A 144179-nucleotide genomic window follows, 5' to 3' on the forward strand; every position below is an offset into this window, starting at 1 on the left:
ATAATTTTTAACTTTTTTTCAAATTTCCCGACAAGGGATATATATTTTACCCACACAGTTGGAGCCCTCCTGGAATGCCCTCTAACATACTATAACCTCATTTAGCGGAGATTTTCACAAAAAAGTGAAATTTTCAAAAAGTCAGAAATTTTGCAAAAAACGACTAAGTATGAAGGACTCATCGGGTGAAACGCTCTGGAACTGAAATCGGATGCGCTTACAGACATGCTCCCCTCTCTGGAAGTCTTACACATGTGTGAAAATTTTCAAAGTCCAGAAATTAAATTTTTTTTAACTTTTTTTCAAATTTCCCGACAAGGGATATATATTTTACCCACACATTTGGAGCCCTCCTGGGATGCCCTCTAACATACTATAACCTCATTTAGCGGAGATTTTCACAAAAAAGTGAAATTTTCAAAAAGTGGAAATTTTTCCAAAAAACTACTAAGTATGAAGGACTCATCGGGTGAAACGCTCTGGAACTGAAATCGGATGCGCGCACTAACATGCTCCCCTCTCTGGAAGTCTGAGACATGTGTGAAAATTTTCTAAGTCCAGAAAAAAAAAATTTTTTCAACTTTTATTCAAATTTCCCCTCAAGGGATGTATATTTTACCCACACATTTGGAGCCCTCCTGGGATGCCCTCTAACATACTATGACCTCATTTAGCGGAGATTTTCACAAAAAAAGTGAAATTTTCAAAAAGTCAGAAATTTTGCAAGAAACGACTAAGTATGAAGGACTCACCGGGTGAAACGCTCTGGAACTGAAATCGGATGCTCTTACAGACATGCTCCCCTCTCTGGACGTCTTACACATGTGTGAAAATTTTCAAAGTCCAGAAAAAAAAATTTTTTCAACTTTTTTTCAAATTTCCCCCAAGGGATATATATTTTACCCACACATTTGGAGCCCTCCTGGGATGCCCTCTAACATACTATAACCTCATTTAGCGGAGATTTTCACAAAAAAGTGAAATTTTCAAAAAGTCAGAAATTTTGCAAGAAACGACTAAGTATGAAGGACTCATGGGGTGAAACGCTCTGGAACTGAAATCGGATGCGCTTACAGACATGCTCCCCTCTCTGGAAGTCTGAGACATGTGTGAAAATTTTCTAAGTCCAGAAAAAAAAAATTTTTCAACTTTTTTTCAAATTTCCCCCCAAGGGATATATATTTTACCCACACATTTGGAGCCCTCCTGGGATGCCCTCTAACATACTATAACCTCATTTAGCGGAGATTTTCACAAAAAAGTGAAATTTTCAAAAAGTGGAAATTTTTCCAAAAAACGACTAAGTATGAAGGACTCATCGGGTGAAACGCTCTGAAACTGAAATCGGATGCGCTTACAGACATGCTCCCCTCTCTGGAAGTCTTACACATGTGTGAAAATTTTCTAAGTCCAGAAAAAAAATAATTTTTAACTTTTTTTCAAATTTCCCGACAAGGGATATATATTTTACCCACACAGTTGGAGCCCTCCTGGAATGCTCTCTAACATACTATAACCTCATTTAGCGGAGATTTTCACAAAAAAGTGAAATTTTCAAAAAGTCAGAAATTTTGCAAAAAACGACTAAGTATTTAGGACTCATCGGGTGAAACGCTCTGGAACTGAAATCGGATGCGCTTACAGACATGATCCCCTCTCTGGAAGTCTGAGACATGTGTGAAAATTTTCTAAGTCCAGAAAAAAAAAAATTTAAAAATTTTTTTCAAATTTCCCCCCAAGGGATATATATTTTACCCACACATTTGGAGCCCTCCTGGGATGCCATCTAACATACTATAACCTCATTTAGCGGAGATTTTCACAAAAAAGTGAAATTTTCAAAAAGTGGAAATTTTTCCACAAAACGACTAAGTATGAAGGACTCATCGGGTGAAACGCTCTGGAACTGAAATCGGATGCGCTTACAGACATGCTCCCCTCTCTGGAAGTCTTACACATGTGTGAAAATTTTCTAAGTCCAGAAAAAAAAATTTTTTCAACTTTTTTTCAAATTTCCCCCAAGGGATATATATTTTACCCACACATTTGGAGCCCTCCTGGGATGCCCTCTAACATACTATAACCTCATTTAGCGGAGATTTTCACAAAAAAAGTGAAATTTTCAAAAAGTCAGAAATTTTGCAAAAAACGACTAAGTATGAAGGACTCATCGGGTAAATCGCTCTGGAACTGAAATCGGATGCGCGCACTGACATGCTCCCCTCTCTGGAAGTCTGAGACATGTGTGAAAATTTTCTAAGTCCAGAAAAAAAAATTTTTTTCAACTTTTATTCAAATTTCCCCTCAAGGGATGTATATTTTACCCACACATTTGGAGCCCTCCTGGGATGCCCTCTAACATACTATGACCTCATTTAGCGGAGATTTTCACAAAAAAGTGAAATTTTCCAAAAGTCAGAAATTTTGCAAGAAACGACTAAGTATGAAGGACTCATGGGGTGAAACGCTCTGGAACTGAAATCGGATGCGCTTACAGACATGCTCCCCTCTCTGGAAGTCTGAGACATGTGTGAAAATTTTCTAAGTCCAGAAAAAAAAAATTTTTCAACTTTTTTTCAAATTTCCCCTCAAGGGATATATATTTTACCCACACATTTGGAGCCCTCCTGTTATGCCCTCTAACATACTATAACCTCATTTAGCGGAGATTTTCACAAAAAAGTGAAATTTTCAAAAAGTGGAAATTTTTCCAAAAAACGACTAAGTATGAAGGACTCATCGGGTGAAACGCTCTGAAACTGAAATCGGATGCGCTTACAGACATGCTCCCCTCTCTGGAAGTCTTACACATGTGTGAAAATTTTCTAAGTCCAGAAAAGAAAATTTTTTCAACTTTTTTTCAAATTTCCCCCCAAGGGATATATATTTTACCCACACATTTGGAGCCCTCCTGGGATGCCCTCTAACATACTATAACCTCATTTAGCGGAGATTTTCACAAAAAAGTGAAATTTTCAAAAAGTCAGAAATTTTGCAAAAAACGACTAAGTATGAAGGACTCATCGGGTGAAACGCTCTGGAACTGAAATCGGATGCTCTTACAGACATGCTCCCCTCTCTGGACGTCTTACACATGTGTGAAAATTTTCAAAGTCCAGAAAAAAAAATTTTTTCAACTTTTTTTCAAATTTCCCCCAAGGGATATATATTTTACCCACACATTTGGAGCCCTCCTGGGATGCCCTCTAACATACTATAACCTCATTTAGCGGAGATTTTCACAAAAAAGTGAAATTTTCAAAAAGTCAGAAATTTTGCAAGAAACGACTAAGTATGAAGGACTCATGGGGTGAAACGCTCTGGAACTGAAATCGGATGCGCTTACAGACATGCTCCCCTCTCTGGAAGTCTGAGACATGTGTGAAAATTTTCTAAGTCCAGAAAAAAAAAATTTTTCAACTTTTTTTCAAATTTCCCCCCAAGGGATATATATTTTACCCACACATTTGGAGCCCTCCTGGGATGCCCTCTAACATACTATAACCTCATTTAGCGGAGATTTTCACAAAAAAGTGAAATTTTCAAAAAGTGGAAATTTTTCCAAAAAACGACTAAGTATGAAGGACTCATCGGGTGAAACGCTCTGAAACTGAAATCGGATGCGCTTACAGACATGCTCCCCTCTCTGGAAGTCTTACACATGTGTGAAATTTTTCTAAGTCAAGAAAAAAAATAATTTTTAACTTTTTTTCAAATTTCCCGACAAGGGATATATATTTTACCCACACAGTTGGAGCCCTCCTGGAATGCTCTCTAACATACTATAACCTCATTTAGCGGAGATTTTCACAAAAAAGTGAAATTTTCAAAAAGTCAGAAATTTTGCAAAAAACGACTAAGTATGAAGGACTCATCGGGTGAAACGCTCTGGAACTGAAATCGGATGCGCTTACAGACATGATCCCCTCTCTGGAAGTCTGAGACATGTGTGAAAATTTTCTAAGTCCAGAAAAAAAAAAATTTAAAAATTTTTTTCAAATTTCCCCCCAAGGGATATATATTTTACCCACACATTTGGAGCCCTCCTGGGATGCCATCTAACATACTATAACCTCATTTAGCGGAGATTTTCACAAAAAAGTGAAATTTTCAAAAAGTGGAAATTTTTCCACAAAACGACTAAGTATGAAGGACTCATCGGGTGAAACGCTCTGGAACTGAAATCGGATGCGCTTACAGACATGCTCCCCTCTCTGGAAGTCTTACACATGTGTGAAAATTTTCTAAGTCCAGAAAAAAAAATTTTTTCAACTTTTTTTCAAATTTCCCCCAAGGGATATATATTTTACCCACACATTTGGAGCCCTCCTGGGATGCCCTCTAACATACTATAACCTCATTTAGCGGAGATTTTCACAAAAAAAGTGAAATTTTCAAAAAGTCAGAAATTTTGCAAAAAACGACTAAGTATGAAGGACTCATCGGGTAAATCGCTCTGGAACTGAAATCGGATGCGCGCACTGACATGCTCCCCTCTCTGGAAGTCTGAGACATGTGTGAAAATTTTCTAAGTCCAGAAAAAAAAATTTTTTTCAACTTTTATTCAAATTTCCCCTCAAGGGATGTATATTTTACCCACACATTTGGAGCCCTCCTGGGATGCCCTCTAACATACTATGACCTCATTTAGCGGAGATTTTCACAAAAAAGTGAAATTTTCCAAAAGTCAGAAATTTTGCAAGAAACGACTAAGTATGAAGGACTCATGGGGTGAAACGCTCTGGAACTGAAATCGGATGCGCTTACAGACATGCTCCCCTCTCTGGAAGTCTGAGACATGTGTGAAAATTTTCTAAGTCCAGAAAAAAAAAATTTTTCAACTTTTTTTCAAATTTCCCCTCAAGGGATATATATTTTACCCACACATTTGGAGCCCTCCTGTTATGCCCTCTAACATACTATAACCTCATTTAGCGGAGATTTTCACAAAAAAGTGAAATTTTCAAAAAGTGGAAATTTTTCCAAAAAACGACTAAGTATGAAGGACTCATCGGGTGAAACGCTCTGAAACTGAAATCGGATGCGCTTACAGACATGCTCCCCTCTCTGGAAGTCTTACACATGTGTGAAAATTTTCTAAGTCCAGAAAAGAAAATTTTTTCAACTTTTTTTCAAATTTCCCCCCAAGGGATATATATTTTACCCACACATTTGGAGCCCTCCTGGGATGCCCTCTAACATACTATAACCTCATTTAGCGGAGATTTTCACAAAAAAGTGAAATTTTCAAAAAGTCAGAAATTTTGCAAAAAACGACTAAGTATGAAGGACTCATCGGGTGAAACGCTCTGGAACTGAAATCGGATGCTCTTACAGACATGCTCCCCTCTCTGGACGTCTTACACATGTGTGAAAATTTTCAAAGTCCAGAAAAAAAAATTTTTTCAACTTTTTTTCAAATTTCCCCCAAGGGATATATATTTTACCCACACATTTGGAGCCCTCCTGGGATGCCCTCTAACATACTATAACCTCATTTAGCGGAGATTTTCACAAAAAAGTGAAATTTTCAAAAAGTCAGAAATTTTGCAAGAAACGACTAAGTATGAAGGACTCATGGGGTGAAACGCTCTGGAACTGAAATCGGATGCGCTTACAGACATGCTCCCCTCTCTGGAAGTCTGAGACATGTGTGAAAATTTTCTAAGTCCAGAAAAAAAAAATTTTTCAACTTTTTTTCAAATTTCCCCCCAAGGGATATATATTTTACCCACACATTTGGAGCCCTCCTGGGATGCCCTCTAACATACTATAACCTCATTTAGCGGAGATTTTCACAAAAAAGTGAAATTTTCAAAAAGTGGAAATTTTTCCAAAAAACGACTAAGTATGAAGGACTCATCGGGTGAAACGCTCTGAAACTGAAATCGGATGCGCTTACAGACATGCTCCCCTCTCTGGAAGTCTTACACATGTGTGAAATTTTTCTAAGTCAAGAAAAAAAATAATTTTTAACTTTTTTTCAAATTTCCCGACAAGGGATATATATTTTACCCACACAGTTGGAGCCCTCCTGGAATGCTCTCTAACATACTATAACCTCATTTAGCGGAGATTTTCACAAAAAAGTGAAATTTTCAAAAAGTCAGAAATTTTGCAAAAAACGACTAAGTATGAAGGACTCATCGGGTGAAACGCTCTGAAACTGAAATCGGATGCGCTTACAGACATGCTCCCCTCTCTGGAAGTCTTACACATGTGTGAAAATTTTCTAAGTCCAGAAAAGAAAATTTTTTCAACTTTTTTTCAAATTTCCCCCCAAGGGATATATATTTTACCCACACATTTGGAGCCCTCCTGGGATGCCCTCTAACATACTATAACCTCATTTAGCGGAGATTTTCACAAAAAAGTGAAATTTTCAAAAAGTCAGAAATTTTGCAAAAAACGACTAAGTATGAAGGACTCATCGGGTGAAACGCTCTGGAACTGAAATCGGATGCTCTTACAGACATGCTCCCCTCTCTGGACGTCTTACACATGTGTGAAAATTTTCAAAGTCCAGAAAAAAAAATTTTTTCAACTTTTTTTCAAATTTCCCCCAAGGGATATATATTTTACCCACACATTTGGAGCCCTCCTGGGATGCCCTCTAACATACTATAACCTCATTTAGCGGAGATTTTCACAAAAAAGTGAAATTTTCAAAAAGTCAGAAATTTTGCAAGAAACGACTAAGTATGAAGGTCTCATGGGGTGAAACGCTCTGGAACTGAAATCGGATTCGCTTACAGACATGCTCCCCTCTCTGGAAGTCTGAGACATGTGTGAAAATTTTCTAAGTCCAGAAAAAAAAAATTTTTCAACTTTTTTTCAAATTTCCCCCCAAGGGATATATATTTTACCCACACATTTGGAGCCCTCCTGGGATGCCCTCTAACATACTATAACCTCATTTAGCGGAGATTTTCACAAAAAAGTGAAATTTTCAAAAAGTGGAAATTTTTCCAAAAAACGACTAAGTATGAAGGACTCATCGGGTGAAACGCTCTGAAACTGAAATCGGATGCGCTTACAGACATGCTCCCCTCTCTGGAAGTCTTACACATGTGTGAAATTTTTCTAAGTCAAGAAAAAAAATAATTTTTAACTTTTTTTCAAATTTCCCGACAAGGGATATATATTTTACCCACACAGTTGGAGCCCTCCTGGAATGCTCTCTAACATACTATAACCTCATTTAGCGGAGATTTTCACAAAAAAGTGAAATTTTCAAAAAGTCAGAAATTTTGCAAAAAACGACTAAGTATGAAGGACTCATCGGGTGAAACGCTCTGGAACTGAAATCGGATGCGCTTACAGACATGATCCCCTCTCTGGAAGTCTGAGACATGTGTGAAAATTTTCTAAGTCCAGAAAAAAAAAAATTTAAAAATTTTTTTCAAATTTCCCCCCAAGGGATATATATTTTACCCACACATTTGGAGCCCTCCTGGGATGCCATCTAACATACTATAACCTCATTTAGCGGAGATTTTCACAAAAAAGTGAAATTTTCAAAAAGTGGAAATTTTTCCACAAAACGACTAAGTATGAAGGACTCATCGGGTGAAACGCTCTGGAACTGAAATCGGATGCGCTTACAGACATGCTCCCCTCTCTGGAAGTCTTACACATGTGTGAAAATTTTCTAAGTCCAGAAAAAAAAATTTTTTCAACTTTTTTTCAAATTTCCCCCAAGGGATATATATTTTACCCACACATTTGGAGCCCTCCTGGGATGCCCTCTAACATACTATAACCTCATTTAGCGGAGATTTTCACAAAAAAAGTGAAATTTTCAAAAAGTCAGAAATTTTGCAAAAAACGACTAAGTATGAAGGACTCATCGGGTAAATCGCTCTGGAACTGAAATCGGATGCGCGCACTGACATGCTCCCCTCTCTGGAAGTCTGAGACATGTGTGAAAATTTTCTAAGTCCAGAAAAAAAAATTTTTTTCAACTTTTATTCAAATTTCCCCTCAAGGGATGTATATTTTACCCACACATTTGGAGCCCTCCTGGGATGCCCTCTAACATACTATGACCTCATTTAGCGGAGATTTTCACAAAAAAGTGAAATTTTCCAAAAGTCAGAAATTTTGCAAGAAACGACTAAGTATGAAGGACTCATGGGGTGAAACGCTCTGGAACTGAAATCGGATGCGCTTACAGACATGCTCCCCTCTCTGGAAGTCTGAGACATGTGTGAAAATTTTCTAAGTCCAGAAAAAAAAAATTTTTCAACTTTTTTTCAAATTTCCCCTCAAGGGATATATATTTTACCCACACATTTGGAGCCCTCCTGGGATGCCCTCTAACATACTATAACCTCATTTAGCGGAGATTTTCACAAAAAAGTGAAATTTTCAAAAAGTGGAAATTTTTCCAAAAAACGACTAAGTATGAAGGACTCATCGGGTGAAACGCTCTGAAACTGAAATCGGATGCGCTTACAGACATGCTCCCCTCTCTGGAAGTCTTACACATGTGTGAAAATTTTCTAAGTCCAGAAAAGAAAATTTTTTCAACTTTTTTTCAAATTTCCCCCCAAGGGATATATATTTTACCCACACATTTGGAGCCCTCCTGGGATGCCCTCTAACATACTATAACCTCATTTAGCGGAGATTTTCACAAAAAAGTGAAATTTTCAAAAAGTCAGAAATTTTGCAAAAAACGACTAAGTATGAAGGACTCATCGGGTGAAACGCTCTGGAACTGAAATCGGATGCGCTTACAGACATGATCCCCTCTCTGGAAGTCTGAGACATGTGTGAAAATTTTCTAAGTCCAGAAAAAAAAAAATTTAAAACTTTTTTTCAAATTTCCCCCCAAGGGATATATATTTTACCCACACATTTGGAGCCCTCGTGGGATACCCTCTAACATACTATAACCTCATTTAGCGGAGATTTTCACAAAAAAGTGAAATTTTCAAAAAGTCAGAAATTTTGCAAAAAACGACTAAGTATGAAGGACTCATCGGGTAAATCGCTCTGGAACTGAAATCGGATGCGCGCACTGACATGCTCCCCTCTCTGGAAGTCTGACACATGTGTGAAAATTTTCAAAGTCCAGAAAAAAAATTTTTTTCAACTTTTTTTCAAATTTCCCCCAAGGGATATATATTTTACCCACACATTTGGAGCCCTCCTGGGATGCCCTCTAACATACTATAACCTCATTTAGCGGAGATTTTCACAAAAAAGTGAAATTTTCAAAAAGTCAGAAATTTTTCCAAAAAACGACTAAGTATGAAGGACTCATCGGGTGAAACGCTCTGGAACTGAAATCGGATGCGCTTACAGACATGCTCCCCTCTCTGGAAGTCTGAGACATGTGTGAAAATTTTCTATGTCCAGAAAAAAAAATTTTTTTAACTTTTTTTCAAATTTCCCCACAAGGGATATATATTTTACCCACACATTTGGAGCCCTCCTGGGATGCCCTCTAACATACTATAACCTCATTTAGCGGAGATTTTCACAAAAAAGTGAAATTTTCAAAAAGTGGAAATTTTTCCAAAAAACGACTAAGTATGAAGGACTCATCGGGTGAAACGCTCTGGAACTGAAATCAGATGCGCTTACAGACATGCTCCCCTCTCTGGAAGTCTGAGACATGTGTGAAAATTTTCTAAGTCCAGAAAAAAAAAATTTTTCAACTTTTTTTCAAATTTCCCCCCAAGGGATATATATTTTACCCACACATGTGGAGCCCTCCTGGGATGCCCTCTAACATACTATAACCTCATTTAGCGGAGATTTTCACAAAAAAAGTGAAATTTTCAAAAAGTCAGAAATTTTGCAAGAAACGACTAAGTATGAAGTACTCATCGGGTGAAACGCTCTGGAACTGAAATCGGATGCGCTTACAGACATGCTCCCCTCTCTGGACGTCTTACACATGTGTGAAAATTTTCAAAGTCCAGAAAAAAAATTTTTTTCAACTTTTTTTCAAATTTCCCCCAAGGGATATATATTTTACCCACACATTTGGAGCCCTCCTGGGATGCCCTCTAACATACTATAACCTCATTTAGTGGAGATTTTCACAAAAAAGTGAAATTTTCAAAAAGTGGAAATTTTTCCAAAAAACGACTAAGTATGAAGGACTCATCGGGTGAAACGCTCTGGAACTGAAATCGGATGCGCTTACAGACATGCTCCCCTCTCTGGAAGTCTGAGACCTGTGTGAAAATTTTCTAAGTCCAGAAAAAAAAAATTTTTCAACTTTTTTTCAAATTTCCCCTCAAGGGATATATATTTTACCCACACATTTGGAGCCCTCCTGGGATGCCATCTAACATACTATAACCTCATTTAGCGGAGATTTTCACAAAAAAGTGAAATTTTCAAAAAGTGGAAATTTTTCCAAAAAACGACTAAGTATGAAGGACTCATCGGGTGAAACGCTCTGGAACTGAAATCGGATGCGCTTACAGACATGCTCCCCTCTCTGGAAGTCTTACACATGTGTGAAAATTTTCTAAGTCCAGAAAAAAAATAATTTTTAACTTTTTTTCAAATTTCCCGACAAGGGATATATATTTTACCCACACAGTTGGAGCCCTCCTGGAATGCCCTCTAACATACTATAACCTCATTTAGCGGAGATTTTCACAAAAAAGTGAAATTTTCAAAAAGTCAGAAATTTTGCAAAAAACTACTAAGTATGAAGGACTCATCGGGTAAATCGCTCTGGAACTGAAATCGGATGCGCGCACTGACATGCTCCCCTCTCTGGAAGTCTGAGACATGTGTGAAAATTTTCTAAGTCCAGAAAAAAAAAATTTTTTCAACTTTTATTCAAATTTCCCCTCAAGGGATGTATATTTTACCCACACATTTGGAGCCCTCCTGGGATGCCGTCTAACATACTATGACCTCATTTAGCGGAGATTTTCACAAAAAAGTGAAATTTTCCAAAAGTCAGAAATTTTGCAAGAAACGACTAAGTATGAAGGACTCATCGGGTGAAACGCTCTGGAACTGAAATCGGATGCGCTTACAGACATGCTCCCCTCTCTGGACGTCTTACACATGTGTGAAAATTTTCAAAGTCCAGAAAAAAAATTTTTTTCAACTTTTTTTCAAATTTCCCCCCAAGGGATATATATTTTACCCACACATGTGGAGCCCTCCTGGGATGCCCTCTAACATACTATAACCTCATTTAGCGGAGATTTTCACAAAAAAAGTGAAATTTTCAAAAAGTCAGAAATTTTGCAAGAAACGACTAAGTATGAAGTACTCATCGGGTGAAACGCTCTGGAACTGAAATCGGATGCGCTTACAGACATGCTCCCCTCTCTGGACGTCTTACACATGTGTGAAAATTTTCAAAGTCCAGAAAAAAAATAATTTTTAACTTTTTTTCAAATTTCCCGACAAGGGATATATATTTTACCCACACAGTTGGAGCCCTCCTGGAATGCCCTCTAACATACTATAACCTCATTTAGCGGAGATTTTCACAAAAAAGTGAAATTTTCAAAAAGTCAGAAATTTTGCAAAAAACGACTAAGTATGAAGGACTCATCGGGTGAAACGCTCTGGAACTGAAATCGGATGCGCTTACAGACATGATCCCCTCTCTGGAAGTCTGAGACATGTGAGAAAATTTTCTAAGTCCAGAAAAAAAAAAATTTAAAACTTTTTTTCAAATTTCCCCCCAAGGGATATATATTTTACCCACACATTTGGAGCCCTCCTGGGATACCCTCTAACATACTATAACCTCATTTAGCGGAGATTTTCACAAAAAAGTGAAATTTTCAAAAAGTCAGAAATTTTGCAAAAAACTACTAAGTATGAAGGACTCATCGGGTAAATCGCTCTGGAACTGAAATCGGATGCGCGCACTGACATGCTCCCCTCTCTGGAAGTCTGAGACATGTGTGAAAATTTTCTAAGTCCAGAAAAAAAAATTTTTTCAACTTTTTTTCAAATTTCCCCCCAAGGGATATATATTTTACCCACACATGTGGAGCCCTCCTGGGATGCCCTCTAACATACTATAACCTCATTTAGCGGAGATTTTCACAAAAAAAGTGAAATTTTCAAAAAGTCAGAAATTTTGCAAGAAACGACTAAGTATGAAGTACTCATCGGGTGAAACGCTCTGGAACTGAAATCGGATGCGCTTACAGACATGCTCCCCTCTCTGGACGTCTTACACATGTGTGAAAATTTTCAAAGTCCAGAAAAAAAATTTTTTTCAACTTTTTTTCAAATTTCCCCCAAGGGATATATATTTTACCCACACATTTGGAGCCCTCCTGGGATGCCCTCTAACATACTATAACCTCATTTAGTGGAGATTTTCACAAAAAAGTGAAATTTTCAAAAAGTGGAAATTTTTCCAAAAAACGACTAAGTATGAAGGACTCATTGGGTGAAACGCTCTGGAACTGAAATCGGATGCGCTTACAGACATTCTCCCCTCTCTGGAAGTCTGAGACATGTTTGAAAATTTTCTAAGTCCAGAAAAAAAAAATTTCAACTTTTTTTCAAATTTCCCCCAAGGGATATATATTTTACCCACACATTTGGAGCCCTCCTGGGATGCCCTCTAACATACTATAACCTCATTTAGCGGAGATTTTCACAAAAAAGTGAAATTTTCCAAAAGTCAGAAATTTTGCAAGAAACGACTAAGTATGAAGGACTCATCGGGTGAAACGCTCTGGAACTGAAATCGGATGCGCTTACAGACATGCTCCCCTCTCTGGACGTCTTACACATGTGTGAAAATTTTCAAAGTCCAGAAAAAAAATTTTTTTCAACTTTTTTTCAAATTTCCCCCAAGGGATATATATTTTACCCACACATTTGGAGCCCTCCTGGGATGCCCTCTAACATACTATAACCTCATTTAGCGGAGATTTTCACAAAAAAGTGAAATTTTCGAAAAGTGGAAATTTTTCCAAAAAACTACTAAGTATGAAGGACTCATCGGGTGAAACGCTCTGGAACTGAAATCAGATGCGCTTACAGACATGCTCCCCTCTCTGGAAGTCTGAGACATGTGTGAAAATTTTCTAAGTCCAGAAAAAAAAATTTTTCAACTTTTTTTCAAATTTCCCCCCAAGGGATATATATTTTACCCACACATTTGGAGCCCTCCTGGGATACCCTCTAACATACTATAACCTCATTTAGCGGAGATTTTCACAAAAAAGTGAAATTTTCAAAAAGTCAGAAATTTTGCAAAAAACGACTAAGTATGAAGGACTCATCGGGTGAATCGCTCTGGAACTGAAATCGGATGCGCGCACTGACATGCTCCCCTCTCTGGAAGTCTGAGATATGTGTGAAAATTTTCTAAGTCCAGAAAAAAAAAATTTTCAACTTTTTTCAAATTTCCCCCAAGGGATATATATTTTACCCACACATTTGGAGCCCTCCTGGGATGCCCTCTAACATACTATAACCTCATTTAGCGGAGATTTTCACAAAAAAGTGAAATTTTCCAAAAGTCAGAAATTTTGCAAGAAACGACTAAGTATGAAGGACTCATCGGGTGAAACGCTCTGGAACTGAAATCGGATGCGCTTACAGACATGCTCCCCTCTCTGGAAGTCTTACACATGTGTGAAAATTTTCAAAGTCCAGAAAATAAATTTTTTTCAACTTTTTTTCAAATTTCCCCCAAGGGATATATATTTTACCCACACATTTGGAGCCCTCCTGGGATGCCCTCTAACATACTATAACCTCATTTAGCGGAGATTTTCACAAAAATGTGAAATTTTCAAAAAGTGGAAATTTTTCCAAAAAACGACTAAGTATGAAGGACTCATCGGGTGAAACGCTCTGGAACTGAAATCGGATGCGCTTACACACATGCTCCCCTCTCTGGAAGTCTGACACATGTGTGAAAATTTTCTAAGTCCAGAAAAAAAAATTTTTTCAACTTTTTTTCAAATTTCCCCCAAGGGATATATATTTTACCCACACATTTGGAGCCCTCCTGGGATGCCCTCTAACATACTATAACCTCATTTAGCGGAGATTTTCACAAAAAAGTGAAATTTTCAAAAAGTGAGAAATTTTGCAAAAAACGGCTAAGTATGAAGGGCTCATAGGGTGAATCGCTCTGGAACTGAAATCGGATGCGCTTACAGACATGCTCCCCTCTCTGGAAGTCTGAGACATGTGTGAAAATTTTCTAAGTCCAGAAAAAAAAATTTTTTCAACTTTTTTTCAAATTTCCCCCCAAGGGATATATATTTTACCCACACATGTGGAGCCCTCCTGGGATGCCCTCTAACATACTATAACCTCATTTAGCGGAGATTTTCACAAAAAAAGTGAAATTTTCAAAAAGTCAGAAATTTTGCAAAAAACGACTAAGTATGAAGGACTCATCGGGTAAATCGCTCTGGAACTGAAATCGGATGCGCGCACTGACATGCTCCCCTCTCTGGAAGTCTGAGACATGTGTGAAAATTTTCTAAGTCCAGAAAAAAATTTTTTTTTCAACTTTTATTCAAATTTCCCCTCAAGGGATATATATTTTACCCACACATTTGGAGCCCTCCTGGGATGCCCTCTAACATACTGTGACCTCATTTAGCGGAGATTTTCACAAAAAAGTGAAATTTTCCAAAAGTCAGAAATTTTGCAAGAAACGACTAAGTATGAAGGACTCATCGGGTGAAACGCTCTGGAACTGAAATCGGATGCGCTTACAGACATGCTCCCCTCTCTGGACGTCTTACACATGTGTGAAAATTTTCAAGGTCAAGAAAAAAAAATTTTTTAAACTTTTTTTCAAATTTCCCCCAAGGGATATATATTTTACCCACACATTTGGAGCCCTCCTGGGATGCCCTCTAACATACTATAACCTCATTTAGCGGAGATTTTCACAAAAAAGTGAAATTTTCAAAAAGTGGAAATTTTTCCAAAAAACGACTAAGTATGAAGGACTCATCGGGTGAAACACTCTGGAACTGAAATCGGATGCGCTTACAGACATGCTCCCCTCTCTGGAAGTCTGAGACATGTGTGAAAATTTTCTAAGTCCAGAAAAAAAAATTTTTCAATATTTTTTCAAATTTCCCCCCAAGGGATATATATTTTACGCACACATTTAGAGCCCTCCTGGGATGCCCTCTAACATACTATAACCTCATTTAGCGGAGATTTTCACAAAAAAGTGAAATTTTCAAAAAGTCAGAAATTTTGCAAGAAACGACTAAGTATGAAGGACTCATGGGGTGAAACGCTCTGGAACTGAAATCGGATGCGCTTACAGACATGCTCCCCTCTCTGGAAGTCTTACACATGTGTGAAAATTTTCTAAGTCCAGAAAAAAAAAATTTTTCAACTTTTTTTCAAATTTCCCCCAAGGGATATATATTTTACCCACAAATTTGGAGCCCTCCTGGGATGCCCTCTAACATACTATAACCTCATTTAGCAGAGATTTTCACAAAAAAGTGAAATTTTCAAAAAGTGAGAAATTTTGCAAAAAACGACTAAGTATGAAGGACTCATCGGGTGAATCGCTCTGGAACTGAAATCGGATGCGCTTACAGACATGATCCCCTCTCTGGAAGTCTGAGACATGTGTGAAAATTTTCTAAGTCCAGAAAAAAAAAAATTTAAAACTTTTTTTCAAATTTCCCCCCAAGGGATATATATTTTACCCACACATTTGGAGCCCTCCTGGGATACCCTCTAACATACTATAACCTCATTTAGCGGAGATTTTCACAAAAAAGTGAAATTTTCAAAAAGTCAGAAATTTTGCAAAAAACGACTAAGTATGAAGGACTCATCGGGTGAATCGCTCTGGAACTGAAATCGGATGCGCGCACTGACATGCTCCCCTCTCTGGAAGTCTGAGATATGTGTGAAAATTTTCTAAGTCCAGAAAAAAAAATTTTTCAACTTTTTTTCAAATTTCCCCCAAGGGATATATATTTTACCCACACATTTGGAGCCCTCCTGGGATGCCCTCTAACATACTATAACCTCATTTAGCGGAGATTTTCACAAAAAAGTGAAATTTTCCAAAAGTCAGAAATTTTGCAAGAAACGACTAAGTATGAAGGACTCATCGGGTGAAACGCTCTGGAACTGAAATCGGATGCGCTTACAGACATGCTCCCCTCTCTGGAAGTCTTACACATGTGTGAAAATTTTCAAAGTCCAGAAAATTAATTTTTTTCAACTTTTTTTCAAATTTCCCCCAAGGGATATATATTTTACCCACACATTTGGAGCCCTCCTGGGATGCCCTCTAACATACTATAACCTCATTTAGCGGAGATTTTCACAAAAAAGTGAAATTTTCAAAAAGTGAGAAATTTTGCAAAAAACGGCTAAGTATGAAGGGCTCATAGGGTGAATCGCTCTGGAACTGAAATCGGATGCGCTTACAGACATGCTCCCCTCTCTGGAAGTCTGAGACATGTGTGAAAATTTTCTAAGTCCAGAAAAAAAAATTTTTTCAACTTTTTTTCAAATTTCCCCCCAAGGGATATATATTTTACCCACACATGTGGAGCCCTCCTGGGATGCCCTCTAACATACTATAACCTCATTTAGCGGAGATTTTCACAAAAAAAGTGAAATTTTCAAAAAGTCAGAAATTTTGCAAAAAACGACTAAGTATGAAGGACTCATCGGGTAAATCGCTCTGGAACTGAAATCGGATGCGCGCACTGACATGCTCCCCTCTCTGGAAGTCTGAGACATGTGTGAAAATTTTCTAAGTCCAGAAAAAAAATTTTTTTTCAACTTTTATTCAAATTTCCCCTCAAGGGATATATATTTTACCCACACATTTGGAGCCCTCCTGGGATGCCCTCTAACATACTGTGACCTCATTTAGCGGAGATTTTCACAAAAAAGTGAAATTTTCCAAAAGTCAGAAATTTTGCAAGAAACGACTAAGTATGAAGGACTCATCGGGTGAAACGCTCTGGAACTGAAATCGGATGCGCTTACAGACATGCTCCCCTCTCTGGACGTCTTACACATGTGTGAAAATTTTCAAGGTCAAGAAAAAAAAATTTTTTAAACTTTTTTTCAAATTTCCCCCAAGGGATATATATTTTACCCACACATTTGGAGCCCTCCTGGGATGCCCTCTAACATACTATAACCTCATTTAGCGGAGATTTTCACAAAAAAGTGAAATTTTCAAAAAGTGGAAATTTTTCCAAAAAACGACTAAGTATGAAGGACTCATCGGGTGAAACACTCTGGAACTGAAATCGGATGCGCTTACAGACATGCTCCCCTCTCTGGAAGTCTGAGACATGTGTGAAAATTTTCTAAGTCCAGAAAAAAAAATTTTTCAATATTTTTTCAAATTTCCCCCCAAGGGATATATATTTTACGCACACATTTAGAGCCCTCCTGGGATGCCCTCTAACATACTATAACCTCATTTAGCGGAGATTTTCACAAAAAAGTGAAATTTTCAAAAAGTCAGAAATTTTGCAAGAAACGACTAAGTATGAAGGACTCATGGGGTGAAACGCTCTGGAACTGAAATCGGATGCGCTTACAGACATGCTCCCCTCTCTGGAAGTCTTACACATGTGTGAAAATTTTCTAAGTCCAGAAAAAAAAAATTTTTCAACTTTTTTTCAAATTTCCCCCAAGGGATATATATTTTACCCACAAATTTGGAGCCCTCCTGGGATGCCCTCTAACATACTATAACCTCATTTAGCAGAGATTTTCACAAAAAAGTGAAATTTTCAAAAAGTGAGAAATTTTGCAAAAAACGACTAAGTATGAAGGACTCATCGGGTGAATCGCTCTGGAACTGAAATCGGATGCGCTTACAGACATGATCCCCTCTCTGGAAGTCTGAGACATGTGTGAAAATTTTCTAAGTCCAGAAAAAAAAAAATTTAAAACTTTTTTTCAAATTTCCCCCCAAGGGATATATATTTTACCCACACATTTGGAGCCCTCCTGGGATACCCTCTAACATACTATAACCTCATTTAGCGGAGATTTTCACAAAAAAGTGAAATTTTCAAAAAGTCAGAAATTTTGCAAAAAACGACTAAGTATGAAGGACTCATCGGGTGAATCGCTCTGGAACTGAAATCGGATGCGCGCACTGACATGCTCCCCTCTCTGGAAGTCTGAGATATGTGTGAAAATTTTCTAAGTCCAGAAAAAAAAATTTTTCAACTTTTTTTCAAATTTCCCCCAAGGGATATATATTTTACCCACACATTTGGAGCCCTCCTGGGATGCCCTCTAACATACTATAACCTCATTTAGCGGAGATTTTCACAAAAAAGTGAAATTTTCCAAAAGTCAGAAATTTTGCAAGAAACGACTAAGTATGAAGGACTCATCGGGTGAAACGCTCTGGAACTGAAATCGGATGCGCTTACAGACATGCTCCCCTCTCTGGAAGTCTTACACATGTGTGAAAATTTTCAAAGTCCAGAAAATAAATTTTTTTCAACTTTTTTTCAAATTTCCCCCAAGGGATATATATTTTACCCACACATTTGGAGCCCTCCTGGGATGCCCTCTAACATACTATAACCTCATTTAGCGGAGATTTTCACAAAAATGTGAAATTTTCAAAAAGTGGAAATTTTTCCAAAAAACGACTAAGTATGAAGGACTCATCGGGTGAAACGCTCTGGAACTGAAATCGGATGCGCTTACAGACATGCTCCCCTCTCTGGAAGTCTTACACATGTGTGAAAATTTTCTAAGTCCAGAAAAAAAATTTTTTTCAACTTTTTTTCAAATTTCCCCCAAGGGATATATATTTTACCCACACATTTGGAGCCCTCCTGGGATGCCCTCTAACATACTATAACCTCATTTAGCGGAGATTTTCACAAAAAAGTGAAATTTTCAAAAAGTGAGAAATTTTGCAAAAAACGGCTAAGTATGAAGGGCTCATAGGGTGAATCGCTCTGGAACTGAAATCGGATGCGCTTACAGACATGCTCCCCTCTCTGGAAGTCTGAGACATGTGTGAAAATTTTCTAAGTCCAGAAAAAAAAATTTTTTTCAACTTTTAATCAAATTTCCCCTCAAGGGATATATATTTTACCCACACATTTGGAGCCCTCCTGGGATGCCCTCTAACATACTATGACCTCATTTAGCGGAGATTTTCACAAAAAAGTGAAATTTTCCAAAAGTCAGAAATTTTGCAAGAAACGACTAAGTATGAAGGACTCATCGGGTGAAACGCTCTGGAACTGAAATCGGATGCGCTTACAGACATGCTCCCCTCTCTGGACGTCTTACACATGTGTGAAAATTTTCAAAGTCCAGAAAAAAAAAATTTTTTCAACTTTTTTTCAAATTTCCCCCAAGGGATATATATTTTACCCACATATTTGGAGCCCTCCTGGGATGCCCTCTAACATACTATAACCTCATTTAGCGGAGATTTTCACAAAAAAGTGAAATTTTCAAAAAGTGGAAATTTTTCCAAAAAACGACTAAGTATGAAGGACTCATCGGGTGAAACGCTCTGGAACTGAAATTGGATGCGCTTACAGACATGCTCCCCTCTCTGGAAGTCTGAGACATGTGTGAAAATTTTCTAAGTCCAGAAAAAAAAAATTTTCAACTTTTTTTCAAATTTCCCCCCAAGGGATATATATTTTACGCACACATTTAGAGCCCTCCTGGGATGCCCTCTAACATACTATAACCTCATTTAGCGGAGATTTTCACAAAAAAGTGAAATTTTCAAAAAGTCAGAAATTTTGCAAGAAACGACTAAGTATGAAGGACTCATGGGGTGAAACGCTCTGGAACTGAAATCGGATGCGCTTACAGACATGCTCCCCTCTCTGGAAGTCTTACACATGTGTGAAAATTTTCTAAGTCCAGAAAAAAAAAATTTTTCAACTTTTTTTCAAATTTCCCCTCAAGGGATATATATTTTACCCACACATTTGGAGCCCTCCTGGGATGCCCTCTAACATACTATGACCTCATTTAGCGGAGATTTTCACAAAAAAGTGAAATTTTCCAAAAGTCAGAAATTTTGCAAGAAACGACTAAGTATGAAGGACTCATCGGGTGAAACGCTCTGGAACTGAAATCGGATGCGCTTACAGACATGCTCCCCTCTCTGGACGTCTTACACATGTGTGAAAATTTTCAAAGTCCAGAAAAAAAAAATTTTTCAACTTTTTTTCAAATTTCCCCCAAGGGATATATATTTTACCCACACATTTGGAGCCCTCCTGGGATGCCCTCTAACATACTATAACCTCATTTAGCGGAGATTTTCACAAAAAAGTGAAATTTTCAAAAAGTGGAAATTTTTCCAAAAAACGACTAAGTATGAAGGACTCATCGGGTGAAACACTCTGGAACTGAAATCGGATGCGCTTACAGACATGCTCCCCTCTCTGGAAGTCTGAGACATGTGTGAAAATTTTCTAAGTCCAGAAAAAAAAATTTTTCAACTTTTTTTCAAATTTCCCCCCAAGGCATATATATTTTACGCACACATTTAGAGCCCTCCTGGGATGCCCTCTAACATACTATAACCTCATTTAGCGGAGATTTTCACAAAAAAGTGAAATTTTCAAAAAGTCAGAAATTTTGCAAGAAACGACTAAGTATGAAGGACTCATGGGGTGAAACGCTCTGGAACTGAAATCGGATGCGCTTACAGACATGCTCCCCTCTCTGGAAGTCTTACACATGTGTGAAAATTTTCTAAGTCCAGAAAAAAAAAATTTTTCAACTTTTTTTCAAATTTCCCCCAAGGGATATATATTTTACCCACAAATTTGGAGCCCTCCTGGGATGCCCTCTAACATACTATAACCTCATTTAGCAGAGATTTTCACAAAAAAGTGAAATTTTCAAAAAGTGAGAAATTTTGCAAAAAACGACTAAGTATGAAGGACTCATCGGGTGAATCGCTCTGGAACTGAAATCGGATGCGCTTACAGACATGATCCCCTCTCTGGAAGTCTGAGACATGTGTGAAAATTTTCTAAGTCCAGAAAAAAAAAAATTTAAAACTTTTTTTCAAATTTCCCCCCAAGGGATATATATTTTACCCACACATTTGGAGCCCTCCTGGGATACCCTCTAACATACTATAACCTCATTTAGCGGAGATTTTCACAAAAAAGTGAAATTTTCAAAAAGTCAGAAATTTTGCAAAAAACGACTAAGTATGAAGGACTCATCGGGTGAAACGCTCTGGAACTGAAATCGGATGCGCTTACAGACATGCTCCCCTCTCTGGAAGTCTTACACATGTGTGAAAATTTTCAAAGTCCAGAAAATAAATTTTTTTCAACTTTTTTTCAAATTTCCCCCAAGGGATATATATTTTACCCACACATTTGGAGCCCTCCTGGGATGCCCTCTAACATACTATAACCTCATTTAGCGGAGATTTTCACAAAAATGTGAAATTTTCAAAAAGTGGAAATTTTTCCAAAAAACGACTAAGTATGAAGGACTCATCGGGTGAAACGCTCTGGAACTGAAATCGGATGCGCTTACAGACATGCTCCCCTCTCTGGAAGTCTTACACATGTGTGAAAATTTTCTAAGTCCAGAAAAAAAAATTTTTTCAACTTTTTTTCAAATTTCCCCCAAGGGATATATATTTTACCCACACATTTGGAGCCCTCCTGGGATGCCCTCTAACATACTATAACCTCATTTAGCGGAGATTTTCACAAAAAAGTGAAATTTTCAAAAAGTGAGAAATTTTGCAAAAAACGGCTAAGTATGAAGGGCTCATAGGGTGAATCGCTCTGGAACTGAAATCGGATGCGCTTACAGACATGCTCCCCTCTCTGGAAGTCTGAGACATGTCTGAAAATTTTCTAAGTCCAGAAAAAAAAATTTTTTTCAACTTTTTTTCAAATTTCCCCTCAAGGGATATATATTTTACCCACACATTTGGAGCCCTCCTGGGATGCCCTCTAACATACTATAACCTCATTTAGCGGAGATTTTCACAAAAAAGTGAAATTTTCCAAAAGTCAGAAATTTTGCAAGAAACGACTAAGTATGAAGGACTCATCGGGTGAAACGCTCTGGAACTGAAATCGGATGCGCTTACAGACATGCTCCCCTCTCAGGACGTCTTACACATGTGTGAAAATTTTCAAAGTCCAGAAAAAAAAATTTTTTCAACTTTTTTTCAAATTTCCCCCAAGGGATATATATTTTACCCACACATTTGGAGCCCTCCTGGGATGCCCTCTAACATACTATAACCTCATTTAGCGGAGATTTTCACAAAAAAGTGAAATTTTCAAAAAGTGGAAATTTTTCCAAAAAACGACTATGAAGGACTCATCGGGTGAAACGCTCTGGAACTGAAATCGGATGCGCTTACAGACATGCTCCCCTCTCTGGAAGTCTGAGACATGTGTGAAAATTTTCTATGTCCAGAAAAAAAAAAAATTTTAACTTTTTTTCAAATTTCCCCCCAAGGGATATATATTTTACCCACACATGTGGAGCCCTCCTGGGATGCCCTCTAACATACTATAACCTCATTTAGCGGAGATTTTCACAAAAAAAGTGAAATTTTCAAAAAGTCAGAAATTTTGCAAAAAACGACTAAGTATGAAGGACTCATCGGGTAAATCGCTCTGGAACTGAAATCGGATGCGCGCACTGACATGCTCCCCTCTCTGGAAGTCTGAGACATGTGTGAAAATTTTCAAAGTCCAGAAAAAAAATTTTTTTTCAACTTTTATTCAAATTTCCCCTCAAGGGATATATATTTTACCCACACATTTGGAGCCCTCCTGGGATGCCCTCTAACATACTATGACCTCATTTAGCGGAGATTTTCACAAAAAAGTGAAATTTTCCAAAAGTCAGAAATTTTGCATGAAACGACTAAGTATGAAGGACTCATCGGGTGAAACGCTCTGGAACTTAAATCGGATGCGCTTACAGACATGCTCCCCTCTCTGGAAGTCTTACACATGTGTGAAAATTTTCTAAGTCCAGAAAAAAAAATTTTTTCAACTTTTTTTCAAATTTCCCCCAAGGGATATATATTTTACCCACACATTTGGAGCCCTCCTGGGATGCCCTCTAACATACTATAACCTCATTTAGCGGAGATTTTCACAAAAAAGTGAAATTTTCAAAAAGTGAGAAATTTTGCAAAAAACGGCTAAGTATGAAGGGCTCATAGGGTGAATCGCTCTGGAACTGAAATCGGATGCGCTTACAGACATGCTCCCCTCTCTGGAAGTCTGAGACATGTGTGAAAATTTTCTATGTCCAGAAAAAAAAAATTTTTTAACTTTTTTTCAAATTTCCCCCCAAGGGATATATATTTTACCCACACATGTGGAGCCCTCCTGGGATGCCCTCTAACATACTATAACCTCATTTAGCGGAGATTTTCACAAAAAAAGTGAAATTTTCAAAAAGTCAGAAATTTTGCAAAAAACGACTAAGTATGAAGGACTCATCGGGTAAATCGCTCTGGAACTGAAATCGGATGCGCGCACTGACATGCTCCCCTCTCTGGAAGTCTGAGACATGTGTGAAAATTTTCAAAGTCCAGAAAAAAAATTTTTTTTCAACTTTTATTCAAATTTCCCCTCAAGGGATATATATTTTACCCACACATTTGGAGCCCTCCTGGGATTCCCTCTAACATACTATGACCTCATTTAGCGGAGATTTTCACAAAAAAGTGAAATTTTCCAAAAGTCAGAAATTTTGCATGAAACGACTAAGTATGAAGGACTCATGGGGTGAAACGCTCTGAAACTGAAATCGGATGCGCTTACAGACATGCTCCCCTCTCTGGACGTCTTACACATGTGTGAAAATTTTCAAAGTCCAGAAAAAAATTTTTTTTAAACTTTTTTTCAAATTTCCCCCAAGGGATATATATTTTACCCACACATTTGGAGCCCTCCTGGGATGCCCTCTAACATACTATAACCTCATTTAGCGGAGATTTTCACAAAAAAGTGAAATTTTCAAAAAGTGGAAATTTTTCCAAAAAACGACTAAGTATGAAGGACTCATCGGGTGAAACGCTCTGGAACTGAAATCGGATGCGCTTACAGACATGCTCCCCTCTCTGGAAGTCTGAGACATGTGTGAAAATTTTCAAAGTCAAGAAAATAAATTTTTTTCAACTTTTTTTCAAATTTCCCCACAAGGGATATATATTTTACCCACACATTTGGAGCCCTCCTGGGATGCCCTCTAACATACTATAACTTCATTTAGCGGAGATTTTCACAAAAAAGTGAAATTTTCCAAAAGTCAGAAATTTTGCAAGAAACGACTAAGTATGAAGGACTCATCGGGTGAAACGCTCTGGAACTGAAATCGGATGCGCTTACAGACATGCTCCCATCTCTGGACGTCTTACACATGTGTGAAAATTTTCAAAGTCCAGAAAAAAAATTTTTTTCAACTTTTTTTCAAATTTCCCCCACGGGATATATATTTTACCCACACATTTGGAGCCCTCCTGGGATGCCCTCTAACATACTATAACCTCATTTAGCGGAGATTTTCACAAAAAATTGAAATTTTCAAAAAGTGGAAATTTTTCCAAAAAACGACTAAGTAAGAAGGACTCATCGGGTGAAACGCTCTGGAACTGAAATCGGATGCGCTTACAGACATGCTCCCCTCTCTGGAAGTCTGAGACGTGTGAAAATTTTCTATGTCCAGAAAAAAAAAATTTTTCTAACTTTTTTTCAAATTTCCCCACAAGGGATATATATTTTACCCACACATTTGGAGCCCTCCTGGGATGCCCTCTAACATACTATAACCTCATTTAGCGGAGATTTTCACAAAAAAGTGAAATTTTCAAAAAGTGGAAATTTTTCCAAAAAACTACTAAGTATGAAGGACTCATCGGGTGAAACGCTCTGGAACTGAAATTGGATGCGCTTACAGACATGCTCCCCTCTCTGGAAGTCTGAGACATGTGTGAAAATTTTCTAAGTCCAGAAAAAAAAATTTTTCAACTTTTTTTCAAATTTCCCCCCAAGGGATATATATTTTACGCACACATTTAGAGCCCTCCTGGGATGCCCTCTAACATACTATAACCTCATTTAGCGGAGATTTTCACAAAAAAGTGAAATTTTCAAAAAGTCAGAAATTTTGCAAGAAACGACTAAGTATGAAGGACTCATGGGGTGAAACGCTCTGGAACTGAAATCGGATGCGCTTACAGACATGCTCCCCTCTCTGGAAGTCTGAGACATGTGTGAAAATTTTCTAAGTCCAGAAAAAAAAAATTTTTCAACTTTTTTTCAAATTTCCCCCCCCGGGATATATATTTTACCCACACATTTGGAGCCCTACTGGGATGCCCTCTAACATACTATAACCTCATTTGGCGGAGAATTTGACAAAAAAGTGAAATTTTCAAAAAGTGGAAATTTTTCCAAAAAACGACTAAGTATGAAGGACTCATCGGGTGAAACGCTCTGGAACTGAAATCGGATGCGCTTACAGACATGCTCCCCTCTCTGGAAGTCTGAGACATGTGTGAAAATTTTCTAAGTCCAGAAAAAAAAAATTTTTTCAACTTTTTTTCAAATTTCCCACCAAGGGATATATATTTTACCCACAGATTTGGAGCCCTCCTGGGATGCCCTCTAACATACTATAACCTCATTTAGCGGAGATTTTCACAAAAAAGTGAAATTTTCCAAAAGTCAGAAATTTTGCAAGAAACGACTAAGTATGAAGGACTCATCGGGTAAATCGCTCTGGAACTGAAATCGGATGCGCGCACTGACATGCTCCCCTCTCTGGAAGTCTGAGACATGTGTGAAAATTTTCTAAGTCCAGAGAAAACATTTTTTTCAACTTTTTTTCAAATTTCCCCCCAAGGGATATATATTTTACCCACACATTTGGAGCCCTCCTAGGATACCCTCTAACATACTATAACCTCATTTAGCGGAGATTTTCACAAAAAAGTGAAATTTTCCAAAAGTCAGAAATTTTGCAAGAAACGACTAAGTATGAAGGACTCATCGGGTGAAACGCTCTGGAACTGAAATCGGATGCGCTTACAGACATGCTCCCCTCTCTGGAAGTCTTACACATGTGTGAAAATTTTCTAAGTCCAGAAAAAAAATTTTTTTCAACTTTTATTCAAATTTCCCCCAAGGGATATATATTTTACCCACACATTTGGAGCCCTCCTGGAATGCCCACTAACATACTATAACCTCATTTAGCGGAGATTTTCACACAAAAGTGAAATTTTCAAAAAGTCAGAAATTTTGCAAAAAACGACTAAGTATGAAGGACTCATCGGGTGAAACGCTCTGGAACTGAAATCAGATGCGCTTACAGACATGCTCCCCTCTCTGGAAGTCTGAGACATGTGTGAAAATTTTCTAAGTCCAGAAAAAAAAAATTTTTCAACTTTTTTTCAAATTTCCCCCAAGGGATATATATTTTACCCACACATTTGGAGCCCTCCTGGGATGCCCTCTAACATACTATAACCTCATTTAGCGGAGATTTTCACAAAAAAGTGAAATTTTCAAAAAGTGGAAATTTTTCCAAAAAACGACTAAGTATGAAGGACTCATCGGGTGAAACGCTCTGGAACTGAAATCGGATGCGCTTACAGACATGCTCCCCTCTCTGGAAGTCTTACACATGTGTGAAAATTTTCTAAGTCCAGAAAAAAAAAATTTTTCAACTTTTTTTCAAATTTCCCCCAAGGGATATATATTTTACCCAAACATTTGGAGCCCTCCTGGGATGCCCTGTAACATACTATAACCTCATTTAGCGGAGATTTTCACAAAAAAGTGAAATTTTCAAAAAGTCAGAAATTTTGCAAAAAACGGCTAAGTATGAAGGACTCATCGGGTGAAACGCTCTGGAACTGAAATCGGATGCGCTTACAGACATGCTCCCCTCTCTGGAAGTCTGAGACATGTGTGAAAATTTTCTAAGTCCAGAGAAAAAATTTTTTTCAACTTTTTTTCAAATTTCCCCCCAAGGGATATATATTTTACCCACACATTTGGAGCCCTCCTGGGATACCCTCTAACATACTATAACCTCATTTAGCGGAGATTTTCACAAAAAAGTGAAATTTTCCAAAAGTCAGAAATTTTGCAAGAAACGACTAAGTATGAAGGACTCATCGGGTGAAACGCTCTGGAACTGAAATCGGATGCACTTACAGACATGCTCCCCTCTCTGGAAGTCTTACACATGTGTGAAAATTTTCTAAGTCCAGAAAAAAAATTTTTTCAACTTTTATTCAAATTTCCCCCAAGGGATATATATTTTACCCACACATTTGGAGCCCTCCTGGGATGCCCTCTAACATACTATAACCTCATTTAGCGGAGATTTTCACACAAAAGTGAAATTTTCCAAAAGTCAGAAATTTTGCAAGAAACGACTAAGTATGAAGGACTCATCGGGTGAAACGCTCTGGAACTGAAATCGGATGCGCTTACAGACATGCTCCCCTCTCTGGAAGTCTGAGACATGTGTGAAAATTTTCTAAGTCCAGAAAAAAAAAATTTTTCAACTTTTTTTCAAATTTCCCCCAAGGGATATATATTTTACCCACACATTTGGAGCCCTCCTGGGATACCCTCTAACATACTATAACCTCATTTAGCGGAGATTTTCACAAAAAAGTGAAATTTTCCAAAAGTCAGAAATTTTGCAAGAAACGACTAAGTATGAAGGACTCATCGGGTGAAACGCTCTGGAACTGAAATCGGATGCACTTACAGACATGCTCCCCTCTCTGGAAGTCTTACACATGTGTGAAAATTTTCTAAGTCCAGAAAAAAAATTTTTTTCAACTTTTATTCAAATTTCCCCCAAGGGATATATATTTTACCCACACATTTGGAGCCCTCCTGGGATGCCCTCTAACATACTATAACCTCATTTAGCGGAGATTTTCACACAAAAGTGAAATTTTCAAAAAGTCAGAAATTTTGAAAAAAGCGACTAAGTATGAAGGACTCATCGGGTGAAACGCTCTGGAACTGAAATCAGATGCGCTTACAGACATGCTCCCCTCTCTGGAAGTCTGAGACATGTGTGAAAATTTTCTAAGTCCAGAAAAAAAAAATTTTTCAACTTTTTTTCAAATTTCCCCCAAGGGATATATATTTTACCCACACATTTGGAGCCCTCCTGGGATGCCCTCTAACATACTATAACCTCATTTGGCGGAGAATTTGACAAAAAAGTGAAATTTTCAAAAAGTTGAAATTTTTCCAAAAAACGACTAAGTATGAAGGACTCATCGGGTGAAACGCTCTGGAACTGAAATCGGATGCGCTTACAGACATGCTCCCCTCTCTGGAAGTCTGAGATATGTGTGAAAATTTTCTAAGTCCAGAGAAAACATTTTTTTCAACTTTTTTTCAAATTTCCCCCCAAGGGATATATATTTTACCCACACATTTGGAGCCCTCCTGGGATACCCTCTAACATACTATAACCTCATTTAGCAGAGATTTTCACAATAAAGTGAAATTTTCCAAAAGTCAGAAATTTTGCAAGAAACGACTAAGTATGAAGGACTCATCGGGTGAAACGCTCTGGAACTGAAATCGGATGCGCTTACAGACATGCTCCCCTCTCTGGAAGTCTTACACATGTGTGAAAATTTTCTAAGTCCAGAAAAAAATTTTTTTTCAACTTTTATTCAAATTTCCCCCAAGGGATATATATTTTACCCACACATTTGGAGCCCTCCTGGGATGCCCACTAACATACTATAACCTCATTTAGCGGAGATTTTCACACAAAAGTGAAATTTTCAAACAGTCAGAAATTTTGCAAAAAACGACTAAGTATGAAGGACTCATCGGGTGAAACGCTCTGGAACTGAAATCAGATGCGCTTACAGACATGCTCCCCTCTCTGGAAGTCTGAGACATGTGTGAAAATTTTCTAAGTCCAGAAAAAAAAAATTTTTCACCTTTTTTTCAAATTTCCCCCAAGGGATATATATTTTACCCACACATTTGGAGCCCTCCTGGGATGCCCTCTAACATACTATAACCTCATTTAGCGGAGATTTTCACAAAAAAGTGAAATTTTCAAAAAGTGGAAATTTTTCCAAAAAACGACTAAGTATGAAGGACTCATCGGGTGAAACGCTCTGGAACTGAAATCGGATGCGCTTACAGACATGCTCCCCTCTCTGGAAGTCTTACACATGTGTGAAAATTTTCTAAGTCCAGAGAAAAATTTTTTTTCAACTTTTTTTCAAATTTCCCCCCAAGGGATATATATTTTACCGACTCATTTGGATCCCTCCTGGGATACCCTCTAACATACTATAACCTCATTTAGCGGAGATTTTCACAAAAAAGTGAAATTTTCCAAAAGTCAGAAATTTTGCAAGAAACGACTAAGTATGAAGGACTCATCGGGTGAAACGCTCTGGAACTGAAATCGGATGCGCTTACAGACATGCTCCCCTCTCTGGAAGTCTTACACATGTGTGAAAATTTTCTAAGTCCAGAAAAAATTTTTTTTTAAACTTTTTTTCAAATTTCCCCCAAGGGATATATATTTTACCCACACATTTGGAGCCCTCCTGGGATGCCCTCTAACTAGTGTTGAGCCACCCCCGTAGTGTTCGAGTTCGGTTCGGTTCGTCGAACACCCGTGTGTTCGCCGAACTGTTCGTCGAACTGTTCGTCGAACACCTTCGAACACCGTTAAAACCAATGGCAGGCAAACAAAAACACATAGAAACACATAGAAAACACCTTCAAAGGTGTCCAAAAGCTGACAAACTGCTCAGAAGACATAACTAACACATGGAAAAGTGACAAGTACATATAGTCATGCGAAAATAAAAGAGGTGGAGGAGTAAAAGGAGGGGGAGACACAGATATAGGCATGTCATGCCCTTCTAAAATCCAAAAAGTGAGAAGCCGACACGGCCAGTCCGCTCCTGCCCGTGCCACCTCCGTGTCGCCGGGTTTTGTGCCAGAGCCGCGGTGAACCCTGACGGCCAGCCCCCCTCTCCCAATACTGGTGCCTGTCCGCTGGTGGGTCGAGTGAGCCCCCCTGTGGTGGAGGCAGCTCTAAGCTTTTTAATTTAAATTGTCTCTCTAATTTGAATAAATACACTTTAAATCCATTTACAAGGATCTATTGAAGGGCAAGTCTCATGCCAGCAGCCGCGGTAATTCCAGCTCCAGTAGCGTCCACTAAAGCTGCTGCAGTTAAAAAGCTTTTTTAAGGATCGAGCTCGGCTGTCCACCGCAAGGCATCCTACTGCCAGTCCCAGCCCCTATGCCTTGGGGTGCCTCCTGATGCTCTTCACTAAGTATCCCATGGTCCCGAAGCATTTCCTTTGAAAAAATTAAGTTTCTAAACTACAGGTGGTGTAGCTTGCTTAACAGCCGGGATAATCCGCTGACTAGCAGACACTGCTACTAGGCACAAAGTATTTCCTGGGCTAGATGCAGTTAAAAATTTGTAATTAGATACTCTCGTTGGATTCTGAGAAAGCATTCCATAGAGTCTCCTGGCACGCCATATATGATTCTCTTAAAAAGCTTGGGGTAGGGGTCTAGGGGACCCTTTTATAGCCAAAATCACGGCCCTGTATCGCAATACGTCACCTAGGCTGAAGATAAATGGAACTGTAGCACCCTGAGGGCTCGGTTGCTACAGACGTATTGCACCTCACCCAGAGGTGTGATATCTCACTCTCAGGTAAGGATGGAGTGTGGATCAGGACCCGACACCTGCATGCATTACACCACATTGCCGTTGGGCAGGGCGACCAATATGCCCCTGAGATGGGCACGACAGTCCCTGTCCCTGGCTGGAGTGGGGGGAGGGAACACTGAGGAAGGGGAACCCTGTAGTGCAGGAGCAGGGAGGAAGCAGTTCCTGGGTGCATTGAGAAGGGAGTATAAAAGGTGGGCACCATCTTAGTTCAGTGCAGAGAAGTCTGAGCAGAAGTGGCAGGGAGCAGGGGCTCTGCATGAGCTCTGCTCCGGAGGCGGGCCTAGTAACTAGAGGCCCAGGCCTGGAAGAGGGAGAAGGAAGGAAGAGGAGCGGAGAAGGCTCCAGGAACGAGGAATGAAGGGATCCCAGGGGTGCGGACGGGCGAGTCGCCACCGCATGCCCGAATCCACCTGCGTGGAGGGGTCAGGCCAAAGGGGGAGACCGGTCCCCGAACTAGTGGAGGCAGGAAACGACCCTCAGCTAGAAACCGGAGGCTCTGTAATTTTATGTGGCGCAGCCCCTCGCTACACCCGCTAGGAAGACACCACATAGGGTCAGGGAAACTGGCGCCAAGTTTACCAAGAGGAGGCCCGAGGCAGCCGGACAGAAGTGTTGGTAAGAAAGGCCAGACAAAGGACACACAAAGGGGGTCCTGTGAAGTGCTCCAATGTTATCTGGGAGTTGTCTGAGCCCCTCACCTGGTGAGCACAGTACGACGTGGGCAGCCGTTACCTGCAGACGTGGTCTGGATAATAAGAACTGTGAGTAAAGGCCCTGAACTGCATCACTGACTCCGTGTCGTTACTGCTGCTGCCCTGCACCATCACCCCCATCCTCCGCATACACTGCCCTGAGGCTATACTCCTCCCGTGGGGAGTTATGCTACGCTCTGCTGCACCCACAACACCAGCCTCAGCGGTCTGCCCTGTAGCGGCGGTTCACTCTGACCGCAATCCACTGGTTTGACCGCCGTGAGCCACGGAACCGGGTCGCCGCCACGAAGACTACAACCACCAGCATCCACCAAAAAGGGTCCGGCTCCGGGTGTCCCAAGGCCCAGGGGGTGCGTCAGAACATTTTCATCACCTTTCACAATCATCAATGGGACAAGGCAGGGATGTCCTCTGTCCCCTCTCTTATACATCCTAGTGACGGAGCACCTGCTCTCATCAATTCGCCATAACCCCAATATTAGGTGGATTGAGGTGGGAGGCACCGATTCCAAGTGCTCTCTATTTGCTGATGATGTCCTAGTATATATCACTCAATCACATATATCCATCCCTGCTGTTATGGCTGAAATAGATCACTTTGTTACATGGTAAAATTTTAAAATCAATGCAGCGAAGTCTGAGGCCCTCGATGTCTCCCTCCCCAAATCCATATAGGATTCCATCCAGTCCAACTTTCCCTTTGCCTGGCCCTCACAGGGTATCAAATACTTAGGAATTCCTATTCATAGAGACCTCTCCCATCTATGTTATCTTAATTTTGGGCCCTTTATTGAACAATTCCATACAGACCACGGTTGGCAAGTTAGAACTGTAAGATTCACTACGTGAACCACTGGTGTTTTGTGGAAAAGCACATGTACACTGCGTTCCAAATTATTATGCAAAAAGTGTTTAGGAGTGATAAGGGAAGAATTTGTTTGTTTGTCAGTTAAACTCATTGATGGTGATGTGTGTCAGGGCTCTTTATATCACTGTAAGCAATTGCAGACACCTGTGCTAATTAGTTTGGCAGGTGTGTCCAATGAAAGGCAAGACTACTTAAGAAGGCTCTCTCACATTATTAAGCAGCCTACATTTTCTGCCAAAATGGGAAAGAAAAAGGATGTGTCGGCTGCTGAGAAGCAACAAATTGTGGAGTGTTTAGGTCAAGGCATGACTACAATCAACATTGTGCGATGATCAGGATGAAGTGTCTTGGCAATCAAGAAGTATGTAGCTGATTCACAGTACACACGTGTGCGTGCTGATAAGGGCAAATTGAGGACTCTTTCCTACAGGCAATTACGTCAGGTTGAAAGAGCAGCGGCAAAAAAGCCTTGTCATAGCAGCAGACAAGTTTTTGAAGCTGCTTGTGCCTCCAACGTCCCCCGAACAACAAGATGCAGGGTCCTTCAGAGGTTTGCAGCTGTGCATACGCCATCCTGTCGACCTCCTCTATCCACTTCACACAAGCAGAAACGGCTCCAGTGGGCCAAACATTACATGAAGACTGATTTCAAAACTGTTTTGTTCACGGATGAGTGCCGTGCAGCGCTCGATGGTCCAGATGGATGGAGTGGAGGATGGCTGGTTGATGGACACCCCACGCAAACACGGCTACAGCGCCAACAAGGAGGAGGTGGAGTAATGTTTTGGGCTGGAATCATGGGGAGAGAGATTGTCGGCCCCTTTAGGATCCCTGAAGGCGCTAAAGATGAACTCCATAATGTATGTGGATTTTCTCAAACAGCACTTCCTGCCGTGGTTCAAGAAGAAGAACCGTGTATTTCACAGCAAGATCATTTTTCTGCATGATAATGCACCATCTCATGCTGCACATAAAACATCTGCATCTCTGGCTGATATGGGCATAAAAGGGGACAAACTTATGGTGTGACCCCCATGCTCCCCTGACCTCTACCCCATTCAGAACCTTTGGAGCATCATTAAAAGGAGTGTCTATGATGGCGGGAGGCAGTTCACATCTAAGCAACAGCTCTGGGAGGGTATTCTGTCCTCATGCAAAACAATTGAAGCAGAAACCATCCAAAACCTGACAAATTCAATGGACGAGAGAGTTCAGAAGCTCCTTTCGAACAAGGGGTCCTATGTGAAAATGTAACATCACCTAGAATAAAGTTTTGAGTTGAAAACTGTTTGATTTCAGTTTCTAACAACCTGCTAATGCTTATAATTTCAAAAATGACCATTTTTTTGGTCTTTATTAAAATGAAAAGGTTGATCGAAAAGTTTGGGGGATCTAAGAGTGTGGCAACCCAGTAGTCATGATTACTTCGTATTCTGACAATATGAGGGTCATGCTGCAGGTAGTGCAGCAAGAAGGCACTTATGTGTCTTGCGCATCTCGGAGCCCCAAAATTATTTTCCGGGCTAGATGCAGCTAAAAATTATTTTTAATTTTAAATCTGGTGGAGCTTATTATAGATGGCCTAATAGGATCAGTGCTGCACACTGCTACAAAGCCCAAATTATTTTCCAGTCAAGATACAGATAAACATGATTAGTAATTTGAAAGCTTAAAACGGTTGGTAGGGTGATTTTAACCAATCATCAAGCTTTTACTCTCCCCAGGATGACACAGGGGTAGAAAAGTCGTTTCGGATCCATGATTTGTTCATCTTTATGAACGTGAGTCTGTCTACATTATCAGTGGAGAGCCGCGTGCGCTTATCTGTCAGCACACCACCAGCAGCGCTGAACACACGTTCAGACAGAACGCTGGCTGCGGGGCACGACAAGATCTCCAAGGCGTAAGTGGCTAGCTCCGGCCATTTATCAAGATTGGAAGCCCAAAAAGAGCAAGGGTCCAGTGACACAGTCGTGGCTTCAATGTTTACTTGGAGATACTCCTGTACCATCGTCTCTAGGCGTTGACTATGTGTCAGACTTCTTGTCTCCTGTGGCCTTGCAAAGGATGGGCTAAAAAAGTGGTGAAATGATTCCGCAAAATTGATGTTACCAGCAGATACTGTGGTTCTGTTACGGTTTGAGTGCTGAACACTTGACGGTCCCACGGTTGGCAAGTTGGAACTGTGAGATTCACTACGTGCACCACTGGTATTTTGTGGAAAAGCACATGTAAGATTCTGCAACAGTCTCTGCTGATACTCCTGCATGCGTGCATCCCTTTCTATGGCAGGAATAATTTCTGCAAATTTACTTTTGTACCGGGGATCTAACAGTGTGGCAACCCAGTAGTCAGGATTATTTCTAATTCTCACAATTCGAGGGTCATGTTGCAGGTAGTGCAGCAAGAAGGCACTCATGTGTGTTGCGCATCCAGGAGCACCAAGTCCCTGTTGTGTTGGTGGCGAGGTAACAATCATGCTTCCTTCCTCTGTCCTCTCCCCCCAACCTCGCACAACAGAAATGTGATCAAGGTCTCCCTCATCTGATGAGTCTTCCATCAGTTCGTCCTCCACTTCTTCCTGGGCTCCTGCACCTTCCTCACTAGTTTGGCTGCTACCATGCGCCCTGGTAAAACCATCTCACCCACCCTCACATGTCTGCCGCCTTGGTGCTGCCGACCTTCTGGACCTTGCAGATATTAGCCCTTCCGCATACAACTCCTCCTCCTCTACTTCCTCCACCTCCTCTTGTGCCACAACCTGACTCCGAATTCTGTTTAACATGTGCTCCAGCATGTAAATCACCGGAATAGTCATGCTGATAATGGCATCGTCAGCACTAAACATCTTCGTCGCCATTTCAAAACTGTGCAGAAGGGTGCATAGGTCCCTGATCTGAGACCACTCCTCCAGCGTGATTTGCCCCACCTCTGAATCTCGTTGGCCCAGGCTATACGTCAGAACGTATTGCACCAGGGCTTGTCGGTGCTGCCACAGTCGCTGCAACATGTGCAGAATTGAATTCCACCGGGTAGGCACATCGCATTTTAGCCGGTGAAGTGGCAGGCCCAACGACTTCTGTAGAGATGTAAGTCGCTGAGCTGCGGGATGCGAATGGCGGAAGTGAGCACACAGCGACCGTGCCCTCTGCAGAAGGCCATCTAGTCTGGGATAGTGGGCTAAAAATTGCTGGACAACCAGGTTCAACACGTGAGCCATACAAGGCACGTGTGTGACATTGCCCCGGCGAAGGGCCGCACCCAGGTTTGCAGCATTGTCGCACACGGCCTTCCCTGGTTTCAGGTCCAGTGGAGACAACCATTCATGAAATTGGTTCTCCAGAGCTGACCACAACTCCTCAGCTGTGTGACTCACATTTCCCAGACATTTCAATGTAAAAACCGCCTGATGACGTTGAGCCCTACTGCCAGCATAGTAAGGAGGTGTGCAGGATCCCTTCTGTGCAGTTAGAAAGCTTGTGGCATGACCAGACAGGCTTTGGGTGCAGGTGGAAGACCGAGAGGAGGTTGAGGAGGCAGAAGCAGTGGAGGAACTTTGACATAAAGAGGATTGACGCACAACTCGTGGGGACGGCAAGACTTGGACAGCAGCCCCTTGTCCTGCTGTCACCATAGTTACCCAGTGCCCAGTCAGCGACATGAAACGCCCCTGTCCATGCCTACTCGTCCAAGTGTCTGTGGTGAAATGCACCCTGTCACACACAGAGTTTCTCAAAGAAGCGGTGATGTTGTGTGCGACATGCTGGTGGAGTGCAGGCACACCTTTCTTTGAGAAGTAGTGCCGACTGGGCATCTGGTACTGGGGCCTGCGACGGACATAAGGTCTCGAAAATCCTCTGTGTCCACCAGGCGGAAAGGCAGCATTTCTGTAGCCAAGAGCTTGCACATGGTGAAATTCAACCTCTTAGCTTTCTCATGGCTAGGAGGAAATGGTCTTTTACTTGTCCACATCTGAGGGACCGAGGGCTGGCTATTGTGCTTAGACGGGGTTGATAAGGGTGTCCCCGGCAAACTGCCAGTCTGTGAGGAAGATGCAGGCGGACATGTTAGGTTGCCTTGATCCAAAGGTGGTGCTATAGATGTCGGACAGCGCTCAAAACCAGCTGGTGTTACCACCTCCAAAGAAAATGATGACCTGCCAATCACGCTGGCTGTTGCGGGTAAAGAGGTGGCAGGTCTGCGCCCCAAAACAGGTGTGACTGCTGTCCCCCCAGTCACAGAGGATGAAGAGGCCGCGGATGCACAAGATATGGCAGACGGTGGTTGGCCCGGCCGGCTAGGCCGCATTGTAGCACACTGAGCTTCCCACTGCAACTTATGCTTCATGTCCATGTGCCGGTTCATGCATGAAGTACTCAAACTATGTATTTTTTGGCCTCTACTTAGCTTTTGCTGACAAATGTTACAGATAACACGAGTTGGGTCATCTTTATCGATCTGAAAAAATGCCCAGGCTATGCAAGGCTTAGCACCCATGCGACCTGAAGAGCCACCACGACTTGTGGTGAGAGGCAGAGTTGTGTTTGAGGATGCAGTTGTTGACGTGCTTCCAGTACTACGTCTCTGTCCAGGAAGGCGCAACCTGACTTCGTCGTCACTAGCATCTTCCTCCACCTCCTCTGCTGACCTCATCTCTTGGCTGACTGTGGGTTGACAGTAAGTGGGATCTCCAACCTCATCATCATCACCCTGTGTGTTATCACACCCGTCGTCCTCAGAGCCAACCTGTTCCTGCCTTGACAAAAAACTAAAGTTGTCGCTATAATCAGGTATTTGAGTCTTATCATCGTCTTCCTCATTGTCTCCACCAACAGGAGTTACAGTTTGGGAATGAGGGTCTACATTATGGTCAGAACCTTCTGTGTCTGGTCCTGGATCCGACTCATAAAGATTCTGGGCATCAGTGCAGATCATTTCCTCGTCTGGATTCACAGAAGCGCTGGAGTCGACCTCTGATTCCCAAGCTATAGTATGAGTAAACAGCTCTGCAGACTCAACCATCTGTTCTACCTCATACTCAGACGGGCAGCTGGAGATTTGGGAGCTGTGAGGAAGCAAGTGCGATTTGGGTGACACCTTTGAGGACTGGAGTATTTGTGATGTTGAAGTTGATGTGGAGGAGAGCCCACTTAAAGGAGCACTTGATATCCGTTGAAGCACCTGCTGTTTTTGTGCCTCATCTGGAATTTGTAGCGATTGGCGTGGCCGTAAGAAAGGGATCTTATCACATTGTCCGCTAAAAGAAGTAGACATTTTAGTTTGGCTGGAAGATGGTCTTTCTTCTGCAGATGTTACTGTTGCTTTAACACCTACCCCACGGACACAACCTTTTTTCCCCTTCCCAACACGCCTATTCCCCTTTCCACCAGCAGCAGGCCTTTTTCCACTCATTTTGGTGGTTAACTAATTCACAACTCTGGAGTTGTTTGCACAAAAAAACAATGGATGGTAACCGAGCAGAGCTGAGTGGCCAAACTGTGGTATTAGGCCAAAACTATTGGCTGGGTTAGATGCAGAAAAAAATTATATTCAATTTGCAACCTGATGGAGGTCAGTATAGATGGACTAATACAACAAGTCCCACACACAGCTAGAAGCCCAATATTTTTTCAGAGGTAGAGGCAGAAAAAAATATATTCAGTTTGCAACCTGATGGAGGTCAGTATAGATGGACTAATACAACAAGTCCCACACACAGCTAGAATCCCAATATTTTTTCAGAGGTAGATGCAGAAAAAAATATATTCAGTTTGCAACCTGATGGAGGTCTGTATAGATGGATTAATAGAACAAGTCCCACACACAGCTAGAAGCCCAATATTTTTTCAGAGGTAGATGCAGAAAAAAATATATTCAGTTTGCAACCTGATGGAGGTCAATATAGATGGACTAATACAACAAGTCCCACACACAGCTAGAAGCCCAATATTTTTTCAGAGGTAGATGCAGAAAAAAATATATTCAGTTTGGAACCTGATGGAGGTCAGTATAGATGGACTAATACAACAAGTCCCACACACAGCTAGAAGCCCAAATATTTTTTCAGAGGTACTGTAGATGCAGATATAAATTATTTTTAATTTGCAACCTGATGGAGGTCAGTATAGATGGACTAATAGAGAAAGTCCGACACACTGCTAGAAGGCCAAATATTTTTTCAGAGCTAGATGCAGAAAAAAATTAGATTCAGTTTGCAACCTGATGGAGGTCAGTATAGATGGACTAATAGAGAAAGTCCCACACACTGCTAGAAGGCCAAATATTTTTTCAGAGCTAGATGCATACAAAAAATTATTTTGAATTTGCAACCTGATGGAGGTCAGTATAGGTGGACTAATAGAACAAGTCCCACACACTGCTAGAAGGCCAAATATTTTTTCAGAGCTAGATGCAGAAAAAAATTATATTCAGTTTGCAACCTGATGGAGGTCTGTATAGATGGATTAATAGAACAAGACCCACACACAGCTAGAAGCCCAATATTTTTCAGAGGTAGATGCAGAAAAAAAATATATTCAGTTTGCAACCTGATGGAGGTCAGTATAGATGGACTAATACAACAAGTCCCACACACAGCTAGAAGCCCAATATTTTTTCAGAGGTAGATGCAGAAAAAAATATATTCAGTTGCAACCTGATGGAGGTCAGTATAGATGGACTAATACAACAAGTCCCACACACAGCTAGAAGCCCAATATTATTTCAGAGGTAGATGCAGAAAAAAATATATTCAGTTTGCAACCTGATGGAGGTCAGTATAGATGGACTAATACAACAAGTCCCACACACAGCTAGAAGCCCAAATATTTTTTCAGAGGTACTGTAGATGCAGATAAAAATTATTTTTAATTTGCAACCTGATGGAGGTCAGTATAGATGGACTAATAGAGAAAGTCCGACACACTACTAGAAGGCCAAATATTTTTTCAGAGCTAGATGCAGAAAAAAATTATATTCAGTTTGCAACCTGATGGAGGTCAGTATAGATGGATTAATAGAACAAGACCCACACACAGCTAGAAGCCCAATATTTTTTCAGAGGTAGATGCAGAAAAAAATATATTCAGTTTGCAACCTGATGGAGGTCAGTATAGATGGACTAACAGAACAAGTCCCACACACTACTAGAAGGCCAAATATTTTTTCAGAGCTAGATGCAGAAAAAAATGATATTCAGTTTGCAACCTGATGGAGGTCAGTATAGATGGATTAATAGAACAAGACCCACACACAGCTAGAAGCCCAATATTTTTTCAGAGGTAGATGCAGAAAAAAATATATTCAGTTTGCAACCTGATGGAGGTCAGTATAGATGGACTAACAGAGAAAGTCCCACACACTACTAGAAGGCCAAATATTTTTTCAGAGCTAGATGCAGAAAAAAATATATTCAGTTTGCAACCTGATGGAGGTCTGTATAGATGGATTAATAGAACAAGACCCACACACAGCTAGAAGCCCAATATTTTTTCAGAGGTAGATGCAGAAAAAAATATATTCAGTTTGCAACCTGATGGAGGTCAGTATAGATGGACTAATACAACAAGTCCCACACACAGCTAGAAGCCCAAATATTTTTTCAGAGGTACTGTAGATGCAGATAAAAATTATTTTGAATTTGCAACCTGATGGAGGTCAGTATAGATGGACTAATAGAGAAAGTCCGACACACTGCTAGAAGGCCAAATATTTTTTCAGAGCTAGATGCAGAAAAAAATTATATTCAGTTTGCAACCTGATGGAGGTCAGTATAGATGGACTAATAGAATGATGCTATGCCCAAAAGATTTTACTTCACTAGGTACAGTAAAAAAATTGGTATTCTATACACAGGTGGTATATCTTGCAACACAGATAGGCTACTCCACTGACTAACACACTCTGCAATAGGCCAAAAAGGATTAGCTTTGCTAGATTCAGCCAAATGCTGTGAAAAAACTTGCACAGCACTGGAACAGACCTGCCTGGCAAAAACTGACAGGAACTGATGTAACCTAGTCCTGAAAAGGACTCCAATTACAATTAGTCTTTACTCCCACAACCTATCTATTTAAGAGCACAGACCTGCCTGATAAAAGTAGTAGGAAATGCTGTAACCTAGTCCTTAAAAGGACTGCAATCACAACTATTCCCTACTCCCAAGCTATCTGTATATTTGTGCGAAAATTGGCTTGAAATTAACAAGGTATAGCGCACACAGCAACAGCGGTGCCATCTAACACGCAGCTGCAGCAGTGAGAAAATGGTGGCGACGGGGAAAATGGCTTGGTCTTATAGGGCAAGGACATGTGACATACACTGCCAATGACACATGCCCTTGCTTGTGTGAAAAAAAGCACTTCGCTCCGTGTGTGCACTGCTGATAGGCTGACAGATTGCACCTCCCCACTGTAATTGCGGGAAAGAGAAAAAAAAATGGAGATCTTCATTGTTCCTGCAGAGATCCATCCCCTGCCCCTCCCCCCACCCCGCTGTACACTCAAACTGCGTATTAACATTAATTTTCATCATTACTGAGAAAAAATCCAGTTATGATTTTGGTGCACGAACAGTTATCGAACATAACCTCGAACAGCCGAATTTTTCTCAAATTGTTCGTGTTCGCCGAACGGCTCGAACACCGCCCAAAACAGCTCGAATTTGAGATTGGCGAACAGTTCGAGTAGAACAACGCTCATCTCTACCTCTAACATACTATAACCTCATTTAGCGGAGATTTTCACAAAAAAGTGAAATTTTCAAAAAGTGGAAATTTTTCCAAAAAACGACTAAGTATGAAGGACTCATCGGGTGAAACGCTCTGGAACTGAAATCGGATGCGCTTACAGACATGCTCCCCTCTCTGGAAGTCTGAGACATGTGTGAAAATTTTCTAAGTCCAGAAAAAAAAATTTTTTCAACTTTTTTTCAAATTTCCCCCCAAGGGATATATATTTTACCCACACATGTGGAGCCCTCCTGGGATGCCCTCTAACATACTATAACCTCATTTAGCGGAGATTTTCACAAAAAAGTGAAATTTTCAAAAAGTCAGAAATTTTGCAAGAAACGACTAAGTATGAAGGACTCATCGGGTGAAACGCTCTGGAACTGAAATCGGATGCGCTTACAGACATGCTCCCCTCTCTGGAAGTCTGAGACATGTGTGAAAATTTTCTAAGTCCAGAAAAAAAAATTTTTTCAACTTTTTTTCAAATTTCCCCCCAAGGGATATATATTTTACCCACACATGTGGAGCCCTCCTGGGATGCCCTCTAACATACTATAACCTCATTTAGCAGAGATTTTCACAAAAAAGTGAAATTTTCAAAAAGTGAAAATTTTTCCAAAAAACGACTAAGTATGAAGGACTCATCGGGTGAAACGCTCTGGAACTGAAATCGGATGCGCTTACAGACATGATCCCCTCTCTGCAAGTCTGAGACATGTGTGAAAATTTTCTAAGTCCAGAAAAAAAAAATTTAAAACTTTTTTCAAATTTCCCCCCAAGGGATATATATTTTACCCACACATTTGGAGCCCTCCTGGGATGCCCTCTTACATACTATAACCTCATTTAGCAGAGATTTTCACAAAAAAGTGAAATTTTCAAAAAGTGAAAATTTTTCCATAAAACGACTAAGTATGAAGGACTCATCGGGTGAAACGCTCTGGAACTGAAATCGGATGCGCTTACAGACATGATCCCCTCTCTGGAAGTCTGACACATGTGTGAGAATTTTCTAAGTCCAGAAAAAAAAAATTTAAAACTTTTTTTCAAATTTCCCCCCCAGGGATATATATTTTACCCACACATTTGGAGCCCTCCTGGGATGCTCTCTAACATACTATAACCTCATTTAGCGGAGATTTTCACACAAAAGTGAAATTTTAAAAAAGTCAGAAATTTTGCAAAAAACGACTAAGTATGAATGACGCATCGGGTGAAACGCTCTGGAACTGAAATCGGATGCGCGCACTAACATGCTCCCCTCTCTGGAAGTCTGAGACATGTGTGAAAATTTTCTAAGTCCAGAAAAAAAAAAAATTTTAACTTTTTTTCAAATTTCCCCACAAGGGATATATATTTTACCCACACATTTGGAGCCCTCCTGGGATGCCCTCTAACATACTATAACCTCATTTAGCGGAGATTTTCACAAAAAAGTGAAATTTTCAAAAAGTCAGAAATTTTGCAAGAAATGACTAAGTATGAAGGACTCATCGGGTGAAACACTCTGGAACTGAAATCGAATGCGCTTACAGACATGCTCCCCTCTCTGGAAGTCTGACACATGTGTGAAAATTTTCTAAGTCCAGAAAAGAAAATTTTTTCAACTTTTTTTCAAATTTCCCCCCAAGGGATATATATTTTACCCACACATTTGGAGCCCTCCTGGGATGCCCTCTAACATACTATAACCTCATTTAGCGGAGATTTTCACAAAAAAGTGAAATTTTCAAAAAGTGAAAATTTTTCCAAAAAACGACTAAGTATGAAGGACTCATCGGGTGAAACGCTCTGGAACTGAAATCGGATGTGCGCACTAACATGCTCCCCTCTCTGGAAGTCTGAGACATGTGTGAAAATTTTCTAAGTCCAGAAAAAAAATAATTTTTAACTTTTTTTCAAATTTCCCCACAAGGGATATATATTTTACCCACACAGTTGGAGCTCTCCTGGGATGCCCTCTAACATACTATAACCTCATTTAGCGGAGATTTTCACAAAAAAGTGAAATTTTCAAAAAGTCAGAAATTTTGCAAAAAACGACTAAGTATGAAGGACTCATCGGGTGAAACACTCTGGAACTGAAATCGGATGCGCTTACAGACATGATCCCCTCTCTGGAAGTCTGACACATGTGTGAAAATTTTCTAAGTCCAGAAAAAAAAAATGTAAAACTTTTTTTCAAATTTCCCCCCAAGGGATATATATTTTACCCACACATTTGGAGCCCTCCTGGGATGCTCTCTAACATACTATAACCTCATTTAGCGGAGATTTTCACAAAAAAGTGAAATTTTCAAAAAGTCAGAAATTTTGCAAGAAATGACTAAGTATGAAGGACTCATCGGGTGAAACATTCTGGAACTGAAATCGAATGCGCTTACAGACATGCTCCCCTCTCTGGAAGTCTGACACATGTGTGAAAATTTTCTAAGTCCAGAAAAGAAAATTTTTTCAACTTTTTTTCAAATTTCCCCCCAAGGGATATATATTTTACCCACACATTTGGAGCCCTCCTGGGATGCCCTCTAACATACTATAACCTCATTTAGCGGAGATTTTCACAAAAAAGTGAAATTTTCAAAAAGTCAGAAATTTTGCAAAAAACGACTAAGTATGAAGGACTCATCGGGTGAAACGCTCTGGAACTGAAATCGGATGCGTGCACTAACATGCTCCCCTCTCTGGAAGTCTGAGACATGTGTGAAAATTTTCTAAGTCCAGAAAAAAAATAATTTTTAACTTTTTTCAAATTTCCCCACAAGGAATATATATTTTACCCACACAGTTGGAGCCCTCCTGGGATGCCCTCTAACATACTATAACCTCATTTAGCGGAGATTTTCACAAAAAAGTGAAATTTTCAAAAAGTCAGAAATTTTGCAAGAAACGACTAAGTATGAAGGACTCATCGGGTGAAACGCTCTGGAACTGAAATCGGATGCGCTTACAGACATGCTCCCCTCTCTGGAAGTCTGAGACATGTGTGAAAATTTTCTAAGTCCAGGAAAAAAAAATTTTCAACTTTTTTTCAAATTTCCCCCCAAGGGATATATATTTTACCCACACATTTGGAGCCCTCCTGGGATGCCCTCTAACATACTATAACCTCATTTAGCAGAGATTTTCACAAAAAAGTGAAATTTTCAAAAAGTCAGAAATTTTGCAAGAAACGACTAAGTATGAAGGACTCATCGGGTGAAGCACTCTGGAACTGAAATCGAATGCGCTTACAGACATGCTCCCCTCTCTGGAAGTCTGACACATGAGTGAAAATTTTCTAAGTCCAGAAAAGAAAATTTTTTCAACTTTTTTTCAAATTTCCTCCCAAGGGATATATATTTTACCCACACATTTGGAACCCTCCTGGGATGCCCTCTAACATACTATAACCTCATTTAGCGGAGATTTTCACAAAAAAGTGAAATTTTCAAAAAGTCAGAAATTTTGCAAAAAACGACTAAGTATGAAGGACTCATCGGGTGAATCGCTCTGGAACTGAAATCGGATGCGCGCACTGACATGCTCCCCTCTCTGGAAGTCTGAGACATGTGTGAAAATTTTCTAAGTCCAGAAAAAAAATTTTTTTCAACTTTTTTTCAAATTTCCCCCCAAGGGATATATATTTTACCCACACATGTGGAGCCCTCCTGGGATGCCCTCTAACATACTATAACCTCATTTAGCAGAGATTTTCACAAAAAAGTGAAATTTTCAAAAAGTGAAAATTTTTCCAAAAAACGACTAAGTATGAAGGACTCATCGGGTGAAACGCTCTGGAACTGAAATCGGATGCGCTTACAGACATGATCCCCTCTCTGGAAGTCTGAGACATGTGTGAAAATTTTCTAAGTCCAGAAAAAAAAAATTTAAAACTTTTTTCAAATTTCCCCCCAAGGGATATATATTTTACCCACACAATTGGAGCCCTCCTGGGATGCCCTCTTACATACTATAACCTCATTTAGCAGAGATTTTCACAAAAAAGTGAAATTTTCAAAAAGTGAAAATTTTTCCATAAAACGACTAAGTATGAAGGACTCATCGGGTGAAACGCTCTGGAACTGAAATCGGATGCGCTTACAGACATGATCCCCTCTCTGGAAGTCTGACACATGTGTGAAAATTTTCTAAGTCCAGAAAAAAAAAATTTAAAACTTTTTTTCAAATTTCCCCCCCAGGGATATATATTTTACCCACACATTTGGAGCCCTCCTGGGATGCTCTCTAACATACTATAACCTCATTTAGCGGAGATTTTCACACAAAAGTGAAATTTTAAAAAAGTCAGAAATTTTGCAAAAAATGACTAAGTATGAATGACTCATCGGGTGAAACGCTCTGGAACTGAAATCGGATGCGCGCACTAACATGCTCCCCTCTCTGGAAGTCTGAGACATGTGTGAAAATTTTCTAAGTCCAGAAAAAAAAATTTTTTAACTTTTTTTCAAATTTCCCCACAAGGGATATATATTTTACCCACACATTTGGAGCCCTCCTGGGATGCCCTCTAACATACTATAACCTCATTTAGCGGAGATTTTCACAAAAAAGTGAAATTTTCAAAAAGTCAGAAATTTTGCAAGAAATGACTAAGTATGAAGGACTCATCGGGTGAAACATTCTGGAACTGAAATCGAATGCGCTTACAGACATGCTCCCCTCTCTGGAAGTGTGACACATGTGTGAAAATTTTCTAAGTCCAGAAAAGAAAATTTTTTCAACTTTTTTTCAAATTCCCCCCCAAGGGATATATATTTTACCCACACATTTGGAGCCCTCCTGGGATGCCCTCTAACATACTATAACCTCATTTAGCGGAGATTTTCACAAAAAAGTGAAATTTTCAAAAAGTCAGAAATTTTGCAAAAAACGACTAAGTATGAAGGACTCATCGGGTGAAACGCTCTGGAACTGAAATCGGATGCGTGCACTAACATGCTCCCCTCTCTGGAAGTCTGAGACATGTGTGAAAATTTTCTAAGTCCAGAAAAAAAATAATTTTTAACTTTTTTCAAATTTCCCCACAAGGAATATATATTTTACCCACACAGTTGGAGCCCTCCTGGGATGCCCTCTAACATACTATAACCTCATTTAGCGGAGATTTTCACAAAAAAGTGAAATTTTCAAAAAGTCAGAAATTTTGCAAAAAACGACTAAGTATGAAGGACTCATCGGGTGAAACGCTCTGGAACTGAAATCGGATGCGCTTACAGACATGATCCCCTCTCTGGAAGTCTTACACATGTGTGAAAATTTTCAAAGTCCAGAAAAAAAAATTTTTCAACTTTTTTTCAAATTTCCCCCCAAGGGATATATATTTTACCCACACATTTGGAGCCCTCCTGGGATGCCCTCTAACATACTATAACCTCATTTAGCGGAGATTTTCACAAAAAAGTGAAATTTTCAAAAAGTGAAAATTTTTCCAAAAAACGACTAAGTATGAAGGACTCATCGGGTGAAACGCTCTGGAACTGAAATCGGATGCGCTTACAGACATGCTCCCCTCTCTGGAAGTCTGAGACATGTGTGAAAATTTTCTAAGTCCAGGAAAAAAAAATTTTCAACTTTTTTTCAAATTTCCCCCCAAGGGATATATATTTTACCCACACATTTGGAGCCCTCCTGGGATGCCCTCTAACATACTATAACCTCATTTAGCGGAGATTTTCACAAAAAAGTGAAATTTTCAAAAAGTCAGAAATTTTGCAAAAAACGACTAAGTATGAAGGACTCATCGGGTGAATCGCTCTGGAACTGAAATCGGATGCGCGCACTGACATGCTCCCCTCTCTGGAAGTCTGAGACATGTGTGAAAATTTTCTAAGTCCAGAAAAAAAAAATTTTTTAAACTTTTTTTCAAATTTCCCCCCAAGGGATATATATTTTACCCACACATTTGGAGCCCTCCTGGGATGCCCTCTAACATACTATAACCTCATTTAGCGGAGATTTTCACAAAAAAGTGAAATTTTCAAAAAGTCAGAAATTTTGCAAGAAACGACTAAGTATGAAGGAATCATCGGGTGAATCGCTCTGGAACTGAAATCAGATGCGCGCACTAACATGCTCCCCTCTCTGGAAGTCTGAGACATGTGTGAAAATTTTCTAAGTCCAGAAAAAAAAAATTTTTCAACTTTTTTTCAAATTTCCCCCAAGGGATATTTATTTTACCCACACATTTGGAGCCCTCCTGGGATGCCCTCTAACATACTATAACCTCATTTAGCGGAGATTTTCACAAAAAAGTGAAATTTTCAAAAAGTCAGAAATTTTGCAAAAAACGACTAAGTATGAAGGACTCATCAGGTGAATCGCTCTGGAACTCAAATCGGATGCGCTTACAGACATGCTCCCCTCTCTGGAAGTCTGAGACAAGTGTGAAAATTTTCTAAGTCCAGAAAAAAAAAATTTTAAAACTTTTTTTCAAATTTCCCCCCAAGGGATATATATTTTACCCACACATTTGGAGCCCTCCTGGGATGCCCTCTAACATACTATAACCTCATTTAGCGGAGATTTTCACAAAAAAGTGAAATTTTCAAAAAGTCAGAAATTTTGCAAAAAACGACTAAGTATGAAGGACTCATCGGGTGAATCGCTCTGGAACTGAAATCGGATGCGCGCACTGACATGCTCCCCTCTCTGGAAGTCTGAGACATGTGTGAAAATTTTCTAAGTCCAGAAAAAAAAAATTTTAAAACTTTTTTTCAAATTTCCCCCCAAGGGATATATATTTTACCCACACATTTGGAGCCCTCCTGGGATGCCCTCTAACATACTATAACCTCATTTAGCGGAGATTTTCACAAAAAAGTGAAATTTTCAAAAAGTCAGAAATTTTGCAAGAAACGACTAAGTATGAAGGACTCATCGGGTGAATCGCTCTGGAACTGAAATCAGATGCGCGCACTAACATGCTCCCCTCTCTGGAAGTCTGAGACATGTGTGAAAATTTTCTAAGTCCAGAAAAAAAAAATTTTTCAACTTTTTTTCAAATTTCCCCCAAGGGATATTTATTTTACCCACACATTTGGAGCCCTCCTGGGATGCCCTCTAACATACTATAACCTCATTTAGCGGAGATTTTCACAAAAAAGTGAAATTTTCAAAAAGTCAGAAATTTTGCAAAAAACGACTAAGTATGAAGGACTCATCGGGTGAATCGCTCTGGAACTCAAATCGGATGCGCTTACAGACATGCTCCCCTCTCTGGAAGTCTGAGACAAGTGTGAAAATTTTCTAAGTCCAGAAAAAAAAAATTTTAAAACTTTTTTTCAAATTTCCCCCCAAGGGATATATATTTTACCCACACATTTGGAGCCCTCCTGGGATGCCCTCTAACATACTATAACCTCATTTAGCGGAGATTTTCACAAAAAAGTGAAATTTTCAAAAAGTCAGAAATTTTGCAAAAAACGACTAAGTATGAAGGACTCATCGGGTGAATCGCTCTGGAACTCAAATCGGATGCGCTTACAGACATGCTCCCCTCTCTGGAAGTCTGAGACATGTGTGAAAATTTTCTAAGTCCAGAAAAAAAATAATTTTTAACTTTTTTTCAAATTTCCCCACAAGGGATATAGATTTTACCCACACATTTGGAGCCCTCCTGGGATGCCCTCTAACATACTATAACCTCATTTAGCGGAGATTTTCACAAAAAAGTGAAATTTTCAAAAAGTCAGAAATTTTGCAAGAAATGACTAAGTATGAAGGACTCATCGGGTGAAACATTCTGGAACTGAAATCGAATGCGCTTACAGACATGCTCCCCTCTCTGGAAGTCTGACACATGTGTGAAAATTTTCTAAGTCCAGAAAAGAAAATTTTTTCAACTTTTTTTCAAATTCCCCCCCAAGGGATATATATTTTACCCACACATTTGGAGCCCTCCTGGGATGCCCTCTAACATACTATAACCTCATTTAGCGGAGATTTTCACAAAAAAGTGAAATTTTCAAAAAGTCAGAAATTTTGCAAAAAACGACTAAGTATGAAGGACTCATCGGGTGAAACGCTCTGGAACTGAAATCGGATGCGTGCACTAACATGCTCCCCTCTCTGGAAGTCTGAGACATGTGTGAAAATTTTCTAAGTCCAGAAAAAAAATAATTTTTAACTTTTTTCAAATTTCCCCACAAGGAATATATATTTTACCCACACAGTTGGAGCCCTCCTGGGATGCCCTCTAACATACTATAACCTCATTTAGCGGAGATTTTCACAAAAAAGTGAAATTTTCAAAAAGTCAGAAATTTTGCAAAAAACGACTAAGTATGAAGGACTCATCGGGTGAAACGCTCTGGAACTGAAATCGGATGCGCTTACAGACATGATCCCCTCTCTGGAAGTCTTACACATGTGTGAAAATTTTCAAAGTCCAGAAAAAAAAATTTTTCAACTTTTTTTCAAATTTCCCCCCAAGGGATATATATTTTACCCACACATTTGGAGCCCTCCTGGGATGCCCTCTAACATACTATAACCTCATTTAGCGGAGATTTTCACAAAAAAGTGAAATTTTCAAAAAGTGAAAATTTTTCCAAAAAACGACTAAGTATGAAGGACTCATCGGGTGAAACGCTCTGGAACTGAAATCGGATGCGCTTACAGACATGCTCCCCTCTCTGGAAGTCTGAGACATGTGTGAAAATTTTCTAAGTCCAGGAAAAAAAAATTTTCAACTTTTTTTCAAATTTCCCCCCAAGGGATATATATTTTACCCACACATTTGGAGCCCTCCTGGGATGCCCTCTAACATACTATAACCTCATTTAGCGGAGATTTTCACAAAAAAGTGAAATTTTCAAAAAGTCAGAAATTTTGCAAAAAACGACTAAGTATGAAGGACTCATCGGGTGAATCGCTCTGGAACTGAAATCGGATGCGCGCACTGACATGCTCCCCTCTCTGGAAGTCTGAGACATGTGTGAAAATTTTCTAAGTCCAGAAAAAAAAAATTTTAAAACTTTTTTTCAAATTTCCCCCCAAGGGATATATATTTTACCCACACATTTGGAGCCCTCCTGGGATGCCCTCTAACATACTATAACCTCATTTAGCGGAGATTTTCACAAAAAAGTGAAATTTTCAAAAAGTCAGAAATTTTGCAAGAAACGACTAAGTATGAAGGACTCATCGGGTGAATCGCTCTGGAACTGAAATCAGATGCGCGCACTAACATGCTCCCCTCTCTGGAAGTCTGAGACATGTGTGAAAATTTTCTAAGTCCAGAAAAAAAAAATTTTTCAACTTTTTTTCAAATTTCCCCCAAGGGATATTTATTTTACCCACACATTTGGAGCCCTCCTGGGATGCCCTCTAACATACTATAACCTCATTTAGCGGAGATTTTCACAAAAAAGTGAAATTTTCAAAAAGTCAGAAATTTTGCAAAAAACGACTAAGTATGAAGGACTCATCGGGTGAATCGCTCTGGAACTCAAATCGGATGCGCTTACAGACATGCTCCCCTCTCTGGAAGTCTGAGACAAGTGTGAAAATTTTCTAAGTCCAGAAAAAAAAAATTTTAAAACTTTTTTTCAAATTTCCCCCCAAGGGATATATATTTTACCCACACATTTGGAGCCCTCCTGGGATGCCCTCTAACATACTATAACCTCATTTAGCGGAGATTTTCACAAAAAAGTGAAATTTTCAAAAAGTCAGAAATTTTGCAAAAAACGACTAAGTATGAAGGACTCATCGGGTGAATCGCTCTGGAACTCAAATCGGATGCGCTTACAGACATGCTCCCCTCTCTGGAAGTCTGAGACATGTGTGAAAATTTTCTAAGTCCAGAAAAAAAATAATTTTTAACTTTTTTTCAAATTTCCCCACAAGGGATATAGATTTTACCCACACATTTGGAGCCCTCCTGGGATGCCCTCTAACATACTATAACCTCATTTAGCGGAGATTTTCACAAAAAAGTGAAATTTTCAAAAAGTCAGAAATTTTGCAAGAAATGACTAAGTATGAAGGACTCATCGGGTGAAACGCTCTGGAACTGAAATCGAATGCGCTTACAGACATGATCCCCTCTCTGGAAGTCTTACACATGTGTGAAAATTTTCAAAGTCCAGAAAAAAAAATTTTTCAACTTTTTTTCAAATTTCCCCCCAAGGGATATATATTTTACCCACACATTTGGAGCCCTCCTGGGATGCCCTCTAACATACTATAACCTCATTTAGCGGAGATTTTCACAAAAAAGTGAAATTTTCAAAAAGTGAAAATTTTTCCAAAAAACGACTAAGTATGAAGGACTCATCGGGTGAAACGCTCTGGAACTGAAATCGGATGCGCTTACAGACATGCTCCCCTCTCTGGAAGTCTGAGACATGTGTGAAAATTTTCTAAGTCCAGGAAAAAAAAATTTTCAACTTTTTTTCAAATTTCCCCCCAAGGGATATATATTTTACCCACACATTTGGAGCCCTCCTGGGATGCCCTCTAACATACTATAACCTCATTTAGCGGAGATTTTCACAAAAAAGTGAAATTTTCAAAAAGTCAGAAATTTTGCAAAAAACGACTAAGTATGAAGGACTCATCGGGTGAATCGCTCTGGAACTGAAATCGGATGCGCGCACTGACATGCTCCCCTCTCTGGAAGTCTGAGACATGTGTGAAAATTTTCTAAGTCCAGAAAAAAAAAATTTTAAAACTTTTTTTCAAATTTCCCCCCAAGGGATATATATTTTACCCACACATTTGGAGCCCTCCTGGGATGCCCTCTAACATACTATAACCTCATTTAGCGGAGATTTTCACAAAAAAGTGAAATTTTCAAAAAGTCAGAAATTTTGCAAGAAACGACTAAGTATGAAGGACTCATCGGGTGAATCGCTCTGGAACTGAAATCAGATGCGCGCACTAACATGCTCCCCTCTCTGGAAGTCTGAGACATGTGTGAAAATTTTCTAAGTCCAGAAAAAAAAAATTTTTCAACTTTTTTTCAAATTTCCCCCAAGGGATATTTATTTTACCCACACATTTGGAGCCCTCCTGGGATGCCCTCTAACATACTATAACCTCATTTAGCGGAGATTTTCACAAAAAAGTGAAATTTTCAAAAAGTCAGAAATTTTGCAAAAAACGACTAAGTATGAAGGACTCATCGGGTGAATCGCTCTGGAACTCAAATCGGATGCGCTTACAGACATGCTCCCCTCTCTGGAAGTCTGAGACAAGTGTGAAAATTTTCTAAGTCCAGAAAAAAAAAATTTTAAAACTTTTTTTCAAATTTCCCCCCAAGGGATATATATTTTACCCACACATTTGGAGCCCTCCTGGGATGCCCTCTAACATACTATAACCTCATTTAGCGGAGATTTTCACAAAAAAGTGAAATTTTCAAAAAGTCAGAAATTTTGCAAAAAACGACTAAGTATGAAGGACTCATCGGGTGAATCGCTCTGGAACTCAAATCGGATGCGCTTACAGACATGCTCCCCTCTCTGGAAGTCTGAGACATGTGTGAAAATTTTCTAAGTCCAGAAAAAAAATAATTTTTAACTTTTTTTCAAATTTCCCCACAAGGGATATAGATTTTACCCACACATTTGGAGCCCTCCTGGGATGCCCTCTAACATACTATAACCTCATTTAGCGGAGATTTTCACAAAAAAGTGAAATTTTCAAAAAGTCAGAAATTTTGCAAGAAATGACTAAGTATGAAGGACTCATCGGGTGAAACACTCTGGAACTGAAATCGAATGCGCTTACAGACATGCTCCCCTCTCTGGAAGTCTGACACATGTGTGAAAATTTTCTAAGTCCAGAAAAGAAAATTTTTTCAACTTTTTTTCAAATTTCCCCCCAAGGGATATATATTTTACCCACACATTTGGAGCCCTCCTGGGATGCCCTCTAACATACTATAACCTCATTTAGCGGAGATTTTCACAAAAAAGTGAAATTTTCAAAAAGTCAGAAATTTTGCAAAAAACGACTAAGTATGAAGGACTCATCGGGTGAAACGCTCTGGAACTGAAATCGGATGCGTGCACTAACATGCTCCCCTCTCTGGAAGTCTGAGACATGTGTGAAAATTTTCAAAGTCCAGAAAAAAAAATTTTTCAACTTTTTTTCAAATTTCCCCCCAAGGGATATATATTTTACCCACACATTTGGAGCCCTCCTGGGATGCCCTCTAACATACTATAACCTCATTTAGCGGAGATTTTCACAAAAAAGTGAAATTTTCAAAAAGTGAAAATTTTTCCAAAAAACGACTAAGTATGAAGGACTCATCGGGTGAAACGCTCTGGAACTGAAATCGGATGCGCTTACAGACATGCTCCCCTCTCTGGAAGTCTGAGACATGTGTGAAAATTTTCTAAGTCCAGGAAAAAAAATTTTTCAACTTTTTTTCAAATTTCCCCCCAAGGGATATATATTTTACCCACACATTTGGAGCCCTCCTGGGATGCCCTCTAACATACTATAACCTCATTTAGCGGAGATTTTCACAAAAAAGTGAAATTTTCAAAAAGTCAGAAATTTTGCAAGAAACGACTAAGTATGAAGGACTCATCGGGTGAAACACTCTGGAACTGAAATCGAATGCGCTTACAGACATGCTCCCCTCTCTGGAAGTCTGACACATGTGTGAAAATTTTCTAAGTCCAGAAAAGAAAAATTTTTCAACTTTTTTTCAAATTTCCTCCCAAGGGATATATATTTTACCCACACATTTGGAGCCCTCCTGGGATGCCCTCTAACATACTATAACCTCATTTAGCGGAGATTTTCACAAAAAAGTGAAATTTTCAAAAAGTCAGAAATTTTGCAAGAAACGACTAAGTATGAAGGACTCATCGGGTGAAACACTCTGGAACTGAAATCGAATGCGCTTACAGACATGCTCCCCTCTCTGGAAGTCTGACACATGTGTGAAAATTTTCTAAGTCCAGAAAATAAAATTTTTTCAACTTTTTTTCAAATTTCCTCCCAAGGGATATATATTCTACCCACACATTTGAAGCCCTCCTGGGATGCCCTCTAACATACTATAACCTCATTTAGCGGAGATTTTCACAAAAAAGTGAAATTTTCAAAAAGTCAGAAATTTTGCAAAAAACGACTAAGTATGAAGGACTGATCGGGTGAATCGCTCTGGAACTGAAATCAGATGCGCGCACTAACATGCTCCCCTCTCTGGAAGTCTGAGACATGTGTGAAAATTTTCTAAGTCCAGAAAAAAAAAATTTTTCAACTTTTTTTCAAATTTCCCCCAAGGGATATTTATTTTACCCACACATTTGGAGCCCTCCTGGGATGCCCTCTAACATACTATAACCTCATTTAGCGGAGATTTTCACAAAAAAGTGAAATTTTCAAAAAGTCAGAAATTTTGCAAAAAACGACTAAGTATGAAGGACTCATCGGGTGAATCGCTCTGGAACTCAAATCGGATGCGCTTACAGACATGCTCCCCTCTCTGGAAGTCTGAGACAAGTGTGAAAATTTTCTAAGTCCAGAAAAAAAAAATTTTAAAACTTTTTTTCAAATTTCCTCCCAAGGGATATATATTTTACCCACACATTTGGAGCCCTCCTGGGATGCCCTCTAACATACTATAACCTCATTTAGCGGAGATTTTCACAAAAAAGTGAAATTTTAAAAAAGTCAGAAATTTTGCAAAAAATGACTAAGTATGAATGACTCATCGGGTGAAACGCTCTGGAACTGAAATCGGATGCGCGCACTAACATGCTCCCCTCTCTGGAAGTCTGAGACATGTGTGAAAATTTTCTAAGTCCAGAAAAAAATAATTTTTAACTTTTTTTCAAATTTCCCCACAAGGGATATAGATTTTACCCACACATTTGGAGCCCTCCTGGGATGCCCTCTAACATACTATAACCTCATTTAGCGGAGATTTTCACAAAAAAGTGAAATTTTCAAAAAGTCAGAAATTTTGCAAGAAATGACTAAGTATGAAGGACTCATCGGGTGAAACACTCTGGAACTGAAATCGAATGCGCTTACAGACATGCTCCCCTCTCTGGAAGTCTGACACATGTGTGAAAATTTTCTAAGTCCAGAAAAGAAAATTTTTTCAACTTTTTTTCAAATTTCCCCCCAAGGGATATATATTTTACCCACACATTTGGAGCCCTCCTGGGATGCCCTCTAACATACTATAACCTCATTTAGCGGAGATTTTCACAAAAAAGTGAAATTTTCAAAAAGTCAGAAATTTTGCAAAAAACGACTAAGTATGAAGGACTCATCGGGTGAAACGCTCTGGAACTGAAATCGGATGCGTGCACTAACATGCTCCCCTCTCTGGAAGTCTGAAACATGTGTGAAAATTTTCAAAGTCCAGAAAAAAAAATTTTTCAACTTTTTTTCAAATTTCCCCCCAAGGGATATATATTTTACCCACACATTTGGAGCCCTCCTGGGATGCCCTCTAACATACTATAACCTCATTTAGCGGAGATTTTCACAAAAAAGTGAAATTTTCAAAAAGTGAAAATTTTTCCAAAAAACGACTAAGTATGAAGGACTCATCGGGTGAAACGCTCTGGAACTGAAATCGGATGCGCTTACAGACATGCTCCCCTCTCTGGAAGTCTGAGACATGTGTGAAAATTTTCTAAGTCCAGGAAAAAAAATTTTTCAACTTTTTTTCAAATTTCCCCCCAAGGGATATATATTTTACCCACACATTTGGAGCCCTCCTGGGATGCCCTCTAACATACTATAACCTCATTTAGCGGAGATTTTCACAAAAAAGTGAAATTTTCAAAAAGTCAGAAATTTTGCAAGAAACGACTAAGTATGAAGGACTCATCGGGTGAAACACTCTGGAACTGAAATCGAATGCGCTTACAGACATGCTCCCCTCTCTGGAAGTCTGACACATGTGTGAAAATTTTCTAAGTCCAGAAAAGAAAAATTTTTCAACTTTTTTTCAAATTTCCTCCCAAGGGATATATATTTTACCCACACATTTGGAGCCCTCCTGGGATGCCCTCTAACATACTATAACCTCATTTAGCGGAGATTTTCACAAAAAAGTGAAATTTTCAAAAAGTCAGAAATTTTGCAAGAAACGACTAAGTATGAAGGACTCATCGGGTGAAACACTCTGGAACTGAAATCGAATGCGCTTACAGACATGCTCCCCTCTCTGGAAGTCTGACACATGTGTGAAAATTTTCTAAGTCCAGAAAATAAAATTTTTTCAACTTTTTTTCAAATTTCCTCCCAAGGGATATATATTTTACCCACACATTTGGAGCCCTCCTGGGATGCCCTCTAACATACTATAACCTCATTTAGCGGAGATTTTCACAAAAAAGTGAAATTTTCAAAAAGTCAGAAATTTTGCAAGAAACGACTAAGTATGAAGGACTCATCGGGTGAAACACTCTGGAACTGAAATCGAATGCGCTTACAGACATGCTCCCCTCTCTGGAAGTCTGACACATGTGTGAAAATTTTCTAAGTCCAGAAAATAAAATTTTTTCAACTTTTTTTCAAATTTCCTCCCAAGGGATATATATTCTACCCACACATTTGAAGCCCTCCTGGGATGCCCTCTAACATACTATAACCTCATTTAGCGGAGATTTTCACAAAAAAGTGAAATTTTCAAAAAGTCAGAAATTTTGCAAAAAACGACTAAGTATGAAGGACTGATCGGGTGAATCGCTCTGGAACTGAAATCAGATGCGCGCACTAACATGCTCCCCTCTCTGGAAGTCTGAGACATGTGTGAAAATTTTCTAAGTCCAGAAAAAAAAAATTTTTCAACTTTTTTTCAAATTTCCCCCAAGGGATATTTATTTTACCCACACATTTGGAGCCCTCCTGGGATGCCCTCTAACATACTATAACCTCATTTAGCGGAGATTTTCACAAAAAAGTGAAATTTTCAAAAAGTCAGAAATTTTGCAAAAAACGACTAAGTATGAAGGACTCATCGGGTGAATCGCTCTGGAACTCAAATCGGATGCGCTTACAGACATGCTCCCCTCTCTGGAAGTCTGAGACAAGTGTGAAAATTTTCTAAGTCCAGAAAAAAAAAATTTTAAAACTTTTTTTCAAATTTCCTCCCAAGGGATATATATTTTACCCACACATTTGGAGCCCTCCTGGGATGCCCTCTAACATACTATAACCTCATTTAGCGGAGATTTTCACAAAAAAGTGAAATTTTAAAAAAGTCAGAAATTTTGCAAAAAATGACTAAGTATGAATGACTCATCGGGTGAAACGCTCTGGAACTGAAATCGGATGCGCGCACTAACATGCTCCCCTCTCTGGAAGTCTGAGACATGTGTGAAAATTTTCTAAGTCCAGAAAAAAATAATTTTTAACTTTTTTTCAAATTTCCCCACAAGGGATATAGATTTTACCCACACATTTGGAGCCCTCCTGGGATGCCCTCTAACATACTATAACCTCATTTAGCGGAGATTTTCACAAAAAAGTGAAATTTTCAAAAAGTCAGAAATTTTGCAAGAAATGACTAAGTATGAAGGACTCATCGGGTGAAACACTCTGGAACTGAAATCGAATGCGCTTACAGACATGCTCCCCTCTCTGGAAGTCTGACACATGTGTGAAAATTTTCTAAGTCCAGAAAAGAAAATTTTTTCAACTTTTTTTCAAATTTCCCCCCAAGGGATATATATTTTACCCACACATTTGGAGCCCTCCTGGGATGCCCTCTAACATACTATAACCTCATTTAGCGGAGATTTTCACAAAAAAGTGAAATTTTCAAAAAGTCAGAAATTTTGCAAAAAACGACTAAGTATGAAGGACTCATCGGGTGAAACGCTCTGGAACTGAAATCGGATGCGTGCACTAACATGCTCCCCTCTCTGGAAGTCTGAAACATGTGTGAAAATTTTCAAAGTCCAGAAAAAAAAATTTTTCAACTTTTTTTCAAATTTCCCCCCAAGGGATATATATTTTACCCACACATTTGGAGCCCTCCTGGGATGCCCTCTAACATACTATAACCTCATTTAGCGGAGATTTTCACAAAAAAGTGAAATTTTCAAAAAGTGAAAATTTTTCCAAAAAACGACTAAGTATGAAGGACTCATCGGGTGAAACGCTCTGGAACTGAAATCGGATGCGCTTACAGACATGCTCCCCTCTCTGGAAGTCTGAGACATGTGTGAAAATTTTCTAAGTCCAGGAAAAAAAATTTTTCAACTTTTTTTCAAATTTCCCCCCAAGGGATATATATTTTACCCACACATTTGGAGCCCTCCTGGGATGCCCTCTAACATACTATAACCTCATTTAGCGGAGATTTTCACAAAAAAGTGAAATTTTCAAAAAGTCAGAAATTTTGCAAGAAACGACTAAGTATGAAGGACTCATCGGGTGAAACACTCTGGAACTGAAATCGAATGCGCTTACAGACATGCTCCCCTCTCTGGAAGTCTGACACATGTGTGAAAATTTTCTAAGTCCAGAAAAGAAAAATTTTTCAACTTTTTTTCAAATTTCCTCCCAAGGGATATATATTTTACCCACACATTTGGAGCCCTCCTGGGATGCCCTCTAACATACTATAACCTCATTTAGCGGAGATTTTCACAAAAAAGTGAAATTTTCAAAAAGTCAGAAATTTTGCAAGAAACGACTAAGTATGAAGGACTCATCGGGTGAAACACTCTGGAACTGAAATCGAATGCGCTTACAGACATGCTCCCCTCTCTGGAAGTCTGACACATGTGTGAAAATTTTCTAAGTCCAGAAAATAAAATTTTTTCAACTTTTTTTCAAATTTCCTCCCAAGGGATATATATTTTACCCACACATTTGGAGCCCTCCTGGGATGCCCTCTAACATACTATAACCTCATTTAGCGGAGATTTTCACAAAAAAGTGAAATTTTCAAAAAGTCAGAAATTTTGCAAGAAACGACTAAGTATGAAGGACTCATCGGGTGAATCGCTCTGGAACTGAAATCAGATGCGCGCACTAACATGCTCCCCTCTCTGGAAGTCTGAGACATGTGTGAAAATTTTCTAAGTCCAGAAAAAAAAAATTTTTCAACTTTTTTTCAAATTTCCCCCAAGGGATATTTATTTTACCCACACATTTGGAGCCCTCCTGGGATGCCCTCTAACATACTATAACCTCATTTAGCGGAGATTTTCACAAAAAAGTGAAATTTTCAAAAAGTCAGAAATTTTGCAAAAAACGACTAAGTATGAAGGACTCATCGGGTGAATCGCTCTGGAACTCAAATCGGATGCGCTTACAGACATGCTCCCCTCTCTGGAAGTCTGAGACAAGTGTGAAAATTTTCTAAGTCCAGAAAAAAAAAATTTTAAAACTTTTTTTCAAATTTCCTCCCAAGGGATATATATTTTACCCACACATTTGGAGCCCTCCTGGGATGCCCTCTAACATACTATAACCTCATTTAGCGGAGATTTTCACAAAAAAGTGAAATTTTAAAAAAGTCAGAAATTTTGCAAAAAATGACTAAGTATGAATGACTCATCGGGTGAAACGCTCTGGAACTGAAATCGGATGCGCGCACTAACATGCTCCCCTCTCTGGAAGTCTGAGACATGTGTGAAAATTTTCTAAGTCCAGAAAAAAATAATTTTTAACTTTTTTTCAAATTTCCCCACAAGGGATATAGATTTTACCCACACATTTGGAGCCCTCCTGGGATGCCCTCTAACATACTATAACCTCATTTAGCGGAGATTTTCACAAAAAAGTGAAATTTTCAAAAAGTCAGAAATTTTGCAAGAAATGACTAAGTATGAAGGACTCATCGGGTGAAACACTCTGGAACTGAAATCGAATGCGCTTACAGACATGCTCCCCTCTCTGGAAGTCTGACACATGTGTGAAAATTTTCTAAGTCCAGAAAAGAAAATTTTTTCAACTTTTTTTCAAATTTCCCCCCAAGGGATATATATTTTACCCACACATTTGGAGCCCTCCTGGGATGCCCTCTAACATACTATAACCTCATTTAGCGGAGATTTTCACAAAAAAGTGAAATTTTCAAAAAGTCAGAAATTTTACAAAAAACGACTAAGTATGAAGGACTCATCGGGTGAAACGCTCTGGAACTGAAATCGGATGCGCTTACAGACATGATCCCCTCTCTGGAAGTCTGACACATGTGTGAAAATTTTCTAAGTCCAGAAAAAAAAAATGTAAAACTTTTTTTCAAATTTCCCCCCAAGGGATATATATTTTACCCACACATTTGGAGCCCTCCTGGGATGCTCTCTAACATACTATAACCTCATTTAGCGGAGATTTTCACACAAAAGTGAAATTTTAAAAAAGTCAGAAATTTTGCAAAAAATGACTAAGTATGAATGACTCATCGGGTGAAACGCTCTGGAACTGAAATCGGATGCGCGCACTAACATGCTCCCCTCTCTGGAAGTCTGAGACATGTGTGAAAATTTTTTAAGTCCAGAAAAAAATAATTTTTAACTTTTTTTTAAATTTCCCCACAAGGGATATAGATTTTACCCACACATTTGGAGCCCTCCTGGGATGCCCTCTAACATACTATAACCTCATTTAGCGGAGATTTTCACAAAAAAGTGAAATTTTCAAAAAGTCAGAAATTTTGCAAGAAATGACTAAGTATGAAGGACTCATCGGGTGAAACACTCTGGAACTGAAATCGAATGCGCTTACAGACATGCTCCCCTCTCTGGAAGTCTGACACATGTGTGAAAATTTTCTAAGTCCAGAAAAGAAAATTTTTTCAACTTTTTTTCAAATTTCCCCCCAAGGGATATATATTTTACCCACACATTTGGAGCCCTCCTGGGATGCCCTCTAACATACTATAACCTCATTTAGCGGAGATTTTCACAAAAAAGTGAAATTTTCAAAAAGTCAGAAATTTTGCAAAAAACGACTAAGTATGAAGGACTCATCGGGTGAAACGCTCTGGAACTGAAATCGGATGCATGCACTAACATGCTCCCCTCTCTGGAAGTCTGAGACATGTGTGAAAATTTTCAAAGTCCAGAAAAAAAAATTTTTCAACTTTTTTTCAAATTTCCCCCCAAGGGATATATATTTTACCCACACATTTTGAGCCCTCCTGGGATGCCCTCTAACATACTATAACCTCATTTAGCGGAGATTTTCACAAAAAAGTGAAATTTTCAAAAAGTGAAAATTTTTCCAAAAAACGACTAAGTATGAAGGACTCATCGGGTGAAACGCTCTGGAACTGAAATCGGATGCGCTTACAGACATGCTCCCCTCTCTGGAAGTCTGAGACATGTGTGAAAATTTTCTAAGTCCAGAAAAAAAAAATTGTAAAACTTTTTTTCAAATTTCCCCCCAAGGGATATATATTTTACCCACACATTTGGAGCCCTCCTGGGATGCCCTCTAACATACTATAACCTCATTTAGCGGAGATTTTCACAAAAAAGTGAAATTTTCAAAAAGTCAGAAATTTTGCAAAAAACGACTAAGTATGAAGGACTCATCGGGTGAATCGCTCTGGAACTGAAATCAGATGCATGCACTAACATGCTCCCCTCTCTTTAAGTCTGAGACATGTGTGAAAATTTTCTAAGTCCAGAAAAAAAAAAATTTTCAACTTTTTTTCAAATTTCCCCCAAGGGATATTTATTTTACCCACACATTTGGAGCCCTCCTGGGATGCCCTCTAACATACTATAACCTCATTTAGCGGAGATTTTCACAAAAAAGTGAAATTTTCAAAAAGTCAGAAATTTTGCAAAAAACGACTAAGTATGAAGGACTCATCGGGTGAATCGCTCTGGAACTCAAATCGGATGCGCTTACAGACATGCTCCCCTCTCTGGAAGTCTGAGACAAGTGTGAAAATTTTCTAAGTCCAGAAAAAAAAAATTTTAAAACTTTTTTTCAAATTTCCCCCCAAGGGATATATATTTTACCCACACATTTGGAGCCCTCCTGGGATGCCCTCTAAAATACTATAACCTCATTTAGCAGAGATTTTCACAAAAAAGTGAAATTTTCAAAAAGTCAGAAATTTTGCAAAAAACGACTAAGTATGAAGGACTCATCGGGTGAAACGCTCTGGAACTGAAATCGGATGCGCGCACTAACATGCTCCCCTCTCTGGAAGTCTGAGACATGTGTGAAAATTTTCTAAGTCCAGAAAAAAATAATTTTTAACTTTTTTTCAAATTTCCCCACAAGGGATATAGATTTTACCCACACATTTGGAGCCCTCCTGGGATGCCCTCTAACATACTATAACCTCATTTAGCGGAGATTTTCACAAAAAAGTGAAATTTTCAAAAAGTCAGAAATTTTGCAAGAAATGACTAAGTATGAAGGACTCATCGGGTGAAACACTCTGGAACTGAAATCGAATGCGCTTACAGACATGCTCCCCTCTCTGGAAGTCTGACACATGTGTGAAAATTTTCTAAGTCCAGAAAAGAAAATTTTTTCAACTTTTTTTCAAATTTCCCCCCAAGGGATATATATTTTACCCACACATTTGGAGCCCTCCTGGGATGCCCTCTAACATACTATAACCTCATTTAGCGGAGATTTTCACAAAAAAGTGAAATTTTCAAAAAGTCAGAAATTTTGCAAAAAACGACTAAGTATGAAGGACTCATCGGGTGAAACGCTCTGGAACTGAAATCGGATGCGTGCACTAACATGCTCCCCTCTCTGGAAGTCTGAGACATGTGTGAAAATTTTCAAAGTCCAGAAAAAAAAATTTTTCAACTTTTTTTCAAATTTCCCCCCAAGGGATATATATTTTACCCACACATTTGGAGCCCTCCTGGGATGCCCTCTAACATACTATAACCTCATTTAGCGGAGATTTTCACAAAAAAGTGAAATTTTCAAAAAGTGAAAATTTTTCCAAAAAACGACTAAGTATGAAGGACTCATCGGGTGAAACGCTCTGGAACTGAAATCGGATGCGCTTACAGACATGCTCCCCTCTCTGGAAGTCTGAGACATGTGTGAAAATTTTCTAAGTCCAGAAAAAAAAAATTGTAAAACTTTTTTTCAAATTTCCCCCCAAGGGATATATATTTTACCCACACATTTGGAGCCCTCCTGGGATGCCCTCTAACATACTATAACCTCATTTAGCGGAGATTTTCACAAAAAAGTGAAATTTTCAAAAAGTCAGAAATTTTGCAAAAAACGACTAAGTATGAAGGACTCATCGGGTGAATCGCTCTGGAACTGAAATCAGATGCATGCACTAACATGCTCCCCTCTCTTTAAGTCTGAGACATGTGTGAAAATTTTCTAAGTCCAGAAAAAATAAAATTTTCAACTTTTTTTCAAATTTCCCCCAAGGGATATTTATTTTACCCACACATTTGGAGCCCTCCTGGGATGCCCTCTAACATACTATAACCTCATTTAGCGGAGATTTTCACAAAAAAGTGAAAGTTTCAAAAAGTCAGAAATTTTGCAAAAAACGACTAAGTGTGAAGGACTCATCGGGTGAATCGCTCTGGAACTCAAATCGGATGCGCTTACAGACATGCTCACCTCTCTGGAAGTCTGAGACATGTGTGAAAATTTTCTAAGTCCAGAAAAAAAAAATTTTAAAACTTTTTTTCAAATTTCCCCCCAAGGGATATATATTTTACCCACACATTTGGAGCCCTCCTGGGATGCCCTCTAACATACTATAACCTCATTTAGCGGAGATTTTCACAAAAAAGTGAAATTTTCAAAAAGTCAGAAATTTTGCAAGAAACGACTAAGTATGAAGGACTCATCGGGTGAATCGCTCTGGAACTCAAATCGGATGCGCTTACAGACATGCTCCCCTCTCTGGAAGTCTGAGACGTGTGAAAATTTTCTAAGTCCAGAAAAAAAAAATTTTAAAACTTTTTTTCAAATTTCCCCCCAAGGGATATATATTTTACCCACACATTTGGAGCCCTCCTGGGATGCCCTCTAACATACTATAACCTCATTTAGCGGAGATTTTCACACAAAAGTGAAATTTTAAAAAAGTCAGAAATTTTGCAAAAAATGACTAAGTATGAAGGACTCATCGGGTGAATCGCTCTGGAACTGAAATCAGATGCATGCACTAACATGCTCCCCTCTCTTTAAGTCTGAGACATGTGTGAAAATTTTCTAAGTCCAGAAAAAAAAAAATTTTCAACTTTTTTTCAAATTTCCCCCAAGGGATATTTATTTTACCCACACATTTGGAGCCCTCCTGGGATGCCCTCTAACATACTATAACCTCATTTAGCGGAGATTTTCACAAAAAAGTGAAAGTTTCAAAAAGTCAGAAATTTTGCAAAAAACGACTAAGTGTGAAGGACTCATCGGGTGAATCGCTCTGGAACTCAAATCGGATGCGCTTACAGACATGCTCCCCTCTCTGGAAGTCTGAGACATGTGTGAAAATTTTCTAAGTCCAGAAAAAAAAAATTTTAAAACTTTTTTTCAAATTTCCCCCCAAGGGATATATATTTTACCCACACATTTGGAGCCCTCCTGGGATGCCCTCTAACATACTATAACCTCATTTAGCGGAGATTTTCACAAAAAAGTGAAATTTTCAAAAAGTCAGAAATTTTGCAAGAAACGACTAAGTATGAAGGACTCATCGGGTGAATCACTCTGGAACTCAAATCGGATGCGCTTACAGACATGCTCCCCTCTCTGGAAGTCTGAGACGTGTGAAAATTTTCTAAGTCCAGAAAAAAAAAATTTTAAAACTTTTTTTCAAATTTCCCCCCAAGGGATATATATTTTACCCACACATTTGGAGCCCTCCTGGGATGCCCTCTAACATACTATAACCTCATTTAGCGGAGATTTTCACACAAAAGTGAAATTTTAAAAAAGTCAGAAATTTTGCAAAAAATGACTAAGTATGAATGACTCATCGGGTGAAACGCTCTGGAACTGAAATCGGATGCGTGCACTAACATGCTCCCCTCTCTGGAAGTCTGAGACATGTGTGAAAATTTTCAAAGTCCAGAAAAAAAAATTTTTCAACTTTTTTTCAAATTTCCCCCCAAGGGATATATATTTTACCCACACATTTGGAGCCCTCCTGGGATGCCCTCTAACATACTATAACCTCATTTAGCGGAGATTTTCACAAAAAAGTGAAATTTTCAAAAAGTGAAAATTTTTCCAAAAAACGACTAAGTATGAAGGACTCATCGGGTGAAACGCTCTGGAACTGAAATCGGATGCGCTTACAGACATGCTCCCCTCTCTGGAAGTCTGAGACATGTGTGAAAATTTTCTAAGTCCAGAAAAAAAAAATTGTAAAACTTTTTTTCAAATTTCCCCCTAAGGGATATATATTTTACCCACACATTTGGAGCCCTCCTGGGATGCCCTCTAACATACTATAACCTCATTTAGCGGAGATTTTCACAAAAAAGTGAAATTTTCAAAAAGTCAGAAATTTTGCAAAAAACGACTAAGTATGAAGGACTCATCGGGTGAATCGCTCTGGAACTGAAATCGGATGCGCGCACTGACATGCTCCCCTCTCTGGAAGTCTGAGACATGTGTGAAAATTTTCTAAGTCCAGAAAAAAAAAATTTTAAAACTTTTTTTCAAATTTCCCCCCAAGGGATATATATTTTACCCACACATTTGGAGCCCTCCTGGGATGCCCTCTAACATACTATAACCTCATTTAGCGGAGATTTTCACAAAAAAGTGAAATTTTCAAAAAGTCAGAAATTTTGCAAAAAACGACTAAGTATGAAGGACTCATCGGGTGAATCGCTCTGGAACTGAAATCAGATGCGCGCACTAACATGCTCCCCTCTCTGGAAGTCTGAGACATGTGTGAAAATTTTCTAAGTCCTGAAAAAAAATAATTTTTAACTTTTTTTCAAATTTCCCCACAAGGGATATATATTTTACCCACACATGTGGAGCCCTCCTGGGATGCCCTCTAACATACTATAACCTCATTTAGCAGAGATTTTCACAAAAAAGTGAAATCTTCAAAAAGTGAAAATTTTTCCAAAAAACGACTAAGTATGAAGGACTCATCGGGTGAAACGCTCTGGAACTGAAATCGGATGCGCTTACAGACATGATCCCCTCTCTGGAAGTCTGAGACATGTGTGAAAATTTTCTAAGTCCAGAAAAAAAAAATTTTCAACTTTTTTTCAAATTTCCCCCCAAGGGATATATATTTTACCCACACATTTGGAGCCCTCCTGGGATGCCCTCTAACATACTATAACCTCATTTAGCGGAGATTTTCACAAAAAAGTGAAATTTTCAAAAAGTCAGAAATTTTGCAAGAAACGACTAAGTATGAAGGACTCATCGGGTGAAACACTCTGGAACTGAAATCGAATGCGCTTACAGACATGCTCCCCTCTCTGGAAGTCTGACACATGTGTGAAAATTTTCTAAGTCCAGAAAAGAAAATTTTTTCAACATTTTTTCAAATTTCCCCCCAAGGGATATATATTTTAACCACACATTTGGAGCCCTCCTGGGATGCCCTCTAACATACTATAACCTCATTTAGTGGAGATTTTCACAAAAAAGTGAAATTTTCAAAAAGTCAGAAATTTTGCAAAAAACGACTAAGTATGAAGGACTCATCGGGTGAATCGCTCTGGAACTGAAATCGGAAGCGCGCACTGACATGCTCCCCTCTCTGGAAGTCTGAGACATGTGTGAAAATTTTCTAAGTCCAGAAAAAAAAAAATTTAAAACTTTTTTTCAAATTTCCCCCCAAGGGATATATATTTTACCCTCACATTTAGAGCCCTCCTGGGATGCCCTCTAACATACTATAACCTCATTTAGCGGAGATTTTCACAAAAAAGTGAAATTTTCAAAAAGTCAGAAATTTTGCAAAAAACGACCAAGTATGAAGGACTCATCGGGTGAATCGCTCTGGAACTGAAATCAGAAGCGTGCACTAACATGCTCCCCTCTCTGGAAGTCTGAGACATGTGTGAAAATTTTCTAAGTCCAGAAAAAAAAAATTATTCAACTTTTTTTCAAATTTCCCCCAAGGGATATTTATTTTACCCACACATTTGGAGCCCTCCTGGGATGCCCTCTAACATACTATAACCTCATTTAGCGGAGATTTTCACAAAAAAGTGAAATTTTCAAAAAGTCAGAAATTTTGCAAAAAACGACTAAGTATGAAGGACTCATCGGGTGAATCGCTCTGGAACTCAAATCGGATGCGCTTACAGACATGCTCCCCTCTCTGGAAGTCTGAGACATGTGTGAAAATTTTCTAAGTCCAGAAAAAAAAAATTTTAAAACTTTTTTTCAAATTTCCCCCCAAGGGATATATATTTTACCCACACATTTGGAGCCCTCCTGGGATGCCCTCTAACATACTATAACCTCATTTAGCGGAGATTTTCACAAAAAAGTGAAATTTTCAAAAAGTCAGAAATTTTGCAAAAAACGACTAAGTATGAAGGACTCATCGGGTGAATCGCTCTGGAACTGAAATCAGATGCACGCACTAACATGCTCCCCTCTCTGGAAGTCTGAGACATGTGTGAAAATTTTCTAAGTCCAGAAAAAAAAATTTTTTCAACTTTTTTTCAAATTTCCCCCAAGGGATATTTATTTTACCCACACATTTGGAGCCCTCCTGGGATGCCCTCTAACATACTATAACCTCATTTAGCAGAGATTTTCACAAAAAAGTGAAATTTTCAAAAAGTGAAAATTTTTCCAAAAAACGACTAAGTATGAAGGACTCATCAGGTGAATCGCTCTGGAACTGAAATCGGATGTGCGCACTGACATGCTCCCCTCTCTGGAAGTCTGAGACATGTGTGAAAATTTTCTAAGTCCAGAAAAAAAAAATTTTAAAACTTTTTTTCAAATTTCCCCCCAAGGGATATATATTTTACCCACACATTTGGAGCTCTCCTGGGATGCCCTCTAACATACTATAACCTCATTTAGCGGAGATTTTCACAAAAAAGTGAAATTTTCAAAAAGTCAGAAATTTTGCAAAAAACGACTAAGTATGAAGGACTCATCGGGTGAATCGCTCTGGAACTGAAATCAGATGCGCGCACTAACATGCTCCCCTCTCTGGAAGTCTGAGACATGTGTGAAAATTTTCTAAGTCCAGAAAAAAAAAATTATTCAACTTTTTTTCAAATTTCCCCCAAGGGATATTTATTTTACCCACACATTTGGAGCCCTCCTGGGATGCCCTCTAACATACTATAACCTCATTTAGCGGAGATTTTCACAAAAAAGTGAAATTTTCAAAAAGTCAGAAATTTTGCAAAAAACGACTAAGTATGAAGGACTCATCGGGTGAATCGCTCTGGAACTGAAATCGGATGCGCGCACTGACATGCTCCCCTCTCTGGAAGTCTGAGACATGTGTGAAAATTTTCTAAGTCCAGAAAAAAAAAATTTTAAAACTTTTTTTCAAATTTCCCCCCAAGGGATATATATTTTACCCACACATTTGGAGCCCTCCTGGGATGCCCTCTAACATACTATAACCTCATTTAGCGGAGATTTTCACAAAAAAGTGAAATTTTCAAAAAGTCAGAAATTTTGCAAAAAACGACTAAGTATGAAGTACTCATCGGGTGAAACGCTCTGGAACTGAGATCGGATGCGCTTACAGGCATGATCCCCTCTCTGGAAGTCTGAGACATGTGTGAAAATTTTCTAAGTCCAGAAAAAAAAAATTTTCAACTTTTTTTCAAATTTCCCCCCAAGCGATATATATTTTACCCACACATTTGGAGCCCTCCTGGGATGCCCTCTAACATACTATAACCTCATTTAGCGGAGATTTTCACAATAAAGTGAAATTTTCAAAAAGTCAGAAATTTTGCAAGAAACGACTAAGTATGAAGGACTCATCGGGTGAAACACTCTGGAACTGAAATCGAATGCGCTTACAGACATGCTCCCCTCTCTGGAAGTCTGACACATGTGTGAAAATTTTCTAAGTCCAGAAAAGAAAATTTTTTCAACTTTTTTTCAAATTTCCCCAAAAGGGATATATATTTTACCCACACATTTGGAGCCCTCCTGGGATGCCCTCTAACATACTATAACCTCATTTAGCGGAGATTTTCAAAAAAAAGTGAAATTTTCAAAAAGTCAGAAATTTTGCAAAAAACGACTAAGTATGAAGGACTCATCGGGTGAATCGCTCTGGAACTGAAATCGGATGCGCGCACTGACATGCTCCCCTCTCTGGAAGGCTGAGACATGTGTGAAAATTTTCTAAGTCCAGAAAAAAAAAATTTTAAAACTTTTTTTCAAATTTCCCCCCAAGGGATATATATTTTACCCACACATTTGGAGCCCTCCTGGGATGCCCTCTAACATACTATAACCTCATTTAGCGGAGATTTTCACAAAAAAGTGAAATTTTCAAAAAGTCAGAAATTTTGCAAAAAACGACTAAGTATGAAGGACTCATCAGGTGAATCGCTCTGGAACTGAAATCAGATGCGCGCACTAACATGCTCCCCTCTCTGGAAGTCTGAGACATGTGTGAAAATTTTCTAAGTCCTGAAAAAAAATAATTTTTAACTTTTTTTCAAATTTCCCCACAAGGGATATATATTTTACCCACACATGTGGAGCCCTCCTGGGATGCCCTCTAACATACTATAACCTCATTTAGCAGAGATTTTCACAAAAAAGTGAAATCTTCAAAAAGTGAAAATTTTTCCAAAAAACGACTAAGTATGAAGGACTCATCGGGTGAAACGCTCTGGAACTGAAATCGGATGCGCTTACAGACATGATCCCCTCTCTGGAAGTCTGAGACATGTGTGAAAATTTTCTAAGTCCAGAAAAAAAAAATTTTCAACTTTTTTTCAAATTTCCCCCCAAGGGATATATATTTTACCCACACATTTGGAGCCCTCCTGGGATGCCCTCTAACATACTATAACCTCATTTAGCGGAGATTTTCACAAAAAAGTGAAATTTTCAAAAAGTCAGAAATTTTGCAAGAAACGACTAAGTATGAAGGACTCATCGGGTGAAACACTCTGGAACTGAAATCGAATGCGCTTACAGACATGCTCCCCTCTCTGGAAGTCTGACACATGTGTGAAAATTTTCTAAGTCCAGAAAAGAAAATTTTTTCAACATTTTTTCAAATTTCCCCCCAAGGGATATATATTTTAACCACACATTTGGAGCCCTCCTGGGATGCCCTCTAACATACTATAACCTCATTTAGTGGAGATTTTCACAAAAAAGTGAAATTTTCAAAAAGTCAGAAATTTTGCAAAAAACGACTAAGTATGAAGGACTCATCGGGTGAATCGCTCTGGAACTGAAATCGGAAGCGCGCACTGACATGCTCCCCTCTCTGGAAGTCTGAGACATGTGTGAAAATTTTCTAAGTCCAGAAAAAAAAAAATTTAAAACTTTTTTTCAAATTTCCCCCCAAGGGATATATATTTTACCCTCACATTTAGAGCCCTCCTGGGATGCCCTCTAACATACTATAACCTCATTTAGCGGAGATTTTCACAAAAAAGTGAAATTTTCAAAAAGTCAGAAATTTTGCAAAAAACGACCAAGTATGAAGGACTCATCGGGTGAATCGCTCTGGAACTGAAATCAGAAGCGTGCACTAACATGCTCCCCTCTCTGGAAGTCTGAGACATGTGTGAAAATTTTCTAAGTCCAGAAAAAAAAAATTATTCAACTTTTTTTCAAATTTCCCCCAAGGGATATTTATTTTACCCACACATTTGGAGCCCTCCTGGGATGCCCTCTAACATACTATAACCTCATTTAGCGGAGATTTTCACAAAAAAGTGAAATTTTCAAAAAGTCAGAAATTTTGCAAAAAACGACTAAGTATGAAGGACTCATCGGGTGAATCGCTCTGGAACTCAAATCGGATGCGCTTACAGACATGCTCCCCTCTCTGGAAGTCTGAGACATGTGTGAAAATTTTCTAAGTCCAGAAAAAAAAAATTTTAAAACTTTTTTTCAAATTTCCCCCCAAGGGATATATATTTTACCCACACATTTGGAGCCCTCCTGGGATGCCCTCTAACATACTATAACCTCATTTAGCGGAGATTTTCACAAAAAAGTGAAATTTTCAAAAAGTCAGAAATTTTGCAAAAAACGACTAAGTATGAAGGACTCATCGGGTGAATCGCTCTGGAACTGAAATCAGATGCACGCACTAACATGCTCCCCTCTCTGGAAGTCTGAGACATGTGTGAAAATTTTCTAAGTCCAGAAAAAAAAATTTTTTCAACTTTTTTTCAAATTTCCCCCAAGGGATATTTATTTTACCCACACATTTGGAGCCCTCCTGGGATGCCCTCTAACATACTATAACCTCATTTAGCAGAGATTTTCACAAAAAAGTGAAATTTTCAAAAAGTGAAAATTTTTCCAAAAAACGACTAAGTATGAAGGACTCATCAGGTGAATCGCTCTGGAACTGAAATCGGATGTGCGCACTGACATGCTCCCCTCTCTGGAAGTCTGAGACATGTGTGAAAATTTTCTAAGTCCAGAAAAAAAAAATTTTAAAACTTTTTTTCAAATTTCCCCCCAAGGGATATATATTTTACCCACACATTTGGAGCTCTCCTGGGATGCCCTCTAACATACTATAACCTCATTTAGCGGAGATTTTCACAAAAAAGTGAAATTTTCAAAAAGTCAGAAATTTTGCAAAAAACGACTAAGTATGAAGGACTCATCGGGTGAATCGCTCTGGAACTGAAATCAGATGCGCGCACTAACATGCTCCCCTCTCTGGAAGTCTGAGACATGTGTGAAAATTTTCTAAGTCCAGAAAAAAAAAATTATTCAACTTTTTTTCAAATTTCCCCCAAGGGATATTTATTTTACCCACACATTTGGAGCCCTCCTGGGATGCCCTCTAACATACTATAACCTCATTTAGCGGAGATTTTCACAAAAAAGTGAAATTTTCAAAAAGTCAGAAATTTTGCAAAAAACGACTAAGTATGAAGGACTCATCGGGTGAATCGCTCTGGAACTGAAATCGGATGCGCGCACTGACATGCTCCCCTCTCTGGAAGTCTGAGACATGTGTGAAAATTTTCTAAGTCCAGAAAAAAAAAATTTTAAAACTTTTTTTCAAATTTCCCCCCAAGGGATATATATTTTACCCACACATTTGGAGCCCTCCTGGGATGCCCTCTAACATACTATAACCTCATTTAGCGGAGATTTTCACAAAAAAGTGAAATTTTCAAAAAGTCAGAAATTTTGCAAAAAACGACTAAGTATGAAGTACTCATCGGGTGAAACGCTCTGGAACTGAGATCGGATGCGCTTACAGGCATGATCCCCTCTCTGGAAGTCTGAGACATGTGTGAAAATTTTCTAAGTCCAGAAAAAAAAAATTTTCAACTTTTTTTCAAATTTCCCCCCAAGCGATATATATTTTACCCACACATTTGGAGCCCTCCTGGGATGCCCTCTAACATACTATAACCTCATTTAGCGGAGATTTTCACAATAAAGTGAAATTTTCAAAAAGTCAGAAATTTTGCAAGAAACGACTAAGTATGAAGGACTCATCGGGTGAAACACTCTGGAACTGAAATCGAATGCGCTTACAGACATGCTCCCCTCTCTGGAAGTCTGACACATGTGTGAAAATTTTCTAAGTCCAGAAAAGAAAATTTTTTCAACTTTTTTTCAAATTTCCCCAAAAGGGATATATATTTTACCCACACATTTGGAGCCCTCCTGGGATGCCCTCTAACATACTATAACCTCATTTAGCGGAGATTTTCAAAAAAAAGTGAAATTTTCAAAAAGTCAGAAATTTTGCAAAAAACGACTAAGTATGAAGGACTCATCGGGTGAATCGCTCTGGAACTGAAATCGGATGCGCGCACTGACATGCTCCCCTCTCTGGAAGGCTGAGACATGTGTGAAAATTTTCTAAGTCCAGAAAAAAAAAATTTTAAAACTTTTTTTCAAATTTCCCCCCAAGGGATATATATTTTACCCACACATTTGGAGCCCTCCTGGGATGCCCTCTAACATACTATAACCTCATTTAGCGGAGATTTTCACAAAAAAGTGAAATTTTCAAAAAGTCAGAAATTTTGCAAAAAACGACTAAGTATGAAGGACTCATCAGGTGAATCGCTCTGGAACTGAAATCAGATGCGCGCACTAACATGCTCCCCTCTCTGGAAGTCTGAGACATGTGTGAAAATTTTCTAAGTCCTGAAAAAAAATAATTTTTAACTTTTTTTCAAATTTCCCCACAAGGGATATATATTTTACCCACACATGTGGAGCCCTCCTGGGATGCCCTCTAACATACTATAACCTCATTTAGCAGAGATTTTCACAAAAAAGTGAAATTTTCAAAAAGTGAAAATTTTTCCAAAAAATGACTAAGTATGAAGGACTCATCGGGTGAAACGCTTTGGAACTGAAATCGGATGCGCTTACAGACATGATCCCCTCTCTGGAAGTCTGAGACATGTGTGAAAATTTTCTAAGTCCAGAAAAAAAAAATTTAAAACTTTTTTTCAAATTTCCCCCCAAGGGATATATATTTTACCCACACATTTGGAGCCCTCCTGGGATGCCCTCTAACATACTATAACCTCATTTAGCGGAGATTTTCACAAAAAAGTGAAATTTTCAAAAAGTCAGAAATTTTGCAAGAAACGACTAAGTATGAAGGACTCATCGGGTGAAACACTCTGGAACTGAAATCGAATGCGCTTACAGACATGCTCCCCTCTCTGGAAGTCTGACACATGTGTGAAAATTTTCTAAGTCCAGAAAAGAAAATTTTTTCAACTTTTTTTCAAATTTCCCCCCAAGGGATATATATTTTACCCACACATTTGGAGCCCTCCTGGGATGCCCTCTAACATACTATAACCTCATTTAGCGGAGATTTTCACAAAAAAGTGAAATTTTCAAAAAGTCAGAAATTTTTGCAAAAAAAGACTAAGTATGAAGGACTCATCGGGTGAATCGCTCTGGAACTGAAATCGGATGCGCGCACTGACATGCTCCCCTCTCTGGAAGTCTGAGACATGTGTGAAAATTTTCTAAGTCCAGAAAAAAAAAATTTTTCAACTTTTTATCAAATTTCCCCCCAAGGGATATATATTTTACCCACACATTTGGAGCCCTCCTGGGATGCCCTCTAACATACTATAACCTCATTTAGCGGAGATTTTCACAAAAAAGTGAAATTTTCAAAAAGTCAGAAATTTTGCAAAAAACGACTAAGTATGAAGGACTCATCGGGTGAATCGCTCTGGAACTGAAATCGGATGCGCTTACAGACATGCTCCCCTCTCTGGAAGTCTGAGACATGTGTGAAAATTTTCTAAGTCCAGAAAAAAAAAATTTTAAAACTTTTTTTCAAATTTCCCCCCAAGGGATATATATTTTACCCACACATTTGGAGCCCTCCTGGGATGCCCTCTAACATACTATAACCTCATTTAGCGGAGATTTTCACAAAAAAGTGAAATTTTCAAAAAGTCAGAAATTTTGCAAAAAACGACTAAGTATGAAGGACTCATCGGGTGAATCGCTCTGGAACTGAAATCAGATGCGCGCACTAACATGCTCCCCTCTCTGGAAGTCTGAGACATGTGTGAAAATTTTCTAAGTCCAGAAAAAAAAATTTTTCAACTTTTTATCAAATTTCCCCCCAAGGGATATATATTTTACCCACACATTTGGAGCCCTCCTGGGATGCCCTCTAACATACTATAACCTCATTTAGCGGAGATTTTCACAAAAAAGTGAAATTTTCAAAAAGTCAGAAATTTTGCAAAAAACGACTAAGTATGAAGGACTCATCGGGTGAATCGCTCTGGAACTCAAATCGGATGCGCTTACAGACATGCTCCCCTCTCTGGAAGTCTGAGACATGTGTGAAAATTTTCTAAGTCCAGAAAAAAAAAATTTTTCAACTTTTTTTCAAATTTCCCCCAAGGGATATTTATTTTACCCACACATTTGGAGCCCTCCTGGGATGCCCTCTAACATACTATAACCTCATTTAGCGGAGATTTTCACAAAAAAGTGACATTTTCAAAAAGTCAGAAATTTTGCAAGAAACGACTAAGTATGAAGGACTCATCGGGTGAAACACTCTGGAACTGAAATCGAATGCGCTTACAGACATGCTCCCCTCTCTGGAAGTCTGACACATGTGTGAAAATTTTCTAAGTCCAGAAAAGAAAATTTTTTCAACTTTTTTTCAAAATTTCCCCCCAAGGGATATATATTTTACCCACACATTTGGAGCCCTCCTGGGATGCCCTCTAACATACTATAACCTCATTTAGCGGAGATTTTCACAAAAAAGTGAAATTTTCAAAAAGTCAGAAATTTTGCAAAAAACGACTAAGTATGAAGGACTCATCGGGTGAATCGCTCTGGAACTGAAATCAGATGCGCGCACTAACATGCTCCCCTCTCTGGAAGTCTGAGACATGTGTGAAAATTTTCTAAGTCCAGAAAAAAAAAAATTTTCAACTTTTTTTCAAATTTCCCCCAAGGGATATTTATTTTACCCACACATTTGGAGCCCTCCTGGGATGCCCTCTAACATACTATAACCTCATTTAGCGGAGATTTTCACAAAAAAGTGAAATTTTCAAAAAGTCAGAAATTTTGCAAAAAACGACTAAGTATGAAGGACTCATCGGGTGAATCGCTCTGGAACTGAAATCAGATGCGCGCACTGACATGCTCCCCTCTCTGGAAGTCTGAGACATGTGTGAAAATTTTCTAAGTCCAGAAAAAAAAAAATTTAAAACTTTTTTTCAAATTTCCCCCCAAGGGATATATATTTTACCCACACATTTGGAGCCCTCCTGGGATGCCCTCTAACATACTATAACCTCATTTAGCGGAGATTTTCACAAAAAAGTGACATTTTCAAAAAGTCAGAAATTTTGCAAAAAACGACTAAGTATGAAGGACTCATCGGGTGAATCGCTCTGGAACTGAAATCAGATGCGCGCACTAACATGCTCCCCTCTCTGGAAGTCTGAGACATGTGTGAAAATTTTCTAAGTCCAGAAAAAAAAAATTTTTCAACTTTTTTTCAAATTTCCCCCAAGGGATATTTATTTTACCCACACATTTGGAGCCCTCCTGGGATGCCCTCTAACATACTATAACCTCATTTAGCGGAGATTTTCACAAAAAAGTGAAATTTTCAAAAAGTCAGAAATTTTGCAAAAAACGACTAAGTATGAAGGACTCATCGGGTGAATCGCTCTGGAACTGAAATCAGATGCGCGCACTGACATGCTCCCCTCTCTGGAAGTCTGAGACATGTGTGAAAATTTTCTAAGTCCAGAAAAAAAAAAATTTAAAACTTTTTTTCAAATTTCCCCCCAAGGGATATATATTTTACCCACACATTTGGAGCCCTCCTGGGATGCCCTCTAACATACTATAACCTCATTTAGCGGAGATTTTCACAAAAAAGTGACATTTTCAAAAAGTCAGAAATTTTGCAAAAAACGACTAAGTATGAAGGACTCATCGGGTGAATCGCTCTGGAACTGAAATCAGATGCGCGCACTAACATGCTCCCCTCTCTGGAAGTCTGAGACATGTGTGAAAATTTTCTAAGTCCAGAAAAAAAAAATTTTTCAACTTTTTTTCAAATTTCCCCCAAGGGATATTTATTTTACCCACACATTTGGAGCCCTCCTGGGATGCCCTCTAACATACTATAACCTCATTTAGCGGAGATTTTCACAAAAAAGTGAAATTTTCAAAAAGTCAGAAATTTTGCAAAAAACGACTAAGTATGAAGGACTCATCGGGTGAATCGCTCTGGAACTGAAATCGGATGCGCGCACTGACATGCTCCCCTCTCTGGAAGTCTGAGACATGTGTGAAAATTTTCTAAGTCCAGAAAAAAAAAATTTTAAAACTTTTTTTCAAATTTCCCCCCAAGGGATATATATTTTACCCACACATTTGGAGCCCTCCTGGGATGCCCTCTAACATACTATAACCTCATTTAGCGGAGATTTTCACAAAAAAGTGAAATTTTCAAAAAGTCAGAAATTTTGCAAAAAACGACTAAGTATGAAGGACTCATCGGGTGAATCGCTCTGGAACTGAAATCAGATGCGCGCACTAACATGCTCCCCTCTCTGCAAGTCTGAGACATGTGTGAAAATTTTCTAAGTCCAGAAAAAAAATAATTTTTAACTTTTTTTCAAATTTCCCCACAAGGGATATATATTTTACCCACACATGTGGAGCCCTCCTGGGATGCCCTCTAACATACTATAACCTCATTTAGCAGAGATTTTCACAAAAAAGTGAAATTTTCAAAAAGTGAAAATTTTTCCAAAAAACGACTAAGTATGAAGGACTCATCGGGTGAATCGCTCTGGAACTGAAATCAGATGCACGCACTAACATGCTCCCCTCTCTGGAAGTCTGAGACATGTGTGAAAATTTTCTAAGTCCAGAAAAAAAAAAATTTTCAACTTTTTTTCAAATTTCCCCCAAGGGATATTTATTTTACCCACACATTTGGAGCCCTCCTGGGATGCCCTCTAACATACTATAACCTCATTTAGCGGAGATTTTCACAAAAAAGTGAAATTTTCAAAAAGTCAGAAATTTTGCAAAAAATGACTAAGTATGAAGGACTCATCGGGTGAATCGCTCTGGAACTGAAATCGGATGCGCGCACTGACATGCTCCCCTCTCTGGAAGTCTGAGACATGTGTGAAAATTTTCTAAGTCCAGAAAAAAAAAATTTAAAAACTTTTTTTCAAATTTCCCCCCAAGGGATATATATTTTACCCACACATTTGGAGCCCTCCTGGGATGCCCTCTAACATACTATAACCTCATTTAGCGGAGATTTTCACAAAAAAGTGAAATTTTCAAAAAGTCAGAAATTTTGCAAAAAACGACTAAGTATGAAGGACTCATCGGGTGAATCGCTCTGGAACTGAAATCAGATGCGCGCACTAACATGCTCCCCTCTCTGGAAGTCTGAGACATGTGTGAAAATTTTCTAAGTCCAGAAAAAAAAAATTTTAAAACTTTTTTTCAAATTTCCCCCCAAGGGATATATATTTTACCCACACATTTGGAGCCCTCCTGGGATGCCCTCTAACATACTATAACCTCATTTAGCGGAGATTTTCACAAAAAAGTGAAATTTTCAAAAAGTCAGAAATTTTGCAAGAAACGACTAAGTATGAAGGACTCATCGGGTGAAACACTCTGGAACTGAAATCGAATGCGCTTACAGACATGCTCCCCTCTCTGGAAGTCTGACACATGTGTGAAAATTTTCTAAGTCCAGAAAAGAAAATTTTTTCAACTTTTTTTCAAAATTTCCCCCCAAGGGATATATATTTTACCCACACATTTGGAGCCCTCCTGGGATGCCCTCTAACATACTATAACCTCATTTAGCGGAGATTTTCACAAAAAAGTGAAATTTTCAAAAAGTCAGAAATTTTGCAAAAAACGACTAAGTATGAAGGACTCATCGGGTGAATCGCTCTGGAACTGAAATCAGATGCGCGCACTAACATGCTCCCCTCTCTGGAAGTCTGAGACATGTGTGAAAATTTTCTAAGTCCAGAAAAAAAAAATTTTTCAACTTTTTTTCAAATTTCCCCCAAGGGATATTTATTTTACCCACACATTTGGAGCCCTCCTGGGATGCCCTCTAACATACTATAACCTCATTTAGCGGAGATTTTCACAAAAAAGTGACATTTTCAAAAAGTCAGAAATTTTGCAAGAAACGACTAAGTATGAAGGACTCATCGGGTGAAACACTCTGGAACTGAAATCGAATGCGCTTACAGACATGCTCCCCTCTCTGGAAGTCTGACACATGTGTGAAAATTTTCTAAGTCCAGAAAAGAAAATTTTTTCAACTTTTTTTCAAAATTTCCCCCCAAGGGATATATATTTTACCCACACATTTGGAGCCCTCCTGGGATGCCCTCTAACATACTATAACCTCATTTAGCGGAGATTTTCACAAAAAAGTGAAATTTTCAAAAAGTCAGAAATTTTGCAAAAAACGACTAAGTATGAAGGACTCATCGGGTGAATCGCTCTGGAACTGAAATCGGATGTGCGCACTGACATGCTCCCCTCTCTGGAAGTCTGAGACATGTGTGAAAATTTTCTAAGTCCAGAAAAAAAAATTTTAAAACTTTTTTTCAAATTTCCCCCCAAGGGATATATATTTTACCCACACATTTGGAGCCCTCCTGGGATGCCCTCTAACATACTATAACCTCATTTAGCGGAGATTTTCACAAAAAAGTGAAATTTTCAAAAAGTCAGAAATTTTGCAAAAAACGACTAAGTATGAAGGACTCATCGGGTGAATCGCTCTGGAACTGAAATCAGATGCGCGCACTAATATGCTCCCCTCTCTGGAAGTCTGAGACATGTGTGAAAATTTTCTAAGTCCAGAAAAAAAAAATTATTCAACTTTTTTTCAAATTTCCCCCAAGGGATATTTATTTTACCCACACATTTGGAGCCCTCCTGGGATGCCCTCTAACATACTATAACCTCATTTAGCGGAGATTTTCACAAAAAAGTGAAATTTTCAAAAAGTCAGAAATTTTGCAAAAAACGACTAAGTATGAAGGACTCATCGGGTGAATCGCTCTGGAACTGAAATCGGATGCGCTTACAGGCATGATCCCCTCTCTGGAAGTCTGAGACATGTGTGAAAATTTTCTAAGTCCAGAAAAAAAAAATTTTCAACTTTTTTTCAAATTTCCCCCCAAGCGATATATATTTTACCCACACATTTGGAGCCCTCCTGGGATGCCCTCTAACATACTATAACCTCATTTAGCGGAGATTTTCACAATAAAGTGAAATTTTCAAAAAGTCAGAAATTTTGCAAGAAACGACTAAGTATGAAGGACTCATCGGGTGAAACACTCTGGAACTGAAATCGAATGCGCTTACAGACATGCTCCCCTCTCTGGAAGTCTGACACATGTGTGAAAATTTTCTAAGTCCAGAAAAGAAAATTTTTTCAACTTTTTTTCAAATTTCCCCAAAAGGGATATATATTTTACCCACACATTTGGAGCCCTCCTGGGATGCCCTCTAACATACTATAACCTCATTTAGCGGAGATTTTCAAAAAAAAGTGAAATTTTCAAAAAGTCAGAAATTTTGCAAAAAACGACTAAGTATGAAGGACTCATCGGGTGAATCGCTCTGGAACTGAAATCGGATGCGCGCACTGACATGCTCCCCTCTCTGGAAGGCTGAGACATGTGTGAAAATTTTCTAAGTCCAGAAAAAAAAAATTTTAAAACTTTTTTTCAAATTTCCCCCCAAGGTATATATATTTTACCCACACATTTGGAGCCCTCCTGGGATGCCCTCTAACATACTATAACCTCATTTAGCGGAGATTTTCACAAAAAAGTGAAATTTTCAAAAAGTCAGAAATTTTGCAAAAAACGACTAAGTATGAAGGACTCATCGGGTGAATCGCTCTGGAACTGAAATCAGATGCGCGCACTAACATGCTCCCCTCTCTGGAAGTCTGAGACATGTGTGAAAATTTTCTAAGTCCTGAAAAAAAATAATTTTTAACTTTTTTTCAAATTTCCCCACAAGGGATATATATTTTACCCACACATGTGGAGCCCTCCTGGGATGCCCTCTAACATACTATAACCTCATTTAGCAGAGATTTTCACAAAAAAGTGAAATTTTCAAAAAGTGAAAATTTTTCCAAAAAACGACTAAGTATGAAGGACTCATCGGGTGAAACGCTTTGGAACTGAAATCGGATGCGCTTACAGACATGATCCCCTCTCTGGAAGTCTGAGACATGTGTGAAAATTTTCTAAGTCCAGAAAAAAAAAATTTAAAACTTTTTTTCAAATTTCCCCCCAAGGGATATATATTTTACCCACACATTTGGAGCCCTCCTGGGATGCCCTCTAACATACTATAACCTCATTTAGCGGAGATTTTCACAAAAAAGTGAAATTTTCAAAAAGTCAGAAATTTTGCAAGAAACGACTAAGTATGAAGGACTCATCGGGTGAAACACTCTGGAACTGAAATCGAATGCGCTTACAGACATGCTCCCCTCTCTGGAAGTCTGACACATGTGTGAAAATTTTCTAAGTCCAGAAAAGAAAATTTTTTCAACTTTTTTTCAAATTTCCCCCCAAGGGATATATATTTTACCCACACATTTGGAGCCCTCCTGGGATGCCCTCTAACATACTATAACCTCATTTAGCGGAGATTTTCACAAAAAAGTGAAGTTTTCAAAAAGTCAGAAATTTTGCAAAAAAAGACTAAGTATGAAGGACTCATCGGGTGAATCGCTCTGGAACTGAAATCGGATGCGCGCACTGACATGCTCCCCTCTCTGGAAGTCTGAGACATGTGTGAAAATTTTCTAAGTCCAGAAAAAAAAAATTTTTCAACTTTTTATCAAATTTCCCCCCAAGGGATATATATTTTACCCACACATTTGGAGCCCTCCTGGGATGCCCTCTAACATACTATAACCTCATTTAGCGGAGATTTTCACAAAAAAGTGAAATTTTCAAAAAGTCAGAAATTTTGCAAAAAACGACTAAGTATGAAGGACTCATCGGGTGAATCGCTCTGGAACTGAAATCGGATGCGCTTACAGACATGCTCCCCTCTCTGGAAGTCTGAGACATGTGTGAAAATTTTCTAAGTCCAGAAAAAAAAAATTTTAAAACTTTATTTCAAATTTCCCCCCAAGGGATATATATTTTACCCACACATTTGGAGCCCTCCTGGGATGCCCTCTAACATACTATAACCTCATTTAGCGGAGATTTTCACAAAAAAGTGAAATTTTCAAAAAGTCAGAAATTTTGCAAAAAACGACTAAGTATGAAGGACTCATCGGGTGAATCGCTCTGGAACTGAAATCAGATGCGCGCACTAACATGCTCCCCTCTCTGGAAGTCTGAGACATGTGTGAAAATTTTCTAAGTCCAGAAAAAAAAAATTTTTCAACTTTTTATCAAATTTCCCCCCAAGGGATATATATTTTACCCACACATTTGGAGCCCTCCTGGGATGCCCTCTAACATACTATAACCTCATTTAGCGGAGATTTTCACAAAAAAGTGAAATTTTCAAAAAGTCAGAAATTTTGCAAAAAACGACTAAGTATGAAGGACTCATCGGGTGAATCGCTCTGGAACTCAAATCGGATGCGCTTACAGACATGCTCCCCTCTCTGGAAGTCTGAGACATGTGTGAAAATTTTCTAAGTCCAGAAAAAAAAAATTTTTCAACTTTTTTTCAAATTTCCCCCAAGGGATATTTATTTTACCCACACATTTGGAGCCCTCCTGGGATGCCCTCTAACATACTATAACCTCATTTAGCGGAGATTTTCACAAAAAAGTGACATTTTCAAAAAGTCAGAAATTTTGCAAGAAACGACTAAGTATGAAGGACTCATCGGGTGAAACACTCTGGAACTGAAATCGAATGCGCTTACAGACATGCTCCCCTCTCTGGAAGTCTGACACATGTGTGAAAATTTTCTAAGTCCAGAAAAGAAAATTTTTTCAACTTTTTTTCAAAATTTCCCCCCAAGGGATATATATTTTACCCACACATTTGGAGCCCTCCTGGGATGCCCTCTAACATACTATAACCTCATTTAGTGGAGATTTTCACAAAAAAGTGACATTTTCAAAAAGTCAGAAATTTTGCAAAAAACGACTAAGTATGAAGGACTCATCGGGTGAATCGCTCTGGAACTGAAATCGGATGCGCGCACTGACATGCTCCCCTCTCTGGAAGTCTGAGACATGTGTGAAAATTTTCTAAGTCCAGAAAAAAAAAATTTTAAAACTTTTTTTCAAATTTCCCCCCAAGGGATATATATTTTACCCACACATTTGGAGCCCTCCTGGGATGCCCTCTAACATACTATAACCTCATTTAGCGGAGATTTTCACAAAAAAGTGAAATTTTCAAAAAGTCAGAAATTTTGCAAAAAACGACTAAGTATGAAGGACTCATCGGGTGAATCGCTCTGGAACTGAAATCAGATGCGCGCACTAACATGCTCCCCTCTCTGCAAGTCTGAGACATGTGTGAAAATTTTCTAAGTCCAGAAAAAAAATAATTTTTAACTTTTTTTCAAATTTCCCCACAAGGGATATATATTTTACCCACACATGTGGAGCCCTCCTGGGATGCCCTCTAACATACTATAACCTCATTTAGCAGAGATTTTCACAAAAAAGTGAAATTTTCAAAAAGTGAAAATTTTTCCAAAAAACGACTAAGTATGAAGGACTCATCGGGTGAATCGCTCTGGAACTGAAATCAGATGCACGCACTAACATTCTCCCCTCTCTGGAAGTCTGAGACATGTGTGAAAATTTTCTAAGTCCAGAAAAAAAAAAATTTTCAACTTTTTTTCAAATTTCCCCCAAGGGATATTTATTTTACCCACACATTTGGAGCCCTCCTGGGATGCCCTCTAACATACTATAACCTCATTTAGCGGAGATTTTCACAAAAAAGTGAAATTTTCAAAAAGTCAGAAATTTTGCAAAAAATGACTAAGTATGAAGGACTCATCGGGTGAATCGCTCTGGAACTGAAATCGGATGCGCGCACTGACATGCTCCCCTCTCTGGAAGTCTGAGACATGTGTGAAAATTTTCTAAGTCCAGAAAAAAAAAATTTTAAAACTTTATTTCAAATTTCCCCCCAAGGGATATATATTTTACCCACACATTTGGAGCCCTCCTGGGATGCCCTCTAAAATACTATAACCTCATTTAGCGGAGATTTTCACAAAAAAGTGAAATTTTCAAAAAGTCAGAAATTTTGCAAAAAACGACTAAGTATGAAGGACTCATCGGGTGAATCGCTCTGGAACTGAAATCAGATGCGCGCACTAACATGCTCCCCTCTCTGGAAGTCTGAGACATGTGTGAAAATTTTCTAAGTCCAGAAAAAAAAAATTTTTCAACTTTTTATCAAATTTCCCCCCAAGGGATATATATTTTACCCACACATTTGGAGCCCTCCTGGGATGCCCTCTAACATACTATAACCTCATTTAGCGGAGATTTTCACAAAAAAGTGAAATTTTCAAAAAGTCAGAAATTTTGCAAAAAACGACTAAGTATGAAGGACTCATCGGGTGAATCGCTCTGGAACTCAAATCGGATGCGCTTACAGACATGCTCCCCTCTCTGGAAGTCTGAGACATGTGTGAAAATTTTCTAAGTCCAGAAAAAAAAAATTTTTCAACTTTTTTTCAAATTTCCCCCAAGGGATATTTATTTTACCCACACATTTGGAGCCCTCCTGGGATGCCCTCTAACATACTATAACCTCATTTAGCGGAGATTTTCACAAAAAAGTGACATTTTCAAAAAGTCAGAAATTTTGCAAGAAACGACTAAGTATGAAGGACTCATCGGGTGAAACACTCTGGAACTGAAATCGAATGCGCTTACAGACATGCTCCCCTCTCTGGAAGTCTGACACATGTGTGAAAATTTTCTAAGTCCAGAAAAGAAAATTTTTTCAACTTTTTTTCAAAATTTCCCCCCAAGGGATATATATTTTACCCACACATTTGGAGCCCTCCTGGGATGCCCTCTAACATACTATAACCTCATTTAGTGGAGATTTTCACAAAAAAGTGAAATTTTCAAAAAGTCAGAAATTTTGCAAAAAACGACTAAGTATGAAGGACTCATCGGGTGAATCGCTCTGGAACTGAAATCGGATGCGCGCACTGACATGCTCCCCTCTCTGGAAGTCTGAGACATGTGTGAAAATTTTCTAAGTCCAGAAAAAAAAAATTTTAAAACTTTTTTTCAAATTTCCCCCCAAGGGATATATATTTTACCCACACATTTGGAGCCCTCCTGGGATGCCCTCTAACATACTATAACCTCATTTAGCGGAGATTTTCACAAAAAAGTGAAATTTTCAAAAAGTCAGAAATTTTGCAAAAAACGACTAAGTATGAAGGACTCATCGGGTGAATCGCTCTGGAACTGAAATCAGATGCGCGCACTAACATGCTCCCCTCTCTGCAAGTCTGAGACATGTGTGAAAATTTTCTAAGTCCAGAAAAAAAATAATTTTTAACTTTTTTTCAAATTTCCCCACAAGGGATATATATTTTACCCACACATGTGGAGCCCTCCTGGGATGCCCTCTAACATACTATAACCTCATTTAGCAGAGATTTTCACAAAAAAGTGAAATTTTCAAAAAGTGAAAATTTTTCCAAAAAACGACTAAGTATGAAGGACTCATCGGGTGAATCGCTCTGGAACTGAAATCAGATGCACGCACTAACATGCTCCCCTCTCTGGAAGTCTGAGACATGTGTGAAAATTTTCTAAGTCCAGAAAAAAAAAAATTTTCAACTTTTTTTCAAATTTCCCCCAAGGGATATTTATTTTACCCACACATTTGGAGCCCTCCTGGGATGCCCTCTAACATACTATAACCTCATTTAGCGGAGATTTTCACAAAAAAGTGAAATTTTCAAAAAGTCAGAAATTTTGCAAAAAATGACTAAGTATGAAGGACTCATCGGGTGATTCGCTCTGGAACTGAAATCGGATGCGCGCACTGACATGCTCCCCTCTCTGGAAGTCTGAGACATGTGTGAAAATTTTCTAAGTCCAGAAAAAAAAAATTTTAAAACTTTTTTTCAAATTTCCCCCCAAGGGATATATATTTTACCCACACATTTGGAGCCCTCCTGGGATGCCCTCTAACATACTATAACCTCATTTAGCGGAGATTTTCACAAAAAAGTGAAATTTTCAAAAAGTCAGAAATTTTGCAAAAAACGACTAAGTATGAAGGACTCATCGGGTGAATCGCTCTGGAACTGAAATCAGATGCGCGCACTAACATGCTCCCCTCTCTGGAAGTCTGAGACATGTGTGAAAATTTTCTAAGTCCAGAAAAAAAAAATTTTAAAACTTTTTTTCAAATTTCCCCCCAAGGGATATATATTTTACCCACACATTTGGAGCCCTCCTGGGATGCCCTCTAACATACTATAACCTCATTTAGCGGAGATTTTCACAAAAAAGTGAAATTTTCAAAAAGTCAGAAATTTTGCAAGAAACGACTAAGTATGAAGGACTCATCGGGTGAAACACTCTGGAACTGAAATCGAATGCGCTTACAGACATGCTCCCCTCTCTGGAAGTCTGACACATGTGTGAAAATTTTCTAAGTCCAGAAAAGAAAATTTTTTCAACTTTTTTTCAAAATTTCCCCCCAAGGGATATATATTTTACCCACACATTTGGAGCCCTCCTGGGATGCCCTCTAACATACTATAACCTCATTTAGCGGAGATTTTCACAAAAAAGTGAAATTTTCAAAAAGTCAGAAATTTTGCAAAAAACGACTAAGTATGAAGGACTCATCGGGTGAATCGCTCTGGAACTGAAATCAGATGCGCGCACTAACATGCTCCCCTCTCTGGAAGTCTGAGACATGTGTGAAAATTTTCTAAGTCCAGAAAAAAAAATTTTTCAACTTTTTTTCAAATTTCCCCCAAGGGATATTTATTTTACCCACACATTTGGAGCCCTCCTGGGATGCCCTCTAACATACTATAACCTCATTTAGCGGAGATTTTCACAAAAAAGTGACATTTTCAAAAAGTCAGAAATTTTGCAAGAAACGACTAAGTATGAAGGACTCATCGGGTGAAACACTCTGGAACTGAAATCGAATGCGCTTACAGACATGCTCCCCTCTCTGGAAGTCTGACACATGTGTGAAAATTTTCTAAGTCCAGAAAAGAAAATTTTTTCAACTTTTTTTCAAAATTTCCCCCCAAGGGATATATATTTTACCCACACATTTGGAGCCCTCCTGGGATGCCCTCTAACATACTATAACCTCATTTAGCGGAGATTTTCACAAAAAAGTGAAATTTTCAAAAAGTCAGAAATTTTGCAAAAAACGACTAAGTATGAAGGACTCATCGGTTGAATCGCTCTGGAATTGAAATCAGATGCGCGCACTAACATGCTCCCCTCTCTGGAAGTCTGAGACATGTGTGAAAATTTTCTAAGTCCAGAAAAAAAAAAATTTTCAACTTTTTTTCAAATTTCCCCCAAGGGATATTTATTTTACCCACACATTTGGAGCCCTCCTGGGATGCCCTCTAACATACTATAACCTCATTTAGCGGAGATTTTCACAAAAAAGTGAAATTTTCAAAAAGTCAGAAATTTTGCAAAAAATGACTAAGTATGAAGGACTCATCGGGTGAATCGCTCTGGAACTGAAATCAGATGCGCGCACTGACATGCTCCCCTCTCTGGAAGTCTGAGACATGTGTGAAAATTTTCTAAGTCCAGAAAAAAAAAAATTTAAAACTTTTTTTCAAATTTCCCCCCAAGGGATATATATTTTACCCACACATTTGGAGCCCTCCTGGGATGCCCTCTAACATACTATAACCTCATTTAGCGGAGATTTTCACAAAAAAGTGACATTTTCAAAAAGTCAGAAATTTTGCAAAAAACGACTAAGTATGAAGGACTCATCGGGTGAATCGCTCTGGAACTGAAATCAGATGCGCGCACTAACATGCTCCCCTCTCTGCAAGTCTGAGACATGTGTGAAAATTTTCTAAGTCCAGAAAAAAAATAATTTTTAACTTTTTTTCAAATTTCCCCACAAGGGATATATATTTTACCCACACATGTGGAGCCCTCCTGGGATGCCCTCTAACATACTATAACCTCATTTAGCAGAGATTTTCACAAAAAAGTGAAATTTTCAAAAAGTGAAAATTTTTCCAAAAAACGACTAAGTATGAAGGACTCATCGGGTGAATCGCTCTGGAACTGAAATCAGATGCACGCACTAACATGCTCCCCTCTCTGGAAGTCTGAGACATGTGTGAAAATTTTCTAAGTCCAGAAAAAAAAAAATTTTCAACTTTTTTTCAAATTTCCCCCAAGGGATATTTATTTTACCCACACATTTGGAGCCCTCCTGGGATGCCCTCTAACATACTATAACCTCATTTAGCGGAGATTTTCACAAAAAAGTGAAATTTTCAAAAAGTCAGAAATTTTGCAAAAAATGACTAAGTATGAAGGACTCATCGGGTGAATCGCTCTGGAACTGAAATCGGATGCGCGCACTGACATGCTCCCCTCTCTGGAAGTCTGAGACATGTGTGAAAATTTTCTAAGTCCAGAAAAAAAAAATTTTAAAACTTTTTTTCAAATTTCCCCCCAAGGGATATATATTTTACCCACACATTTGGAGCCCTCCTGGGATGCCCTCTAACATACTATAACCTCATTTAGCGGAGATTTTCACAAAAAAGTGAAATTTTCAAAAAGTCAGAAATTTTGCAAAAAACGACTAAGTATGAAGGACTCATCGGGTGAATCGCTCTGGAACTGAAATCAGATGCGCGCACTAACATGCTCCCCTCTCTGGAAGTCTGAGACATGTGTGAAAATTTTCTAAGTCCAGAAAAAAAAAATTTTAAAACTTTTTTTCAAATTTCCCCCCAAGGGATATATATTTTACCCACACATTTGGAGCCCTCCTGGGATGCCCTCTAACATACTATAACCTCATTTAGCGGAGATTTTCACAAAAAAGTGAAATTTTCAAAAAGTCAGAAATTTTGCAAGAAACGACTAAGTATGAAGGACTCATCGGGTGAAACACTCTGGAACTGAAATCGAATGCGCTTACAGACATGCTCCCCTCTCTGGAAGTCTGACACATGTGTGAAAATTTTCTAAGTCCAGAAAAGAAAATTTTTTCAACTTTTTTTCAAAATTTCCCCCCAAGGGATATATATTTTACCCACACATTTGGAGCCCTCCTGGGATGCCCTCTAACATACTATAACCTCATTTAGCGGAGATTTTCACAAAAAAGTGAAATTTTCAAAAAGTCAGAAATTTTGCAAAAAACGACTAAGTATGAAGGACTCATCGGGTGAATCGCTCTGGAACTGAAATCGGATGCGCGCACTAACATGCTCCCCTCTCTGGAAGTCTGAGACATGTGTGAAAATTTTCTAAGTCCAGAAAAAAAAAAATTTTCAACTTTTTTTCAAATTTCCCCCAAGGGATATTTATTTTACCCACACATTTGGAGCCCTCCTGGGATGCCCTCTAACATACTATAACCTCATTTAGCGGAGATTTTCACAAAAAAGTGACATTTTCAAAAAGTCAGAAATTTTGCAAAAAACGACTAAGTATGAAGGACTCATCGGGTGAAACACTCTGGAACTGAAATCGAATGCGCTTACAGACATGCTCCCCTCTCTGGAAGTCTGACACATGTGTGAAAATTTTCTAAGTCCAGAAAAGAAAATTTTTTCAAAATTTTTCAAAATTTCCCCCCAAGGGATATATATTTTACCCACACATTTGGAGCCCTCCTGGGATGCCCTCTAACATACTATAACCTCATTTAGCGGAGATTTTCACAAAAAAGTGAAATTTTCAAAAAGTCAGAAATTTTGCAAAAAACGACTAAGTATGAAGGACTCATCGGGTGAATCGCTCTGGAACTGAAATCAGATGCGCGCACTAACATGCTCCCCTCTCTGGAAGTCTGAGACATGTGTGAAAATTTTCTAAGTCCAGAAAAAAAAAAATTTTCAACTTTTTTTCAAATTTCCCCCAAGGGATATTTATTTTACCCACACATTTGGAGCCCTCCTGGGATGCCCTCTAACATACTATAACCTCATTTAGCGGAGATTTTCACAAAAAAGTGAAATTTTCAAAAAGTCAGAAATTTTGCAAAAAACGACTAAGTATGAAGGACTCATCGGGTGAATCGCTCTGGAACTGAAATCGGATGCGCGCACTGACATGCTCCCCTCTCTGGAAGTCTGAGACATGTGTGAAAATTTTCTAAGTCCAGAAAAAAAAAAATTTAAAACTTTTTTTCAAATTTCCCCCCAAGGGATATATATTTTACCCACACATTTGGAGCCCTCCTGGGATGCCCTCTAACATACTATAACCTCATTTAGCGGAGATTTTCACAAAAAAGTGACATTTTCAAAAAGTCAGAAATTTTGCAAAAAACGACTAAGTATGAAGGACTCATCGGGTGAATCGCTCTGGAACTGAAATCAGATGCGCGCACTAACATGCTCCCCTCTCTGCAAGTCTGAGACATGTGTGAAAATTTTCTAAGTCCAGAAAAAAAATAATTTTTAACTTTTTTTCAAATTTCCCCACAAGGGATATATATTTTACCCACACATGTGGAGCCCTCCTGGGATGCCCTCTAACATACTATAACCTCATTTAGCAGAGATTTTCACAAAAAAGTGAAATTTTCAAAAAGTGAAAATTTTTCCAAAAAACGACTAAGTATGAAGGACTCATCGGGTGAATCGCTCTGGAACTGAAATCAGATGCACGCACTAACATGCTCCCCTCTCTGGAAGTCTGAGACATGTGTGAAAATTTTCTAAGTCCAGAAAAAAAAAATTTTTCAACTTTTTTTCAAATTTCCCCCAAGGGATATTTATTTTACCCACACATTTGGAGCCCTCCTGGGATGCCCTCTAACATACTATAACCTCATTTAGCGGAGATTTTCACAAAAAAGTGAAATTTTCAAAAAGTCAGAAATTTTGCAAAAAATGACTAAGTATGAAGGACTCATCGGGTGAATCGCTCTGGAACTGAAATCGGATGCGCGCACTGACATGCTCCCCTCTCTGGAAGTCTGAGACATGTGTGAAAATTTTCTAAGTCCAGAAAAAAAAAATTTTAAAACTTTTTTTCAAATTTCCCCCCAAGGGATATATATTTTACCCACACATTTGGAGCCCTCCTGGGATGCCCTCTAACATACTATAACCTCATTTAGCGGAGATTTTCACAAAAAAGTGAAATTTTCAAAAAGTCAGAAATTTTGCAAAAAACGACTAAGTATGAAGGACTCATCGGGTGAATCGCTCTGGAACTGAAATCAGATGCGCGCACTAACATGCTCCCCTCTCTGGAAGTCTGAGACATGTGTGAAAATTTTCTAAGTCCAGAAAAAAAAAATTTTAAAACTTTTTTTCAAATTTCCCCCCAAGGGATATATATTTTACCCACACATTTGGAGCCCTCCTGGGATGCCCTCTAACATACTATAACCTCATTTAGCGGAGATTTTCACAAAAAAGTGAAATTTTCAAAAAGTCAGAAATTTTGCAAGAAACGACTAAGTATGAAGGACTCATCGGGTGAAACACTCTGGAACTGAAATCGAATGCGCTTACAGACATGCTCCCCTCTCTGGAAGTCTGACACATGTGTGAAAATTTTCTAAGTCCAGAAAAGAAAATTTTTTCAACTTTTTTTCAAAATTTCCCCCCAAGGGATATATATTTTACCCACACATTTGGAGCCCTCCTGGGATGCCCTCTAACATACTATAACCTCATTTAGCGGAGATTTTCACAAAAAAGTGACATTTTCAAAAAGTCAGAAATTTTGCAAAAAACGACTAAGTATGAAGGACTCATCGGGTGAATCGCTCTGGAACTGAAATCAGATGCGCGCACTAACATGCTCCCCTCTCTGGAAGTCTGAGACATGTGTGAAAATTTTCTAAGTCCAGAAAAAAAAAAATTTTCAACTTTTTTTCAAATTTCCCCCAAGGGATATTTATTTTACCCACACATTTGGAGCCCTCCTGGGATGCCCTCTAACATACTATAACCTCATTTAGCGGAGATTTTCACAAAAAAGTGAAATTTTCAAAAAGTCAGAAATTTTGCAAAAAACGACTAAGTATGAAGGACTCATCGGGTGAATCGCTCTGGAACTGAAATCGGATGCGCGCACTGACATGCTCCCCTCTCTGGAAGTCTGAGACATGTGTGAAAATTTTCTAAGTCCAGAAAAAAAAAAATTTAAAACTTTTTTTCAAATTTCCCCCCAAGGGATATATATTTTACCCACACATTTGGAGCCCTCCTGGGATGCCCTCTAACATACTATAACCTCATTTAGCGGAGATTTTCACAAAAAAGTGACATTTTCAAAAAGTCAGAAATTTTGCAAAAAACGACTAAGTATGAAGGACTCATCGGGTGAATCGCTCTGGAACTGAAATCAGATGCGCGCACTAACATGCTCCCCTCTCTGCAAGTCTGAGACATGTGTGAAAATTTTCTAAGTCCAGAAAAAAAATAATTTTTAACTTTTTTTCAAATTTCCCCACAAGGGATATATATTTTACCCACACATGTGGAGCCCTCCTGGGATGCCCTTTAACATACTATAACCTCATTTAGCAGAGATTTTCACAAAAAAGTGAAATTTTCAAAAAGTGAAAATTTTTCCAAAAAACGACTAAGTATGAAGGACTCATCGGGTGAATCGCTCTGGAACTGAAATCAGATGCACGCACTAACATGCTCCCCTCTCTGGAAGTCTGAGACATGTGTGAAAATTTTCTAAGTCCAGAAAAAAAAAAATTTTCAACTTTTTTTCAAATTTCCCCCAAGGGATATTTATTTTACCCACACATTTGGAGCCCTCCTGGGATGCCCTCTAACATACTATAACCTCATTTAGCGGAGATTTTCACAAAAAAGTGAAATTTTCAAAAAGTCAGAAATTTTGCAAAAAATGACTAAGTATGAAGGACTCATCGGGTGAATCGCTCTGGAACTGAAATCGGATGCGCGCACTGACATGCTCCCCTCTCTGGAAGTCTGAGACATGTGTGAAAATTTTCTAAGTCCAGAAAAAAAAAATTTTAAAACTTTTTTTCAAATTTCCCCCCAAGGGATATATATTTTACCCACACATTTGGAGCCCTCCTGGGATGCCCTCTAACATACTATAACCTCATTTAGCGGAGATTTTCACAAAAAAGTGAAATTTTCAAAAAGTCAGAAATTTTGCAAAAAACGACTAAGTATGAAGGACTCATCGGGTGAATCGCTCTGGAACTGAAATAAGATGCGCGCACTAACATGCTCCCCTCTCTGGAAGTCTGAGACATGTGTGAAAATTTTCTAAGTCCAGAAAAAAAAAATTTTAAAACTTTTTTTCAAATTTCCCCCCAAGGGATATATATTTTACCCACACATTTGGAGCCCTCCTGGGATGCCCTCTAACATACTATAACCTCATTTAGCGGAGATTTTCACAAAAAAGTGAAATGTTCAAAAAGTCAGAAATTTTGCAAGAAACGACTAAGTATGAAGGACTCATCGGGTGAAACACTCTGGAACTGAAATCGAATGCGCTTACAGACATGCTCCCCTCTCTGGAAGTCTGACACATGTGTGAAAATTTTCTAAGTTAAGAAAAGAAAATTTTTTCAACTTTTTTTCAAAATTTCCCCCCAAGGGATATATATTTTACCCACACATTTGGAGCCCTCCTGGGATGCCCTCTAACATACTATAACCTCATTTAGCGGAGATTTTCACAAAAAAGTGAAATTTTCAAAAAGTCAGAAATTTTGCAAAAAACGACTAAGTATGAAGGACTCATCGGGTGAATCGCTCTGGAACTGAAATCGGATGCGCGCACTGACATGCTCCCCTCTCTGGAAGTCTGAGACATGTGTGAAAATTTTCTAAGTCCAGAAAAAAAAAATTTTAAAACTTTTTTTCAAATTTCCCCCCAAGGGATATATATTTTACCCACACATTTGGAGCCCTCCTGGGATGCCCTCTAACATACTATAACCTCATTTAGCGGAGATTTTCACAAAAAAGTGAAATTTTCAAAAAGTCAGAAATTTTGCAAAAAACGACTAAGTATGAAGGACTCATCGGGTGAATCGCTCTGGAACTGAAATCAGATGCGCGCACTAACATGCTCCCCTCTCTGGAAGTCTGAGACATGTGTGAAAATTTTCTAAGTCCAGAAAAAAAAAATTTTAAAACTTTTTTTCAAATTTCCCCCCAAGGGATATATATTTTACCCACACATTTGGAGCCCTCCTGGGATGCCCTCTAACATACTATAACCTCATTTAGCGGAGATTTTCACAAAAAAGTGAAATGTTCAAAAAGTCAGAAATTTTGCAAGAAACGACTAAGTATGAAGGACTCATCGGGTGAAACACTCTGGAACTGAAATCGAATGCGCTTACAGACATGCTCCCCTCTCTGGAAGTCTGACACATGTGTGAAAATTTTCTAAGTTAAGAAAAGAAAATTTTTTCAACTTTTTTTCAAAATTTCCCCCCAAGGGATATATATTTTACCCACACATTTGGAGCCCTCCTGGGATGCCCTCTAACATACTATAACCTCATTTAGCGGAGATTTTCACAAAAAAGTGAAATTTTCAAAAAGTCAGAAATTTTGCAAAAAACGACTAAGTATGAAGGACTCATCGGGTGAATCGCTCTGGAACTGAAATCGGATGCGCGCACTGACATGCTCCCCTCTCTGGAAGTCTGAGACATGTGTGAAAATTTTCTAAGTCCAGAAAAAAAAAATTTTAAAACTTTTTTTAAAATTTCCCCCCAAGGGATATATATTTTACCCACACATTTGGAGCCCTCCTGGGATGCCCTCTAACATACTATAACCTCATTTAGCGGAGATTTTCACAAAAAAGTGAAATTTTCAAAAAGTCAGAAATTTTGCAAAAAACGACTAAGTATGAAGGACTCATCGGGTGAATCGCTCTGGAACTGAAATCAGATGCGCGCACTAACATGCTCCCCTCTCTGCAAGTCTGAGACATGTGTGAAAATTTTCTAAGTCCAGAAAAAAAATAATTTTTAACTTTTTTTCAAATTTCCCCACAAGGGATATATATTTTACCCACACATGTGGAGCCCTCCTGGGATGCCCTCTAACATACTATAACCTCATTTAGCAGAGATTTTCACAAAAAAGTGAAATTTTCAAAAAGTGAAAATTTTTCCAAAAAACGACTAAGTATGAAGGACTCATCGGGTGAATCGCTCTGGAACTGAAATCAGATGCACGCACTAACATGCTCCCCTCTCTGGAAGTCTGAGACATGTGTGAAAATTTTCTAAGTCCAGAAAAAAAAAATTTTTCAACTTTTTTTCAAATTTCCCCCAAGGGATATTTATTTTACCCACACATTTGGAGCCCTCCTGGGATGCCCTCTAACATACTATAACCTCATTTAGCGGAGATTTTCACAAAAAAGTGAAATTTTCAAAAAGTCAGAAATTTTGCAAGAAACGACTAAGTATGAAGGACTCATCGGGTGAAACACTCTGGAACTGAAATCGAATGCGCTTACAGACATGCTCCCCTCTCTGGAAGTCTGACACATGTGTGAAAATTTTCTAAGTCCAGAAAAGAAAATTTTTTCAACTTTTTTTCAAATTTCCCCCCAAGGGATATATATTTTACCCACACATTTGGAGCCCTCCTGGGATGCCCTCTAACATACTATAACCTCATTTAGCGGAGATTTTCACAAAAAAGTGAAATTTTCAAAAAGTCAGAAATTTTGCAAAAAACGACTAAGTATGAAGGACTCATCGGGTGAATCGCTCTGGAACTGAAATCGGATGTGCGCACTGACATGCTCCCCTCTCTGGAAGTCTGAGACATGTGTGAAAATTTTCTAAGTCCAGAAAAAAAAAATTGTAAAACTTTTTTTCAAATTTCCACCCAAGGGATATATATTTTACCCACACATTTGGAGCCCTCCTGGTATGCCCTCTAACATACTATAACCTCATTTAGCGGAGATTTTCACAAAAAAGTGAAATTTTCAAAAAGTCAGAAATTTTGCAAAAAACGACTAAGTATGAAGGACTCATCGGGTGAATCGCTCTGGAACTGAAATCAGATGCGCGCACTAACATGCTCCCCTCTCTGGAAGTCTGAGACATGTGTGAAAATTTTCTAAGTCCAGAAAAAAAAAATTATTCAACTTTTTTTCAAATTTCCCCCAAGGGATATTTATTTTACCCAAACATTTGGAGCCCTCCTGGGATGCCCTCTAACATACTATAACCTCATTTAGCGGAGATTTTCACAAAAAAGTGAAATTTTCAAAAAGTCAGAAATTTTGCAAAAAACGACTAAGTATGAAGGACTCATCGGGTGAATCGCTCTGGAACTCAAATCGGATGCGCTTACAGACATGCTCCCCTCTCTGGAAGTCTGAGACATGTGTGAAAATTTTCTAAGTCCAGAAAAAAAAAAATTTTCAACTTTTTTTCAAATTTCCCCCAAGGGATATTTATTTTACCCACACATTTGGAGCCCTCCTGGGATGCCCTCTAACATACTATAACCTCATTTAGCAGAGATTTTCACAAAAAAGTGAAATTTTCAAAAAGTGAAAATTTTTCCAAAAAACGACTAAGTATGAAGGACTCATCAGGTGAATCGCTCTGGAACTGAAATCGGATGTGCGCACTGACATGCTCCCCTCTCTGGAAGTCTGAAACATGTGTGAAAATTTTCTAAGTCCAGAAAAAAAAAATTTTAAAACTTTTTTTCAAATTTCCCCCCAAGGGATATATATTTTACCCACACATTTGGAGCCCTCCTGGGATGCCCTCTAACATACTATAACCTCATTTAGCGGAGATTTTCACAAAAAAGTGAAATTTTCAAAAAGTCAGAAATTTTGCAAAAAACGACTAAGTATGAAGGACTCATCGGGTGAATCGCTCTGGAACTGAAATCAGATGCGCGCACTAACATGCTCCCCTCTCTGGAAGTCTGAGACATGTGTGAAAATTTTCTAAGTCCAGAAAAAAAAAATTATTCAACTTTTTTTCAAATTTCCCCCAAGGGATATTTATTTTACCCACACATTTGGAGCCCTCCTGGGATGCCCTCTAACATACTATAACCTCATTTAGCGGAGATTTTCACAAAAAAGTGAAATTTTCAAAAAGTCAGAAATTTTGCAAAAAACGACTAAGTATGAAGGACTCATCGGGTGAATCGCTCTGGAACTGAAATCGGATGCGCGCACTGACATGCTCCCCTCTCTGGAAGTCTGAGACATGTGTGAAAATTTTCTAAGTCCAGAAAAAAAAAATTTTTCAACTTTTTTTCAAATTTCCCCCAAGGGATATATATTTTACCCACACATGTGGAGCCCTCCTGGGATGCCCTCTAACATACTATAACCTCATTTAGCAGAGATTTTCACAAAAAAGTGAAATTTTCAAAAAGTGAAAATTTTTCCAAAAAACGACTAAGTATGAAGGACTCATCGGGTGAAACGCTCTGGAACTGAAATCGGATGCGCTTACAGACATGATCCCCTCTCTGGAACTCTGAGACATGTGTGAAAATTTTCTAAGTCCAGAAAAAAAAATTTTTCAACTTTTTTTCAAATTTCCCCCCAAGGGATATATATTTTACCCACACATTTGGAGCCCTCCTGGGATGCCCTCTAACATACTATAACCTCATTTAGCGGAGATTTTCACAAAAAAGTGAAATTTTCAAAAAGTCAGAAATTTTGCAAGAAACGACTAAGTATGAAGGACTCATCGGGTGAATCGCTCTGGAACTGAAATCAGATGCGTGCACTAACATGCTCCCCTCTCTGGAAGTCTGAGACATGTGTGAAAATTTTCTAAGTCCAGAAAAAAAAAAAATTTCAACTTTTTTTCAAATTTCCCCCAAGGGATATTTATTTTACCCACACATTTGGAGCCCTCCTGGGATGCCCTCTAACATACTATAACCTCATTTAGCGGAGATTTTTACAAAAAAGTGAAATTTTCAAAAAGTCAGAAATTTTGCAAAAAACGACTAAGTATGAAGGACTCATCGGGTGAATCGCTCTGGAACTCAAATCGGATGCGCTTACAGATATGCTCCCCTCTCTGGAAGTCTGAGACATGTGTGAAAATTTTCTAAGTCCAGAAAAAAAAATTTTTCAACTTTTTTTCAAATTTCCCCCCAAGGGATATATATTTTAACCACACATTTGGAGCTCTCCTGGGATGCCCTCTAACATACTATAACCTCATTTAGATTTTCACAAAAAAGTAAAATTTTCAAAAAGTGAAAATTTTTCCAAAAAACGACTAAGTATGAAGGACTCATCGGGTGAAACACTCTGGAACTGAAATCGAATGCGCTTACAGACATGCTCCCCTCTCTAGAAGTCTGAGACATGTGTGAAAATTTTCTAAGTCCAGAAAAAAAAAAAATTTAAAACTTTTTTTCAAATTTCCCCCCAAGGGATATATATTTTACCCACACATTTGGAGCCCTGCTGGGATGCCCTCTAACATACTATAACCTCATTTAGCGGAGATTTTCACAAAAAAGTGAAAATTTCAAAAAGTCAGAAATTTTGCAAAAAACGACTAAGTATGAAGGACTCATCGGGTGAATCGCTCTGGAACTGAAATCGGATGCGCGCACTGACATGCTCCCCTCTCTGGAAGTCTGAGACATGTGTGAAAATTTTCTAAGTCCAGAAAAAAAAAATTTTCAACTTTTTTTCAAATTTCCCCCCAAGGGATATATATTTTAACCACACATTTGGAGCCCTCCTGGGATGCCCTCTAACATACTATAACCTCATTTAGCGGAGATTTTCACAAAAAAGTGAAATTTTCAAAAAGTCAGAAATTTTGCAAAAAACGACTAAGTATGAAGGACTCATCGGGTGAATCGCTCTGGAACTGAAATCAGATGCGCGCACTAACATGCTCCCCTCTCTGGAAGTCTGAGACATGTGTGAAAATTTTCTAAGTCCAGAAAAAAAATAATTTTTAACTTTTTTTCAAATTTCCCCACAAGGGATATATATTTTACCCACACATGTGGAGCCCTCCTGGGATGCCCTCTAACATACTATAACCTCATTTAGCAGAGATTTTCACAAAAAAGTGAAATTTTCAAAAAGTGAAAATTTTTCCAAAAAATGACTAAGTATGAAGGACTCATCGGGTGAAACGCTCTGGAACTGAAATCGGATGCGCTTACAGACATGATCCCCTCTCTGGAAGTCTGAGACATGTGTGAAAATTTTCTAAGTCCAGAAAAAAAAATTTTTCAACTTTTTTTCAAATTTCCCCCCAAGGGATATATATTTTACCCACACATTTGGAGCCCTCCTGGGATGCCCTCTAACATACTATAACCTCATTTAGCGGAGATTTTTACAAAAAAGTGAAATTTTCAAAAAGTCAGAAATTTTGCAAAAAACGACTAAGTATGAAGGACTCATCGGGTGAATCGCTCTGGAACTCAAATCGGATGCGCTTACAGACATGCTCCCCTCTCTAGAAGTCTGAGACATGTGTGAAAATTTTCTAAGTCCAGAAAAAAAAAAATTTAAAACTTTTTTTCAAATTTCCCCCCAAGGGATATATATTTTACCCACACATTTGGAGCCCTGCTGGGATGCCCTCTAACATACTATAACCTCATTTAGCGGAGATTTTCACAAAAAAGTGAAAATTTCAAAAAGTCAGAAATTTTGCAAAAAACGACTAAGTATGAAGGACTCATCGGGTGAATCGCTCTGGAACTGAAATCGGATGCGCGCACTGACATGCTCCCCTCTCTGGAAGTCTGAGACATGTGTGAAAATTTTCTAAGTCCAGAAAAAAAAATTTTTCAACTTTTTTTCAAATTTCCCCCCAAGGGATATATATTTTAACCACACATTTGGAGCCCTCCTGGGATGCCCTCTAACATACTATAACCTCATTTAGCGGAGATTTTCACAAAAAAGTGAAATTTTCAAAAAGTCAGAAATTTTGCAAAAAACGACTAAGTATGAAGGACTCATCGGGTGAATCGCTCTGGAACTGAAATCAGATGCACGCACTAACATGCTCCCCTCTCTGGAAGTCTGAGACATGTGTGAAAATTTTCTAAGTCCAGAAAAAAAAAATTTTTCAACTTTTTTTCAAATTTCCCCCAAGGGATATTTATTTTACCCACACATTTGGAGCCCTCCTGGGATGCCCTCTAACATACTATAACCTCATTTAGCGGAGATTTTCACAAAAAAGTGAAATTTTCAAAAAGTCAGAAATTTTGCAAAAAACGACTAAGTATGAAGGACTCATCGGGTGAATCGCTCTGGAACTCAAATCGGATGCACTTACAGACATGCTCCCCTCTCTGGAAGTCTGAGACATGTGTGAAAATTTTCTAAGTCCAGAAAAAAAAAAATTTAAAACTTTTTTTCAAATTTCCCCCCAAGGGATATATATTTTACCCACACATTTGGAGCCCTGCTGGGATGCCCTCTAACATACTATAACCTCATTTAGCGGAGATTTTCACAAAAAAGTGAAATTTTCAAAAAGTCAGAAATTTTGCAAAAAACGACTAAGTATGAAGGACTCATCGGGTGAATCGCTCTGGAACTGAAATCAGATGCGCGCACTAACATGCTCCCCTCTCTGGAAGTCTGAGACATGTGTGAAAATTTTCTAAGTCCAGAAAAAAAATAATTTTTAACTTTTTTTCAAATTTCCCCACAAGGGATATATATTTTACCCACACATGTGGAGCCCTCCTGGGATGCCCTCTAACATACTATAACCTCATTTAGCAGAGATTTTCACAAAAAAGTGAAATTTTCAAAAAGTGAAAATTTTTCCAAAAAACGACTAAGTATGAAGGACTCATCGGGTGAAACGCTCTGGAACTGAAATCGGATGCGCTTACAGACATGATCCCCTCTCTGGAAGTCTGAGACATGTGTGAAAATTTTCTAAGTCCAGAAAAAAAAATTTTTCAACTTTTTTTCAAATTTCCCCCCAAGGGATATATATTTTACCCACACATTTGGAGCCCTCCTGGGATGCCCTCTAACATACTATAACCTCATTTAGCGGAGATTTTCACAAAAAAGTGAAATTTTCAAAAAGTCAGAAATTTTGCAAAAAACGACTAAGTATGAAGGACTCATCGGGTGAATCGCTCTGGAACTGAAATCAGATGCGCGCACTAACATGCTCCCCTCTCTGGAAGTCTGAGACATGTGTGAAAATTTTCTAAGTCCAGAAAAAAAAAATTATTCAACTTTTTTTCAAATTTCCCCCAAGGGATATTTATTTTACCCACACATTTGGAGCCCTCCTGGGATGCCCTCTAACATACTATAACCTCATTTAGCGGAGATTTTCACAAAAAAGTGAAATTTTCAAAAAGTCAGAAATTTTGCAAAAAACGACTAAGTATGAAGGACTCATCGGGTGAATCGCTCTGGAACTGAAATCGGATGCGCGCACTGACATGCTCCCCTCTCTGGAAGTCTGAGACATGTGTGAAAATTTTCTAAGTCCAGAAAAAAAAAATTTTTCAACTTTTGTTCAAATTTCCCCCAAGGGATATATATTTTACCCACACATGTGGAGCCCTCCTGGGATGCCCTCTAACATACTATAACCTCATTTAGCAGAGATTTTCACAAAAAAGTGAAATTTTCAAAAAGTGAAAATTTTTCCAAAAAACGACTAAGTATGAAGGACTCATCGGGTGAAACACTCTGAAACTGAAATCGAATGCGCTTACAGACATGCTCCCCTCTCTAGAAGTCTGAGACATGTGTGAAAATTTTCTAAGTCCAGAAAAAAAAAAAATTTAAAACTTTTTTTCAAATTTCCCCCCAAGGGATATATATTTTACCCACACATTTGGAGCCCTGCTGGGATGCCCTCTAACATACTATAACCTCATTTAGCGGAGATTTTCACAAAAAAGTGAAAATTTCAAAAAGTCAGAAATTTTGCAAAAAACGACTAAGTATGAAGGACTCATCGGGTGAATCGCTCTGGAACTGAAATCGGATGCGCGCACTGACATGCTCCCCTCTCTGGAAGTCTGAGACATGTGTGAAAATTTTCTAAGTCCAGAAAAAAAAAATTTTCAACTTTTTTTCAAATTTCCCCCCAAGGGATATATATTTTAACCACACATTTGGAGCCCTCCTGGGATGCCCTCTAACATACTATAACCTCATTTAGCGGAGATTTTCACAAAAAAGTGAAATTTTCAAAAAGTCAGAAATTTTGCAAAAAACGACTAAGTATGAAGGACTCATCGGGTGAATCGCTCTGGAACTGAAATCAGATGCGCGCACTAACATGCTCCCCTCTCTGGAAGTCTGAGACATGTGTGAAAATTTTCTAAGTCCAGAAAAAAAATAATTTTTAACTTTTTTTCAAATTTCCCCACAAGGGATATATATTTTACCCACACATGTGGAGCCCTCCTGGGATGCCCTCTAACATACTATAACCTCATTTAGCAGAGATTTTCACAAAAAAGTGAAATTTTCAAAAAGTGAAAATTTTTCCAAAAAATGACTAAGTATGAAGGACTCATCGGGTGAAACGCTCTGGAACTGAAATCGGATGCGCTTACAGACATGATCCCCTCTCTGGAAGTCTGAGACATGTGTGAAAATTTTCTAAGTCCAGAAAAAAAAATTTTTCAACTTTTTTTCAAATTTCCCCCCAAGGGATATATATTTTACCCACACATTTGGAGCCCTCCTGGGATGCCCTCTAACATACTATAACCTCATTTAGCGGAGATTTTTACAAAAAAGTGAAATTTTCAAAAAGTCAGAAATTTTGCAAAAAACGACTAAGTATGAAGGACTCATCGGGTGAATCGCTCTGGAACTCAAATCGGATGCGCTTACAGACATGCTCCCCTCTCTAGAAGTCTGAGACATGTGTGAAAATTTTCTAAGTCCAGAAAAAAAAAAATTTAAAACTTTTTTTCAAATTTCCCCCCAAGGGATATATATTTTACCCACACATTTGGAGCCCTGCTGGGATGCCCTCTAACATACTATAACCTCATTTAGCGGAGATTTTCACAAAAAAGTGAAATTTTCAAAAAGTCAGAAATTTTGCAAAAAACGACTAAGTATGAAGGACTCATCGGGTGAATCGCTCTGGAACTGAAATCAGATGCGCGCACTAACATGCTCCCCTCTCTGGAAGTCTGAGACATGTGTGAAAATTTTCTAAGTCCAGAAAAAAAATAATTTTTAACTTTTTTTCAAATTTCCCCACAAGGGATATATATTTTACCCACACATGTGGAGCCCTCCTGGGATGCCCTCTAACATACTATAACCTCATTTAGCAGAGATTTTCACAAAAAAGTGAAATTTTCAAAAAGTGAAAATTTTTCCAAAAAACGACTAAGTATGAAGGACTCATCGGGTGAAACGCTCTGGAACTGAAATCGGATGCGCTTACAGACATGATCCCCTCTCTGGAAGTCTGAGACATGTGTGAAAATTTTCTAAGTCCAGAAAAAAAAATTTTTCAACTTTTTTTCAAATTTCCCCCCAAGGGATATATATTTTACCCACACATTTGGAGCCCTCCTGGGATGCCCTCTAACATACTATAACCTCATTTAGCGGAGATTTTCACAAAAAAGTGAAATTTTCAAAAAGTCAGAAATTTTGCAAGAAACGACTAAGTATGAAGGACTCATCGGGTGAATCGCTCTGGAACTGAAATCAGATGCGTGCACTAACATGCTCCCCTCTCTGGAAGTCTGAGACATGTGTGAAAATTTTCTAAGTCCAGAAAAAAAAAAAATTTCAACTTTTTTTCAAATTTCCCCCAAGGGATATTTATTTTACCCACACATTTGGAGCCCTCCTGGGATGCCCTCTAACATACTATAACCTCATTTAGCGGAGATTTTTACAAAAAAGTGAAATTTTCAAAAAGTCAGAAATTTTGCAAAAAACGACTAAGTATGAAGGACTCATCGGGTGAATCGCTCTGGAACTCAAATCGGATGCGCTTACAGATATGCTCCCCTCTCTGGAAGTCTGAGACATGTGTGAAAATTTTCTAAGTCCAGAAAAAAAAATTTTTCAACTTTTTTTCAAATTTCCCCCCAAGGGATATATATTTTAACCACACATTTGGAGCTCTCCTGGGATGCCCTCTAACATACTATAACCTCATTTAGCGGAGATTTTCACAAAAAAGTAAAATTTTCAAAAAGTGAAAATTTTTCCAAAAAACGACTAAGTATGAAGGACTCATCGGGTGAAACACTCTGAAACTGAAATCGAATGCGCTTACAGACATGCTCCCCTCTCTAGAAGTCTGAGACATGTGTGAAAATTTTCTAAGTCCAGAAAAAAAAAAAATTTAAAACTTTTTTTCAAATTTCCCCCCAAGGGATATATATTTTACCCACACATTTGGAGCCCTGCTGGGATGCCCTCTAACATACTATAACCTCATTTAGCGGAGATTTTCACAAAAAAGTGAAAATTTCAAAAAGTCAGAAATTTTGCAAAAAACGACTAAGTATGAAGGACTCATCGGGTGAATCGCTCTGGAACTGAAATCGGATGCGCGCACTGACATGCTCCCCTCTCTGGAAGTCTGAGACATGTGTGAAAATTTTCTAAGTCCAGAAAAAAAAAATTTTCAACTTTTTTTCAAATTTCCCCCCAAGGGATATATATTTTAACCACACATTTGGAGCCCTCCTGGGATGCCCTCTAACATACTATAACCTCATTTAGCGGAGATTTTCACAAAAAAGTGAAATTTTCAAAAAGTCAGAAATTTTGCAAAAAACGACTAAGTATGAAGGACTCATCGGGTGAATCGCTCTGGAACTGAAATCAGATGCGCGCACTAACATGCTCCCCTCTCTGGAAGTCTGAGACATGTGTGAAAATTTTCTAAGTCCAGAAAAAAAATAATTTTTAACTTTTTTTCAAATTTCCCCACAAGGGATATATATTTTACCCACACATGTGGAGCCCTCCTGGGATGCCCTCTAACATACTATAACCTCATTTAGCAGAGATTTTCACAAAAAAGTGAAATTTTCAAAAAGTGAAAATTTTTCCAAAAAATGACTAAGTATGAAGGACTCATCGGGTGAAACGCTCTGGAACTGAAATCGGATGCGCTTACAGACATGATCCCCTCTCTGGAAGTCTGAGACATGTGTGAAAATTTTCTAAGTCCAGAAAAAAAAATTTTTCAACTTTTTTTCAAATTTCCCCCCAAGGGATATATATTTTACCCACACATTTGGAGCCCTCCTGGGATGCCCTCTAACATACTATAACCTCATTTAGCGGAGATTTTTACAAAAAAGTGAAATTTTCAAAAAGTCAGAAATTTTGCAAAAAACGACTAAGTATGAAGGACTCATCGGGTGAATCGCTCTGGAACTCAAATCGGATGCGCTTACAGACATGCTCCCCTCTCTAGAAGTCTGAGACATGTGTGAAAATTTTCTAAGTCCAGAAAAAAAAAAATTTAAAACTTTTTTTCAAATTTCCCCCCAAGGGATATATATTTTACCCACACATTTGGAGCCCTGCTGGGATGCCCTCTAACATACTATAACCTCATTTAGCGGAGATTTTCACAAAAAAGTGAAATTTTCAAAAAGTCAGAAATTTTGCAAAAAACGACTAAGTATGAAGGACTCATCGGGTGAATCGCTCTGGAACTGAAATCAGATGCGCGCACTAACATGCTCCCCTCTCTGGAAGTCTGAGACATGTGTGAAAATTTTCTAAGTCCAGAAAAAAAATAATTTTTAACTTTTTTTCAAATTTCCCCACAAGGGATATATATTTTACCCACACATGTGGAGCCCTCCTGGGATGCCCTCTAACATACTATAACCTCATTTAGCAGAGATTTTCACAAAAAAGTGAAATTTTCAAAAAGTGAAAATTTTTCCAAAAAACGACTAAGTATGAAGGACTCATCGGGTGAAACGCTCTGGAACTGAAATCGGATGCGCTTACAGACATGATCCCCTCTCTGGAAGTCTGAGACATGTGTGAAAATTTTCTAAGTCCAGAAAAAAAAATTTTTCAACTTTTTTTCAAATTTCCCCCCAAGGGATATATATTTTACCCACACATTTGGAGCCCTCCTGGGATGCCCTCTAACATACTATAACCTCATTTAGCGGAGATTTTCACAAAAAAGTGAAATTTTCAAAAAGTCAGAAATTTTGCAAAAAACGACTAAGTATGAAGGACTCATCGGGTGAATCGCTCTGGAACTGAAATCAGATGCGCGCACTAACATGCTCCCCTCTCTGGAAGTCTGAGACATGTGTGAAAATTTTCTAAGTCCAGAAAAAAAAAATTATTCAACTTTTTTTCAAATTTCCCCCAAGGGATATTTATTTTACCCACACATTTGGAGCCCTCCTGGGATGCCCTCTAACATACTATAACCTCATTTAGCGGAGATTTTCACAAAAAAGTGAAATTTTCAAAAAGTCAGAAATTTTGCAAAAAACGACTAAGTATGAAGGACTCATCGGGTGAATCGCTCTGGAACTGAAATCGGATGCGCGCACTGACATGCTCCCCTCTCTGGAAGTCTGAGACATGTGTGAAAATTTTCTAAGTCCAGAAAAAAAAAATTTTTCAACTTTTTTTCAAATTTCCCCCAAGGGATATATATTTTACCCACACATGTGGAGCCCTCCTGGGATGCCCTCTAACATACTATAACCTCATTTAGCAGAGATTTTCACAAAAAAGTGAAATTTTCAAAAAGTGAAAATTTTTCCAAAAAACGACTAAGTATGAAGGACTCATCGGGTGAAACGCTCTGGAACTGAAATCGGATGCGCTTACAGACATGATCCCCTCTCTGGAACTCTGAGACATGTGTGAAAATTTTCTAAGTCCAGAAAAAAAAATTTTTCAACTTTTTTTCAAATTTCCCCCCAAGGGATATATATTTTACCCACACATTTGGAGCCCTCCTGGGATGCCCTCTAACATACTATAACCTCATTTAGCGGAGATTTTCACAAAAAAGTGAAATTTTCAAAAAGTCAGAAATTTTGCAAGAAACGACTAAGTATGAAGGACTCATCGGGTGAATCGCTCTGGAACTGAAATCAGATGCGTGCACTAACATGCTCCCCTCTCTGGAAGTCTGAGACATGTGTGAAAATTTTCTAAGTCCAGAAAAAAAAAAAATTTCAACTTTTTTTCAAATTTCCCCCAAGGGATATTTATTTTACCCACACATTTGGAGCCCTCCTGGGATGCCCTCTAACATACTATAACCTCATTTAGCGGAGATTTTTACAAAAAAGTGAAATTTTCAAAAAGTCAGAAATTTTGCAAAAAACGACTAAGTATGAAGGACTCATCGGGTGAATCGCTCTGGAACTCAAATCGGATGCGCTTACAGATATGCTCCCCTCTCTGGAAGTCTGAGACATGTGTGAAAATTTTCTAAGTCCAGAAAAAAAAATTTTTCAACTTTTTTTCAAATTTCCCCCCAAGGGATATATATTTTAACCACACATTTGGAGCTCTCCTGGGATGCCCTCTAACATACTATAACCTCATTTAGCGGAGATTTTCACAAAAAAGTAAAATTTTCAAAAAGTGAAAATTTTTCCAAAAAACGACTAAGTATGAAGGACTCATCGGGTGAAACACTCTGAAACTGAAATCGAATGCGCTTACAGACATGCTCCCCTCTCTAGAAGTCTGAGACATGTGTGAAAATTTTCTAAGTCCAGAAAAAAAAAAAATTTAAAACTTTTTTTCAAATTTCCCCCCAAGGGATATATATTTTACCCACACATTTGGAGCCCTGCTGGGATGCCCTCTAACATACTATAACCTCATTTAGCGGAGATTTTCACAAAAAAGTGAAAATTTCAAAAAGTCAGAAATTTTGCAAAAAACGACTAAGTATGAAGGACTCATCGGGTGAATCGCTCTGGAACTGAAATCGGATGCGCGCACTGACATGCTCCCCTCTCTGGAAGTCTGAGACATGTGTGAAAATTTTCTAAGTCCAGAAAAAAAAAATTTTCAACTTTTTTTCAAATTTCCCCCCAAGGGATATATATTTTAACCACACATTTGGAGCCCTCCTGGGATGCCCTCTAACATACTATAACCTCATTTAGCGGAGATTTTCACAAAAAAGTGAAATTTTCAAAAAGTCAGAAATTTTGCAAAAAACGACTAAGTATGAAGGACTCATCGGGTGAATCGCTCTGGAACTGAAATCAGATGCGCGCACTAACATGCTCCCCTCTCTGGAAGTCTGAGACATGTGTGAAAATTTTCTAAGTCCAGAAAAAAAATAATTTTTAACTTTTTTTCAAATTTCCCCACAAGGGATATATATTTTACCCACACATGTGGAGCCCTCCTGGGATGCCCTCTAACATACTATAACCTCATTTAGCAGAGATTTTCACAAAAAAGTGAAATTTTCAAAAAGTGAAAATTTTTCCAAAAAATGACTAAGTATGAAGGACTCATCGGGTGAAACGCTCTGGAACTGAAATCGGATGCGCTTACAGACATGATCCCCTCTCTGGAAGTCTGAGACATGTGTGAAAATTTTCTAAGTCCAGAAAAAAAAATTTTTCAACTTTTTTTCAAATTTCCCCCCAAGGGATATATATTTTACCCACACATTTGGAGCCCTCCTGGGATGCCCTCTAACATACTATAACCTCATTTAGCGGAGATTTTTACAAAAAAGTGAAATTTTCAAAAAGTCAGAAATTTTGCAAAAAACGACTAAGTATGAAGGACTCATCGGGTGAATCGCTCTGGAACTCAAATCGGATGCGCTTACAGACATGCTCCCCTCTCTAGAAGTCTGAGACATGTGTGAAAATTTTCTAAGTCCAGAAAAAAAAAAATTTAAAACTTTTTTTCAAATTTCCCCCCAAGGGATATATATTTTACCCACACATTTGGAGCCCTGCTGGGATGCCCTCTAACATACTATAACCTCATTTAGCGGAGATTTTCACAAAAAAGTGAAAATTTCAAAAAGTCAGAAATTTTGCAAAAAACGACTAAGTATGAAGGACTCATCGGGTGAATCGCTCTGGAACTGAAATCGGATGCGCGCACTGACATGCTCCCCTCTCTGGAAGTCTGAGACATGTGTGAAAATTTTCTAAGTCCAGAAAAAAAAATTTTTCAACTTTTTTTCAAATTTCCCCCCAAGGGATATATATTTTAACCACACATGTGGAGCCCTCCTGGGATGCCCTCTAACATACTATAACCTCATTTAGCAGAGATTTTCACAAAAAAGTGAAATTTTCAAAAAGTGAAAATTTTTCCAAAAAATGACTAAGTATGAAGGACTCATCGGGTGAAACGCTCTGGAACTGAAATCGGATGCGCTTACAGACATGATCCCCTCTCTGGAAGTCTGAGACATGTGTGAAAATTTTCTAAGTCCAGAAAAAAAAATTTTTCAACTTTTTTTCAAATTTCCCCCCAAGGGATATATATTTTACCCACACATTTGGAGCCCTCCTGGGATGCCCTCTAACATACTATAACCTCATTTAGCGGAGATTTTTACAAAAAAGTGAAATTTTCAAAAAGTCAGAAATTTTGCAAAAAACGACTAAGTATGAAGGACTCATCGGGTGAATCGCTCTGGAACTCAAATCGGATGCGCTTACAGACATGCTCCCCTCTCTAGAAGTCTGAGACATGTGTGAAAATTTTCTAAGTCCAGAAAAAAAAAAATTTAAAACTTTTTTTCAAATTTCCCCCCAAGGGATATATATTTTACCCACACATTTGGAGCCCTGCTGGGATGCCCTCTAACATACTATAACCTCATTTAGCGGAGATTTTCACAAAAAAGTGAAAATTTCAAAAAGTCAGAAATTTTGCAAAAAACGACTAAGTATGAAGGACTCATCGGGTGAATCGCTCTGGAACTGAAATCGGATGCGCGCACTGACATGCTCCCCTCTCTGGAAGTCTGAGACATGTGTGAAAATTTTCTAAGTCCAGAAAAAAAAATTTTTCAACTTTTTTTCAAATTTCCCCCCAAGGGATATATATTTTAACCACACATTTGGAGCCCTCCTGGGATGCCCTCTAACATACTATAACCTCATTTAGCGGAGATTTTCACAAAAAAGTGAAATTTTCAAAAAGTCAGAAATTTTGCAAAAAACGACTAAGTATGAAGGACTCATCGGGTGAATCGCTCTGGAACTGAAATCAGATGCACGCACTAACATGCTCCCCTCTCTGGAAGTCTGAGACATGTGTGAAAATTTTCTAAGTCCAGAAAAAAAAAATTTTTCAACTTTTTTTCAAATTTCCCCCAAGGGATATTTATTTTACCCACACATTTGGAGCCCTCCTGGGATGCCCTCTAACATACTATAACCTCATTTAGCGGAGATTTTCACAAAAAAGTGAAATTTTCAAAAAGTCAGAAATTTTGCAAAAAACGACTAAGTATGAAGGACTCATCGGGTGAATCGCTCTGGAACTCAAATCGGATGCACTTACAGACATGCTCCCCTCTCTGGAAGTCTGAGACATGTGTGAAAATTTTCTAAGTCCAGAAAAAAAAAAATTTAAAACTTTTTTTCAAATTTCCCCCCAAGGGATATATATTTTACCCACACATTTGGAGCCCTGCTGGGATGCCCTCTAACATACTATAACCTCATTTAGCGGAGATTTTCACAAAAAAGTGAAATTTTCAAAAAGTCAGAAATTTTGCAAAAAACGACTAAGTATGAAGGACTCATCGGGTGAATCGCTCTGGAACTGAAATCAGATGCGCGCACTAACATGCTCCCCTCTCTGGAAGTCTGAGACATGTGTGAAAATTTTCTAAGTCCAGAAAAAAAATAATTTTTAACTTTTTTTCAAATTTCCCCACAAGGGATATATATTTTACCCACACATGTGGAGCCCTCCTGGGATGCCCTCTAACATACTATAACCTCATTTAGCAGAGATTTTCACAAAAAAGTGAAATTTTCAAAAAGTGAAAATTTTTCCAAAAAACGACTAAGTATGAAGGACTCATCGGGTGAAACGCTCTGGAACTGAAATCGGATGCGCTTACAGACATGATCCCCTCTCTGGAAGTCTGAGACATGTGTGAAAATTTTCTAAGTCCAGAAAAAAAAATTTTTCAACTTTTTTTCAAATTTCCCCCCAAGGGATATATATTTTACCCACACATTTGGAGCCCTCCTGGGATGCCCTCTAACATACTATAACCTCATTTAGCGGAGATTTTCACAAAAAAGTGAAATTTTCAAAAAGTCAGAAATTTTGCAAGAAACGACTAAGTATGAAGGACTCATCGGGTGAAACACTCTGGAACTGAAATCGAATGCGCTTACAGACATGCTCCCCTCTCTGGAAGTCTGACACATGTGTGAAAATTTTCTAAGTCCAGAAAAGAAAATTTTTTCAACTTTTTTTCAAATTTCCCCCCAAGGGATATATATTTTACCCACACATTTGGAGCCCTCCTGGGATGCCCTCTAACATACTATAACCTCATTTAGCGGAGATTTTCACAAAAAAGTGAAATTTTCAAAAAGTCAGAAATTTTGCAAAAAACGACTAAGTATGAAGGACTCATCGGGTGAATCGCTCTGGAACTGAAATCAGATGCGCGCACTAACATGCTCCCCTCTCTGGAAGTCTGAGACATGTGTGAAAATTTTCTAAGTCCAGAAAAAAAAAATTTTTCAACTTTTTTTCAAATTTCCCCCAAGAGATATTTATTTTACCCACACATTTGGAGCCCTCCTGGGATGCCCTCTAACATACTATAACCTCATTTAGCGGAGATTTTTACAAAAAAGTGAAATTTTCAAAAAGTCAGAAATTTTGCAAAAAACGACTAAGTATGAAGGACTCATCGGGTGAATCGCTCTGGAACTCAAATCGGATGCGCTTACAGACATGCTCCCCTCTCTGGAAGTCTGAGACATGTGTGAAAATTTTCTAAGTCCAGAAAAAAAAAAATTTAAAACTTTTTTTCAAATTTCCCCCCAAGGGATATATATTTTACCCACACATTTGGAGCCCTGCTGGGATGCCCTCTAACATACTATAACCTCATTTAGCGGAGATTTTCACAAAAAAGTGAAAATTTCAAAAAGTCAGAAATTTTGCAAAAAACGACTAAGTATGAAGGACTCATCGGGTGAATCGCTCTGGAACTGAAATCGGATGCGCGCACTGACATGCTCCCCTCTCTGGAAGTCTGAGACATGTGTGAAAATTTTCTAAGTCCAGAAAAAAAAAATTTTCAACTTTTTTTCAAATTTCCCCCCAAGGGATATATATTTTAACCACACATTTGGAGCCCTCCTGGGATGCCCTCTAACATACTATAACCTCATTTAGCGGAGATTTTCACAAAAAAGTGAAATTTTCAAAAAGTCAGAAATTTTGCAAAAAACGACTAAGTATGAAGGACTCATCGGGTGAATCGCTCTGGAACTGAAATCAGATGCGCGCACTAACATGCTCCCCTCTCTGGAAGTCTGAGACATGTGTGAAAATTTTCTAAGTCCAGAAAAAAAATAATTTTTAACTTTTTTTCAAATTTCCCCACAAGGGATATATATTTTACCCACACATGTGGAGCCCTCCTGGGATGCCCTCTAACATACTATAACCTCATTTAGCAGAGATTTTCACAAAAAAGTGAAATTTTCAAAAAGTCAGAAATTTTGCAAGAAACGACTAAGTATGAAGGACTCATCGGGTGAAACACTCTGGAACTGAAATCGAATGCGCTTACAGACATGCTCCCCTCTCTGGAAGTCTGACACATGTGTGAAAATTTTCTAAGTCCAGAAAAGAAAATTTTTTCAACTTTTTTTCAAATTTCTCCCCAAGGGATATATATTTTACCCACACATTTGGAGCCCTCCTGGGATGCCCTCTAACATACTATAACCTCATTTAGCGGAGATTTTCACAAAAAAGTGAAATTTTCAAAAAGTCAGAAATTTTGCAAAAAACGACTAAGTATGAAGGACTCATCGGGTGAATCGCTCTGGAACTCAAATCGGATGCGCTTACAGACATGCTCCCCTCTCTGGAAGTCTGAGACATGTGTGAAAATTTTCTAAGTCCAGAAAAAAAAAAATTTAAAACTTTTTTTCAAATTTCCCCCCAAGGGATATATATTTTACCCACACATTTGGAGCCCTGCTGGGATGCCCTCTAACATACTATAACCTCATTTAGCGGAGATTTTCACAAAAAAGTGAAAATTTCAAAAAGTCAGAAATTTTGCAAAAAACGACTAAGTATGAAGGACTCATCGGGTGAATCGCTCTGGAACTGAAATCGGATGCGCGCACTGACATGCTCCCCTCTCTGGAAGTCTGAGACATGTGTGAAAATTTTCTAAGTCCAGAAAAAAAAATTTTTCAACTTTTTTTCAAATTTCCCCCCAAGGGATATATATTTTAACCACACATTTGGAGCCCTCCTGGGATGCCCTCTAACATACTATAACCTCATTTAGCGGAGATTTTCACAAAAAAGTAAAATTTTCAAAAAGTGAAAATTTTTCCAAAAAACGACTAAGTATGAATGACTCATCGGGTGAAACGCTCTGGAGCTGAAATCGGATGCGCTTACAGACATGCTCCCCTCTCTGGAAGTCTGAGACATGTGTGAAAATTTTCTAAGTCCAGAAAAAAAAAATTTTTCAACTTTTTTTCAAATTTCCCCCCAAGGGATATATATTTTACCCACACATGTGGAGCCCTCCTGGGATGCCCTCTAACATACTATAACCTCATTTAGCGGAGATTTTCACAAAAAAGTGAAATTTTCAAAAAGTCAGAAATTTTGCAAGAAACGACTAAGTATGAAGGACTCATCGGGTGAAACACTCTGGAACTGAAATCGAATGCGCTTACAGACATGCTCCCCTCTCTGGAAGTCTGACACATGTGTGAAAATTTTCTAAGTCCAGAAAAGAAAATTTTTTCAACTTTTTTTCAAATTTCCCCCCAAGGGATATATATTTTACCCACACATTTGGAGCCCTCCTGGGATGCCCTCTAACATACTATAACCTCATTTAGCGGAGATTTTCACAAAAAAGTGAAATTTTCAAAAAGTCAGAAATTTTGCAAAAAACGACTAAGTATGAAGGACTCATCGGGTGAATCGCTCTGGAACTGAAATCAGATGCGCGCACTAACAAGCTCCCCTCTCTGGAAGTCTGAGACATGTGTGAAAATTTTCTAAGTCCAGAAAAAAAAAAATTTTCAACTTTTTTTCAAATTTCCCCCAAGGGATATTTATTTTACCCACACATTTGGAGCCCTCCTGGGATGCCCTCTAACATACTATAACCTCATTTAGCGGAGATTTTCACAAAAAAGTGAAAATTTCAAAAAGTCAGAAATTTTGCAAAAAACGACTAAGTATGAAGGACTCATCGGGTGAATCGCTCTGGAACTGAAATCGGATGCGCGCACTGACATGCTCCCCTCTCTGGAAGTCTGAGACATGTGTGAAAATTTTCTAAGTCCAGAAAAAAAAATTTTTCAACTTTTTTTCAAATTTCCCCCCAAGGGATATATATTTTAACCACACATTTGGAGCCCTCCTGGGATGCCCTCTAACATACTATAACCTCATTTAGCGGAGATTTTCACAAAAAAGTGAAATTTTCAAAAAGTCAGAAATTTTGCAAAAAACGACTAAGTATGAAGGACTCATCGGGTGAATCGCTCTGGAACTGAAATCAGATGCACGCACTAACATGCTCCCCTCTCTGGAAGTCTGAGACATGTGTGAAAATTTTCTAAGTCCAGAAAAAAAAATTTTTTCAACTTTTTTTCAAATTTCCCCCAAGGGATATTTATTTTACCCACACATTTGGAGCCCTCCTGGGATGCCCTCTAACATACTATAACCTCATTTAGCGGAGATTTTCACAAAAAAGTGAAATTTTCAAAAAGTCAGAAATTTTGCAAGAAACGACTAAGTATGAAGGACTCATCGGGTGAAACACTCTGGAACTGAAATCGAATGCGCTTACAGACATGCTCCCCTCTCTGGAAGTCTGACACATGTGTGAAAATTTTCTAAGTCCAGAAAAGAAAATTTTTTCAACTTTTTTTCAAATTTCCCCCCAAGGGATATATATTTTACCCACACATTTGGAGCCCTCCTGGGATGCCCTCTAACATACTATAACCTCATTTAGCGGAGATTTTCACAAAAAAGTGAAATTTTCAAAAAGTCAGAAATTTTGCAAAAAACGACTAAGTATGAAGGACTCATCGGGTGAATCGCTCTGGAACTCAAATCGCATGCGCTTACAGACATGCTCCCCTCTCTGGAAGTCTGAGACATGTGTGAAAATTTTCTAAGTCCAGAAAAAAAAAAATTTAAAACTTTTTTTCAAATTTCCCCCCAAGGGATATATATTTTACCCACACATTTGGAGCCCTGCTGGGATGCCCTCTAACATACTATAACCTCATTTAGCGGAGATTTTCACAAAAAAGTGAAAATTTCAAAAAGTCAGAAATTTTGCAAAAAACGACTAAGTATGAAGGACTCATCGGGTGAATCGCTCTGGAACTGAAATCGGATGCGCGCATTGACATGCTCCCCTCTCTGGAAGTCTGAGACATGTGTGAAAATTTTCTAAGTCCAGAAAAAAAAATTTTTCAAATTTTTTTCAAATTTCCCCCCAAGGGATATATATTTTAACCACACATTTGGAGCCCTCCTGGGATGCCCTCTAACATACTATAACCTCATTTAGCGGAGATTTTCACAAAAAAGTAAAATTTTCAAAAAGTGAAAATTTTTCCAAAAAACGACTAAGTATGAAGGACTCATCGGGTGAAACGCTCTGGAGCTGAAATCGGATGCGCTTACAGACATGCTCCCCTCTCTGGAAGTCTGAGACATGTGTGAAAATTTTCTAAGTCCAGAAAAAAAAAATTTTTCAACTTTTTTTCAAATTTCCCCCCAAGGGATATATATTTTACCCACACATGTGGAGCCCTCCTGGGATGCCCTCTAACATACTATAACCTCATTTAGCAGAGATTTTCACAAAAAAGTGAAATTTTCAAAAAGTGAAAATTTTTCCAAAAAACGACTAAGTATGAAGGACTCATCGGGTGAAACGCTCTGGAACTGAAATCGGATGCGCTTACAGACATGATCCCCTCTCTGGAAGTCTGAGACATGTGTGAAAATTTTCTAAGTCCAGAAAAAAAAATTTTTCAACTTTTTTTCAAATTTCCCCCCAAGGGATATATATTTTACCCACACATTTGGAGCCCTCCTGGGATGCCCTCTAACATACTATAACCTCATTTAGCGGAGATTTTCACAAAAAAGTGAAATTTTCAAAAAGTCAGAAATTTTGCAAGAAACGACTAAGTATGAAGGACTCATCGGGTGAAACACTCTGGAACTGAAATCGAATGCGCTTACAGACATGCTCCCCTCTCTGGAAGTCTGACACATGTGTGAAAATTTTCTAAGTCCAGAAAAGAAAATTTTTTCAACTTTTTTTCAAATTTCCCCCCAAGGGATATATATTTTACCCACACATTTGGAGCCCTCCTGGGATGCCCTCTAACATACTATAACCTCATTTAGCGGAGATTTTCACAAAAAAGTGAAATTTTCAAAAAGTCAGAAATTTTGCAAAAAACGACTAAGTATGAAGGACTCATCGGGTGAATCGCTCTGGAACTGAAATCAGATGCGCGCACTAACATGCTCCCCTCTCTGGAAGTCTGAGACATGTGTGAAAATTTTCTAAGTCCAGAAAAAAAAAAATTTAAAACTTTTTTTCAAATTTCCCCCCAAGGGATATATATTTTACCCACACATTTGGAGCCCTGCTGGGATGCCCTCTAACATACTATAACCTCATTTAGCGGAGATTTTCACAAAAAAGTGAAAATTTCAAAAAGTCAGAAATTTTGCAAAAAACGACTAAGTATGAAGGACTCATCGGGTGAATCGCTCTGGAACTGAAATCGGATGCGCGCACTGACATGCTCCCCTCTCTGGAAGTCTGAGACATGTGTGAAAATTTTCTAAGTCCAGAAAAAAAAATTTTTCAACTTTTTTTCAAATTTCCCCCCAAGGGATATATATTTTAACCACACATTTGGAGCCCTCCTGGGATGCCCTCTAACATACTATAACCTCATTTAGCGGAGATTTTCACAAAAAAGTAAAATTTTCAAAAAGTGAAAATTTTTCCAAAAAACGACTAAGTATGAAGGACTCATCGGGTGAAACGCTCTGGAGCTGAAATCGGATGCGCTTACAGACATGCTCCCCTCTCTGGAAGTCTGAGACATGTGTGAAAATTTTCTAAGTCCAGAAAAAACATTTTTTCAACTTTTTTTCAAATTTCCCCCCAAGGGATATATATTTTACCCACACATTTGGAGCCCTCCTGGGATGCCCTCTAACATACTATTACCTCATTTAGCGGAGATTTTCACAAAAAAGTGAAATTTTCAAAAAGTCAGAAATTTTGCAAAAAATGACTAAGTATGAAGGACTCATCGGGTGAATCGCTCTGGAACTGAAATCGTATGCCCGCACTGACATGCTCCCCTCTCTGGAAGTCTGAGACATGTGTGAAAATTTTCTAAGAAAAGAAAAAAAAAATTTTTCAACTTTTTTTCAAATTTCCCCACAAGGGATTTATATTTTACCCACACATTTGGAGCCCTCCTGGGATGCCCTCTAACATACTATAACCTCATTTAGCGGAGATTTTCACAAAAAAGTGAAATTTTCAAAAAGTCAGAAATTTTGCAAGAAACGACTAAGTATGAAGGACTCATCGGGTGAAACACTCTGGAACTGAAATCGAATGCGCTTACAGACATGCTCCCCTCTCTGGAAGTCTGACACATGTGTGAAAATTTTCTAAGTCCAGAAAAGAAAATTTTTTCAACTTTTTTTCAAATTTCCCCCCAAGGGATATATATTTTACCCACACATTTGGAGCCCTCCTGGGATGCCCTCTAACATACTATAACCTCATTTAGCGGAGATTTTCACAAAAAAGTGAAATTTTCAAAAAGTCAGAAATTTTGCAAAAAACGACTAAGTATGAAGGACTCATCGGGTGAATCGCTCTGGAACTGAAATCAGATGCGCGCACTAACCTGCTCCCCTCTCTGGAAGTCTGAGACATGTGTGAAAATTTTCTAAGTCCAGAAAAAAAAAAATTTAAAACTTTTTTTCAAATTTCCCCCCAAGGGATATATATTTTACCCACACATTTGGAGCCCTGCTGGGATGCCCTCTAACATACTATAACCTCATTTAGCGGAGATTTTCACAAAAAAGTGAAAATTTCAAAAAGTCAGAAATTTTGCAAAAAACGACTAAGTATGAAGGACTCATCGGGTGAATCGCTCTGGATATGAAATCAGATGCGCGCACTGACATGCTCCCCTCTCTGGAAGTCTGAGACATGTGTGAAAATTTTCTAAGTCCAGAAAAAAAAATTTTTCAACTTTTTTTCAAATTTCCCCCCAAGGGATATATATTTTAACCACACATTTGGAGCCCTCCTGGGATGCCCTCTAACATACTATAACCTCATTTAGCGGAGAATTTCACAAAAAAGTGAAATTTTCAAAAAGTCAGAAATTTTGCAAAAAACGACTAAGTATGAAGGACTCATCGGGTGAATCGCTCTGGAACTGAAATCAGATGCACGCACTAACATGCTCCCCTCTCTGGAAGTCTGAGACATGTGTGAAAATTTTCTAAGTCCAGAAAAAAAAAATTTTTCAACTTTTTTTCAAATTTCCCCCAAGGGATATTTATTTTACCCACACATTTGGAGCCCTCCTGGGATGCCCTCTAACATACTATAACCTCATTTAGCGGAGAATTTCACAAAAAAGTGAAATTTTCAAAAAGTCAGAAATTTTGCAAAAAACGACTAAGTATGAAGGACTCATCGGGTGAATCGCTCTGGAACTCAAATCGGATGCGCTTACAGACATGCTCCCCTCTCTGGAAGTCTGAGACATGTGTGAAAATTTTCTAAGTCGAGAAAAAAAAAAATTTAAAACTTTTTTTCAAATTTCCCCCCAAGGGATATATATTTTACCCACACATTTGGAGCCCTGCTGGGATGCCCTCTAACATACTATAACCTCATTTAGCGGAGATTTTCACACAAAAGTGAAATTTTAAAAAAGTCAGAAATTTTGCAAAAAATGACTAAGTATGAAGGACTCATCAGGTGAATCGCTCTGGAACTGAAATCGGATGCCCGCACTGACATGCTCCCCTCTCTGGAAGTCTGAGACATGTGTGAAAATTTTCTAAGTCCAGAATAAACATTTTTTCAACTTTTTTTCAAATTTCCCCCCAAGGGATATATATTTTACCCACACATTTGGAGCCCTCCTGGGATGCCCTCTAACATACTATTACCTCATTTAGCGGAGATTTTCACAAAAAAGTGAAATTTTCAAAAAGTCAGAAATTTTGCAAAAAATGACTAAGTATGAAGGACTCATCGGGTGAATCGCTCTGGAACTGAAATCGGATGCCCGCACTGACATGCTCCCCTCTCTGGAAGTCTGAGACATGTGTGAAAATTTTCTAAGTCCAGAAAAAAAAAAATTTAAAACTTTTTTTCAAATTTCCCCCCAAGGGATATATATTTTACCCACACATTTGGAGCCCTGCTGGGATGCCCTCTAACATACTATAACCTCATTTAGCGGAGATTTTCACAAAAAAGTGAAAATTTCAAAAAGTCAGAAATTTTGCAAAAAACGACTAAGTATGAAGGACTCATCGGGTGAATCGCTCTGGAACTGAAATCAGATGCGCGCACTGACATGCTCCCCTCTCTGGAAGTTTGAGACATGTGTGAAAATTTTCTAAGTCCAGAAAAAAAAATGTTTCAACTTTTTTTCAAATTTCCCCCCAAGGGATATATATTTTAACCACACATTTGGAGCCCTCCTGGGATGCCCTCTAACATACTATAACCTCATTTAGCGGAGATTTTCACAAAAAAGTGAAATTTTCAAAAAGTCAGAAATTTTGCAAAAAACGACTAAGTATGAAGGACTCATCGGGTGAATCGCTCTGGAACTGAAATCAGATGCACGCACTAACATGCTCCCCTCTCTGGAAGTCTGAGACATGTGTGAAAATTTTCTAAGTCCAGAAAAAAAAAATTTTTCAACATTTTTTCAAATTTCCCCCAAGGGATATTTATTTTACCCACACATTTGGAGCCCTCCTGGGATGCCCTCTAACATACTATAACCTCATTTAGCGGAGATTTTCACAAAAAAGTGAAATTTTCAAAAAGTCAGAAATTTTGCAAAAAACGACTAAGTATGAAGGACTCATCGGGTGAATCGCTCTGGAACTCAAATCGGATGCGCTTACAGACATGCTCCCCTCTCTGGAAGTCTGAGACATGTGTGAAAATTTTCTAAGTCCAGAAAAAAAAAAATTTAAAACTTTTTTTCAAATTTCCCCCCAAGGGATATATATTTTACCCACACATTTGGAGCCCTGCTGGGATGCCCTCTAACATACTATAACCTCATTTAGCGGAGATTTTCACAAAAAAGTAAAATTTTCAAAAAGTGAAAATTTTTCCAAAAAACGACTAAGTATGAAGGACTCATCGGGTGAAACGCTCTGGAGCTGAAATCGGATGCGCTTACAGACATGCTCCCCTCTCTGGAAGTCTGAGACATGTGTGAAAATTTTCTAAGTCCAGAAAAAAAAAATTTTAGAACTTTTTTTCAAATTTCCCCCCAAGGGATATATATTTTACCCACACATGTGAAGCCCTCCTGGAATGCCCTCTAACATACTATAACCTCATTTAGCGGAGATTTTCACAAAAAAGTGACATTTTCAAAAAGTGAAAATTTTTCCAAAAAACGACTAAGTATGAAGGACTCATCGGGTGAAACGCTGTGGAACTGAAATCGGATGCACTTACAGACATGCTCCCCTCTCTGGAAGTCTGAGACATGTGTGAAAATTTTCTAAGTCCAGAAAAAAAAAAATTTAAAACTTTTTTTTCAAATTTCCCCCCAAGGGATATATATTTTACACACACATTTGGAGCCCTCCTGGGATGCCCTCTAACATACTACAACCTCATTTAGCGGAGATTTTCACAAAAAAGTGAAATTTTCAAAAAGTCAGAAATTTTGCAAAAAACGACTAAGTATGAAGGACTCATCGGGTGAATCGCTCTGGAACTGAAATCGGATGCGCGCACTAACATGCTCCCCTCTCTGGAAGTCTGAAACATGTGTTAAAATTTTCTAAGTCCAGAAAAAAAATAATTTTTAACTTTTTTTCAAATTTCCCCACAAGGGATATATATTTTACCCACACATTTGGAGCCCTCCTGGGATGCCCTCTAACATACTATAACCTCATTTAGCGGAGATTTTCACACAAAAGTGAAATTTTCAAAAAGTGGACATTTTTCCAAAAAACGACTAAGTATGAAGGACTCATCAGGTGAAACGCTCTGGAACTGAAATCGGATGCGCTTACAGACATGATCCCCTCTCTGGAAGTCTGAGACATGTGTGAAAATTTTCTAAGTCCAGAAAAAAAAAAATTTAAAACTTTTTTTCAAATTTCCCCCCAAGGGATATATATTTTACCCACACATTTGGAGCCCTCCTGGGATGCCCTCTAACATACTATAACCTCATTTAGCGGAGATTTTCACACAAAAGTGAAATTTTAAAAAAGTCAGAAATTTTGCAAAAAATGACTAAGTATGAAGGACTCATCGGGTGAATCGCTCTGGAACTGAAATCGGATGCCCGCACTGACATGCTCCCCTCTCTGGAAGTCTGAGACGTGTGAAAATTTTCTAAGTCCAGAAAAAACATTTTTTCAACTTTTTTTCAAATTTCCCCCCAAGGGATATATATTTTACCCACACATTTGGAGCCCTCCTGGGATGCCCTCTAACATACTATTACCTCATTTAGCGAAGATTTTCACAAAAAAGTGAAATTTTCAAAAAGTCAGAAATTTTGCAAAAAATGACTAAGTATGAAGGACTCATCGGGTGAATCGCTCTGGAACTGAAATCGGATGCCCGCACTGACATGCTCCCCTCTCTGGAAGTCTGAGACATGTGTGAAAATTTTCTAAGAAAAGAAAAAAAAAATTTTTCAACTTTTTTTCAAATTTCCCCACAAGGGATTTATATTTTACCCACACATTTGGAGCCCTCCTGGGATGCCCTCTAACATACTATAACCTCATTTAGCGGAGATTTTCACAAAAAAGTGAAATTTTCAAAAAGTCAGAAATTTTGCAAGAAACGACTAAGTATGAAGGACTCATCGGGTGAAACACTCTGGAACTGAAATCGAATGCGCTTACAGACATGCTCCCCTCTCTGGAAGTCTGACACATGTGTGAAAATTTTCTAAGTCCAGAAAAGAAAATTTTTTCAACTTTTTTTCAAATTTCCCCCCAAGGGATATATATTTTACCCACACATTTGGAGCCCTCCTGGGATGCCCTCTAACATACTATAACCTCATTTAGCGGAGATTTTCACAAAAAAGTGAAATTTTCAAAAAGTCAGAAATTTTGCAAAAAACGACTAAGTATGAAGGACTCATCGGGTGAATCGCTCTGGAACTGAAATCAGATGCGCGCACTAACCTGCTCCCCTCTCTGGAAGTCTGAGACATGTGTGAAAATTTTCTAAGTCCAGAAAAAAAAAAATTTAAAACTTTTTTTCAAATTTCCCCCCAAGGGATATATATTTTACCCACACATTTGGAGCCCTGCTGGGATGCCCTCTAACATACTATAACCTCATTTAGCGGAGATTTTCACAAAAAAGTGAAAATTTCAAAAAGTCAGAAATTTTGCAAAAAACGACTAAGTATGAAGGACTCATCGGGTGAATCGCTCTGGATATGAAATCAGATGCGCGCACTGACATGCTCCCCTCTCTGGAAGTCTGAGACATGTGTGAAAATTTTCTAAGTCCAGAAAAAAAAATTTTTCAACTTTTTTTCAAATTTCCCCCCAAGGGATATATATTTTAACCACACATTTGGAGCCCTCCTGGGATGCCCTCTAACATACTATAACCTCATTTAGCGGAGAATTTCACAAAAAAGTGAAATTTTCAAAAAGTCAGAAATTTTGCAAAAAACGACTAAGTATGAAGGACTCATCGGGTGAATCGCTCTGGAACTGAAATCAGATGCACGCACTAACATGCTCCCCTCTCTGGAAGTCTGAGACATGTGTGAAAATTTTCTAAGTCCAGAAAAAAAAAATTTTTCAACTTTTTTTCAAATTTCCCCCAAGGGATATTTATTTTACCCACACATTTGGAGCCCTCCTGGGATGCCCTCTAACATACTATAACCTCATTTAGCGGAGAATTTCACAAAAAAGTGAAATTTTCAAAAAGTCAGAAATTTTGCAAAAAACGACTAAGTATGAAGGACTCATCGGGTGAATCGCTCTGGAACTCAAATCGGATGCGCTTACAGACATGCTCCCCTCTCTGGAAGTCTGAGACATGTGTGAAAATTTTCTAAGTCGAGAAAAAAAAAAATTTAAAACTTTTTTTCAAATTTCCCCCCAAGGGATATATATTTTACCCACACATTTGGAGCCCTGCTGGGATGCCCTCTAACATACTATAACCTCATTTAGCGGAGATTTTCACACAAAAGTGAAATTTTAAAAAAGTCAGAAATTTTGCAAAAAATGACTAAGTATGAAGGACTCATCAGGTGAATCGCTCTGGAACTGAAATCGGATGCCCGCACTGACATGCTCCCCTCTCTGGAAGTCTGAGACATGTGTGAAAATTTTCTAAGTCCAGAATAAACATTTTTTCAACTTTTTTTCAAATTTCCCCCCAAGGGATATATATTTTACCCACACATTTGGAGCCCTCCTGGGATGCCCTCTAACATACTATTACCTCATTTAGCGGAGATTTTCACAAAAAAGTGAAATTTTCAAAAAGTCAGAAATTTTGCAAAAAATGACTAAGTATGAAGGACTCATCGGGTGAATCGCTCTGGAACTGAAATCGGATGCCCGCACTGACATGCTCCCCTCTCTGGAAGTCTGAGACATGTGTGAAAATTTTCTAAGTCCAGAAAAAAAAAAATTTAAAACTTTTTTTCAAATTTCCCCCCAAGGGATATATATTTTACCCACACATTTGGAGCCCTGCTGGGATGCCCTCTAACATACTATAACCTCATTTAGCGGAGATTTTCACAAAAAAGTGAAAATTTCAAAAAGTCAGAAATTTTGCAAAAAACGACTAAGTATGAAGGACTCATCGGGTGAATCGCTCTGGAACTGAAATCAGATGCGCGCACTGACATGCTCCCCTCTCTGGAAGTTTGAGACATGTGTGAAAATTTTCTAAGTCCAGAAAAAAAAATGTTTCAACTTTTTTTCAAATTTCCCCCCAAGGGATATATATTTTAACCACACATTTGGAGCCCTCCTGGGATGCCCTCTAACATACTATAACCTCATTTAGCAGAGATTTTCACAAAAAAGTGAAATTTTCAAAAAGTCAGAAATTTTGCAAAAAACGACTAAGTATGAAGGACTCATCGGGTGAATCGCTCTGGAACTGAAATCAGATGCACGCACTAACATGCTCCCCTCTCTGGAAGTCTGAGACATGTGTGAAAATTTTCTAAGTCCAGAAAAAAAAAATTTTTCAACATTTTTTCAAATTTCCCCCAAGGGATATTTATTTTACCCACACATTTGGAGCCCTCCTGGGATGCCCTCTAACATACTATAACCTCATTTAGCGGAGATTTTCACAAAAAAGTGAAATTTTCAAAAAGTCAGAAATTTTGCAAAAAACGACTAAGTATGAAGGACTCATCGGGTGAATCGCTCTGGAACTCAAATCGGATGCGCTTACAGACATGCTCCCCTCTCTGGAAGTCTGAGACATGTGTGAAAATTTTCTAAGTCCAGAAAAAAAAAAATTTAAAACTTTTTTTCAAATTTCCCCCCAAGGGATATATATTTTACCCACACATTTGGAGCCCTGCTGGGATGCCCTCTAACATACTATAACCTCATTTAGCGGAGATTTTCACAAAAAAGTAAAATTTTCAAAAAGTGAAAATTTTTCCAAAAAACGACTAAGTATGAAGGACTCATCGGGTGAAACGCTCTGGAGCTGAAATCGGATGCGCTTACAGACATGCTCCCCTCTCTGGAAGTCTGAGACATGTGTGAAAATTTTCTAAGTCCAGAAAAAAAAAATTTTAGAACTTTTTTTCAAATTTCCCCCCAAGGGATATATATTTTACCCACACATGTGAAGCCCTCCTGGAATGCCCTCTAACATACTATAACCTCATTTAGCGGAGATTTTCACAAAAAAGTGACATTTTCAAAAAGTGAAAATTTTTCCAAAAAACGACTAAGTATGAAGGACTCATCGGGTGAAACGCTGTGGAACTGAAATCGGATGCACTTACAGACATGCTCCCCTCTCTGGAAGTCTGAGACATGTGTGAAAATTTTCTAAGTCCAGAAAAAAAAAAATTTAAAACTTTTTTTTCAAATTTCCCCCCAAGGGATATATATTTTACACACACATTTGGAGCCCTCCTGGGATGCCCTCTAACATACTACAACCTCATTTAGCGGAGATTTTCACAAAAAAGTGAAATTTTCAAAAAGTCAGAAATTTTGCAAAAAACGACTAAGTATGAAGGACTCATCGGGTGAATCGCTCTGGAACTGAAATCGGATGCGCGCACTAACATGCTCCCCTCTCTGGAAGTCTGAAACATGTGTTAAAATTTTCTAAGTCCAGAAAAAAAATAATTTTTAACTTTTTTTCAAATTTCCCCACAAGGGATATATATTTTACCCACACATTTGGAGCCCTCCTGGGATGCCCTCTAACATACTATAACCTCATTTAGCGGAGATTTTCACACAAAAGTGAAATTTTCAAAAAGTGGACATTTTTCCAAAAAACGACTAAGTATGAAGGACTCATCAGGTGAAACGCTCTGGAACTGAAATCGGATGCGCTTACAGACATGATCCCCTCTCTGGAAGTCTGAGACATGTGTGAAAATTTTCTAAGTCCAGAAAAAAAAAAATTTAAAACTTTTTTTCAAATTTCCCCCCAAGGGATATATATTTTACCCACACATTTGGAGCCCTCCTGGGATGCCCTCTAACATACTATAACCTCATTTAGCGGAGATTTTCACACAAAAGTGAAATTTTAAAAAAGTCAGAAATTTTGCAAAAAATGACTAAGTATGAAGGACTCATCGGGTGAATCGCTCTGGAACTGAAATCGGATGCCCGCACTGACATGCTCCCCTCTCTGGAAGTCTGAGACGTGTGAAAATTTTCTAAGTCCAGAAAAAACATTTTTTCAACTTTTTTTCAAATTTCCCCCCAAGGGATATATATTTTACCCACACATTTGGAGCCCTCCTGGGATGCCCTCTAACATACTATTACCTCATTTAGCGGAGATTTTCACAAAAAAGTGAAATTTTCAAAAAGTCAGAAATTTTGCAAAAAATGACTAAGTATGAAGGACTCATCGGGTGAATCGCTCTGGAACTGAAATCGGATGCCCGCACTGACATGCTCCCCTCTCTGGAAGTCTGAGACATGTGTGAAAATTTTCTAAGAAAAGAAAAAAAAAATTTTTCAACTTTTTTTCAAATTTCCCCACAAGGGATATATATTTTACCCACACATTTGGAGCCCTCCTGGGATGCCCTCTAACATACTATAACCTCATTTAGCGGAGATTTTCACAAAAAAGTGAAATTTTCAAAAAGTCAGAAATTTTGCAAGAAACGACTAAGTATGAAGGACTCATCGGGTGAAACACTCTGGAACTGAAATCGAATGCGCTTACAGACATGCTCCCCTCTCTGGAAGTCTGACACATGTGTGAAAATTTTCTAAGTCCAGAAAAGAAAATTTTTTCAACTTTTTTTCAAATTTCCCCCCAAGGGATATATATTTTACCCACACATTTGGAGCCCTCCTGGGATGCCCTCTAACATACTATAACCTCATTTAGCGGAGATTTTCACAAAAAAGTGAAATTTTCAAAAAGTCAGAAATTTTGCAAAAAACGACTAAGTATGAAGGACTCATCGGGTGAATCGCTCTGGAACTGAAATCAGATGCGCGCACTAACATGCTCCCCTCTCTGGAAGTCTGAGACATGTGTGAAAATTTTCTAAGTCCAGAAAAAAAAAAATTTTCAACTTTTTTTCAAATTTCCCCCAAGGGATATTTATTTTACCCACACATTTGGAGCCCTCCTGGGATGCCCTCTAACATACTATAACCTCATTTAGCGGAGATTTTCACAAAAAAGTGAAAATTTCAAAAAGTCAGAAATTTTGCAAAAAATGACTAAGTATGAAGGACTCATCGGGTGAATCGCTCTGGAACTGAAATCGGATGCGCGCACTGACATGCTCCCCTCTCTGGAAGTCTGAGACATGTGTGAAAATTTTCTAAGTCCAGAAAAAAAAAAATTTTTCAACTTTTTTTCAAATTTCCCCCCAAGGGATATATATTTTACCCACACATGTGGAGCCCTCCTGGAATGCCCTCTAACATACTATAACCTCATTTAGCGGAGATTTTCACAAAAAAGTGACATTTTCAAAAAGTGAAAATTTTTCAAAAAACGACTAAGTATGAAGGACTCATCGGGTGAAACGCTGTGGAACTGAAATCGGATGCACTTACAGACATGCTCCCCTCTCTGGAAGTCTGAGACATGTGTGAAAATTTTCTAAGTCCAGAAAAAAAAATTTTAAAAACTTTTTTTTCAAATTTCCCCCCAAGGGATATATATTTTACCCACACATTTGGAGCCCTCCTGGGATGCCCTCTAACATACTATAACCTCATTTAGCGGAGATTTTCACAAAAAAGTGAAATTTTCAAAAAGTCAGAAATTTTGCAAAAAACGACTAAGTATGAAGGACTCATCGGGTGAATCGCTCTGGAACTGAAATCGGATGCGCGCACTAACATGCTCCCCTCTCTGGAAGTCTGAAACATGTGTTAAAATTTTCTAAGTCCAGAAAAAAAATAATTTTTAACTTTTTTTCAAATTTCCCCACAAGGGATATATATTTTACCCACACATTTGGAGCCCTCCTGGGATGCCCTCTAACATACTATAACCTCATTTAGCGGAGATTTTCACACAAAAGTGAAATTTTCAAAAAGTGGAAATTTTTCCAAAAAACGACTAAGTATGAAGGACTCATCAGGTGAAACGCTCTGGAACTGAAATCGGATGCGCTTACAGACATGATCCCCTCTCTGGAAGTCTGAGACATGTGTGAAAATTTTCTAAGTCCAGAAAAAAAAAAATTTAAAACTTTTTTTCAAATTTCCCCCCAAGGGATATATATTTTACCCACACATTTGGAGCCCTCCTGGGATGCCCTCTAACATACTATAACCTCATTTAGCGGAGATTTTCACACAAAAGTGAAATTTTAAAAAAGTCAGAAATTTTGCAAAAAATGACTAAGTATGAAGGACTCATCGGGTGAATCGCTCTGGAACTGAAATCGGATGCCCGCACTGACATGATCCCCTCTCTGGAAGTCTGAGACATGTGTGAAAATTTTATAAGTCCAGAAAAAACATTTTTTCAACTTTTTTTCAAATTTCCCCCCAAGGGATATATATTTTACCCACACATTTGGAGCCCTCCTGGGATGCCCTCTAACATACTATTACCTCATTTAGCGGAGATTTTCACAAAAAAGTGAAATTTTCAAAAAGTCAGAAATTTTGCAAAAAATGACTAAGTATGAAGGACTCATCGGGTGAATCGCTCTGGAACTGAAATCGGATGCCCGCACTGACATGCTCCCCTCTCTGGAAGTCTGAGACATGTGTGAAAATTTTCTAAGAAAAGAAAAAAAAAATTTTTCAACTTTTTTTCAAATTTCCCCACAAGGGATATATATTTTACCCACACATTTGGAGCCCTCCTGGGATGCCCTCTAACATACTATAACCTCATTTAGCGGAGATTTTCACAAAAAAGTGAAATTTTCAAAAAGTCAGAAATTTTGCAAGAAACGACTAAGTATGAAGGACTCATCGGGTGAAACACTCTGGAACTGAAATCGAATGCGCTTACAGACATGCTCCCCTCTCTGGAAGTCTGACACATGTGTGAAAATTTTCTAAGTCCAGAAAAGAAAATTTTTTCAACTTTTTTTCAAATTTCCCCCCAAGGGATATATATTTTACCCACACATTTGGAGCCCTACTGGGATGCCCTCTAACATACTATAACCTCATTTAGCGGAGATTTTCACAAAAAAGTGAAATTTTCAAAAAGTCAGAAATTTTGCAAAAAATGACTAAGTATGAAGGACTCATCGGGTGAATCGCTCTGGAACGGAAATCAGATGCGCGCACTAACATGCTCCCCTCTCTGGAAGTCTGAGACATGTGTGAAAATTTTCTAAGTCCAGAAAAAAAAAATTTTCAACTTTTTTTCAAATTTCCCCCAAGGGATATTTATTTTACCCACACATTTGGAGCCCTCCTGGGATGCCCTCTAACATACTATAACCTCATTTAGCGGAGATTTTCACAAAAAAGTGAAATTTTCAAAAAGTCAGAAATTTTGCAAAAAACGACTAAGTATGAAGGACTCATCGGGTGAATCGCTCTGGAGCTCAAATCGGATGCGCTTACAGACATGCTCCCCTCTCTGGAAGTCTGAGACATGTGTGAAAATTTTCTAAGTCCAGAAAAAAAAAAATTTAAGACTTTTTTTCAAATTTCCCCCCAAGGGATATATATTTTACCCACACATTTGGAGCCCTGCTGGGAAGCCCTCTAACATACTATAACCTCATTTAGCGGAGATTTTCACAAAAAAGTGAAATTTCCAAAAAGTCAGAAATTTTGCAAAAAACGACTAAGTATGAAGGACTCATCGGGTGAATCGCTCTGGAACTGAAATCGGATGCGCGCACTGACATGCTCCCCTCTCTGGAAGTCTGAGACATGTGTGAAAATTTTCTAAGAAAAGAAAAAAAAAATTTTTCAACTTTTTTTCAAATTTCCCCACAAGGGATATATATTTTACCCACACATGTGGAGCCCTCCTGGAATGCCCTCTAACATACTATAACCTCATTTAGCGGAGATTTTCACAAAAAAGTGACATTTTCAAAAAGTGAAAATTTTTCCAAAAAACGACTAAGTATGAAGGACTCATCGGGTGAAACGCTGTGGAACTGAAATCGGATGCACTTACAGACATGCTCCCCTCTCTGGAAGTCTGAGACATGTGTGAAAATTTTCTAAGTCCAGAAAAAAAAAATTTAAAAACTTTTTTTTCAAATTTCCCCCCAAGGGATATATATTTTACCCACACATTTGGAGCCCTCCTGGGATGCCCTCTAACATACTATAACCTCATTTAGCGGAGATTTTCACAAAAAAGTGAAATTTTCAAAAAGTCAGAAATTTTGCAAAAAACGACTAAGTATGAAGGACTCATCGGGTGAATCGCTCTGGAACTGAAATCGGATGCGCGCACTAACGTGCTCCCCTCTCTGGAAGTCTGAAACATGTGTTAAAATTTTCTAAGTCCAGAAAAAAAATAATTTTTAACTTTTTTTCAAATTTCCCCACAAGGGATATATATTTTACCCACACATTTGGAGCCCTCCTGGGATGCCCTCTAACATACTATAACCTCATTTAGCGGAGATTTTCACACAAAAGTGAAATTTTCAAAAAGTGGAAATTTTTCCAAAAAACAACTAAGTATGAAGGACTCATCAGGTGAAACGCTCTGGAACTGAAATCGGATGCGCTTACAGACATGATCCCCTCTCTGGAAGTCTGAGACATGTGTGAAAATTTTCTAAGTCCAGAAAAAACATTTTTTCAACTTTTTTTCAAATTTCCCCCCAAGGGATATATATTTTACCCACACATTTGGAGCCCTCCTGGGATGCCCTCTAACATACTATTACCTCATTTAGCGGAGATTTTCACAAAAAAGTGAAATTTTCAAAAAGTCAGAAATTTTTGCAAAAAATGACTAAGTATGAAGGACTCATCGGGTGAATCGCTCTGGAACTGAAATCGGATGCCCGCACTGACATGCTCCCCTCTCTGGAAGTCTGAGACATGTGTGAAAATTTTCTAAGAAAAGAAAAAAAAAATTTTTCAACTTTTTTTTAAAATTTCCCCACAAGGGATATATATTTTACCCACACATTTGGAGCCCTCCTGGGATGCCCTCTAACATACTATAACCTCATTTAGCGGAGATTTTCACACAAAAGTGAAATTTTAAAAAAGTCAGAAATTTTGCAAAAAATGACTAAGTATGAAGGACTCATCGGGTGAATCGCTCTGGAACTGAAATCGGATGCCCGCACTGACATGCTCCCCTCTCTGGAAGTCTGAGACATGTGTGAAAATTTTCTAAGAAAAGAAAAAAAAATTTTTCAACTTTTTTTCAAATTTCCCCACAAGGGATATATATTTTACCCACACATTTGGAGCCCTCCTGGGATGCCCTCTAACATACTATAACCTCATTTAGCGGAGATTTTCACAAAAAAGTGAAATTTTCAACAAGTCAGAAATTTTGCAAGAAACGACTAAGTATGAAGGACTCATCGGGTGAAACACTCTGGAACTGAAATCGAATGCGCTTACAGACATGCTCCCCTCTCTGGAAGTCTGACACATGTGTGAAAATTTTCTAAGTCCAGAAAAAAAAAATTTAAAACTTTTTTTCAAATTTCCCCCCAAGGGATATATATTTTACCCACACATTTGGAGCCCTCCTGGGATGCCCTCTAACATACTATAACCTCATTTAGCGGAGATTTTCACAAAAAAGTGAAAATTTCAAAAAGTCAGAAATTTTGCAAAAAACGACTAAGTATGAAGGACTCATCGGGTGAATCGCTCTGGAACTGAAATCAGATGCGCGCACTGACATGCTCCCCTCTCTGGAAGTCTGAGACATGTGTGAAAATTTTCTAAGAAAAGAAAAAAAAAATTTTTCAACTTTTTTTCAAATTTCCCCACAAGGGATATATATTTTACCCACACATGTGGAGCCCTCCTGGAATGCCCTCTAACATACTACAACCTCATTTAGCGGAGATTTTCACAAAAAAGTGACATTTTCAAAAAGTGAAAATTTTTCCAAAAAACGACTAAGTATGAAGGACTCATCGGGTGAAACGCTGTGGAACTGAAATCGGATGCACTTACAGACATGCTCCCCTCTCTGGAAGTCTGAGACATGTGTGAAAATTTTCTAAGTCCAGAAAAAAAAAATTTAAAAACTTTTTTTTCAAATTTCCCCCCAAGGGATATATATTTTACCCACACATTTGGAGCCCTCCTGGGATGCCCTCTAACATACTATAACCTCATTTAGCGGAGATTTTCACAAAAAAGTGAAATTTTCAAAAAGTCAGAAATTTTGCAAAAAACGACTAAGTATGAAGGACTCATCGGGTGAATCGCTCTGGAGCTGAAATCGGATGCGCGCACTAACATGCTCCCCTCTCTGGAAGTCTGAAACATGTGTTAAAATTTTCTAAGTCCAGAAAAAAAATAATTTTTAACTTTTTTTCAAATTTCCCCACAAGGGATATAGATTTTACCCACACATTTGGAGCCCTCCTGGGATGCCCTCTAACATACTATAACCTCATTTAGCGGAGATTTTCACAAAAAAGTGAAATTTTCAAAAAGTCAGAAATTTTGCAAGAAATGACTAAGTATGAAGGACTCATCGGGTGAAACACTCTGGAACTGAAATCGAATGCGCTTACAGACATGCTCCCCTCTCTGGAAGTCTGACACATGTGTGAAAATTTTCTAAGTCCAGAAAAGAAAATTTTTTCAACTTTTTTTCAAATTTCCCCCCAAGGGATATATATTTTACCCACACATTTGGAGCCCTCCTGGGATGCCCTCTAACATACTATAACCTCATTTAGCGGAGATTTTCACAAAAAAGTGAAATTTTCAAAAAGTCAGAAATTTTGCAAAAAATGACTAAGTATGAAGGACTCATCGGGTGAATCGCTCTGGAACGGAAATCAGATGCGCGCACTAACATGCTCCCCTCTCTGGAAGTCTGAGACATGTGTGAAAATTTTCTAAGTCCAGAAAAAAAAAATTTTCAACTTTTTTTCAAATTTCCCCCAAGGGATATTTATTTTACCCACACATTTGGAGCCCTCCTGGGATGCCCTCTAACATACTATAACCTCATTTAGCGGAGATTTTCACAAAAAAGTGAAATTTTCAAAAAGTCAGAAATTTTGCAAAAAACGACTAAGTATGAAGGACTCATCGGGTGAAACGCTGTGGAACTGAAATCGGATGCACTTACAGACATGCTCCCCTCTCTGGAAGTCTGAGACATGTGTGAAAATTTTCTAAGTCCAGAAAAAAAAATTTTAAAAACTTTTTTTTCAAATTTCCCCCCAAGGGATATATATTTTACCCACACATTGGGAGCCCTCCTGGGATGCCCTCTAACATACTATAACCTCATTTAGCGGAGATTTTCACAAAAAAGTGAAATTTTCAAAAAGTCAGAAATTTTGCAAAAAACGACTAAGTATGAAGGACTCATCGGGTGAATCGCTCTGGAACTGAAATCGGATGCGCGCACTAACATGCTCCCCTCTCTGGAAGTCTGAAACATGTGTTAAAATTTTCTAAGTCCAGAAAAAAAATAATTTTTAACTTTTTTTCAAATTTCCCCACAAGGGATATATATTTTACCCACACATTTGGAGCCCTCCTGGGATGCCCTCTAACATACTATAACCTCATTTAGCGGAGATTTTCACACAAAAGTGAAATTTTCAAAAAGTGGAAATTTTTCCAAAAAACGACTAAGTATGAAGGACTCATCAGGTGAAACGCTCTGGAACTGAAATCGGATGCGCTTACAGACATGATCCCCTCTCTGGAAGTCTGAGACATGTGTGAAAATTTTCTAAGTCCAGAAAAAAAAAAATTTAAAACTTTTTTTCAAATTTCCCCCCAAGGGATATATATTTTACCCACACATTTGGAGCCCTCCTGGGATGCCCTCTAACATACTATAACCTCATTTAGCGGAGATTTTCACACAAAAGTGAAATTTTAAAAAAGTCAGAAATTTTGCAAAAAATGACTAAGTATGAAGGACTCATCGGGTGAATCGCTCTGGAACTGAAATCGGATGCCCGCACTGACATGATCCCCTCTCTGGAAGTCTGAGACATGTGTGAAAATTTTATAAGTCCAGAAAAAACATTTTTTCAACTTTTTTTCAAATTTCCCCCCAAGGGATATATATTTTACCCACACATTTGGAGCCCTCCTGGGATGCCCTCTAACATACTATTACCTCATTTAGCGGAGATTTTCACAAAAAAGTGAAATTTTCAAAAAGTCAGAAATTTTGCAAAAAATGACTAAGTATGAAGGACTCATCGGGTGAATCGCTCTGGAACTGAAATCGGATGCCCGCACTGACATGCTCCCCTCTCTGGAAGTCTGAGACATGTGTGAAAATTTTCTAAGAAAAGAAAAAAAAAATTTTTCAACTTTTTTTCAAATTTCCCCACAAGGGATATATATTTTACCCACACATTTGGAGCCCTCCTGGGATGCCCTCTAACATACTATAACCTCATTTAGCGGAGATTTTCACAAAAAAGTGAAATTTTCAAAAAGTCAGAAATTTTGCAAGAAACGACTAAGTATGAAGGACTCATCGGGTGAAACACTCTGGAACTGAAATCGAATGCGCTTACAGACATGCTCCCCTCTCTGGAAGTCTGACACATGTGTGAAAATTTTCTAAGTCCAGAAAAGAAAATTTTTTCAACTTTTTTTCAAATTTCCCCCCAAGGGATATATATTTTACCCACACATTTGGAGCCCTCCTGGGATGCCCTCTAACATACTATAACCTCATTTAGCGGAGATTTTCACAAAAAAGTGAAATTTTCAAAAAGTCAGAAATTTTGCAAAAAATGACTAAGTATGAAGGACTCATCGGGTGAATCGCTCTGGAACGGAAATCAGATGCGCGCACTAACATGCTCCCCTCTCTGGAAGTCTGAGACATGTGTGAAAATTTTCTAAGTCCAGAAAAAAAAAATTTTCAACTTTTTTTCAAATTTCCCCCAAGGGATATTTATTTTACCCACACATTTGGAGCCCTCCTGGGATGCCCTCTAACATACTATAACCTCATTTAGCGGAGATTTTCACAAAAAAGTGAAATTTTCAAAAAGTCAGAAATTTTGCAAAAAACGACTAAGTATGAAGGACTCATCGGGTGAATCGCTCTGGAACTCAAATCGGATGCGCTTACAGACATGCTCCCCTCTCTGGAAGTCTGAGACATGTGTGAAAATTTTCTAAGTCCAGAAAAAAAAAAATTTAAAACTTTTTTTCAAATTTCCCCCCAAGGGATATATATTTTACCCACACATTTGGAGCCCTGCTGGGAAGCCCTCTAACATACTATAACCTCATTTAGCGGAGATTTTCACAAAAAAGTGAAATTTTCAAAAAGTCAGAAATTTTGCAAAAAACGACTAAGTATGAAGGACTCATCGGGTGAATCGCTCTGGAACTGAAATCGGATGCGCGCACTGACATGCTCCCCTCTCTGGAAGTCTGAGACATGTGTGAAAATTTTCTAAGAAAAGAAAAAAAAAATTTTTCAACTTTTTTTCAAATTTCCCCACAAGGGATATATATTTTACCCACACATGTGGAGCCCTCCTGGAATGCCCTCTAACATACTATAACCTCATTTAGCGGAGATTTTCACAAAAAAGTGACATTTTCAAAAAGTGAAAATTTTTCCAAAAAACGACTAAGTATGAAGGACTCATCGGGTGAAACGCTGTGGAACTGAAATCGGATGCACTTACAGACATGCTCCCCTCTCTGGAAGTCTGAGACATGTGTGAAAATTTTCTAAGTCCAGAAAAAAAAAATTTAAAAACTTTTTTTTCAAATTTCCCCCCAAGGGATATATATTTTACCCACACATTTGGAGCCCTCCTGGGATGCCCTCTAACATACTATAACCTCATTTAGCGGAGATTTTCACAAAAAAGTGAAATTTTCAAAAAGTCAGAAATTTTGCAAAAAACGACTAAGTATGAAGGACTCATCGGGTGAATCGCTCTGGAACTGAAATCGGATGCGCGCACTAACGTGCTCCCCTCTCTGGAAGTCTGAAACATGTGTTAAAATTTTCTAAGTCCAGAAAAAAAATAATTTTTAACTTTTTTTCAAATTTCCCCACAAGGGATATATATTTTACCCACACATTTGGAGCCCTCCTGGGATGCCCTCTAACATACTATAACCTCATTTAGCGGAGATTTTCACACAAAAGTGAAATTTTCAAAAAGTGGAAATTTTTCCAAAAAACAACTAAGTATGAAGGACTCATCAGGTGAAACGCTCTGGAACTGAAATCGGATGCGCTTACAGACATGATCCCCTCTCTGGAAGTCTGAGACATGTGTGAAAATTTTCTAAGTCCAGAAAAAACATTTTTTCAACTTTTTTTCAAATTTCCCCCCAAGGGATATATATTTTACCCACACATTTGGAGCCCTCCTGGGATGCCCTCTAACATACTATTACCTCATTTAGCGGAGATTTTCACAAAAAAGTGAAATTTTCAAAAAGTCAGAAATTTTTGCAAAAAATGACTAAGTATGAAGGACTCATCGGGTGAATCGCTCTGGAACTGAAATCGGATGCCCGCACTGACATGCTCCCCTCTCTGGAAGTCTGAGACATGTGTGAAAATTTTCTAAGAAAAGAAAAAAAAAATTTTTCAACTTTTTTTTAAAATTTCCCCACAAGGGATATATATTTTACCCACACATTTGGAGCCCTCCTGGGATGCCCTCTAACATACTATAACCTCATTTAGCGGAGATTTTCACACAAAAGTGAAATTTTAAAAAAGTCAGAAATTTTGCAAAAAATGACTAAGTATGAAGGACTCATCGGGTGAATCGCTCTGGAACTGAAATCGGATGCCCGCACTGACATGCTCCCCTCTCTGGAAGTCTGAGACATGTGTGAAAATTTTCTAAGAAAAGAAAAAAAAATTTTTCAACTTTTTTTCAAATTTCCCCACAAGGGATATATATTTTACCCACACATTTGGAGCCCTCCTGGGATGCCCTCTAACATACTATAACCTCATTTAGCGGAGATTTTCACAAAAAAGTGAAATTTTCAACAAGTCAGAAATTTTGCAAGAAACGACTAAGTATGAAGGACTCATCGGGTGAAACACTCTGGAACTGAAATCGAATGCGCTTACAGACATGCTCCCCTCTCTGGAAGTCTGACACATGTGTGAAAATTTTCTAAGTCCAGAAAAAAAAAATTTAAAACTTTTTTTCAAATTTCCCCCCAAGGGATATATATTTTACCCACACATTTGGAGCCCTCCTGGGATGCCCTCTAACATACTATAACCTCATTTAGCGGAGATTTTCACAAAAAAGTGAAAATTTCAAAAAGTCAGAAATTTTGCAAAAAACGACTAAGTATGAAGGACTCATCGGGTGAATCGCTCTGGAACTGAAATCAGATGCGCGCACTGACATGCTCCCCTCTCTGGAAGTCTGAGACATGTGTGAAAATTTTCTAAGAAAAGAAAAAAAAAATTTTTCAACTTTTTTTCAAATTTCCCCACAAGGGATATATATTTTACCCACACATGTGGAGCCCTCCTGGAATGCCCTCTAACATACTATAACCTCATTTAGCGGAGATTTTCACAAAAAAGTGACATTTTCAAAAAGTGAAAATTTTTCCAAAAAACGACTAAGTATGAAGGACTCATCGGGTGAAACGCTGTGGAACTGAAATCGGATGCACTTACAGACATGCTCCCCTCTCTGGAAGTCTGAGACATGTGTGAAAATTTTCTAAGTCCAGAAAAAAAAAATTTAAAAACTTTTTTTTCAAATTTCCCCCCAAGGGATATATATTTTACCCACACATTTGGAGCCCTCCTGGGATGCCCTCTAACATACTATAACCTCATTTAGCGGAGATTTTCACAAAAAAGTGAAATTTTCAAAAAGTCAGAAATTTTGCAAAAAACGACTAAGTATGAAGGACTCATCGGGTGAATCGCTCTGGAGCTGAAATCGGATGCGCGCACTAACATGCTCCCCTCTCTGGAAGTCTGAAACATGTGTTAAAATTTTCTAAGTCCAGAAAAAAAATAATTTTTAACTTTTTTTCAAATTTCCCCACAAGGGATATAGATTTTACCCACACATTTGGAGCCCTCCTGGGATGCCCTCTAACATACTATAACCTCATTTAGCGGAGATTTTCACAAAAAAGTGAAATTTTCAAAAAGTCAGAAATTTTGCAAGAAATGACTAAGTATGAAGGACTCATCGGGTGAAACACTCTGGAACTGAAATCGAATGCGCTTACAGACATGCTCCCCTCTCTGGAAGTCTGACACATGTGTGAAAATTTTCTAAGTCCAGAAAAGAAAATTTTTTCAACTTTTTTTCAAATTTCCCCCCAAGGGATATATATTTTACCCACACATTTGGAGCCCTCCTGGGATGCCCTCTAACATACTATAACCTCATTTAGCGGAGATTTTCACAAAAAAGTGAAATTTTCAAAAAGTCAGAAATTTTGCAAAAAATGACTAAGTATGAAGGACTCATCGGGTGAATCGCTCTGGAACGGAAATCAGATGCGCGCACTAACATGCTCCCCTCTCTGGAAGTCTGAGACATGTGTGAAAATTTTCTAAGTCCAGAAAAAAAAAAATTTTCAACTTTTTTTCAAATTTCCCCCAAGGGATATTTATTTTACCCACACATTTGGAGCCCTCCTGGGATGCCCTCTAACATACTATAACCTCATTTAGCGGAGATTTTCACAAAAAAGTGAAATTTTCAAAAAGTCAGAAATTTTGCAAAAAACGACTAAGTATGAAGGACTCATCGGGTGAATCGCTCTGGAACTCAAATCGGATGCGCTTACAGACATGCTCCCCTCTCTGGAAGTCTGAGACATGTGTGAAAATTTTCTAAGTCCAGAAAAAAAAAAATTTAAAACTTTTTTTCAAATTTCCCCCCAAGGGATATATATTTTACCCACACATTTGGAGCCCTGCTGGGAAGCCCTCTAACATACTATAACCTCATTTAGCGGAGATTTTCACAAAAAAGTGAAATTTTCAAAAAGTCAGAAATTTTGCAAAAAACGACTAAGTATGAAGGACTCATCGGGTGAATCGCTCTGGAACTGAAATCGGATGCGCGCACTGACATGCTCCCCTCTCTGGAAGTCTGAGACATGTGTGAAAATTTTCTAAGAAAAGAAAAAAAAAATTTTTCAACTTTTTTTCAAATTTCCCCACAAGGGATATATATTTTACCCACACATGTGGAGCCCTCCTGGAATGCCCTCTAACATACTATAACCTCATTTAGCGGAGATTTTCACAAAAAAGTGACATTTTCAAAAAGTGAAAATTTTTCCAAAAAACGACTAAGTATGAAGGACTCATCGGGTGAAATGCTGTGGAACTGAAATCGGATGCACTTACAGACATGCTCCCCTCTCTGGAAGTCTGAGACATGTGTGAAAATTTTCTAAGTCCAGAAAAAAAAAATTTAAAAACTTTTTTTTCAAATTTCCCCCCAAGGGATATATATTTTACCCACACATTTGGAGCCCTCCTGGGATGCCCTCTAACATACTATAACCTCATTTAGCGGAGATTTTCACAAAAAAGTGAAATTTTCAAAAAGTCAGAAATTTTGCAAAAAACGACTAAGTATGAAGGACTCATCGGGTGAATCGCTCTGGAACTGAAATCAGATGCGCGCACTAACATGCTCCCCTCTCTGGAAGTCTGAGACATGTGTGAAAATTTTCTAAGTCCAGAAAAAAAAAATTTTCAACTTTTTTTCAAATTTCCCCCAACTGATATTTATTTTACCCACACATTTGGAGCCCTCCTGGGATGCCCTCTAACATACTATAACCTCATTTAGCGGAGATTTTCACAAAAAAGTGAAAATTTCAAAAAGTCAGAAATTTTGCAAAAAACGACTAAGTATGAAGGACTCATCGGGTGAATCGCTCTGGAACTGAAATCGGATGCGCGCACTGACATGCTCCCCTCTCTGGAAGTCTGAGACATGTGTGAAAATTTTCTAAGTCCAGAAAAAAAAATTTTTCAACTTTTTTTCAAATTTCCCCCCAAGGGATATATATTTTAACCAGACATTTGGAGCCCTCCTGGGATGCCCTCTAACATACTATAACCTCATTTAGCGGAGATTTTCACAAAAAAGTAAAATTTTCAAAAAGTGAAAATTTTTCCAAAAAACGACTAAGTATGAAGGACTCATCGGGTGAAACGCTCTGGAGCTGAAATCGGATGCGCTTACAGACATGCTCCCCTCTCTGGAAGTCTGAGACATGTGTGAAAATTTTCTAAGTCCAGAAAAAAAAAATTTAAAAACTTTTTTTTCAAATTTCCCCCCAAGGGATATATATTTTACCCACACATTTGGAGCCCTCCTGGGATGCCCTCTAACATACTATAACCTCATTTAGCGGAGATTTTCACAAAAAAGTGAAATTTTCAAAAAGTCAGAAATTTTGCAAAAAACGACTAAGTATGAAGGTCTCATCGGGTGAATCGCTCTGGAACTGAAATCGGATGCGCGCACTAACATGCTCCCCTCTCTGGAAGTCTGAAACATGTGTTAAAATTTTCTAAGTCCAGAAAAAAAATAATTTTTAACTTTTTTTCAAATTTCCCCACAAGGGATATATATTTTACCCACACATTTGGAGCCCTCCTGGGATGCCCTCTAACATACTATAACCTCATTTAGCGGAGATTTTCACACAAAAGTGAAATTTTCAAAAAGTGGAAATTTTTCCAAAAAACGACTAAGTATGAAGGACTCATCAGGTGAAACGCTCTGGAACTGAAATCGGATGCGCTTACAGACATGATCCCCTCTCTGGAAGTCTGAGACATGTGTGAAAATTTTCTAAGTCCAGAAAAAAAAAATTTAAAACTTTTTTTCAAATTTCCCCCCAAGGGATATATATTTTACCCACACATTTGGAGCCCTCCTGGGATGCCCTCTAACATACTATAACCTCATTTAGCGGAGATTTTCACACAAAAGTGAAATTTTAAAAAAGTCAGAAATTTTGCAAAAAATGACTAAGTATGAAGGACTCATCGGGTGAATCGCTCTGGAACTGAAATCGGATGCCCGCACTGACATGCTCCCCTCTCTGGAAGTCTGAGACATGTGTGAAAATTTTCTAAGTCCAGAAAAAACATTTTTTCAACTTTTTTTCAAATTTCCCCCCAAGGGATATATATTTTACCCACACATTTGGAGCCCTCCTGGGATGCCCTCTAACATACTATAACCTCATTTAGCGGAGATTTTCACACAAAAGTGAAATTTTAAAAAAGTCAGAAATTTTGCAAAAAATGACTAAGTATGAAGGACTCATCGGGTGAATCGCTCTGGAACTGAAATCGGATGCCCGCACTGACATGCTCCCCTCTCTGGAAGTCTGAGACATGTGTGAAAATTTTCTAAGTCCAGAAAAAACATTTTTTCAACTTTTTTTCAAATTTCCCCCCAAGGGATATATATTTTACCCACACATTTGGAGCCCTCCTGGGATGCCCTCTAACATACTATTACCTCATTTAGCGGAGATTTTCACAAAAAAGTGAAATTTTCAAAAAGTCAGAAATTTTGCAAAAAATGACTAAGTATGAAGGACTCATCGGGTGAATCGCTCTGGAACTGAAATCGGATGCCCGCACTGACATGCTCCCCTCTCTGGAAGTCTGAGACATGTGTGAAAATTTTCTAAGAAAAGAAAAAAAAAAATTTTCAACTTTTTTTCAAATTTCCCCACAAGGGATATATATTTTACCCACACATTTGGAGCCCTCCTGGGATGCCCTCTAACATACTATAACCTCATTTAGCGGAGATTTTCACAAAAAAGTGAAATTTTCAAAAAGTCATAAATTTTGCAAGAAACGACTAAGTATGAAGGACTCATCGGGTGAAACACTCTGGAACTGAAATCGAATGCGCTTACAGACATGCTCCCCTCTCTGGAAGTCTGACACATGTGTGAAAATTTTCTAAGTCCAGAAAAGAAAATATTTTCAACTTTTTTTCAAATTTCCCCCCAAGGGATATATATTTTACCCACACATTTGGAGCCCTCCTGGGATGCCCTCTAACATACTATAACCTCATTTAGCGGAGATTTTCACAAAAAAGTGAAATTTTCAAAAAGTCAGAAATTTTGCAAAAAACGACTAAGTATGAAGGACTCATCGGGTGAATCGCTCTGGAACTGAAATCAGATGCGCGCACTAACATGCTCCCCTCTCTGGAAGTCTGAGACGTGTGAAAATTTTCTAAGTCCAGAAAAAAAAAAATTTTCAACTTTTTTTCAAATTTCCCCCAAGGGATATTTATTTTACCCACACATTTGGAGCCCTCCTGGGATGCCCTCTAACATACTATAACCTCATTTAGCGGAGATTTTCACAAAAAAGTGAAATTTTCAAAAAGTCAGAAATTTTGCAAAAAACGACTAAGTATGAAGGACTCATCGGGTGAATCGCTCTGGAACTCAAATCGGATGCGCTTACAGACATGCTCCCCTCTCTGGAAGTCTGAGACATGTGTGAAAATTTTCTAAGTCCAGAAAAAAAAAAATTTAAAACTTTTTTTCAAATTTCCCCCCAAGGGATATATATTTTACCCACACATTTGGAGCCCTGCTGGGATGCCCTCTAACATACTATAACCTCATTTAGCGGAGATTTTCACAAAAAAGTGAAATTTTCAAAAAGTCAGAAATTTTGCAAAAAACGACTAAGTATGAAGGACTCATCGGGTGAATCGCTCTGGAACTGAAATCGGATGCGCGCACTGACATGCTCCCCTCTCTGGAAGTCTGAGACATGTGTGAAAATTTTCTAAGAAAAGAAAAAAAAAATTTTCAACTTTTTTTCAAATTTCCCCCCAAGGGATATATATTTTACCCACACATGTGGAGCCCTCCTGGAATGCCCTCTAACATACTATAACCTCATTTAGCGGAGATTTTCACAAAAAAGTGAAATTTTCAAAAAGTCAGAAATTTTGCAAAAAACGACTAAGTATGAAGGACTCATCGGGTGAATCGCTCTGGAACTGAAATCGGATGCGCGCACTAACGTGCTCCCCTCTCTGGAAGTCTGAAACATGTGTTAAAATTTTCTAAGTCCAGAAAAAAATAATTTTTAACTTTTTTTCAAATTTCCCCATAAGGGATATATATTTTACCCACACATTTGGAGCCCTCCTGGGATGCCCTCTAACATACTATAACCTCATTTAGCGGAGATTTTCACACAAAAGTGAAATTTTCAAAAAGTGGAAATTTTTCCAAAAAACAACTAAGTATGAAGGACTCATCAGGTGAAACGCTCTGGAACTGAAATCGGATGCGCTTACAGACATGATCCCCTCTCTGGAAGTCTGAGACATGTGTGAAAATTTTCTAAGTCCAGAAAAAACATTTTTTCAACTTTTTTTCAAATTTCCCCCCAAGGGATATATATTTTACCCACACATTTGGAGCCCTCCTGGGATGCCCTCTAACATACTATTACCTCATTTAGCGGAGATTTTCACAAAAAAGTGAAATTTTCAAAAAGTGAAAATTTTTCCAAAAAACGACTAAGTATGAAGGACTCATCGGGTGAAACGCTGTGGAACTGAAATCGGATGCACTTACAGACATGCTCCCCTCTCTGGAAGTCTGAGACATGTGTGAAAATTTTCTAAGTCCAGAAAAAAAAAATTTAAAAACTTTTTTTTCAAATTTCCCCCCAAGGGATATATATTTTACCCACACATTTGGAGCCCTCCTGGGATGCCCTCTAACATACTATAACCTCATTTAGCGGAGATTTTCACAAAAAAGTGAAATTTTCAAAAAGTCAGAAATTTTGCAAAAAACGACTAAGTATGAAGGACTCATCGGGTGAATCGCTCTGGAACTGAAATCGGATGCGCGCACTAACGTGCTCCCCTCTCTGGAAGTCTGAAACATGTGTTAAAATTTTCTAAGTCCAGAAAAAAAATAATTTTTAACTTTTTTTC

The sequence above is a fragment of the Phyllobates terribilis genome, unplaced genomic scaffold (assembly GCF_046119375.1).
Source record: "Phyllobates terribilis strain yellow unplaced genomic scaffold, ASM4611937v1 Scaffold_543__1_contigs__length_1142032, whole genome shotgun sequence".
NCBI lineage: Eukaryota > Metazoa > Chordata > Amphibia > Anura > Dendrobatidae > Phyllobates > Phyllobates terribilis.